Source organism: Dipodomys merriami, unplaced genomic scaffold (assembly GCF_024711535.1).
Source record: "Dipodomys merriami isolate MVZ:Mamm:240054 unplaced genomic scaffold, mDipMer1.0.p SCAF_24, whole genome shotgun sequence".
In the NCBI taxonomy this organism is placed as follows: domain Eukaryota; kingdom Metazoa; phylum Chordata; class Mammalia; order Rodentia; family Heteromyidae; genus Dipodomys; species Dipodomys merriami.
This window is the reverse complement of record NW_027203826.1, coordinates 2554869-2676764: the sequence shown is the minus strand read 5'-3', so window position 1 is coordinate 2676764 and position 121896 is coordinate 2554869. Positions and strand designations below refer to the sequence as shown.

At 42.7% G+C, this 121896-nt stretch overlaps 1 protein-coding gene and 1 long non-coding RNA gene across 4 annotated transcripts; one reads left to right on the top strand and one right to left on the bottom strand.

Moving 5' to 3' along the window:
- Positions 1-646: 646 nt before the first annotated feature.
- Fam78b (family with sequence similarity 78 member B) lies at positions 647-92650 on the bottom strand. Of its 2 annotated transcripts, XR_011374698.1 has the most exons (3): positions 92210-92650; positions 12931-13857; positions 647-3764 (listed from the first exon to the last, which is right to left on the bottom strand). XR_011374698.1 is itself a non-coding variant. In XM_070034181.1 (2 exons), the coding sequence occupies exons 1-2, from the start codon at positions 92470-92472 to the stop codon at positions 13335-13337; spliced, it is 786 nt and encodes a 261-aa protein (XP_069890282.1). In that variant the 5' UTR covers positions 92473-92650; the 3' UTR covers positions 12754-13334. The 2 variants fall into 2 exon arrangements, 1 of the variants encoding a protein (XP_069890282.1); XM_070034181.1 differs by lacking the exon at positions 647-3764 and having other exon boundaries at positions 12754-13857.
- On the top strand, positions 60715-89976 carry LOC138835696 (uncharacterized). 2 transcript variants are annotated; one of them, XR_011374699.1, is made up of 5 exons: positions 60715-60769; positions 70751-70875; positions 74519-74610; positions 86508-86633; positions 89408-89976. It is a non-coding gene; the product is annotated as an uncharacterized lncRNA (long non-coding RNA). The 2 variants fall into 2 exon arrangements; XR_011374701.1 differs by lacking the exon at positions 86508-86633.
- Positions 92651-121896: the final 29246 nt, after the last annotated feature.

Here is a 121896-nt window from a genome sequence, read left to right as displayed (position 1 = left end):
AGGGCAAGGTTTATCCTTTGCATTTCTAGAACATTCTTTTCAATTTCACAGTACTGAGTCATAGGCTAGGGAAATACTAGTATCTAATGTTTGTGTCCCTCCTCCAAATACTATATTGAAATCCTAACCCCCAAAGCGATGTGTTAGGAAGTGGAACCCTTAATGGGTGATTACATCTTGAGGGCAGGGTCTTCTTGGTTGTATTAGTACCCATATAAAAGAAGCCCAAGGGTTATCAAGTGAAGACAGAAATCTGTCCATGAACCACATGCCACTCTTCAGAACTGTGAGAAACAAATCTCTGCTGATGATAAGCCACCCTATTAGTGGTATTTTGTTATTGCAGCCTCAGCAGACCAAGACAGCTGGTGTATCGTCAGCAGAAAGGAGAGGGTCCCTTTCTTTCCCTTACTCACCATGGGATAAGATTCTTTTCTCATCATAAAATTTCCTGTTAGACTAAATCTCTTTGTGGCATTCTGCCTAAATGCCACAACTTTTCTAGTATGTCAGGGTGTCTTGCATTTGCCCTCTGTATGTTACAGAAATGTGCTTTACTCAGGTTTTATGGAAAATCATATACCCGATTTTTAAGGATCCAATTAAAGAGAAGATATACTTTGTTGTTGTTGAATACATACTGTATTTAACTTTTTTAATCCCAGAGAAGTGAAATGCAACATCTGATTGAGTTTATGTAACATCCAAAGACTGACAACTCAGATTTTCCTAATTAAAGTCATTTTTAAGGCACTCTGCAGAGCCAGCTTTCCTCTCTTTCTTCTTTCGTTGGGGTTTTCTTCAAACTGTAGCAGAATACCTGGTTTCTCTTCTTCAAATTGATACAGACATGCTCATGCTCTTAACCTGCTCTTTGATGACACCAAAACCCAGCACATTTCCGAGGGGGGTAAATGGGGAAGGAAGGAAATACATTTGGGGAGAGCAGGGAGAGAGCAAAGAGGGACACATAGACACAAATTAACTGATGTGGCAGTAACAGAAAAGAGAAGTTAAGAAGGAACTGGAACAGGGTGGGGTAGACCAGATGGCTAGTGGCTGGTGAAAAAAATAGGCTACATTTCCCAATAAAGTTTAAATTCATTTAGCTGGTTCCTTTTTTTATTCCTGTTTTTAAAGATATGGCCAATGAAAGGGAGGGATCTCAACATTATGGAATGTGTATGTAGTAAGTGTGCTTGTTTGTGCTCATGCACTTATGAAAGGTTGAAGGTTGATTTTTGAGATAGGTAAAATGATGTGTGTGGGCTCTAAAATGCCCTCTTGATAAAAAATTATCTCCCATGCTGGCCTATTTCTGTGCCTGAAATTTCCACCATCAAAGCCACTCATTTGGATTAAGGCATTATCTGAAGCCCCGATTAAAATGTAAATGTCACCTAGGAAGTGTAACACTCAATCTTTAGCACCCACTGACTGAACTGTCAACTATCAGAGTGCATGACCCTGAGAGATGGGACTTGGGCATGAGATTGTGACTAATAAGAAGGCTTGGTTCCATGAATGCAGGGGCATACTGGCTGGGCAGCCCAGGGGGTGTGAAAAAATATTTGTCCTGGGAAATTGCTTAGATAGGGAAGATGGGAAGGGAATATGCATTCTTCCCACATCATAGGCTTTCCTGTGCTGTATTGTTTGCTCTGTGTGTGTGTGTGTGTGTGTGTGTGTGTGTGTGTGTGTGTGTGTGTGTGTGTGTATGTGTGTCCTTTCTAATAGTTTGTATATAAAACAACATTCTGCTTCTGTACCTCAATATGGAATTTGCTTCAGCCCATTGGGAACACAGAACTGGAACTCCACTGAGTGAAAGACAACTCAGTTGTTTTCATATAAAATGCCACCAGTTACTGTAAAGTTAAAATTTAGCATCTCTGTAGATACAGGTGGTTTATGAGTAGATGGGTACATGCACTCATACACATATTCACTCACGCTTGGCCATAGTGATCTTGTAAATGTGAAGCATGTGCAAACCTCTTCTCAGCCATCTAGGATTTGGCTCCTTGTCAGCGGCTGCCAGGTTGTGGGCAAAGGACTGACTTAGGGGAATATGACTCCTTCCTCTGTCATCAGGAGACCCTCTGTTATTTCAGGTGACTCTGCAGAAATAGCTAAGCCTTGGATTATAAAGTCTGACATGGGCCTGGGATTTGAAGACAGGACTGCCAACAATTTGTCCTTTGAACTCTTGGAATTTGGGAGACTCTGGAAAGTACAGGTGGAGAGAAAGTCTGAGTAGGGGACAAGTTTCTGTTGATAGAAAGGCTGATCATTGTCTAGAAGCAGCCTGTAGGCTGGGTGCAGACACCAATTTCAGGACTCCTGTGAACTGCTGCCTCTCCAGGAAGCTGAAGGGGGAGGCTCAGTGAGGAGGATGGGCTGCGGGGATGAGGAGAAGTCTCTAGAGGGAACCTGGGAACTAAAGGAGGAAGGGATCTGGGTGGTGGGGATCAGAGAAAAATGCACCAGCAGTATTTCTCAACACTAGCTTCAGATTAGAAATTTCTGGAATTTAAGGAAATCTGATGCCCAACCTCTACCCTTGGAAACTGCTGTAATTGTTTCAGGATAGAAACTGAGCATGGGTTTTTCAAAACCCCTCACATGGCCTCAGTGTTTATCTGGGGTCAATTATGAATAAAACGAGGAGTTAAGGAGTCTAGCTAGCCATTACCCACTTACGTTTGTGAGAAGTGGAGGAAATGGTGCAACAGGTGGGTGTCCAGAGGAACTGGAGAGTGTCTTTCTGGATGATCGAGCCTCTACTGATTTGTGTGGCTTTATAGCCTCACTAGCTGGTGGTTCCTAATTCCATTTCTGGTTGAAAATCTGGCTGGAGTGAAGGTATTTTGGTATGGGGAGAGAATTTTTTCCCCTCTTTTCTTTGTCATGGCTTTGAAGACAAAATCATTCCCTGTGCTTTGCGGGGCCAAGGACACAAATTTGAGGGCTGATGCTTCAAAGATGGAAGTGAAGTTCCTGCTCTATGATAAATAAATATATATATTTCATAAATAAATAAATCAGTAAGTATGCTAATAAATAAACCCATAAATAAAACAATGCACACCCTTTTGCCCTTAGGGTAGTTTTCCCTTCATCCCACTGATCCTTATGACATAAATTGCACTCAATCACCTGAAAGCAACCAGCCTGGCTGTGGGAGGGGAAAGGTCTGCTCTCTAGGACTGGAGACCTTAGAGAAACTTCAGCAGAAACACTGACCACACACAGGAAGAAGGGAGGAGGAGAGGGAGATACATATGCCCTCTTTTGCCCACTGGAGTGTGTGTGTGTGTGTGTGTGTGTGTGTGTGTGTGTGTGTGTGTGTGTGTGTGTGTAGCAGGGTTTGGGAACTAGGACTGGATCATGTGAGGCGCTGAGGTCCAGGTTGACCAGTTTTTTCCTTGAGAGGCTTCGTTTGGAAGGTTAGGGTTGGGCTCAAGGTCTGGATGAACCGAATCTTTCTACACACAAAAAGATACAGCAGGCACAATTCCTACTTCAGCACAGCACCCCATGAGCCAACCAGCCAGCCCAGTCAGTCATAAGGTGGGGTTGGTAGGAGATACAGGTCCCAGGATGAAGGGCAGCGAGGAGACAGGTAGGATGGTACACATTTTAATGGGCAATCAGCTGTCAAGGCTTCAGCTTCGGGAGCCCCCAGCCATTGCTCACTTCTTCCTCCTTAGTCTTTGCCATGTGGTTCTGCTTGGTGGGCTTGCCTTGTTCTACTAGGAGACCTGCATGTGGACATGGAGACACGTAAGTAGAGTGGGCATTGAGACAGCGACCAAACAAATGCCATTTCTTAGAAGCAGATAATCATAATCTAGGTTCCACAAATAAACTTCAGGGGGGAGAGAACTAAAATCTTACGCAGAATTTTTGGTATTTATTTTTACATGCATTTCTCCATCAAGAGGGTCTGTAACTATCATCTGGTTCCTTAAAAAAGATGAAAAGCTCAAATAATAGTCTAGGCTTCTAATTCATCTGTACGTTCAACCCAGTAGCAATGCACTAGAGCTACAGAAATGGCTACAAATGCCAGATCCCCTGTGGCCTGGTCCCTCACATCCCCAGGTACCGGGATTTGCAGAAACCTAACTGACCAGAGTTGTGTTGTCCAATCAGGATTCTGTCATGGTCTCATACCACCTGGGCTAGATTTTCCTTCTTGAATGTGCATCTATATTGTTCATCTTGAAGTAGCCAATCAATTTTTCTTTAAAAAGAAAACATGTTGCTGCTATTTTGGTGAGCACTTGTGTATATTGCTTTATATAACAGTTGTGGCCCTAAAGAAGTGGGTGAGCTGAATTTCTAAAATGAAATAGAAAGTGTTTTTGAATGCATGAAGAGAGTTGCTCTGAGGTGAAGTCAAGTACTAGGAACCCTTTGTCTTCCCCCACTTTTGAGGGTACTGTGGTTTGAATTTAGGGCTTTGAACTTGCAACACTATTGCCTTTTCAGATTATATATATGATTTCAGTTTCCAAATTCCCAAATTCTTAGGTAGACAGTCAAATGAAATAAACTTGTTTCACTTGCCTGAAATTAGTACAGGAGCCCATTCTACATACACATGGGGACTTAGCCTAAGAGCTATGTGAAAAATATTTCCCTGTACACTTGGTGTAGTGGAATCTGGAATCATGTTGTCCTTAAATGCCAGTGCCCCTTCTTGTAATAATGAGATTAATCTGAATTAGTATTTTCTGTGGCTGGGAAGGTGGCTCAGTGGTAGAGTGCTTGCCTTGCATGCATGAGGCCCTGGGTTCGATTCCTCAGCACCACATAAGCAAAAAAACCAGAAGTGGCACTGTGGCTCAAATGGTAGAGTGCTAGCCTTGAGCTGAAGAGCTGAGGGACAGCACCAAGGCCCAGAGTTTAGGCCCCATGACCACCAAAAAATATTAGTATTTCTGAGAGTTGTATGTTTTACTAGCTCTCAATACCTTGCATGGGACAGAACTGCAGACATGGTAGGGGGATGTATGTATATGTAGAGAGACGTCTATGTGCAAAAGTTATACCACCAGTACAACTGCTTTATACTATCATTACTTCCTTATTCTATATATTATATTAATTCTATAATATGCATTATACAATAAGGATGCCTTTGGGTTATCACAATTGTTTTTACAAGAAATATTTTAACTGCACAACTGAATTTTGTCTATTAATTTTCCTAAGAAAAGGTACAAGGAAAAATTCAGACCTCTCTATGTGTTTTCACAGCTTAAACAACTTGAGACCATGAATATGGCACTGAGGATATGCCTGCCCATTTCATAGATGGAAAAGTAAAGTTCCCCAAGGTGATGTATATAAGACCTGGTCATATGACTATCTTGAGCCAACAAGCATCTACATGGTATAGAAAATTAACTGGAGATGCCCTAATTATTGACAGTGGAAAAACAAGACAAGATCATTTTATCTGTTGAAGGTTTAGACTCCAACTGAGTTTAAAGCTGCTGCTGCTGCTGCTGCTGCTGCTGCTAATGATGATGATGATTATTTTGGTGCTGATCCTGGGGCTTGAACTCAAGGCCTGGGTGCTGTCCTTGAATTTATTTTGCTCAAGGCTACTCTCTACCACTTGAGCCACAGCTCCATTTCTGGCTTTTTGGGGATTAATTGGAATATGAGTCTCATCGACTTTCCTACTCAGACTGGCTTTGAACCCCAATCTTCAGATTTTGGCCTCTAGGGTAGCTAAGATTACAGGCATTAGCCACTAGTGCCTGGGTAAAGCTATATATTATTTTACAACAAATGTCCCTTTCTCCTTTTAGTGAACATATCCGAGGATGAATTTTCATCTGATTTTGTGAGTGGCTCTTGATAACTGGTTTTCCTTCCTTCCTTCCTTCCTTCCTTCCTTCCTTCCTTCCTTCCTTCCTTCCCTTCCTTTCTTTCTTTCTTCCTTCCTTTCTTCCCTCCTCCCTCTCTTTCCTTCTTTCTTTCATCTGTGGTGCCTGTACTAGGACTTGGGTCAGGCCCTGAATACTGTCCCTGTTTAAGGCTAGTACTCTACCACTTGAGCCACAGCTCCATTTCCAGTTTTTTGTTGTTGTTATTTTGCAATAAGAGTTTCATGGACTTTCCTGCCTAGGCTACCTTCAAAAAAAGCCAGATCTCAGCCTCTTGAGGGTAGATGTTTCTTGATGTTTTAGAAGACCCATGAAATTCTTTAGGTGAGAAGTGAATGAGTCCTCTGATGTGCGTGCGTGTGTGTGTGTGTGTGTGTGTGTGTGTGTGTGTGTGTGTGTGAAAGAGAGAGAGAGAGAGATTGTGAGAGAGAGAGGAAGAGAGAGAGCGAGAGAGGGAGAGAGAGGATGCATGTGTGCACACAAGCATATTGCACAGGAGAACAACACAAAGAGGTAGATGGGGTAGCTTCTCCGTCTCTGCTCATCTCATATGCATACAAATCTTTTTCTTTTCTAATTAATCAGAAGTAATAGCTTTCCATACTTTCTGGTATATGAAGAAGTAAAGAGGGGAAATAATTTAATTGGTTGTCTTGCTTTCAAAGCCCAGTTTAATGAAATAGTTCTTAGCCTGAAGTGTATGTATTATCTTTCCTGGTATTTTTTCCAATTAGCATTTCTCATTGGATCCTATCTGTGTGAATATACTAATTGGTTTGAAGGGTGGGGGTGAAGGAACCAGTATGAATGGAGAGATAACAAGCTATTTCTCCCAAGCCAAGTGCTAGAGCCGAAGGTTTTCCCAGTGCTTTGTCTTGGATGAGTGCAAAGTGCTTGAGAGTAAGGTGCCCTGTCACCTTACTCATCTTCATGTGTTAGTTTCCCTCCCAGGCTTGACTGGCTGATGCACTGGACAGAGAGGACTAGGGTACTTTCCAAGGTTTAACAAAGACTTGCCTGCCATGTGGGACCCAGGGTAAAGGAGTGGCTCCCACATTGTGTCCCTGAGGGCAGGGACTCTGTTGAGCTTGGCACAGAGGACAATATAAAACCTCATTGATGGAATGGGAATTCAGAGGCTTCCTGTGATAGCCTCTTGGTTCTGCTCTTCTTGTGAAGAAAGCAGTGAGTCAGAGGTGGGTGTGAAGCAGGCTAGAAACTAGGGGGATAGGCCAGGCTCCTGGGAAAATACCAAGGAAGCTGGCTGTCACTGTTGCATGCAAGTGCATGGTTGCTGTTTGCGCAGAACTGACAGCAAGTGCCTTCTTCACTTCTGTGTCCTAGGTGTCTTACTTGGCTTGCTCTAATCCCAGCTTCCTGTTCCAACTTCCACCTTTTTCTTGCTCCTATAATGTGGCTCTTTGCTAGCCTGAGATCAACCCTACCCCCAGTGATGGCACCACTTACAGCTTAATAACACTGTATTTAGGGTCCCCAGTGGGCTCCATATAGTACTGGATCATGCTGTGTCTTGGCTCTTTTGCTTTCATTGCTGCTATTCTGACATCTATTTTCCCTTCTCCTGGGCATTTTTGACCCAGTGCCCAGATGTTTTAAGGATCATCCCATGTTTTCTGGGTTAGCTAAGGACAAATGTGGGCTTGGAGGTTCTATGCTTGAACACATGGCCTGCTGCCCACAGAACTGGTTTTATATTTGAACTGGTGAGAAGAGCTGTTTAGGTGCTCTTGGGGCCACACCCATGTACAGTTTGGAGAGAGGCACAATTCAGGATGTGGGACAAGGACCAGTCCTGAGGAAAACTGTATGGCTGCTCCTGGTAGGTCCACCAGGAATGGGACCACAGCAGGCAAATGCAGAGAGAGACTATAACCAAAACTGGTGTGTGTTGGGGGGGTGGGGTGCTGGGAAGAATTATTTTCTCATCTTATTTGTACTCACATGACAAAATCCATAATGCTCAATTTCTGAGTTCACCCAAAACAGGAGGATTAGACCAGCCAATAGAGACTCATCTAAGACACAAATACTTCCATTTTTCCCTCTGAATGTCTTGCCTGAACTAGAACAACTGTAGCTGTTCCTGGATTGCGTCTCTCACTACTTAAACTTGGAGAAGCATGTTAGGCTTTCATGTCTGCCCCAGACCTGACACTCAGATTCCTTTCCTTTCCAGAAGGCCTCTTGGAGTTGCAGCTACAGATTCTTCCATGGGCTGCTTCCTCTGGGCTGCCAAGGTCTAGGCCTCTGTAGCAAGGTGGCTGGGGGTTGGGAGAACTCAGAGCCTCACATCCTTCATGGACAGACCAGGCCTAACTTGGCAATTGGAATGGGTTTCTCTGAGATGGTTCTGGGCTTCCAAGTGAGCTTTAGGCCCTGTGGTTCTCCTGATGTAAAATGTCTAATACCAGGCAATGCTTTAGATATTCTAGAGTGTTTTCAGACATGATTCCACTGAGACTATCATTAAAGTGTGCATGGTTCCCTTGGGAGGAACAGTGGCACTCCATCTCTCCAGGTGCATTCCAATAAAAGCATCTGGGAATGGCCAAATAACCTTGGCTGTCCTCTGGCCACCAAACTGGCAACTCTCTGGAAAGGCTGCTAAAGGCAGATGTCCTACCAGGGAAATGGGAACCAGATGTACTTAAGATGTACTTAATTTCAAAAGAAATTAATGGCAATAAGGCTCTGGGGTAAAAATATCTGTGTGTACTGAGCCTGCTCACTCAGCTTGCTTTCTATCTAAGGATCATTTAGGCTTAATTATAGAGTTCAGGCATTCATTGGGCTTTGATTAATTTTCTTTTCAGCTTGCAAAGTTTGTGAGTGTGGTGGGCCTTTGTGTGTGTGTGTGTGTGTGTGTGTGTGTGTGTGTGTGTGTGTGTGTGTGTGTGTGTGTGTTTACATCTTTCTTCACAACTCAGTTGGGAGCTGGCTCTAGCAATGTTTAATTGTGCCCTCAGTTCTAACAAGCATGTTCAATATGCCAAGCAGGGTTTGGAAAGCCATTGTTTCTACTGCTTCCAACTCTTGGGCTGATCCTGCTGTGCAGGTTGAAGGATGGTGGCAGGGCCTTGCTCAACTGGGACCTCAGCTGCAGTCTGCATACTTCCTCCCTGTTTTTGTATGTGTGGTGTTTAAGGGATTCTGAGACCAGGAGAGCAGATTTGCTATTCCTCTAATTACAAGTCCTGGGCTAAGAGCTGCTGAGTAACAGCCAGCTCCCCATGCTGCAGCTCTTGATAGAGCCAACCTTCCTGCAGATGACAAGGTTCTTTGCATAAGATAACAGTGTACATACTCTCATTTTTAATGTATGCTTGATACATAGGTAAGGACTAGATGCTGTAGATGAAAGTGAATTGCTTTTTCTTTTTATGTGTATGTATTCTTTAGAGAGAAACAAACTATCAGCAACATAAAGAATAAGAGCAGTGAGGGATCTTGATCTGAAATCCTAGCTTCTGACACTTTCTGTTTGTGTGCCAATGGATATGTCACTTAACTTCACTGGTCTCAATTTTCTCTCGGTAAAATGTGAATAATAACAAGACAGTATTATACTTTTTCTAAGACTGTTTGGGGAGGAGGAAAATGCCTTGGGAGGCATTTTTGTAAAATATACTATAAATCTTAGTTCTTTTACAACTTAGAACTTAATTTGGCCTCTGAGGTCAAGGGCTCAAAAGGAGGCAGAAAAGGGGCTAGCCTTCAAACTTCCAACAAGTTGGTGTCTGGGCCATAGAAATGATCTGAGGACATAACATACATGCAACAGAGAGCCCAGATTAAGGAGTCAACTTCAAAACAGTTTTTCCAGGTAAAAAAGAATCAGGAACATTCATTTTTAACATGCGAAAACAAGAGATTATCTCCTGTTTTTAATTTTTTTTAAATTTTTTGGTCCGGTCCTGGGGCCTGAACTCTGGGCCTGGGCACTGTCCCTCAGCTCTTCAGCTCAAGGCTAGTGCTCTACCACTTGAGCCACAGCACCACTTCCGGCTTTATTTCTTTTTGCTTATGTGGTGCTGAGGAATCGAACCCAGGGCCTCATGCATGCAAGGCAAGCACTCTACCACTGAGCCACCTTCCCAGCCCTATCTCCTGTTTTTTAAATGGATGGTTCCAATTGTCTTTAACTTTTAGGCTAATTGGCTTATGGGTGAATGCTTCAGGGATGATGACAATGTTTTGGCTGGAGACCAGGACAGACTACAGATCTCAAGTAATGTGGCCATATTGTAAGATAGGATTTGGGAGATCCAGGGCCTTCTCTTGGCCTATTGCGGATTAGGCAAGTGCCCCTGAATAGACAACCTAATCTAAATGGATCTTAATTTCCTTTGAGATCTCAAAGGGACCTCACTTTAGAATTTAAGATCGTATGTAATTTTCAGGAATTCAAAGCAAAATACATAGAAATTCAAGATGCTGTGCCAACAAGAAACTGTATGTGTGTGGGAGTGTGTGTGCACGTGTGTATGCACACATATACACATATATGTGTAGAATTCAAATATAGCCCTAAGACTACCCAACTAAAATGTAAGGCACTGTGTGGGTCCCTTTGAAATGATAGTACTTGGTAAGTCAGACCCAATCAGAGAAAGGAGGGCTGAGAGCAGGATGCGGGTAACCCCAACAGAGATTTCAAGGTTAATTCTCTCTTGCAAGAATACCTTCTATTTGGCAATATACTGACTAAGCTAAAAAGTAATGATCCACAGTTCACAGGGAGTAAAGGGGTCATTTCCTTGTAAAACAATAATAACTTAAAATAATTGGTTATAGGGTAATCGAGTGTTCTTTCTGCCAGGTTGATTTTGAACTAAGAGACCCAACTGTAAGGTTTGCAATAGTACCAAATGACAATAGCCATAATGTACATTTGCATAGTGTTTTTAACTTTTATAAGATCTTTCCATCTATTTTCTCATGTTTTATTACATAATTTCCCAGAAAACTGCTTAGAAGTAATTTCCTTCAAGTTCTGAAAAGTGTATTTTCTTTTTTTAGGAGGAACAGGTCTAAGTAAGTGTGCAGCACCTTGCTTTGCAAGTACAGATACGTCCTTGAAAAAGCTATGTTATGTGTAAACATAATTGTGTAAGGCATATATTATTTTAACAGGCTTGGGAAATTTGTAGACTGACACCTTGCATAGGATTTTGTAATACAAATCCTTTCTCATTGATCTGTTATTATAAGTTTAGGTTTTTAAATATCAAGTTTTTAAAAAAGTGGTGCAACATGGATTAGATTCCAGGATTGGTATTCATTCTCCAATATGCCATAAAGATGGCATTTAACTTGGTCTGAGGAGAGATTGCTGTTTTGGAGATCAGTACAGAAAACACATAGCTTTGTAACTTCAGCCATGGAGTGCTTGGAAGCTGGCTACCTTTCCCATAAAAAAGGAAGTTCAGGAAGGGACAGAGAAATCCAAGTGTAACAACTGAATTATATCTAAGTGGAATATCTCCAGATTGTCTGTGAGTCACTGATGTGTCATTAATGTGTTACCATAAATAACCAGCCATTGATTACTAATCTATAAAAGAGGAGCTGATGGTTGGGGTGTGAGGTTAACAACATCTGATGTTGACCTGAGAACACTCTTACGTAAACAAGTGCCATACCCTGGGACTAGAGCTTCAAAGAAATTAGACTGAATTACATTTTAAATAAAAATAAATAAGACCTCCTGTTTTTTATTATTCCCCATCTCCAAACTCTGGTAGAAGACAGATCTTTAGAACCAACAATAGGACTGTGACATAATTGCTCTGGACTTGAACTCTCACAACTCTCAAATTAAGCTGGTAATATCTATCATTAAATATACAGTGACATCATGGGAATGTTATAGTGTTTTTCTGGGGAGTTTTTGTAGAAGAATAACTGGCACTCTTGAGAATAAAAGGGAAAAGCTCTTTCTGGAGGAGTTGGGAAGGAGTGATTTAAGCTGGGTGGACTAGAAACTCTTCATTGTAAAAATGGGGAACTCCTCAATATTGGCCTGACTCAAGAAAATCTATCTTAGTTCCCTGTTTTTATTGGTTAGATCTCAGCCATATATAGGCTTATATCTTAGATGTTCATGAGGAAAAATTCTTAAGCCTTAGGAAGTACTTCTTCATAATACTCAACAGTTAAAAGTCAAACCTGTATAAAACAGAGCTAAACGTAACAGAGCTAAACTTAACCTATAGGAATATATGATTCATGTGTGTAGAATGAACAAAGGCTACACTGTTGGCAAATCTGCTAGTTATTATACCATCCTGGGGTGTGTGTGTGTGTGTGTGTGTGTGTGTGTGTGTGTGTGTGTGTGTGTGTGTGTGTGTGTGTGTGTGTGTGTGTGTGTGTGTGTGTGTGTGTGTGTGTGTGTGTGTGTGTGTGTGCGCGTGCAGGCATGTGCATGCCCAGGAGTGTGAAATTTATTGTTTCAAATTATTCAATGACAAAAAATAATGAAAATATTGTTTTTATCTGTTGAAATGTTATTCTGAAACCTTACATGATTTTATGGCTTCTAAATCTTATTTGTAAAGTTAGGACTGGTGATGGGAATGGGGTAAGAAGCTGTAAAAAAATCACAATTTGGTCACAAAAAACATTCTGAGAAATCCAAATATCCTAGCTATAGAACACAGGAACTATACCTCCAAAAATTGTGACCAAGAGTACACTGAATGAGCAATTTTTTTTTTTTTTTGAGGGGGGAAAAGTGGGTAAATGGAACCAGGAAGTCTCCACCAGTTACATCAGAACCTTGGACAGCTCCCCAAAGGTGTTTTTCTTTTTGCTTTTGTTCCCTTCCCCCTGCACCCCACCCCCCTCCAGTTCTCTAAGTGGTCCTTTCATCCCAGTGAGTGTGCTGAAAATCCGATGATGAATCTTTCCTCTCCCCATCACCCATTATCTTTTATCTCTGGGCTTCCATTCTACCCATTTTCCCAGCACCCTCTAATTAGACAAGGGACTGTCTTATGAACACCTGGTATGGATGTTTTCACTCCCACTTCCAATTGGTTGGGAAGCAGCATTTGCCACAGGCACTGTATAGTTTCATTTCCATCCCCTGGTCTCACAGGAAAGAAATGGTCAATAGTTCAAATAAAAGAATCATCCTTGTCAGCTCCAAAATATGGCTACTTGCATGGTCATCACAGCAAGTCTGTCAAATCAGTGATTTCTTTATTCCTAAAAGGAAGGGGCTTTTCCTAAGGATTATGGTTCTACCACCCAAGGAGCAGCTCTACTTTTCATAAGTAGCTGCAAAGGCTGGCAAACCAAGAGGTCTGCTTTGGCTCAGAAACTCAGTTTGGCTCTTGCCACCCCTGGCACCCTCGCTGCATGTCTCAGTGGCATGTGCTCCACACACAGCTGGCCAGTCTGCTTCTACTTAGGAGGTATCACAACCAGAGGTGGTCCTCGCTTGGGCCTCCACATGAGGACCTGGGCATCGTTGGCATTGGGTTTCACTAGTGCATTAGGGGGAATGGGCTCCATCCGGCTCAGAATCCGAGGCTGCTCCTGCTGAGTCCTGCCCACCAGCCGGGCCCGTTGCCCCAATAACTGAAGAGGGTCCACCTCAATGTCTACTCTCATCCTCCACTTGATGGTCTGTAGAATAATCTTCTCCTTCGTGGTGGTGTTCATGGCTACCAACCAGGTAGTGAAACTTTGGTCCCTCTTGATTCTTGTGAGCAGTGGTACGTTGCTGTCACTCACTGGTACAGCCCATGTCACACTGGGGTAGAAGTTGTCATTCATGCTGACGGAGAACCTGGAGATCTTGTTGGTAGGGCCAACCAGGGTCACAGTTTCAGTGGTGTTTCCATACCAAGGGTAGCTCACCCCATCTGAGTCACTGATGGCTTTTACTCTCCCTTCCCTCAAGTCAGGCAGTTCCCAGCTTGACCTGGCAAAGCAGAAGAGATGCACAAGAAAAGAAGAGGCTGAATGAATTTTTCAAAAGCTGGAGATGTGCCCACCACTTACTAACACAGACAACTTGGGCAAAAGGAGATGTTCAGAAGGGGGAATTCAGGCCAAAAAGTTCTATGCTGTGATGTTTCTGGATTAAATGAGAACAATTCAAACAGAAATAAAAATAAAAAAGCAATGCCAAAACAAGTTAAATAAAACCATAGCTGACCCAGTTGAAAGCAGAATGCTCAGAGTGGCAGTTGTGAGATCAGAATGAGGCATCAGCCAGTTGGGATGATGGTAACCAGAGATGAAAGGCAATCCATTGCAGAAATCACAGTTGGGTGGGGGTGGGGGGAATGGTGGTATGAGTATTTGTATGGTCTGCTTTTTAGGAAGAAGTGGTGGTTGACATGTAATCTACTTGAAGGAGGTACCAGGTGGAAATGAAAACAAAAGGAGATGAAAAATCAAAGGATATATATTAATTTCTTAGAAAATCACAGTAGCAGAATTTCTGCTCAATAAGCGTTTTATATTCTACTCATCAGTCAATCCAGCACCTAGAAAACATAGACATAGAGAAAGAGCCTATAAGGGCAGACTTCTAGAAGCTACTGCCTAACCTGTGAACTTTGCACTACAGACCAGCAGATGTGGCCGCTGACACACTGAGCTCCCAGTGGCTTTTAGTCCAGTCTGGAAGCACAGTCGCTTGATATTCTGGGAGCCTTCCCACTCTTCTTGGATTTCCCCTAACCTTATATAAAAGAAGGAGGGAGGAGGATATATGGTCTACTCCTAGTCCATGTTTCTTTCCCCCTCATCACAGACTGTTGTATAATGATGATGATGATGATGATGATGATGATGATGATACTTGTGGAGTCCTTACTCTATCCAAAACCATTGTGATAAGTACTTGTTGCCTCCATTCAAGTTTAGAATATAATTGGCTTCTATTTCCACTTAAAGATCTTAAAGTATGTCAAGTATCTTACAGACTATAAGAGGTAAAGCTGGGAGTTGGCTACAAATGCTATGCTTCTGACTACTATATCTCACGGCTTCCATGAATCATTAGATGGTATTGGAGGAAGCCAGCGTGTAGGAGACTCAGGCTGTTCAGTGAACTAACAGCAACTAGGGTAGCCACAGGGAGCTGGATTAGAACCGAGTAAGGACATTCTCCATATTTCCAATTCTGGAACCAGAACTGATGCATGGTAATAATGTCTACGATTTTAATAATTAAAGAAAGAAATGTGACTGTTTCATTCATCAGCTGAGAGATAGTGCCTATTTGGTTTGAGTTTTTTTTCTCCTAGGAAGTGATACAAGATCTTTCAAGGCTTTATCCAAATGGCCAAACAGGGAGTTACATAGTCAAGGTGATGTTGATAACATATCAGCATCTTTCATCCTTGCTTACCATCCCATGGTAAGCACCAACCTTTGCTTGTGGCTGTCCCATAGCATTTCCGATTCCAGCCATCTCATTATAAGTGAAAGGGGAGCTAGACTGCCTGGGAAGGAAGTGAGTCCACAGCTGCAAGATCCTTTTCTCTTGTCTTCATACCCTTGATAACTGCTGGAATATAGTAGATGGTGGTTGAAAAAAAGCTAAGAAACAGGAATTGACCTGCTCCGGAGCCAGAGAGCTCATTTTGATGCATATGCTAGTTGGCCGTGCGGCTTCCAGATCATTTTATAGCACTTCTTACTGAACAAAGGGGAGTCCATGTTATTTGAATGGAAATTATCATACAAACATCAGAGATTGTGGAAACCAATTTGCTTATAGGGTTCACAGAATGGCCACACTGGAGTCATTGAGCCCCAAGCCAAAGGGCTAAGACATTCACCAGTTATCAGACATTTGTTTTCTGTGTTTCCCAAGCCATTTTTAATTTTGGTTAGGGACCAAGCCCTCCCAGCCTTTGTTCTTCTGTGTGACTAGAGGGCAGGCATTCATGGCATCCTTCACACCGTGCCAACTGTGAGGACTGTACCAACCTAGGGAATATGGTTTTAAGAGGAAGTACTTTTTATTCTATTTATTCTGGCCAATTTGATTACTTTATAGAAAATTTACTGTTCCTACCCAGAGCCATGAGCAGAGACTTCGGTCAGAAGGTCAATAAAATGGTTTGGATCATGTTTTCTTAAAAACATGGAGATAACAACAACAAAGGTACATTATCATTTCTGTCTCAGGAGAGAAGTTAGAGGCCCTTTTCTTTGTGGAGTCTCAGGAATAGACAATCTAGACTTTTATTTTTGGCCAGTCATGGGGCTTGAACTCAGGGCCTAAGTACTGTCCCTGAGCTTCTCTTTGCTCAAGACTAGCACTCTACCACTTGAGCCATCACTCTACTTCTGCCTTTTTTGGTAATTTATAGGACATGAGAGTCTCATAAATTTTTCCAGCTGGGCTGGCTTTGAACCACAATCTTTATAGAGCTCAGCCTCTTGAGTAGCTAGGATTACAGGCATGAGTCATCAGTACGTGGTGTTTTAGTAACCTTCTTAGTTATCATAATGCAACAAAGACTTCTGGTCAAGGAAATTTTAAGCCTAGAGCCCTTGGGCGGTGACACATTGTTTTCTTCTACATTTACTCTCTCTTCTGTGGATGCTGTTTTAGAATCACTTCACTCCTGAGGCAGATTCTCTTCCACAGCCTGTGGGACTCAAAGTCTATACAGTTAAGGGATGGCCTGATCTACAGTAGTCAAAACTCATTAAGGCCTGATCTACAGTAGTCAAAACTCATTACGACTTGACTTTGGCAGGAGTGGTTCTTATCAGAGAAGTGTTTTTAGTTCTTCTGGAAATAGTTGTGTTTATTCCAAGGCAGTGGATTTATTTTCTAAAGAAAAAGAAAAAGTTATGCTCAAGAAAAGGCCTGGCTGGTTTAGGTGGTTGATAAAATGGTTTTGATAGTGGTTTCTTAGAAGTCCTGAAAAGTTCCAAGAATGGTAGAACGGAGAGTCCCCCAATGACCACATGAGAGAACTGCTGTGAATAGGGTGCCAGAGGCACTTCAGATTCCATTTCACCCACACTGAACTTTTATTCCTAACATAAACCAGGACCCTTACTGCTACATTCAATCTTCCAGGCCAGAAACGAGGGCCAGTTTTAACTCTTCTCATTCCCTTACTTAGACTTTTACTGGCAACATCACTGCATCCTGTGAATTTTTGTCCCATAAGTAATGCTTGCATTTATCTTCTTTCCTCTATCTAATCCTTACTATCACTTTCATTTAATCTCTCCTCAAGTCTTTTTTACCTAGTCTACTGTATTAAATAATCAATAATAGCTCTCTCTATATCTAACTCTGATTCTTCTTTAGGTCATCCCTTAGGCCGCACAAGTACTGAGACATGCAATTTTGCTCATGCGCTTTCCATACACAAAATCTTTCTAGGGTTCCTCTACATGGAAATCACTGATATCCCCCATAGACTAAATTCAAGTTCCTTAACAGGACAGACATGTCTTCCCAGGATCTGTCTTTCTCTTCCAGGCATCATGTTGCTTCTCGCGTTGGCCCCATTTGCTTCTTATATCGTGTCCTGTGCCTACATATGTCTTTTCTTAATAAAATTTCACTGTCCTCTGAAAATCATCTCACCAATCAGCTCCTCCGGGAAGCCTCCTTTCCACTTCTCCATGAATAGGCTCAGATCTACAGAGTTCAGCTTATAAGTTTTTGTTTATGTGTCTATTTTCCCCATTAAATTAAGATTTCCTTGAAGCTGTGACTTATTTTTTGAATCTTTATTGTCTAGCACATTGCTGGTACACAGTCAAACTTAATAAATATTTAAATATTTCATTCTATATTCCTGGAGTTTGGTGAAGCTTGCATACAACAAAGGCTTTTTTAAAAAAATCACAGCTTCACACTTTATGTATTTTCTCACCTTTAAACAACTCTAACCTCTATTATCATTTAAAATCTATTATTAGGATAGCTCTAAGACTTGCAATGAAAGTTATTTTTCCTTAAAGGCAGGCAAGACATGCTTAAATAAAACTAAATGAAAGAGTATTAGTGTACTTCAGTGTTGATTCATAATTATTACATACCAACAAACAACAAGTGGCAGAGACTGCAAGTGATATAGGAATCCCAGTAACCTACACATCCACACTGGCTAGAACAGTGGGAAAGTTTCAGGGAGGAAATGGGTGCTTCTATCATAGGTCAAAGCATAACAATACACATGAAGATGTGATGTCTGGGAAACAGAGAAGAGGCAGAAAACAGAGAAGGGTTGGGTGGCAAGTACTGGGAAGAGTGACAGTAAACAAGTGAGACTAAGCATTCACTTGTGGAGCACCTTGAATTATGGGCTTTAGCACTTGGGCTTCATCTTGGAGGTAGTGGACTGTGCTCAGGAGATGACATCTTAGGAAGAATAGAGATGTACAAAAGAGAATTCCAGAGCTAGAGGGAGTGAGGATATTCAGGAGCTCTTACAATAATCTTAAATAAGGCTTTCATTTAGGTTAGTGGTGAAGGGGATATAGGCACCATGTATAAGAGATACGACAATGTTAAGTGAGGTAAGCCAAGCTCAGAGAGACAAACAGTGTATGTTTTCTCTCATATGAGGAAGCTAGAGCTAAAATACATGGGGACATGTTAAATCATACTGAACTCTAGGCATTCACACACAGTGATATCAAAGGAGGATACTCTTAGGAGAGGAACACAAAGGCACAATGCCTATGTGTGTCTGATGATACAAAATACTATTTATGGAAATAAACTCTAGGAAATGGAAACAAGAGGTTTTTTTCTTTGTTAAAAAAGAGAGAGATACTATAAAGCTAGACTCTCTGATTCATTGGTATCCCATTGAATCCCTGGAGTATGTATGTGTTTATAAGATCATTCACAGAAGCAGCAAGTTTGTGATCTCATGTCTCTGACATTCTGTATGCATCCTTTGACCCACAGCAGTGTTTCAGCTTGCAAACTTCCTTGGCTTCTCTGTGGGACAGCAGGGATGTAGCCTCAAACATGGTGCCAGACATGTAGTACATACTAGCATGCTCCTTTTCCCTGTATCCTATCAGCTCTTTCCCAGCGTCCTTTCCTGGTTCTGCCTCAACTTCCAATGTTTTGACATTGGAGGCATCAGCCTTTGGGCCTCTTATCTTCCACTGACTCATCCTTTATTGGTGATCTTGTCTGGTCTCATGATTTTAATTTGTACTTAATTTTATATATCCAGGCTGGAACACTTCCTCCAAATCCATACTCTCAGCTGTCCACTTGCCAAAAATGTTGAAATCACTCTTAAATAAACTTTAAGTACTTGTATGGAGGGCTTCAAAGCAACATATCAGCTTATGAGTACAATGTACTCTGATCAGTGTTACCCCTTTCATATTTCTCTCCCAACTCACCAATTCCCTCAATTATCCTAGTTAAATTTACTCTTAATACCTCTCAAAGTATCCACTAGAAAACCCTGTTGATGCTCTCAAATATATGTAGGATTTAACTCTTTTCACTAACAATTGATCACAGCTCCTGGACTGCACCATGCTAGCCGTCTCTCCTGGATTTACTACAGCAGCCTTCTAACACATTTCTTTGCTAATACTTCTAATTCTGATGCCCTTATTTTTTTTAAAATCTGCTAGCTGCAGGCATCTAGTTTAACACATGTAAAATCACATCACTCTTCAGCTCAAAATGTTCTCAAATCTTCTATACCGCTCAGGAAAAGCTCAAGTCCTTGGAATGACCCTTGTGGCCCTTGTATGAGCTGGTTCTCTATTTCCTCTCTGACCTCATGTCCTTTCTCTTTGCTTCTTGCAGATCCCGGCCTTTGTGCTGTTTACTGTACATGCCAAACAAGCTCCTATATCAGGGCATTTACATTTACTTTTCATTTTACCTGAAAAACTTGCTCCCTTGTTTATATCACCCTTGGTTCAAATATCCTACAATCAATACAACTTTTCCTGATGTTCATGTTTAAAATTAAAACCTTCTGCCTAGTCCTCCCCATCTCCTAACTGTGCTTCATTGTTCTTCTCCATCTACCTTTGTAATCTCTCTCCTTTTACTATAGTATTTGAATTATTAATATATCATTTAGTATACTAATGTACTATTTAATGTAGCAATATACTATTACACTATACTAATATACTGTTTAAATTATTTATTAATATACAATGTAAAATTATGTTTATGATTATGATTATGGTATGTCTCCCCTCATCCGACTTCCAAATTACAACTCCTAGACAGGCAGAAATTTCATATAATTCATTCATTGTTATATCTTTAGCACCTAGAATACAGTAAGAGAGGAAAAAATTACCAAATAAGTAAGGACTGAACTGATCTGAAGTGAAAGATATGAGGAGATCATGGTTTCAGTATGGACACTGCTACTTTTGTGGAGTTGACTGGTCAGGTGGATACTGGCTGTGAGGGCATTGGAAACTTTGGCTTAAAATTCAGGAGAAAGTCAGAGTTAGAAAAGAGGTAGTCAAGAATCCAGTGTATATCCTACAAAATTAAGGAGACGGAGGGAAGGAATGAGAAGGGAAGAGATGGTTGAAAGGGGTAACATTGATCAAGATATGTTGTATTCATAAACTGCTTTGTTAACTGGCAACTCCTTTGTGCAGCTAAATATATAATAATAAAATAGTAATAATAAAAAAAGTCAGAGCTAGAGATGTACATCAGTCAATCATCTGTTGGAAAGGATTATTGGTGGGAATATGCTGAGAAAGAGGGATATCCAGAGGCTTGTTTAAATGGGGAAAAGGAATGTGCAAAGCAGAGAAGTAACCAGTGACAGGAATAACTAGTATCCCAAGCCAAGAGAATTTCAGGGAGCTGGCACTTTCAGAAGCTACAGAAATCAGAGTGGGATTCAGTAAAGGCCACTGGACTTGTTAATGATCAAGACAACAGTAAAGGTGGACTAGTGTGGGCCATTCAGTAAGGGGTTATGGAAGAAATGAGCAAGCACAAGAAAGAATCAATGCTTTAAGAGCTTAGGTGATTAAAGGAAAGAGGATATGAGGTGGAGAGCTGGTTGTCAGTAATGGCCTCAAAATGAGTTCTGGAGCTGGATTCCCTTGGCTTGTAAACTTCGTGTGGCTACTTTCTGGCTGTGCATATCTGGACAATACCTTTGCCCTTTTAGTACCAGTTTCTCATCCATAGCACAAGGATGCTAATAGATCTTACTTGATATACTTGGTGTGAAAATTAACATAATGAAAGGGAAGGACTTAGCAGTGTGCAGCACAAAGCAAATGACATAGATAGTAATAAGCAAGAGATGGCGATATGGCTAGGAGAAGAAGGAAACTAAACTGGAACTCCTAGCGTCAAACATTTGATGCTAACTACAAGAGGCTGGAATTACACTTCATACACAAAGGAAAAGAAGCTCAGATTTATCATCCTAAGTTATAGAGATGAATAGGACTGAGGTAGGATTTAACCCAAGTCTCTCTGATGTCAACTCCTTCCTTTTATTACAGCACCACCCTTGTGGAAGAGCTTCTTTGAGCTCTTCATCATAACTCTTCCTTGAAGTCTCTAGTGCAGGATCAGAGAAAGTACCATAGCTTCTCTCAGAAGATGTGGGTGTTTGCTCAAGTTAAGAGCTGGCTGACCTCAGGCAAGTTCCTCCTCTAAGCCTCAGGCTCCTCAAGTATAAAATGGAAAGAAAAACAATGCCAGGCTTCCTTACCTCTCACAATGAATACAAGGATCAAGTGATGGTGTGTGAGCCAACATTTTGTAAACCATAACACACTGTGATATTAGTTATTATCTCATTCCCTGCCTTATCTCACAACCCTTCTCCTTGCTGTGATAAACAGTGTTTTCAGTTTAGACAATTAGCCATTGACCCAAAGCTCACAGCGAATGGATACACCAATGGGCCTAGTAATGAAAACATTGATTATTGTAACCTTTGTGCTTTCTGCATCTCGGTTTTAGAAGAAAGAGGCAAATCTCAGTCATAGAAGTTCAGGTTAAACATTTCATTCAAATAAGTGGTGCCAAAGTGAAGGTACAGAATCCACCTAGACCCATCCAAGTGCACATGCTGGCCAGAGCAACCTCTCTGAGAAGCTCTGCAGTCCTTGCAGTCATTGAGGTACCTGGAGAGGACAGGGGCTGGCTTCAGTATGCTTGGAGTCAGGGCATGGACAGGTGCACAGGGGCTTTACTGATACTAATGTCCCCTCACACAGGGTGGGATGGGAGGCAGGAAACCACACAAGGAAGATGGATGGTTTTATGTGGGCTTGGAACCCAGGTCGGTGCTGACCCAGGGAAGAGGAGCCCTGACCTGGCCTTACACTTCCAAGGAATCATTTGGGTATCTTCTTTCTCTTTGGACAAAGAGGTTGGAGAGCTGAGAGCACTTCCTAGAGTACTTTTTGGGCATCTGGATCTCACTATTCCTAGGCCAAATAACTCTAAACATGCCTTTAGGGGCCACGCAGACCATTTCCAGTCTAGCTCCCCAGTGTCGGTCTATTGTGTGTGCTTAGATTTGAGCCTACGGGATAGTCAGAAGGTGGCTGTTGGCCAAGATTCTGAGAAGAGTTTGCTCACATGCTTGATGGTGCTTATTTTTTAACAGGATACAGGGTAGGGCTGAGGAACCCCTACATTCTGCTACTACATTGTGACACATAAGTTTGAGTCTAAGATTTTAAGGTCCAATCTTATCTTATAGTTATGATAAATGTATGTTGTCTTGGTAAGATGATAGAACTTGTTTGACTAAGCCTTCTATTAGTTTGACTTAAAACTTAGCTATTTAGAAATATGGCCACTGAAGTCTTAGCCTGAAGCCTGCAAATGTCAGGAACAATGATAGAACAGCTGATGCCCAGCTCTGGAACCCCGGTTAGCTCCTATCCAGAATGTTTTCTTTTGTTATATGTTTTTTATTCCTACCTGCTTTGTATTCACATTTACAAAATATTCTCACAAACAGCATCAGCTTCACTTTGTACATCAATTACATAAGGCTAGTATCATTCTGCTTCTCTTTAGAAAAAAAAGAAAAGGAGCTAAGCATTGGTGGCTCACACCTGTAATCTTAACTACTCAGGAGGCTGAGATCTGAGGATCGTGGTTCAAAGCCAGCCCATGAGACTCTTATCTCCAATAAACCATCAGAAAACTGGAAGTGATGTGGCTCAAGTGGTAGAGTGCTAGCCTTGAGCTGAAGAGCTGAGGGACAGTGCCTAGGCCCAGAGTTCAAGCTCCATGGCAACCACCACCACCACCACCAACAACAAGAGGTTACACAGAAAGTAAGGGGCAGATATCTGCGGCAAACCCAAGACATGATTCTAAATCACATTCTGGCTCATGTTGCCTGCATGGTACCAAATGGTCCCAAAGCTCTAAGAAACAGTGATAATAGTTGTGGATGATATTAGCTGAATATGCTCTACTGTGACTCATCCAGTTATTAAAATACTGAAACGTTTTGGAATTACTGACTAGTTTTTCCCTTTTCCCTAACTATCCAGGTTCTACCCCAGCCTCTCATCTCCACCATTTCAAAATCCACCAATTACAGGGTTAATGCAGGTACAGCAGAAGACTCCAAGACCCCGCTCTAGTTCTGAGGCTGAGAATCAATCAGTTCTGGTCTCATCACCCCAGCATCAGAGCTGATTTGTAACTTCCTGAGTGCCAGTACTGTTCAGAGAGTTTGTGGTCTAACCACTGTATCGAGCCTGCTCTTTAAAGGCAAGCCAGCTGCTGAGTTAACTGTGCTGTGCTCAGAGGGAGGGAAGGACACTGCTGTCTTCCTTCTTAACCTTCATGGCTGGAACCTAAGGAATTACCATTCAGGGATGAGGGAAGTTTAGTTAAAGGGAACAGTACTTTCTGTGAGAATTCAGGCTTTTCTCCATTTAGTGCTGAGGACAACCTCATGCTGTCATTTCCAATTCTGTGACATCTTCTCCCTCCAAATTCCTTCCTGCAAGGAACTGGCAACAATCTTTGCAGGAAGGCAAAGGGAAGAAGTGGCACTGAGCAGGTGGGGGCTGGGGAGAGGGCTTGATGGCAGGTGGAGGAAGTTAGAGGGGACCGAAGCCAAAATTATATGTCATCTGAGGAGGCCTGAACCCCACTGCCTTTGGGCAGCTGCTCAGCCCCTCAGACACCAATTCCCAGCTCTGGCCCTGGCGTATATCCCAATTCTCAAGATGGTTTGTACCATGATTACAGAGTTTTAAAATTAGGATTCTTCTCATTCTGCACTGTTTATGTCAGACTCCAAGAAGCCTGTAAATACTCTCCTCCCACCTCCCCTTCCGCTGCCTTCCTTTCTGACCACATCCTTTTCTCTCTGGCACACAGGAAAGCATCTTTTCCTCTCGCAGAAAAAGACAATTTCCAGTGTTTTCTAAGAGTCATCAGCACTGGGAGGGGCTGCGTATTTAAGGGGAGGCTTCTCTCATTCTCCACCCTCATGTTGTTTGGACTGTTTCTGTAGCACTGAAGATGCTTTCTTACAATGTATGTACCCATCACTATGGAAGACAGGGGGTCTGGCTGCTATCTTGAGGGTCTCTGCTAACTTGTTTCTTTTTTTTTAATATTATTTTATTTTATTTGAGAACATACTGTACAGAGGGGCTACAATTACATGGGCAGGATAATGCATACATTTCTTACCAAGCATTGCAGCCTCCTCCTTTGTTTACCCTTCACCTCCCTTCCCAGCCTCCCCCCTCCCCCCACCCAATTATACCCCCCTCCCCCCCCACCGACATTGTAAAGCTGGTTTTGACATGACATTTTGTACTTCTCATTGTTGCAACAGGTCCACCTGAATCCTTAAACGACTTGTTTGCCCCCATCTCCTCCACATGTCATACTGACATCAAATATAGTGAAAGCGGGGGTTACACTGTGGGGGAGGGACATACAAAGCAACAAAGAAATGATCTTATAAATGCGTTAGAAACATATGCATGAAAGAAACGAAAACATTAAAATACATATTTAAGGGCTCATTTTCCTAACATCACATTATCTGACCTTTTCTGCTTGACTCATACCTATACTAGACATTGCAAATAAGGGAAACCATGGGACCTATGCTTCTTTGGGCCTGGCTTACTTCACTTAATATAATTTTTTCCAAGCCTTTCCATTTCCTAACAAATGGGGAAATGTCATTCTTTCTGATGGAGGCATAGAATTCCATTGTGTATATATACCACATTTTCTTGATCCATTCATCTACTGAGGGGCATCTGGGTTGGTTCCATATCTTAGCTATGGTAAATAATGCTGCAATAAACATAGTTGTGCTGGTATCTGCTAACTTGTTTCTATTTGAGGGCTCTGCTTGGTGGCCAGTTTTCTGGATTGTGCCTGAGGATGGTTTGCTCCTGAATCAAATTCTGAATTTTTTGGAGCAAAGTGTCCTTCCTCTCCTAGAGAGATTGCCAAGGTTGGCCAGCCTTGCTCATTCAAGTGTGCTTACTCTCATCTCCAGGGCATTGTGCAGACCTAGCCTCCCTCCCTTACAAGGGTCGTAACCACTGGTCTAGTAGCAAGGCATTTTGACCCTTAGCATGCACAGGGCCTAGTGCCAAGCAGAGTTCCCCTCCGCATCTCTAGCAGCTTCTAGCTCATCTAAGGGTATCAAGCCCTCCCACAGGAGCAAAGCATTGCTTACATCCACATGTGGGGTGGGACAAGAGGAAGTAGTACCTGGCATATAATAGGTGCTTCAAAAGGAAACTATTAGTGTTGTACTTTTGAAACTAATGCCAACTAGCTGATACCTGAATTTCTTCAAAGGGGACTTTCCTCCCTGTATGCACACAAGAGCTATTTCTTTTTTATTCTGACAAAGTAACAGAAGGGCAGATGGTCACAATCATTTCCTTAGTAGGGACACTGAAATAGGGAGAGAAATGATCCAGTCATGGTATGTAGGTGCTCGAAAGGTTTTTCTGAGCTCTACAATGAGAAAACTTAGACTCTGTGGATAACACAAAAGACCCAAAAGACATACAAACACACATTTCATAAAAGTTCTATAAGGAAAAACCTACAAAGCACCTGCTTTGGAAGCTACCAGCCTGTTCAGAGGCTGTTGTTCAAGCTCTTCTTTTGGGCTAGCTACTTTTTCCAAACCCCAAATATTTTATCTTCAGTTTTCTCATCTATACAACCAAGATGGCACAATAAACAACTTCATGGATAAGGTGAGGTCAGCTCCTTTGACCTAAGACCTTTTGTCCTTTTGCTGATAGCGAGTGGGGTTTTCTTTTACAAAGGGAAGAAGAAATTATAGTTGCAGAAAGAAGAAAGGCAGTGGCTACTTCCCATGGATGAATTGCTCCCAGAAAACAGAACCCCACACAGATGGTGCACACCTAGGTTCTAAGGCCACAGGGGACTCAGGGAAGGACCCCTAGTCCTGGACTCTCATCTACTCTTCTCTCCAGGCTCCCAGCTCTTTCTGATTGAATCTACTGCACTGTACTTCCTGCACTGTTCTGAGCTCTGACCAGCATCTCAGATTTGCTAGCTGTCAGGTTTTCATGTTATGTACCAGGTGGTAAAAGGAGACAACACTTCTGTCTGTACACTACCTTATGTGAACCCCAAAGCCAGGATTTCCTAGAATCCTTACCAGAGTCTAGACTCCCACAGCTCCTGTGACTGTGAAAGACTCTGACACCACGGAGATTTACTCCTTTCTTTCCATTGTTTCCCATTTGTGTCTTGTCTCAAATAGGTAGGTGATATGACTAAAAGCAAATAAGCTTTTGTGTCATCCAAGTATGGAGCACAAGACCTAGTGGTTCATTGAGAAAAGGGCATCTTGGGTGGACACTGGTGGTTTATGTCTGTAAAGCTTGCTACTCAGGTGGCTAAGATGAGGATTGTGGTTTGAAGCCAGCCCAGGCAGAAAAGTCTATGAGATTCTTATCTCCAATTAATCAGCAAAAGGCAGAAGGTGTAGCTCAAGTGGTAGAGCTCCAGTCTTGAACAAAAAAGCCAAGCAAGAGTTCAACCCACAGAGTTCAAGTCTCAGTACTAGCACACATTTAAAAAAGAAAGAAATGGGCATCTTGGGTTTCCTTATATGCCCTATGGTGGTTTGCTGACACAGTCTGGCTCTGCAGTCTCATGGGTGGCTTTAGTGCAAAGCACTGCAGTTGTAACTATTTATAAAACCATGATGAGTTCCACGTGGCTGAACTGAATGGGACCATATGTATCTACTGGAGACAAAGAATAGTCAGAATGGCTGGGCATCCTATAAGTGATTAAGGAGGGCCACTCTGCTATCCCGTCGTGTCTGGACCTAAAGTCATTATGTTGGCTTTGGGAGCTGTGATCAGAACTCAAGCTCTCTTTAGATCTGTTGGCCCAGACGACAATTACTGTGATTTCTTCCCGTCTGATTTTGGAATCACTAATAGGAATGAATCTTCAAGGCCAACGAGATAAAGCCTGGACATGATTTCCAAGTCTTCTTCAAGAAGAGCTGGGTGCCATCAAGTATTTATCAGGGGGAATGAATGAGGGAATGTGTCAGAGGCCCACATATGGGAGTGGCCATGCAAGGCTCCACCTGTCTGTTGGCATAAGACATCGTTTTCACCCTTTATCTGCCTCACTGGTTACTAAAGCATCAGTGACCTAGTGAGAAGGGACCAAGACCAGTACATGTCTACTGACATCACGTTTAAATCCATCTCCTGTGACCACAGCTGTGTGGGGCTCACCGATCCCTTGGTGACATATAGCATGGGTTAGAGTGGATGTGACCTTTCCACTCTTGACTGCATCCCTAACTAGCCACATAGAAAGGTACACAGGGCTCAGGCTGTACCAAGGGGTACAGTACTAAGAGGTACTATGTTCTTGGTGGTGGGAAGGTGATAGAGGAGACTAGAGTTGAGGAGAGGACAAGTAGAAAGACTGAGAGACTAGGGTAAAGGATAATAGATCCTGGATCTAGGCCAAAGGTAAGACTCAGAAGTGAAAGGGGTCTGAAATCCTGGGGATTAGGACAGGCTGGTATGTGTGTGTGGAGCAGGGCGGGGGTGGGGGGTTGAGGCACCAGATCCTTAACTTCAGTAATCTAGAAAGGGCTGAAGTCTGGAAACCAGAAAATGAAGTCAAAGTTAGACCTCTGTTTAATGGAGCCAGACCAAGGCCAAGGGAGCCACAGAGCAAAATATTTGTGGCAACAAGGTTGGGTTCATCAAGGCAAAGGTGGAAAACTCCAAAATAAGGTATTATTAACAATGGCACTACACATATTTATTTACTGGAGGCTACAATGTGCCATGCATTCTACTAAATATTTCCTAAAGCAACCTCAAAGGGCAGCATGTTGTTGCTCCTACTTATTTTGCATAAGGGAAAAAAATTCATGGTAGATCTAGGAGCGACCTTATATTGATTCAGCAGCCTCTGTGGCTACTCCTCAGAACCAAAGGATATCCCAGCCAGCACTGACTTCAGTCTCCTCCTGTCCCCAGAATCTCCAGAGCACTGATGGCACTAGAGTTGAGCCCTGCTCTCAGGGGAGGTAGGGTGGCAGACAGCTGCTGCCACTTGCTGAGAGCAGTTATTTCCTTCCTTCCTTCCTTCCTTCCTTCCTTCCTTCCTTCCTTCCTTCCTTCCTTCCTTCCTTCCTTCCTTTCCTCTCTTCCTTTCTCCCTCGTTCTCTTTCTGAGACAGGGAACAGGGTCTCACTGTGATGCCTAGTTTGGTCTCAAACTCACTGTGTATTCCAGGATGGCCTGGAACTCTCAACCATCCTTCTGCCTCAGCCTTCCAATGCTTTAACCCACACTCCAGGCTGGGAAGAATCTTTTCTTTTATGCTGGCACTGAGGGTGAGAAGATGGAAGGAGCTTCCCAGCTCCTAAAAAAATACCAAGGAGGAGAGGAGGCCAGTTCCTGAAAACTGAGCAAAAGGGAGAGGCAGGCACAAGAAAACAGAAGGACGGAGGTAGAATAGTCTAGTGGCAGAGATCTTAAAATCAGAGTTTATGGTTTTCATTAAGTTTCCACTTGGTGTTCTCAGTGTGGTGTGCCACATTTCACTACATGCTGAGCAGATGTGAGGAATGAACGGCAGAAGCTACGAGGGGGCTGGCATTTGAGTGTGCCCTGGTGGCAGATCAAGGGAAATGTCTCAATAATATACAGGAGTGGCTTTCTTCAGTGTGCAGAGGGGGCAGGGCCACAGCGACACACAGATGGACAGAATTCTCATAGCTAGAGGGGCAGAGAGGTAGCAAAATGTTTAGGGCGGCCTAAACATGGTCAATTCGGTATATCCAGATGGGCTGCCCTGTCAGCTGTCATAGTTGCGAATAGTCCGCACACATTAATCTGCAACAGTACACTAGGTGGCTGTTGGAGCATCAGCCCCATTTTGCATAGGAGGAAACAGGTACAGAGAGCTGGTAAGATGCCCCACAGAACAGCTGGAGTTTGGAAGCAGGGTGCTCACCAGAGCAGTCATCTCCCCAGCCTCATGGAAGCTGCCAAGAAGGAAACAACTATCCTCGGTCACTGCTGTCCTTCAGGTGCCTTGCGAACTAATTCCTTATTTGACACCCCGCAGTGTTGGTGAAAGAAGCATCATTAGTTTTGTCTTAGGAATGTGGTCACTCATATGGAGGCTGAATAACTTGTCTGCCTTCATTCAGCTTACAAATGTCAGAGCTAGGAATGCAACCAATGCATGTGCTCTGCTTTCAGTTTCGAAGAGTTATGTCATTTGTCTGCATCCCCCATTCTCATTGACTTTGCTTGTTGACTGACATTCATTTAAGAAGCAATTTTCAAGTCCTATGCAATATGGGGGGGATGCCTATTAACTGTCTTTTGGGTGGCATATGCCAGCCAGGCATAGGAAGGAGATGGCTGGTGAGGTTAGAGAAGGTTCTGGCATGCTAAGTACAGAGGCAGAGAGCACTGGCACCTGTTGCCAGCTCTCTGTATCATGGGATGGGGATCAGTGGAGGCCAGCTTTTCCCAGCATGGAGCCAGCCTTAAGTTTCTCTGAACTAATTTTGCTCAGGCTGTCGGTCATCTCCTTCAAATACTCTGGGCACTGGCTTTTGTGCTTGCATGGATCATCTCTGCTCTGATGATTTTGGCATCAGCCTGAGAGCCAGCAGGGGAGCTGGCCTGCAAAAGAGGCCTCTGCAACCTCCCCGTCTTTAGATGTGACAGTGAAATTGGGAGCTCTGCAACTCTTCTTTCAGCAGGGAGCCAATCAAGCTGAGGAAGCTTCCAGGGACTGGAGGAAACACTGGTGCCACACCTGCATAACACACTGTTCCACCAGGATCCATCCATCCAGGGGAATTTCCTCTCCCCTGTAGACCCTGCTGGATGGGTTGTAAACAGCACTGACCATGGAGGCAGAAGAACCAGGTCTACATTCCGCTGTGTTACTCAAATTCAGGCTTTGCAGCAACATGGCTCCGTGGAACCCGAGTCTCCTGAGCTGTACACTGGGGAATCAATGCCTGCTTACAGTGTTGTCATGGGGGTCATACAAGGTTTGTGAAGTGTTAGGTTTTAGATGTCACAGTATCTAAGGCTTCATTGAGCACTAGCCTGCAATGGCAGGCTTCCTAACTTCCAGACTGCCTGATTTCAAGAGGACTATGTGCTTTATCCCACAGCACTTGGCTGCTTTGTGTAGGGGTAGAGGAGGCAGACACTGGGTTAATCTGGTACTTGTGTTATGTTGTTGGCCCAGTCAGGGTACAAATTCTGAAAGGCTTCCTATTACAGAATACAACCCAAACCCCTGACTTGCTCCTTAGGTCCTGTATAATCTGGCCTCTGACTGTTTCTACAACTTCATCTCCATCTCCATCAGCTTCTCTTACAGATCTCAAATGTGCCAGACTCTGCCTTAGGGCTTTGACACATGCTGGGTGGAAAGTACTCTTTCCTACCATTTACGTAGCTAACTATAAATAATCTCCAGGTCTAACCGCAAGTATCATTCATCCTTTGGGATGCCTGCCTTGATCTACACACCTCCATCTTCCCATGCTGAAACTGACTTAGAGTTTTCTTCAGAACCTTGTCTTTTCCTGATTCACTTAACTTACTGCCATTGGAAATTACATCTTGCCATTTGTAATAACTTATCTGCATATTTACTAAAAGCTTAGGGTCTGTCTCTTGATGAAGGCTTGAACATGTTAATTCTGATTACTACAAACCTAGTTCTGCCTGTCAGGCAGATTATGGCATCTCATAAGGTGGGTGCATAGTGAACTTCCTATTGGGGGTAGCAGTGAAAGGCTGAGGTGGAGACTAGGGGGAAAGCAAGGGTGGAAGTCCACAAGTGCAGGGAGGAAGAGGCAGAGAGTCTGCAAGATGACAGTTCAGGCCCAGAAGAAAGATCCAAGAGTGGTCTGGTAAAATATTTGGCTAAGCATTTCAGAGGAGCAGCCACAAAGGCCAATATGTTGTGAGGCTGATGTGATCTTCTGATGGACTCTGGTGTGGCTGACCATCCAAAGTGCCCCGGGAGCGGAGAAAAAGGCCAGGAAGTAGAAGATGGCCCTGTAGAGGGACCCAATATTGTCTGTGTTCCTAAGTGACACGGCAGCCCTTTCCTAGTCACCAGAGCAGAGGATCTGAGAACAGGAGCTTCTTCTAACACCATAGTGTAGGTTAAATTACAGTTTTTCCTCAGTTGCCTGGGACCCCTGACTGGTAAGACTGTAAGGATATCCCAAGGCTCAGCTCCCACTGTCTCTGAGTTACCTTGAAGCCTTCGTCCTCCTGGCAGCAATTACAAAGTTGAACAGCAGAGGCATGGAAGGCTGGAGAGCCAAACAGGAAGCTGGTAATTGCCTTGTGCAGAAGCAGCTCTTTGAAAATAAGGGTTCGTGCCCAGGTCAGTTATACAACGCTGTCCCTCCCACAGCCTGCAATTCTCCCTCCCAGCGTCCACTTGCTGACCTTGAGCTCTGGTGTAGGTTGGAAGATGCTGATGTGAAAACCGGAAATTTAGAAGTCTTACCTTATGTGCACCACTTTTCAAGGCTCCTATGTACACAGTCACAGGTTTGGTTACACTTTCCAGACCAAGGACATTGTGATCATCTGTCCACCCAGCCCTGGACAGGCAGAGCAATGCCTCACTCTTAAAAAGGAGCCCTTACTCAGCCAGAGGACTGGGCTGAAAGAGAGCAGGGAAGCAAGTGTCATAGGCCAAAGGAGCTACTTCTCTAATGACAGTGTACTAAGAACTATCTGAGATTACAGATTATGAACCTACCCTTCTTTGGCTATGATGAATCCTGTTGAAGGTAATGCAGTAGCATTCAAAAATCAGTAACAAAGGAAAGCCACTGCAGAGATAGGGTTCATGTGGCTCAATGATTACTTAACCACTTATGGTGTACTTGAATAAGATGACTCACATGATAGTATTCCTGTTCTGAGGGAGAATCTCTACTATTTAGGAAGGAAGACCTAGAGTCAGATCATACACATACAATGTAGAATGTCTGAGGGTGGGAACATCATTCTGAAGCAGCAGCAAAAGGCCCAGCTGGCTTGGCGCTGGCGGCTCATGACTGTAACTCCAGCTACTCAGAAGGCTGTGATCTGAGGATGTTGGTTCAAGTTCATCCCAGAAAGAAAGGTCTGTAAGAATCATATAACCTGGAAGTGGAGATGACTCAAGGGTAGAGCTTCAGCCTTGAGCTACAAAGCTAAGGGATAGAGCCCTGACTTTGAGGTCAAGCCCAGGTACCAGAAACACAACAACAAAGCCAGATGGCTAGAAAGAACAGGATGGTGGCAGCAGTAAGGACAACCAATGCTAACTGAGGACTTTCTGTCTGCAGTCTTTGTTCCTGGATCCCTAAGGCCTTCACTGATTAACCTTCACAATGACCCTGGGAGGTCATATCCCCATTTTAAACCACAGAGCAGGGGTGGAGACTGAGATTTGGGGAGAGGAGGCAACTAACCTAAGGCACTGAAAGAGTTGAACACAGGCTGGCTGGTTCCTGGGTAGACTGGTGAGGGAGGTGGTGGTCTTGACAACTGGCCAGAGTGTACCAGGAAGTGGAATCCCATGTTCAGAGCTCTGAGATCACCACTTCCCACCACATGGAGAGGCTTCCCATCTTTGGTGACTGAATGATCTATAATCTGATACAGACTGGTACATTTCACAAAACATTCCTCATTTAATCTTCATGATAATCTCACAAAGTAGACATCATGTCCTCCATCTAATAAACCAAAGCTTAGAAAGGCTACAGTTTGTAAGTGATGGAGACTGGGCTTGAACACATGCCCACATTCTGTTATGTGTTGGACCACTTGGCCCTTCTCATTGAGGCAAGACATCAAGGGAACCTGAAGGCTCTGTTGCCTGTCTAGTTGAGCCATCATTTTTATCCAAAACAAAATATGGGTACTTTATGTGTCAAAAGTATATTTTTCTGAAGAAGAATTTTTCTCAGAACTTGTCATGGGGAGAAGATCTATCCAAACTGCCTGTAATGTACTTGGTAAACATGAGCCAGAAATAATTAGCTAATGAGCAACCATCAATGCTAATTATCTGTTGCGAATGGAGGCAAGCACTGATGTGAAGAATAAAAAGCACTGGAAACGTGTCCCTCATACGGTGAGGCCTCCTTGCTTGGCTTGTTTGATGTGATCCTGGACATTCAGCCCTCCCTGGTGCTACTAGCTGCCCTTTGGGCCCACGTCACTTCCTTTCCCATTACCCCCACCAAGATACAAGGGTCTGTTAGGATGTTGGTCTCTCTAACAAAGGCAGTGAGAAAACCCTAATGTCCAGAAATCACAGATTCCCCATCTTAAGGCCTTCTATAGTATACAATTCTATTCCTTCCCATGTATGGCAAGGCTCTAATTCGGAACTTGTGCCAAATTAATGGAGGACAAACCCATAAGAAAAAAAGTATGTCAGTGCATTCTTGGAAGAATGAAAAAATCCTGCTCAGCAGAGATTTCTCAGGGGCCTGTAAATGGCAGACAAGCAGGTCACATGGGATGCACCTTTTATTATAGTTTTAAAGAGGGCAGCAAGATTAGCAGGTATAGACTGGGCACTAGAAGTAAGACAGGAACTTATTTTTTTCCCCCCTGGGAAATTTTTGAATTGCTCTTCAATGTGTCCTGATACGCAGGGTTGGTCCAGGACAGGCATGCTATGGAGGGAATTCCATTCCAGAATCAATTGTGTGCACAGAGGGGGATAGTTAACCAGGAGAAGGCACCCGGGCATGTGAATAGGAATAATGCATGTGTGTATATGTGTGAAGTGTTGAGTTTATGCTTTCTGGAGTCACAGGTCTAAGGATGCAGGAGGTAGGGATGCAGGACAGTTTTAACATCTGGTACTGAACAGAGCCCTGGGGCAGAAGGCTTGCATGGGGAACTGTACTTAAGAACATCCCTATCACCACAGTTAAGAGAAAAATGGTGGTGAGTGAGGGGCAGGAGTAGGGGAGGTAGGGATAAGAGTCAACTAGGCTCCAATGGAGAGGGAGGCTGCAGTCCAGCAGAGGAGACAGAAGCAGAAGGCCAGCACCTTGTGATGGGAACAGGCACGAAGAAGCTGTGTTTTGTGCTCAATGCAGTGGCAGGGCTTTCTGCCAGGAAGGATGTGAGTGATGCTGACCCCTGCACTCTGGCAGAGAGCTGCAGTGGGCATTTTCCAATCAAGGTGGACCTGGAGCTGCCCTTGGCCATGTTGCACTGCGCTTAGATGAGTCTGTGAATGCAGGCTGTCATGTTCTGTCAGGGCAGATTTCCCTCGGCTTTAAACAATCTGCACTTTTCTTGGAAAACTGATAGTGAATGAGTGCTCTATAAATGAGGGGACAGAATGTGCCATACTTTTTGTCTGCAGTGAATCTTTTGACCTTGTGAATCAGAATGGTCAATGGTCTTATATTCTAGAGGGAGGCCTGAGAGGGTAGGAGGGTGGACAGAGATGCATGAGGCTGAGTCATGCTCTTTCTTGCATAATGATGGTCACAGTGGCAGTTCCTGTTGTTTGTAGCTCCATTAAAAATGAATTTTGAATTAGCATACACTTACAAGAGGGTTTCATTGTGATGTTTCCATACATGTACACAGTGTACTTTGAACAATTTTGCCTCCCCTGCCATCTTCCCATTCCTTCCCTGGCTTCTTTTTTAAACAGTGTTTGGTGTGTTTTCTTATGCTACATTAGAAAATAGATGCACGTGAATATATATGTATATGAATATGTGTATATGAATATATGTATATAAATGATTATACATTACATGTACATCCATCCTTTGATCTACCTCAGTATTCTCTCTTTTCCTTTTTCCTCTTCCCTCTGATACTCTCCTGGACAGTCCCCCTTTTGTACTCTTTATTAATGCCGGAGAATATAGAACATTTTACATAGGGCTCTTCACTCAGTCCTCAGAATGTCCTTCCTGCACTGTGCATAGTATGTTAGTCGTTTCAGGTACAGACAGAAGTTTTGATTTATTCTTTTTCTAACTTTATGACTGACAAATGTGATTAGCATGCCATAGAAAGTACACTTTGGGATTTTAATCTTTTCTTTGGCTGGTGACATGCTGTGTAACACTTTCATGATGCTGGGCTGGGCAATGTGCCAAGACTCATAGCCAGCCCCACCGTCACCAGGGGACATGACCCACCCTCTTCAGTATGCGGTGCTGCTAGGCTGTGGTAGCGAGTAGATCAGGTCTATTAAATGCATCTCAGACTGATGATATTTTATTTACATAATTTTATGTTTTGATTTTAAAGTCAAGGTCTTGCTTTGTAGCCCAGTCTAGCCTTGAACTCACAGTTCTTCTGTCTCAGTTCCCCAAGTGCTGTTGGGATTATGGGTGTGCACCGTCACATTCAGTAAATATTATGCTATTTTATTTTATTTTTTGTTTTTGTTGGTCATGGGGCTAGAACTCAGAGTCTGGGCACTGTCCCTGAGTTATTTTGCTGAAGGCTAGCATTCTATCACTTTGAGCCACAGTGCCACTTCCGGTTTTCTGGTGGTCAATTGGAGATAAGAATCTCATGGACTTTCCTTGCCTGGGCTGGCTTTGAACTACAATCCTCAGATCTCAGCCTCCTGAATCACTAGGATTACAGGCATGAGCCACTGACACCTGGCTCATATACTATTTTAAACTTAACAATGGCTTTATCAAGACATAGGTCCACTGCAAGTTGAAGAACATCACTACAAGAAAACCAGCTCAAGGAGCTTGAAGTGACTTATTCAAGGTGGCCAAGCAGCTGGTGGCTGAAGTGGAAGGTCTCTGTGCCAACAGGATGCTTCTACCTCATCACAGCCACCGTCAACTGACAGCTGACAATGAAGTGTAGGGCCCCATTGAAGCAGTCTACTGGCCCACAGCCACTGTGTGCCCAGGGTTCATGCCCTTGGGGTGCTACCCTTTATTATTTCCAAATCCCTTGTATGGGGGTGATTTCTTTTCCTTCCAGCATGGCCAAATCCATGCAGAAGCAGCTCCTGCTATTCTGGCCACAGACCAGAGCTGCTGGGATGGGAGTGTATCAGTCCCAAGAGGACTTAGATGGTGGAAGAGCACACAGGCATCCAGGTGACACCAAGGGTGCACAGAGCAGTCTGAACAGGTGAAAGGAAGGTGGAAGCAGTCAGTATACTGGTGGGTCAGGAACAAAGACAGGCTGACACAATAGTGACAGAGGGTAAGCAATCAGAAAATACAGGTAGGTCAGGCAGGTCTGGTGCCAGCCTGAGGTTCAAGTGCAAATGGGGATGTAGGTATTCTTTACAGCAGCCTAATTCTGGGGGAATGGGCTGCCCAAAGCCTCTAGGAAAGGGGAACTCAGGGACTTGATGGGGAGAAGCACCAGCATGGTATTCTACAAGAACATTATAGCTGTCATCTCTGTCACACACTGGAAAGGTAATGCCCTGGTACAGAATGTGCTCTTCTGGTCACTCCCACAATTCTGTGACTCCACAGAGGCTCCAGACCTTCTCAGAGTGCCCTCTCCTCAGCCCTGCCAAGAAGGGAATAGGAAGAAAAGGATAGGACATTATCCAAATGACAGAGACAGCACCCATTGTCTCCTAAGAGACCTCTGTACCTAGAGTAGATGAGCAAACTATTGTGGGGGGTGAGGCTCCCCTGGTACAGAGGAGTAAGGTGCCGGTTCCTAAGGGCCAATGACAGAATAAACACAGATAATTAAATACTAAATGCAGGAAGCTGAAGACAGAAATGTGACTCCCCAGCTGGAAATGGCAACACCTAAAAATACTGAGCTGTGGTTCTCCCAGGAATGCTCAATGGCCCACATTCAATCTAGAATGGCTTTGGGATTATGGGTTAGAGTAAATAAAAAAGATCATCTAAGCAACATAGCCATAGGTTTTTAGCTTAGAAAGGCATCTGGTACCAACATATTGTCTGTCTCTGAGAAACTCAAATTGCCAATCGTCCCAGGAGCCACTGCTGCTCTCAGCAAATTTCCATCCTAAGTTACTCTGGCTGGTGGGACAAACACATATTTGGAATTCAGCTCTCCTGTGAGTCTTGGACTCTCTATTGTACTCAGGAGCCACTGCTGGGAGCAGGTTAGTCTCCAGTCAGCACACAGCCTGGCTTCTCCACTAGGGACTGTGAGCTCAGTCTGCTTACATCTCTAACGGGCAGGCCAGCCATAGCCCCATTATCTACCACACCTATTTCGTTTCCAAGAGAACAACTTTAAGTACACAACTTCTGTGGCTAGCCAGCAGTAACCATTTTCTTTGTTAAGAAGGGAAAGTCAACAGTAACCCCTCCATATGACACCTTTAATAACAATAAATTTATCTTTTTTAAAAAGAAGGAAAAGTCTACGATAGATCAGACTCCTGGTTCTAATAGTGTCTAAGCAGTGTGCCAAAGGTCAAGTCACTTAGCACCTTCTATCTCAGTTTCCTCATCAGAAAAGCTGGGCAAGAGTGTCTCTGACCTCAAAGATTTCAAAAGTCCTTCTTTCCCCACTCCCGTTAACCCCTCTCCTCATGAGCTGGTCTTCCTCCCTGAATACCCACCAATGGCAGGTAGGCTTGCTTCCCCATCGGGCGGGCTGCCCCTCCCACCATGACTTTTAACTTAGGAAGTCATGGGAAAACAGTGTGGTGACTTAGAATTTAGAGAAGATGAGTTGTCTTCAAAAGAAGAGCAGGGATTTATCACCAGCCCTGACCCTGCTGTTCTCTAAGTATCATGAAATCCCAACTTCAGATCTTTGCTCTGCACAACTGGGCATCTCTGAAGAGTCAAGCAGTAAGACATTGCAACTGCTCTTTTACTTCTGACATTTTGAACATTACTCATTATCGTTTTTCCCCCTGTGGCTAAGGCCAATGGAAGTGGAAAGAAATCATGGCTTTTCTTCTCATGCACTGTTGCTCAGAGCCCAGAGAGGGGCTGACTTTGCCGGTACTTTTTTGCCTACCTACCTCTGAAACAGTGCGGTCATGTATACACTGGATGGTAGCTAGGCTGGCAACGGTGATTCTTCATGCTGTAAAATGTAGAACTGAGCCAGAGAGAAACGTGGAGCCCCTAAGTTTGGAGAGATGACCTCATGAACCCCCAGCTTTTATAGATTCAGGTTCTGACAGAGCTCTGGGAAAGCTGAGCATATCTGTATCTGTTCAAGGTAAAAGGTATAATGGGTTTAAATGGTCTTAGGACAGGCTGTGAATTAAGAAGCTCTAAGACAGCACATCAAACTTTGGAAGGCTTTGTGCCCCATATATGTGCACAAGAATCAGAAACCTCTAAGGTACTTGCTGGGCCAATACAAAGAATCCAGGAGACATAATGAATAAAATGACCAGTATGGATCATGAACCTTTTTGTGATTGTTTTTGAGACAAGGTCTCCCATGTAGCCCATGTTGTCCTTGCACTTGAGATCCTCTTGTCTCTGGCTCCCAAGTACTGGGATTATAGGTGAGCACCATGACATCCTGCAGAACTATCATCTTTGATAATCAAATTCAGAAGGGGGTAAGGTGTAAGGCTTATGTGGGAGAAAGACTAGCTGGTGAGTTACTGTAGTCCATGGCTTTCCCAACCATCCAGAAACACTGGCCCAGACCTGACCTTTCTTTTTCTTATCTCCCCTGGGTTAAGCAACCATGATGTCCATGTGGCTAGACTTTGTCCCAGGATTAGTATATCTGTTACTTCCTGCATTAAGGAGACCCTAGACTTATGTACACACACACACACACACACACACACACACACACACACACACACACACACACACACACAGAGTATGATAGAGAGAGAAACTTGCTACAGAGGCTAGAATAGTTGTCTGTAGCAATGACATTGACTGCATTCCATGTAATATCCCTGCTGTGCCTCTGGTCTGTTTTGGAAATGTAATAGTCTCTTGCTATAGAAAATTGGGAAGATCACTTTTTTCTGGCCACCTGATGTGACAGAAAAGTCAAACTTCCAAGGTCAAAGACTATCTTTGTAACAGCAGCAAACTGTCAAGTGGTTAGTGGACTGGATGTTGGCTACACAGGGCTTTTGAGAGGATCTGATGAATTCAGGTCATTAAAGTTCACAGAGAAATTCCTGACATGTAATATGCCCTTAATAAATGCCTAATATTATTCAATTTTCCTATAACATTTAAAATAGAATGAGCCATAGACCAGGTCTCTTAGTTTCTCAGAGGTTACTTTATCACCTGTAGCTTCTCATGTTTTATTATTCTCTGGCTAAATTTCTATCCAGGTCATGCTGATTTTTGCCTAAGAGCATATAAATTAAGTTCAGAAAGTTGCATGATCCTGGCTCTCAAGGACTTTATTAACATCAGGAGACATTACTCAGTGCTATGGTCTCCCTGGCTGTAATTCTGCAATTTCATCCCCCAAGGCAGCCAGGCCTCTCTGGCATCACTGCCTCTGTATAAATTCTTGGGGTGAATCTCTTCACTGGCTCTGCAATTCTCTTTCAGAGAGCAGATTTACTAGGGATTAGTGTTCTTAGTCATTTATCACATTTCTATTATAATTGTGCTCACAACCCTGGTCTCTCGATAGACAGACACAAAATAGACTAAAGTGGAAGGGAAATAAAGAGTGAGCCTAAAGCATGGTCCAAGATGTCCAGCTTCCTTCTTTGCTTCTGATCTTCACCCCATTTATTAAAATGTTCCAAGCAGGTTTTTCAGGTCAACAATCAATCCGCATTAGCAAAGGAGAGAAGCCAGAACAGAACAGAAGGGCACTCCTTTCCCTTAGATTTTGTCTCCCAGCACCTCGGGACCGAACTACGGGCTCTCCTGTGGCTGAAGAAAGGCCTTCCATGAAGATGTTAATTGTGGACTCCACTGATTACAAACAGAACACACACTTCTTTCCCAAACCAGCAGCTGCTCCCTTCTCTACTATGCAAGGAGTGGCTATAATGAGCTGGTGGTCTGCCATTCCAAAGGGCAGGTGTTGTCCAGTCTTCTTTTGCCTCAAGCCAACAGTAGTTGGTGTTATGGCAGCAAAGACCTGGACCACCCAGGATTCTACAAGAATTTTTTACATTCCTGGTCCTGTGCTAAGTACTTCCCTATATAATAGTTACCTCATTTCACCCTTGCCATACTCTTCTGAGGTACATACTAGGAATACAGGCATTTTTCCAGATGGGAAAACTGAGGCCCAGAGAGGTGGTACAATTTAGCCAAAGTCATGCCACTAATGATTTTCTTTTTTCTTTTTTTTTTGGGTCCGGTTGTGGGGCCTGAACTCTAGGCCTGGGCACTGTCCCTCAGCTCTTCAGCTCAAGGCTAGCGCTCTTCCGCTTGAGCCACAGCGCCACTTCCGGCTTTTTTCATTTTGCTTATGTGGTGCTGAGGAATCGAACCCAGGGCCTCAGGCATGCAAGGCAAGCGCTCTACCACTGAGCCACCTTCCCAGCCCCACTAATGATTTTCTTGCTAGGATACTGAGCCATTAGACTCTGATTTTTCTGTGAGAGCATGAGGCTTTGAGTTCAAGCACCAAAAACAAGTACATTGTTAAATTGGCAAGTTAGAGGGATGAGAGATTTAGATTAGAAATAAGTTTTATAATTAAAAAAGTCAAAATACAAACCTGGATGTAGTTGTACACACCTGTAATCTCAGTCAGTCAAGAGACTGATAGAATTTGAGACCAAGCTGGACTACACAGTGAGCTCCTATCTCAAACATCAAAACAAAATGCAGAAATATTGTTATAAATCAGGTTTATCTGTTCTGTCTAGTTGTCTTTTAGCATAAAGGTAGTGAATGGTTCCCAACACTGTGCATCCTTTTCTATCATGGTCAAGGTTGGATCATTTTTTCCCCCCAGAATAGATTTTAATGCTTTTGGTAAAGATCTGTCAACTTTTTTCTCTCTTTTTTTTTTCTTTTTTTTGTTGACCATGAGGCTTGAACTCTAGGCCTGGGTGCTGTCCCTTAGCTTTTCAGCTCAAGGTGAGCACTCTACCACTTAATTCATTTCTGGTTTTCTGGTAGTTAATTGAAGCTAAGAGTCTCATAGACTTTCCTGCTTGGGCTGGCTTTGAACCATGATCCTCAGATCTCAGCCTCCTGGGTAGCTAGGATTACAGGTGTGAGCCACTGGCATCTGCTGATCTGTCAACTTTTAACAAAGGCTGATTGGCATTTATAAAGTTCTGTGTGAGTTTTGAACACACTATACCTCCCACAAGGATCAGGTACAATAGAGACAAATTCTCTTGCACTCATTTTCAAGGAGAAAAGAAGAACATGAATTTCAAGTGAGAAAATTCAGTGTCTGGGAAGGTTTCCAGCAAGGAGATTTCTAGCCGAACTTAAAAAAAAAATGTGGTCCATCCTGCTTTCTAACAGTGGGAGTAGGGTAGAAGTGGCCTTTGTGTATGCCTACCTATGCTAATTACCTGAGAGGACACAGAAGGGGAAGATGTGGAGCCTGTTAATGACAGTCTAACAATGTGAATTCTCTATTGTAAAACAGACAACGATGCCACTGAATCCAAATTACACAGTTTAGATTCGAATTTTTTTTCTACAAAAAGTCAGAAATCATGACTATATCAGCCGGGATCTTAGCAGAGATAGGCCACACCTGTCTCTTATGGGGCTCTTAACTTCCAGGGATGCAGTCTGGTCTTGCAGAACAAGTTCCCTGCAACATTCTTCATTTGATGACATAGAGGTGGTGATTCTCAGATGTCTGGAGCACAGGGAAAATAAAAATGAGACATTTAGGAGGGACATTTGGTTCTACTGCGCTCTCTAAATGTGAGAGGAAACTGTTGCTGGTGCCTTGCATGTCATACAGAACAGGGAACAGCATGGCTTATAAATTCATCTTGTGAAAGTGCCAGAGACTATCTTTTTTTTGTTGTTGTTGTGATGTTTGAACTCTGGGTCTGGGAGATCTCCCTAAGCTCTTCAGCTCAAGGCAAGCGCTCTACCCCTTGCATTATAGTACCACATAGTGCCATAGTGGTTTATTGGCGATAAGAGTGCCATGGAGTTTCCTGCCCAGGCTGGCTTTGAACTGTGATCCTCAGATCTCAGCCTTGTGAGTATCTAGGATTATAGGTGTGAGCCACTGGCACCTGGCTACAGAATAGCTTAAGTATAGGATCATAGCAGTGAAAAACACAAAGTCCCCACTGTCAGAGAGCTTATCTACTTAGGAGGAACAGACAAGAAACAAATTAAGATGATTGGAAATGGGAGACTGCCTTTAGTATATAGTGTTAGGCCTGGTTTCTTTGAGAAAGATGTCACATTGGATGTATGAGAAAAGAAGAGCAAAGGTCCTGAGGTGGGAAAGCATTTCATATATTTGAAGTCAGCCTGGAGAAGATAGGTAGAGGTGTGGTCTAAGAGGTACTGGGCATAGCAGTAGTGTCAATCCACAGACCCTGGATGCTGTGGTTCTTTTTTCTTTTTCTTTTTTAATAGCATATGACTCTGGAAGCTGTTTTGAAAGGGTTTCCATGTGTCAACCATGTCCTGGTCCCTGGAGACACAAAGATGACCAAGTTATGCCTCTGCCTTCATGCAGCTTTTGTTCTACAAAGGGATTACAGACAAGAAAAGCCCAGGACTCCATGGTAAGTGTGAGAGAGGCAGCAGTGGGAAAGATGAAGGGGGAGCTGAGACCCAGGAAAGAATTCCCAGAGAAGATGACGTGAAAACTGGAAGCAACAGTGTGAGACATGCCTACCATTGGTAAGCTATGTCCTGCACTCAGTTTTGCTCTCTTTCTTCTTGGTCAAATCCTTAGCTATTTCTGAACTCTAACTTCCTTGTACAAAAATGAGAATAAAAAGATATTTACTCTAAAGAGAAAACAAGGTCAAGGTGTGAATGCTTTGAAGACTGTAAAGTACTAGGCAGATGTACAGTACTGTTATGATTTCACTGCACCGCTTTCTCTTCCTACACACCTGTGACTGTGAGCATGCACACAGGTGGGTGGGGTTTGTGAGCTTCTTGCATTGGTCCATCCATCAGATTGGAACATTCAGCCTATAAGGATTCCTGGTTCTGGGTCTGGGATCTGGTGGCTTCCTATGGCCGCCATGTATATGAGGCTCTTAGTGAGGCTGCTGGAGACACTCTTTTTGAGACTTCTGTATCAATAGTTAATTGGAATTGCCAACTTCCCAAACAGAACTGGGAGATGGGACCTAGTCATTACTCTCTAGAACCAGATAACAGGAAGCCATAGAGCTCCAGGTGCTTGGCCACCCGCCTTTGCCATCTGTCTGCATTTGGGAGGGGGACGCTATTTTCACATAAGCCAGACTTTGTTCTTCCCAGAGTTACATTTTTCTCCATAGCAAGAGGTGCTCAGTCAGAGAAAGAGAAGAGTCTGCCCTCTCCACAAAAAGATGAATTTGGGGAAGCAAAATTTCACAGGCAGACTGGCCACATCATAGTTTAAAACCAATCAACCAACTCTCAACACTGAAATTAGAATAAAATGCAAGCCACATGCTCTTCCCCAGAGTCCCTTCAGGAAGAAGGGCCTCATTTCCCCAATGCCAAGGCTTATCTAGCCTCCCCGTATATTTTCTCCATAATTTTCCTGCAGTAAGTCATCTCCTTAGCTGAAATGTCACTCTCAGTTTATGGGAAAACATTGGCTTGGTTCAAGAACTCTAGTGTTCTGTGGACCTCAATGACTATCTGCAAAAGGGACTAGATTTCTTCCAGTTACAACTTCCTAGTATTTTTTTTGGGGGGGGGGTAGGTCATGGGGCTTGAACTCTGGGCCTGGGCACTATCTCTGAGCTCTTCAGCTCAAGGTGAGTGCTCTACCACTTGAGCCACAGTGCCACTTGCAGTTTTCTGGTGGTTAATTGGAAGTCTCACGGACTTTCCTGCCTGGGCTGGCTTTGAACTGCAATCTTCAGATCTCATCCTCCTGAGTAGCCAGGATTACAGGTGTGAGCCACCGGCACCTGGCTAACCTCCTAGTATTTTATGACCCCCTCCCTCCCTCCCTCCCTCCCTCTCTCCCTTCCTTCCTTCCTTCCCTCCTTCCTTCCTTCCTTCCTTCCTTCCTTCCTTCCTTCCTTCCTTCCTTCCTTCCTTCCTTCCTTCCTTCCTTTCCTCCCCTTCCCACCTCTCCTCTCCTTTCCTTCAGCAGGGTTTGAGTCCAGTGCTTTGTGCTTGTTAAGCAGGTGTTCTACCACTTGAAGCATGCTCCAGCCCTTTTGCTTTAGTTATTTTTTTTTCTAAATAGGGTATCATGCTTCCCCCCAGAGCCAGGTTGGATTATGATCCCCCTATTTATATTTCCTATAGAGCTGGGATTTTTGTTAACTTTTTACTTTTTGCTTGGGATGTCCTTAAACCATATTCCTTCCTATCTCCACCTCTTAAGTAGCTAGGATTATAGTCATGATCTTTCACATCTGGCAGACTCTGTGTTTCTAGCAAGCAAGTGGTCACTGCATCCCTTGACTTTGACTTGACTTTTGCTTTCTGTGGTTGTGGTCTCTGTAGTTTGGGAAACTCATAAATTCCTGGATAGGATTTTTGTCTCATTTTGCATTTTGTGGAGCACAAAGTTTTCTGTTGGTGCTCAATAAATACCACAGCAGATTAATAGGCTCCCAAATAGCGCATTTTCCTTTTTTCATTTAGACAATCAGCCATTAAAATCTTGGCACCCCCGTATCATGTTTCCTCATCAGCACAAGCTGCTGTTTCTCTGATACGCTAATAACAGTAAGTATCCATTTACTCCCATCTGAGAAGTACAGTTCCTAGGGCCTCCATTTCATTCCAGTCTTAATAGTATTTATTTTTTCTATGGCTGCTTGCTTTCATTAGCTCAGATTTCTGTTGAGAAGGCAGTTAGTTGTTTTACTTCTGCAGGATGATTTAATTGTCAGTATATGGGCAGTTGGGAGGCACTGGAAGACTGACTGGCCTGATAAAGAGTAGACTTTAGATACCTAACTGGTTGTTATGTGTCCTAAACCTTCCTTCTGGATGAAATGGGGCCTGGAGTTGGACAGGCAGAGTTTCTAAATATCTAGGAAGAGTACAGAGGTTGGAACAAGAAGCCAAGCAAATAGTCCCAGAGTACTGCTCCCCACATATGGCTGGGCAAGGTTGAATAAACCTGGCACAAGGCAATTTGGGGAGGGTGCTGGTCCCAGGAACACTAGATTAGGCTTAGAGGGAAACAGGCAGAGTTGAGGTCCTTTAAGGTGACATGGATTCAACGGAGAATGGCAGCTCCTATTCATGGGAGACCAGAGGTATGATGCAGGAGCAGGCTCAAGGAGGACCTTTGGGAAAAGTTACAAGGAAGCAGAGTCTGTCCTTGTTAGAGCCTGCTGGTAGACAGAGAGCCTTGGATGGAATGGGCTGTCTCCAGAAATGACAAGTTCCTTGCCGAATAGAGGTAACCAGGAATTAGGAACTTGTTGAGGAGATTCAAGCATGGAGAGGACAGTGGAACTATAGGATCTCTGCGGTCACCTGGAGCTTAGAGAATCTGAAATACAAGATACCTATCTAATGTATACTTTTAGAGAATCATATGGCAAATAAAAGAACAGATAATCTCATATGATGATAGACTTTATAACTTCCCAAGAAGAAACATACTAATGTCACTGTTAGAAAGAACCTTACTGATCACATAATTCAAGAGCTGGTAAACTATGACTTTCTGACTATTTTTTATAAATCAAGTCTGTTTTTTTTAAAATAAATAAACCATGCCCACTTGTTTAGATACTGCCCAGTCTTTCTATAAGATAATGACAGAATAGAATAGTTACAACAGAAATCATATGGCCCATGAAAGCCTGTTTAACATCTGGCCCTTTAGAACAAAAAATCTTCTCCCTTCCCTTCCCCATCTCCTTTCCTTCGGTATTGTGGGTTGAATTCACAGCCTCATTCTTGCTAGTCTAGCACTCTACCAGTTGAGCCACACCTTCAGCCCTGCTTTTTGTTGGTTATTTTTGAGATAGGTTCTCCTGAACTTTTCTACCCAGGCTGGCTTCTAACTGTGACCCTTTTGCTCTCCACCTCCTAAGTAGCTAGAATTATAGGCATAAGCCACCGGCTCCCAGCTGCTTTCCACCTTTTGATATAATTAGATTCATTATTTTACAGGAAAGAACACCAAGGCTGATAGGAGTTAAATGATACACTTCAGGTGAGGTGGTTGGTGATTGTGTCTGGACCAGAACCATGAGATCTAACAGGCAGGCCCATGTGTCTCTGTGTTTACTCACGGTATCCTACCCACAGCTGATCTGTTGATCAGTACCTCTTCACATCAAGCCACAGACCCAAGGCCTCCAAAGCAGAAGTATATAGACTGGCTCAGGCTTACCTTGGCTGCCTACCTGCTATAAGACATGCTTCATACATGCAAGTTCTGATCACCAAGATCCAGCTCCAAATTACTAGTCCATGGAACTGAGGTCTTGAAAAGCAGAGAGCACTTCTATGAGCTTTGCAGACAAGAACACGGCTCCCAAAATCCTTCTCAGCATTAGCATTCACCTTCTGTTATCCAACAAAAGGACACATTTACAACTGTCTTGAGTTCAACTTGAAAACCCTTTTCACAGGTTTCCAGGGAAATTACTCCAAGCAGCCCTGATGGGTTAAAATGATTTTAGCACACCTAGCTGCCATCAGCTCTTTCAGTGGCAAACAGCAAAACATATGAGTGCCTGATATTTACCTTCTTTTAAAATAAAAGAATCCAAAGGAGGTGATGAAAAGGGAAAAAACAAGCAGCTCTATCTACTCACAATCATATTTTAAAGGAAAGAGCAGCCAATCTGAGGCCCTGGTCAAGCTTCTGTTTTATGAGTGGAGATTTCCCAGAGTGATAAGAATCAATCAGAACTTCACAATGATCTACATTTGTCCAGGAGAACATAAATTGAAAGCCAACCCCCTACTTGAGCCCTTCTTCCAGCTGCCCCGCTAAGTGAGCTGTTTTCTTCCCCCTTGCCAGTTATAAACCTTTACATTTCTGCATTTCTACTTCTGTTACCCATCTCTCAAGGACAGATAGATGCAAGAACTCAAAACACATCAGTAATACAAACAGAACATATGTGGCCAAGACAAGAAAGGATGCATGTTGGAATCAGCCACATGAGACTCCCTGAAGCCTGGGCATGTGAGTGGCTCCCTGGACCACAGAGCTCATGCCAAGTTCAGACACAAGATGACAAATGCATCTCAAGGATGACATTTTCTAGCCAACAGAGGCTACAGCAGAGAGAGGGAGAGATGGAGGGAGGGGAAAGAGAGAGAGAGAGAGAGAGAGAGAGAGAGAGAGAGAGAGAGAGAGAGAGAGAGAGAGAGAGAGAGAGAGAGAGAGAGAGAGAGAGAGAGAGAGAGAGAGAGAGAGAGAGAGAGAGAGAGAGAGGATGCCACAAAAGCAGCTCTGCTGGGGGGTTCATTCAGTAACTTGAACCTCTGAGTTAAGCTCACCCCTCCCTATTGCTGGCTCCTCTCAGCTCAAAGGCAATGAAAACTAATCTGTATTGTTCTAGGCACTGTGTGTGGTGCTGGGGAATCAAAGACAAATAAGGTCCTTGCCTTTACATTATTGAGAATTTATCTACCTGTGCCTAGTACTGTGCCAAAAACTTTACATATATTGTTTCTTTTTCTTTTCTTTTTTTTTCCCCTTTTGCTTTTTTGCCAGTCCTAGAGCTTGAACTCAGGGCCTGGGCACTTGTCCTTGAGCCTCTCTGTGCTCAAGGCTAGCGCTCTACCACTTGAGCCAAAGCACCACTTCGGGCCTTTTCTGTTTATCTGGTACTGAGGAATTGAACCCAGAGCTTCATAGATATTCGGCAAGCACTCTATCACTAAGTCACATTCCCAGCCCATATATATTGTTTCTTTAAATCCTTACACAGCCACAAGGTCAGTTTAATACAAGCAGCAATCACAATCAAACAAGTAACAGTGATGGGGCGGTACATCCTTTTTTTATTTTTATTTATTTTTTATTGTGAAAATACTGTACAAAGGGTTTACAATTACATGGGCAAGATAATGAGTACATTTCTTATCGGGGTGGTACATTCTATCCTATGGAATCACTTCTCAACTCTGGAGACTTTCTTTTTCCTTTTGCTAAGTTTCATTTGAATATTATCAACATTAAATAAAATCAAGGAAAAGTTATCTGATAATTCTAAGCTGGGAGTACAGGATTAATGGAATATTTCTATATAAATTAACTACCTTGAATTTTCCAACATTGGAGGTTGCAGCTAAATTTGAGCGGTGAAAGAGACAGATATCAAAAAGAGAAAGCTACTTCTCCCTGGAGGTTTTATTTCACTGGGGTTGCTGGATGGCTGTGCCGTGCACACTCAGCAGGGGGCTGGCAGCTGCAGGGTCATGCTTGGAGGCACAGATGCAGTCACTGCTGTACATTGTGTTGGACTGAGTGCATGCTGAAACTGGAGATCATCATCAGAGATGAGGCAGAAGATTGTGTGGTGTGAATTTGTGTGATTGATCATGGCTGGTGATAATGCCGGGTATACAGAAAATTATGCTCACCTGTATCCTGAAGAGGTGGCCCCATGGACCATTGCAATGAAAGCCAATGGTAACAAAGGCATAAAAGTCCAGCAGTATCTGCAGTGAGGTGGATAGATGAGAAGAGGAGCTAGCTCCAAGAGCAGGTGGGGTAGTGAGTGAGGATCTCCACTGTAGACCACACTGAACCAGTGAATGGGTGGGCGCTCTAAGCAGGTATGTCTTCTTGACTGCAGAAGCCTGGCAATATTGGCAAATAACCTTTGGGTTATTCTTTATACCTGTTTCAATCCTTTCCCTTCTATCCACATGGAAGAAGTGAAAACACAAGTCAATAAGAGTGAAATAGTTACTTCTTAGCACTGGTTCTCACGGTGTCAGCTCAGAGTAATTTTTTTTTTAATTTAAAAATTTCCTTTTCACCATCCTTAAAGTTCATAGTGTCCAGGGAAAGAATAAAAAAAGCCCACCTACTCTATGACTATATAAAATTATAAAATTTAGCCTAAATTTATAAAAATTAAAATCTATAAAATTTATAACATTTTGCCTAAATTATAAATTATTACACATTACAAATTATTACACATGTATAAAATTATGAACTTAAATAAAATGTGATATTATTCAGCCTCTATAAGTATATCTTTGTATCTGGAAGATCAGGTTCAAATTTAGAATTCTCAGAGTCCACAAAGGGCTCTGAATGAATGTGTAGACACCACAGTTTATGAAGGGCTACACACTCATGGTGAGAACACAGAAGTACACTGGAGCAGGCTCCTCACACATTCTCCCTGTCAGTTGCCCTTTGGCCCCAAGAGTTTACCAGGTAAAAGAGCGTACTCTTGAAGGCAACTTAGTAAAAAGGTCCACATGGATCCTGGGAGCTCAAAGCCCTTTAAGTAAGGAATTAAATAATCCTGGCTGCTCCTAAAGAATGGTTTAGAAGGAATATATGTTTGTTTTCTTGGCTCTTCAGAACTCTGTACCCAAAGTCACCAGAGAAGGAAAGAGCAGGACTCTCTAAAAGCATCGGGGAAGGGAGGGGAGGGCAGGACAGGATCAAAGAATGGTAATGATCTTTGTTAATATTCACTGAGAAACATGTGCTAATACTACTGGTAATTAACAGTTGTCCTAGTGTTACAATTTTAAAGTGTTAAATTGTTTACTCCTAATACAACTCTATGAGGCAGGAACCCTTATTAGTGTAATTTCCAGATGAGGAGCTGAGACTCAGTGGGTAAACAATTGCCCAGGAGTCTTGGTGAGGAGTCAGGACTTTTGACTGCATGACCTCACTCCTAGTGACTAATCCCACGTTCCCTGGATGCATGGCAGAGTTCATCTCCAGGACACATATTTGGTTTCTATGGCAGCATGTAGAGATAGATTCTAGCCAGGCACTATTGAAAGTCTACTGTACTTATGGAATTGTAACTTCTTCCTACAATTACTTAATAATAAAGAAAAAAGAATCTATTTTATGCTTGTGTCTGATGATATGAATTTTTGAGCAATCCTTTGTCCTTTGTTATATCCTTATATCTCTGGTTGCTTTCCCAAATCATGGGTTAATTTCTAGATCTGTGCATTGGATTTGTTGAAACATCAATCTGGAGAGTTGGAGGTAAGTTAGGAGATGTACTATTCCCTTGCCTCATCCAAGACAAGAAAAGGACTCCCTAGGGAGAGGAGAGGAGAGTGGTCTGGGGTAGTTGGATGCCATAGCTGACTGGAGAAGGATGTTTTGCTTAGGGCTCTGATCTTCCTGAAGCAGGAGAACCCCACCTGAGCAGGACTTCTAGCAATCAGTGATGAGAATGGCCCTTGAGTTGGGGAAAAGTAAAACCAATGAACAAATAGCCACTGTGTCTAATTTCAGTCCTCTAGGCAGCCAAATCCATCTACTTGATTCAGGTAGTGATTGCCAAGGAAAACCCTCTGTTGATATTGAACACATCTGTAAGTTTAGCATCCATAATACCACAACATATCTCAGTAGCCTTCAGAATAGAGATTTGGTGTAACCCACTCACATGGTTACCAATGGATTTGAACCCAAATCTCCTGCCATTCTCCCTAGCAACAATGTAGTGTTGTGTATGTGTCATTTGATCTCACGGTGTTTACTTGCAAAATGAAAACAGGAGTATCTAACAGGATCATTGCAAGAATTAAATAAAATAATGTATGTAAAGTCTCTGGCATACAAATGTGCATTTAAAATGTTATTTTCTCCCTTCTTAGTTCCTCCTCCCTGGGAGCCCCCGCCCCAGGTTATCTCCAGGAACTCTTAAGAGTGGGTTGTTCACAGCTACTGGCAGACAGCCCTCTTTTGAATGAAGAACGCTATCAGGCTGAGAGTCCTAGAAGGAAGTTATACAAACTGCAGAGGGATTGCCTACTTTGATCAAGGACTGTTCTGAGAAAGACATAACTAGATAAGATGTATTTAAAAGAAATTCTACAGTGGCACAGATAGTGAAAGTGGGACCTGGACCCCAACACAGCAAAGTGAGAGTGTGGTGTAAGCTTCATCTGCAAGGAGAGAATAGACATCTCTGGCTGCCTGCTGGGTCTTGACTTTCAAACTAGGCTAGGCCTCCTACACCACATGCAACTGGGCCCTTGGTTTCAAGGATGAAGATAGAGCTGACAGTTGGTCTCAGTTCTGCCCAGTTGGCTCCTGTCTTCAGGTAACTGCCTTGATGTTCCCTAGTCATCTCAGATCAGGCATCACGTCTTCTCTCCTGGACAATGGATAATGGCTTCTAACTTCTCTAGTTTTTCCTCCATATGGCTGTCTAAAATGCACAGCTCACTTAATTTAACTCCCTTTGGTAGCTTGTCACTACTCAGAGGATGAAATCCAAGTGCCTCAGTCTATTAGTCAGGTCTTTTTATTTGAATATGACTTGGAGAAACTTAGGGTTTTTGTTGTTGTTATTGGTTGTGGGGCTGGAACCCTGGGTCTGGGTGTTGGTGTCCCTGAGCTCTTCAGAGAAAACTTTTAGGTTTTTGAAAAAGAGTTTTTGGTAGAAAACAAAAGTTCACAGCAGAGAAGGTCATGAAGACCTTCCTGGAAGGGAAGATCACTTGGAAGCTCCTGGGAACTCAGAGGCTAAAATTTCTCCATGGGCAAGGAAGAGACCTTCTATGGCCCAGAACCACCCACTTCAGTTTCAGGTTTCAGGGGCAAGCTGCATTCTTCCTCCCCAGTTACTGCAGAAATTCCAGGAGAGCATCATGATTGGCCAGCGTGGGTCACATATCCATTGCTCAGTATTGGGGCCAATGTAATGGGCCTGTTTCATGACTAGGCCAACTTCAAGTGGAGAGAGGAATGAGATCTGGCCTAAATAAGTCAATAGATGAATGATGAGCTGACAAAGACAAAAGCCTGACACAAAGTAATGCTACTTTTAATTGTATTACACCACAGCTATGCTACTGTTGTCCTGTTTCTGGCACACATCAGACTGCCTATTGTCTTCCCATAGTACTCCTGGTTTTCCATATCCATCTCCTGGACACTCATTGCACCTTCTTTACTAGGATAATGCCTAGTCATCTTCTGAGATTCAGTTCACCATCACCTCTTCCAAGAATCTCCTTCTCAAACTGGGAAAGGGCAAGGGAAGGGATGACATTGTCCAGAAAGAAATGTACTCTCTACCCAACTTATGTAACTGTAACCCCTCTGTACATTACTTTTATAATAACAAAAATAATAACAAAAGAATCTTTCCCAGAGTTCTTAGACTATGTCTTTTTTGTGCTCATAGCACACTTACGTCTTTATTGTAATTACTACAGAATATTAATAACAATGACTATGATAATTTAAAAAACCCATGTAACACTTACTGTATGTCAGACACAATTCTAGGCACTTATACATTTTTTTCTGTCCCTGGGGCTTGAACTCAGGGCCTTGGTGCTGTCCCTGAGCCTAGTACTTTACCACTTGAGTCACAATGTCACTTCAGGCTTTTTCTGAGTTTATTGGAGCTAAAAAGCTCACAGACTTTCCTGCTAGAGCTGGCTTTGAACTGCAATCCTTAGATCTAAGCTTCCTGAGTAGCTAGGATGACATGTATGAGCCACTGATGCCTGGCTGGCACTTATATATTTTACCTCACTCGCTCCTCACAACAGTATGTGCTATGATTAGCCCCACTATATGAATAAGGAAAATGAGGCTAGATGGCTTGTGTAACTTGCCTAGGATTACAGAGCTCATAAGTAGCAGAGTAATCACAGCTCTAAGTCTGTGTTCTGTAAAGTGACTTTACAGGCCTCAGTCTACTCGTCTAAGCGATAGTGAAGGGCCTGTGACAGCCAGCCTAACATTCCGGGGCCAACTGAGTCACTCACAGCATTCTGACAGAAGTGAACAACAGAATTCTCATTGAGTAGGAGCAGAAAAAAGAGAGAAGGAGGAAAGGCTATTTGGGCCCCTGGAAGTTGGATTTTGAAGGGCTGTGTGGAAAGAGGGGTTAAGTCCCAAACCGGCTTGCATGGGAGACATGGCATGGTAGGGGCGACAAGACACTAAACAAGTCAGCTAGAGAAATATAAAATGTTTCTTCCTAACTCAACCTAACATACAACCATTCTGACTGGTCTCTACCTTCTTGAAGAAAAGTTGGCTTCTGTGGTTAACTGAGGCTTGCCTAGCAAACTGAAATGGAGCTCTCTCATCATCAAAACTGTTTAAGATTATAATTTGGTACATCCTGTGTTGGGGCATGCACGAGTTAGGGTGGCTTTTATATACTGCTGTGATGTCTCTTAAATTAGCATTACTATCCTCCAGTTGCTGGACCACAAGCAGGCAAGCAAGGCTCCGATTCACTGCCTTTCTTTCAATAAGCTTTCAAAGGTGCTGGCTCAGTTTCTCCAGTTGCAGAATAAGGCTGACTCTAATAACAGGCCTGAGTGGCCATGTGGAAGTCGGGGGAAGGAGGATTCTTGGTAAGGCAGAAGGTGGGAGCATGCTTGAGGCACTCAGGGAATGTTGAGGGGCAGGCTCAGCTGGACAGAATGAGAGTGGAGACGATGAGGGTAAGTTACAATCAGGGGCCATGCCATGCAAGGTCATGAAATTTACCACTGCTACCTTACATAATGTAAGATACTTATATAATGTAAGTATCATGATGAACTTCATTTTATAGAGTGGAGGCTGGGGACAGAGAGGTTAAATGTCTCATCCAAGGTGATGTGGTTTGTAGGTATTGGAGCTGGAAATAAATCTGTGTGGTCCAAGCCTGGAATTCATGTGCACATCCTAATGCCACAAACCCTCTCCTGACATGGAAACCAGCGGGCTCTGTGATTTCCCCCTGTGTTAACCAAGTAAGCCCTAGTACTACTCAAGACTCAAAAATTTGAATGTCATAGAAATATTGAGATCTGGACCTGATTTTGAGGCTCAAGCTTGGGTCTTCCTATGACCAATGGCATCAACTTTTTGAATACTAGTGCTCTCAATCTATAATAGACATGAACACCCTGACCTTACAGGACTGAGCAAATTAAACAAATGATGCAGGTGCAAGGAGTCTGAAAACTGATGATAGTTACTCTTTCATTTCCGATCTCTTTCCCCAGCTTCTTGCAGCTGCAGTCACTGACAATCCAAGTTCAGTTGTACTCCAGACAGAGATGGAATGTACTGAAAGGCTTTATCCCAAATCACCACCAATCTAGTGGGAAGCTTGGTCCTGGGAACAGGGCTTTACCTGGGACTGGGGGTACCACACCCCTTCCAGTCCTCACAGTGGTCAATCCAACTTTCTCCCAAGGGACTCAGGATCTGATACTCCTAGACTTAAAACTCCAAATCCCTCCCCCTCCTTCTAACTAGCCAGGACTTACTGTCTGCACTCACAGCTCTGTCTAAAGTGTTAGATACATTTAGGTACTCAATAAATTATTATTGCTGCTATTAAGACTAATAATAGAAAGGGGAATTGTTGCCACCAAACATACTGGTTTGAATGGCTGTTAGTAAAAGATACCTTGGTGATTGAAAGAGGAAGATGAGTTTACAACATTGTCTGACTGCCATGGGAGAGAGTGAAGATGCCACTAAGCATGCAGAGTACAGCCTAAAGGCAGAGGGCAGTTCTTAGATCAGACCTCACCTGCAACAACTCTGGCCATCAGGTAGCAAATGGATTCACACACACACTTGCTTGGCATACAACAATGATTACTCTAGAAATAATTAGTACAAAACACAGAGCCACTGGCTCACACACCACTGTCCACTATTTGATACAAAGCCATCTGGGAAGCTGGCATCAGTCATATGAACTTTATTGTAGGAGTACTGCAAAACTCAGGAGAAATTAATGCCTAGGACACAGGAAACTGAGATTAATGTGGAAATGGAGAAAGTAGTAGGAGAGCTAATGGCACAAATGTAATTTTGATATCATATTTAGACCTACTAACAGGAACTAAACTTTTCTTTGCCTATCACCTCCTATTATTCCTCTTTTTATTCATTCATTCATTTATGTATTCCTCATTTTAATTTTACTCATTCATCCTTCACTAGTCTTATTCATTCAATTTGTTCCTTTATTCTTTACTTCATCTTAGGCCACAAGGAGCAGTGAAACAAGAAGGAAGGAACCCATGGAAGGAGAATGAAGGAAGCAAAGGTGGAGGCAGCAGTTCAAGTGGGCAGCTCCAGGATAACTCAGTCTGGTCCTTCACTGTCACTGATATTCTCTTTGTACCGCTATTTCCTATGAAGTAAGGGGTTAATATCTGTGTCAGTTTCCACTGTGACAACAGAATTGATGCATGGTGGCGAAAAGGCCTACCTTGGTATGAAAAACCACACATGGTATGGGCCAGTGAACAAGAGTGGCAGAGGCAGAATGCCCTTCTTCCCTGTGGTAAATGCCTGGAAGCATGGAGCTTCCCTTCAGCTGCTTAGCAGATAAACATTAATGAGTATATATGCATGTAGGGTAGACGATGGATGGGTGTCCTGGGAGCCATCACTTTGATGGTCCCTCCTTAGATGCATTTCAGGATTGCAACATTGTAATTGTATAGAGTGTTGGAATGAAATAATAAAAAGGATTGGGGGAGGAGAATAGAAAATTGGACTGAAGTCAAGCCACCAGTAGAAGAAAAAATGGGAATGAGACTGAGGAATCCTAGGAAAGGGTGGGAAACTTTTGCCAGAATCCAAACATGAGATCCTGCTCACTTTCCCAAGTCCAGGCCATGTCTTCCTATCTGGCTCTGTGAACATGGCAGGAAGCCCAGCTGTACCAATTCAGTGCAGAAACCCTACTGAGGGCACATTCCCGTGTATATAGATTCAGAGCATCCCGATGTTAGAATATTAGGAAAAAACAGCATATGGCATATGTTCTGCATGCAATTCTGTTCCTGCTGTTAACTAAGTTAAATTCAAAGTCTTAATTCTCCCTGCTTATAAAAAGGTGATTTTCATAGAGACTAAAGCCCCAGGGTGAGCTGCTTTCCTTTCTTGATGTTTTTCCCCCATTGACTATTATTTTTTGAGGGTCACATAAATAGTCCCTAAAAATTATAAATGGAGTGGAGAAGCTCATCTCCACAGGAAAAAAGTGAACCTCTGCACAAACACTCATCTGCCTTTCCCACAGGAAGTGGGTGAGACCTTTCCAGGCATGGCTGTGGAAAAATGTGGGAAATCATCAGTTTTAATGCTTTTCCCTGGCCCTTCTCCAGTGCTCCAAGTTCCTGACTCCTGGCTCCTCTTCTTGTCTTCTTCTGCTCTATTTTCTCAGGGATCCCTATTTGAAACTTGAATTTTTATTCCTTTCTGCCTTCCCCCTTTCCTTCAACTCCCACAAGTACTGCTACTCTAGTACTCACCCCTCCACCAGCTTCCTCTCCTTCCACTGCTCACTAAGTTAAGCACCACGTTCAGATCTGGCGTTGAGACTCTTTATGCACTGGCCACAAAGTCTTACTTCCTGTTGCCTTTTTGTCCAATCCTATGTGCTCTCTGCCATAGACCAGGTTGCTCCCTCTGCCTTGACCACATTAAGGCTATGCTGTGCTACCTCTGCCTTCTGAAACCCTATTTAACCCTCAGGACCTATTCCAAACATCACCTTCTCCATGGAATCTTCTTTTCTATGAGATCTGGTCTTTCTGGTATTGGGTACATATACATTGAATCTCGTCGTTTCTGTGCTTCAATATTCCTCCTGTGAGAATTTATCATCCATGAAAATAGGCATCACTGCTCACCTCTGTGACTCCTCACACACAACAGATCATAAATACATTAAAAGGGAGATGCTTCTTTGAACTGCATGGACATCAAGTTACTTGTTGGACTGTAGAGGGGCATGGAATTTTAAAAAATGCTGTTTCTTCCTTCTGGTTCTACATCAGTACAAACACATAAGAAAAGACTAAAATCCTGGGGAGAAGGAGGAAGACAACCACATACCCTCTATCTCCCCCCCACCCCCAACCTCAGTCACTTAAAGTGTCCTGATAATCTGGAGTTAATGCAGTCTTCTGAGGGCAACTGCACCCCCAGGGGACATGAGGCTGAGTCTAGAGATACTGTTGGTTGTCACATCTAAAAGGTGCTACTTGGCTCTATCAGGGAGAGGCCAAGAATGCGGCTACACATCTGAAAACATCAAGGATGGCTGCCACAACAAAGAACTCATCCAGGCCAAAGTGTCAATAATACTGCTGTTCAGAAACCTTGAATTAATGTATAATAGGCATTATTAACTTCATGATCAAGTTGAAGATGCAAAGGCACAAAGAAGTTACATTGTCTTTCCCAAGAGAACAGTTTCTGAGTGACAGAAATAGGTCTGAACCTCAGTAGCTTGATTCTCAGACCTGTGTTTTTTCCTCCTAGATCAGGTGTCCAGCTGTGTAGTCAGACATTGTGGCAGAAAGCTGACAAAGACTACTGTCATTATTAAGTTTGGTAGATGTCAGAGTGACACAAGGCTATGTGTACAGGCAGGATAACATAGTCTATGAACTCCTCTTGTGTGCTTTCTATACCTTCTCCAAATTAAACAAGACAGTACTAGACAATGCCAGAGCCCAGATAAAAGGCAAGCCAGTGCCCCCGTCCCCTCCAGTACCCTGGGCAAGTCCCAAATGGTTCATGCTGGGGGAGGAGGAGGAAAATACCCCCTAACAATGGGTAACTGAGCCTTGGCAGAGGTGACTTTGCTGACACGAAACAATAGCAATGTCAGTTCTCCTTGCTCAGAGCGCTGTGATGGAGTCTGGGAAGCTGCCCAAAGACAGAAGATATCCTTGTGATGGGAACGCCATACTGGGAAATCATACACCAAGCTGGGTATTGAATTGACTCAGGGGAGTAGAGAGGAGCTTGCTGTCATCAAGGAGGATGGGCTTGACTGACAAAGAGATCATATAGGTCCCTATCTTGCAACTGCTCATCTGCAGGATGGCGGAGGGTTGGAGGAGAGCTGGGAGGACTGTGGTGGAGATGAAGAAACTGGAAAGCATGAATACTTTTCCAAAATATCTACAGATGCACACGGGTTCTATAGCATATTTATCTTCAGGGGCTGGAATTCATGACAGATGTGGGTTCAATATGAGGAAGAATTCCTAAAATAGCATAAAATTCCATGTCATTGGAATTTGGGGCAAGCTAGATGATCTCTTTGGGACAATGAGGAATTTCCTAATTACAAACTTCTAAGTTTCTAGTATCGTTTATGAAGGCAAAGGCAAGGTTATGGATGGACTGCAGGGACCCAGCTGAAGCCCCTAGCAGCAAGCCTCTCTATGGTATCAGGTGTGACTTGTGCAACAACCGCCCCCCCCCCCCCGCCTCCTCCTCCCCCACACCATGTGGCAAGAGGCATTCTGGTGAATGAAGCGGCAGATTTGAATGGCAGTGAGGTGTCATACAGGCATTTTTTTCACTTGGTGAGAGCTGTGGACTTCAGCAGGGCCAGACTTCTGCTTTGATCTGAGGGCCAAAGCCAAGAAGGGCATAAAGAGCTCACCAAAGCAGTTTTCTCCAATATATCCATTTGTCAGCAGATGGCTCTACAGTAAGAGCAACAGGTAACAAAGCCTGCACACGTATTAGTTGTCATCATGAAAGAAGACTTACTATAAAATGAATATGACCTGTTTGGTGACACCTTATCATAACCATCTTACAACCTGGGGATGAAGCCAACCCCATCAATAACTGAAAAAGCATTTTGAAAATTCTGTTCCCTGTTACTCAGAGGGGATTCTAAATTTTCTCCTTCTCCTCAACACTTAGAGTGTGCAGAACAGGACAACTGGTCTTTTCTGACATTGCCCAAGTTAAAAATCTGGTGCCGAAAGTTAACAGTGTGATCTTGGACAAGGTATTTATTTCTACCACTTGAGTCATGCTATATCCTTAACCTTTTTCCACTTTAGTTATTTTTCAGATAGGGTCTCATGTTTTTTGCCTGGCTGGACTCAAACAACAATCCTCCTGATTTCTGTCTCCCAGAAATTTACATGTGTAAATCACTAAACCTGGCTCAAGTCATTTAATTTTTCTTCTTTCTTTTTTTTCTTACAAGTTCAGGGACTTGAACTCAGGGCCTGAGCACTGTCCCTGAGCTTCTTTGTGCTCAAGGTTAGTGCCCTACCATTAGCACCACTTTTGTTTCTTGGTGTATATTATTGGAGATAAGAGTCTCATGGACTTCCTGCCCAGGCAAGTTTTCAACGTTGATCCTCAGATTTCAGCCTCCTAAGTAGCTAGAATTATTGGTATGAGCCACTGGTGTCCAGCTGCTCATTTAATTTTTTTTGTCGGTCATGGGGCTTGAACTCTGGACCTGGGCGCTGTCCCTCAGCTCTTCAGCTCAAGGCTCTACCACTTGAGCCACAGAGCCACTTCCGGCTTTTTCTTTTTGCTTATGTGGTGCTGAGAAATCGAATAGAACCCAGAGCCTCATGCATGCAAGGCAAGCGCTCTACCACTGAGCCACCTTCCTAGCCCCTCATTTAATTTTTATGTTACAGTTTCCTCATCTATACATTGGGGGTCCATGCTACTACTTACTCTGTGGGATAACTATGAGGATTAAATGAGATGTTTTTGAAGGGCTTAAAATGAAAATAAGTCCACTATTATGACAAAAGGTTTTCCCATTGTGGGACCATGTGGCACGCCAAAAGATCTTCCCATTCCTCCAATGGATGACTCTCTTTTTAGTTATATCACTTTACTGGTTTAGTCAGATTCTCACATTTACCTGAAGTCACAAAGTCCAGATGCCACTTGTCTTTAGTTTTCTGTGACAAGATCACTGCAATGATCAGTCAAGTCCTGTGTGTTCTATTCTCCACACTGTAATTAGACTATATAAACTTGTGTGGATCAGTAAGGTCAGCTTTGTTGCTTCCTGCCCTAGATTACTGTTAGATAGATGTGACTCTACTAAAACAGCAGCTCAATATCAAGAAGGACTTGCTTCACACTATCTGCAGGTTTCACATATCTGTGGGCTCCCCAAGACCAACTGCAATGACAGTGATAAGGGCAGTGTGGAAGGTTTTGACTATCTTGTTTATACCTTCTGTGATGGGGGCAACTATTTCTGAGACCAGGCTTAAGTCATTTGAAGCATGGAGAATTCATTGAGGAACTGGAGTTTCCAATGACGGGAGGTATGGTGTTGTTTATTGAAATGGCAGTAACTTGGAAACTGCTGACTTTGGGGATGACAGTCATTCCCATTTTCTCTTTGAGGGCAAGATTTCTGATACGGGTAGGATTTATTTCTTTTCTTGGCTTCCTGGGTGGGTGTAAGAGCTGAGCTTCATCCAGTTGTAGGCTCATGACAGGGCTGAACTGCCTAGTAAAGCCTCCTCTGGTCTTCCTTCAGATGTGTTAGGATAGAGAACACTTGTCACTGTAGAGCTTCAGGTTATAGTTAAACTATCCAAAGATGCACCTTAGAGGTACAATTTCTTCAAAAGAACATGCAATTTGAACACTCCACCAGCAGGTGCCAATAATATATAATCGAATTTCAAGATAACCTTTGTTTCATGTAAGGATTTGCCTTAAATTCCACAAATGTCCATTTCCAATGATTTAGTATACTATATGCAGCATTCAAACAATGTTAATCTGTTAAGAAACCTTAAGAAAAAATGGACCATGATATAACATAACACATTGATTTTAGAGGTTAGGAATGTACTTCAACATGAATCCAAGGCCAATTTAATTATAACAGTCTGCACAGCTTTTGTTGGCAGGCTGGGACCTTTTCTGGTGTCTCTTTCACCTATACTAGCTTCTTCTTATCCTGATCACCAGCTTACCATTGCAATTACTCTGCTTTTAACTGCTACTTCCCTTGGCTCTAAACATTATTATTTACTGAACATTTGCCTCACACCAGGAATTAGGCAATGTGCTTTTAGGCTCATACCCTCATCTTAACAGATAAGTTATATATTTTTATCGCTCACCATTTGACCAGTAGGAGAAAGATTCAGCTGATGACCAAGCCACATCTAAACCCAGATTTTCCTGACTCCCATACCCTTGCTCTCCCCACCATAACTTCCCTCAGGCTCTCAGAAAAGGGTCTGGAGAGTTTCTCCAGGCTGTCAGGTGTCTCTTTACGCTGTTTGTACAGTGTTCATTCTCTTTTGTCAGAAGGAAGAAGTGGCTATTTTATTCTTTTGTAGATAAAGAAATGTCTTCCACATTTCCTTGTTCTTTTATTCTAGAGGCATTCTGAATAAGTGTGCATATAACATTTATTGATTGATTCATATATTTTTAAGAACTCAAAGACCCTTGGGGGGACATTTAATACAGCTCCGTGTCTTTATAGTAGAAGAAAAAAGCAGGTAGGAGATTGTAGTGCTCCCTAGGTGGGAAAATGAGTACTAGACAAATGACTAGTTAGTGGTAGAGACATGGTTTCCCATTTTATGGTTGGATCAAGTAGTCTATGGCTTCTGGATCAGTTCAGAGTCCTGAAGAAGTATCCTTTGGAGAGGTTAGAACATTTTTAAAAAAAAAAAAAAAAGAAAGGGGAAAAGGAGGGTAAAGTGGCTAAACTTGTTTTAAAAGAGTGGAGCATGAGTATTTTAGAACAACTGAGTAGATTAGCTGTCATTACCTTACATTCTGTCCCTGCAGTTGGCAACACATCACAAGGGGGTATGGGAAGACATGGGTAACCCACCCATAGTGTTAACTTTAAAAATTTAGGAAATGTCCCCTGGCTGCCCTTTAATAACCTGGTTTATACCTGTCATCTGTGACTTTCTCAAAGTTCAATTCTAGAATCTATTTATAATTTCAGCCCATACTGTTTCTGAGAGTAATGATTTTCACATATTTACTACCTACAGCGAAAAGTACTACTTCCTTCTATTTGGCCTAAAACAACTGGGTCCTCTCGCTCTGCTCAGCAGGGCAGGATGAGAAGCCATTAACATCTTTCACCTGAAGAATTATTTTTAAAGATGCTAATTAAGTCTACAATGAAAACAGGCATAATACTATGCAAACACATTAATTAGGCCAATTTTGAGGTTCCAGCAAGTTCTCCGAAAAAGTTTAGTCCATTTACAAGGGCTTGACTTCTCTAGCTGACTTCATCGGAACCAATTTCAGTAGGGATTTTTTTTTCTTTAGACACCTATCTGGGAATGGTTTATATCTGACCCAGAAGAAAAAGGAAAAGAATATGCAACTCAAGGGCAGAAATACATAAAATATAAAATATAAAAGCAGTGACAACTTGAAAAATATGTTCGTTTTGTTTTCAAAGTCCAATACTTGGAAAACAATTTCCCTCTGGCCAAGAGGTACATTGTGAGTGGCTACCAATGCTAGTAACTAAAGTAGGCAGATGGACTAGCATCTATTGCTATCCTGATGGAGAGAGTTATGTTCCAGTATCTGAATTCTTCTTGATAAGGATTTCTACTGTACTGTACCTTGTGTGTTTCACTCAATTAACATTAAGTAATTTAAATTTCAGGATTTTTGTTTTTGTTTACTACAAAAGCAGGGATGGGACATGTAGGGTGAAGACTATCTCTTTGGAGATGAAAAAATGACTGATGATGCTCTCAATTCTCCTTTTGCTGCCAGGGGAGGAAAAGGATTGGAGGAGAAATCAAGCTAGAGAGAATTTCCAATGGAATAATGTCCACCAAGGTCATGGGGCTCTGGTTTTCTTACCCGCCCAATATAGGCAGGAACAGTGGAGGGAATTCCATATCATGACTTTTTCAAGTGGAGAGGAGAAGCTAAGGCCCAGGTAAATTTATTCTCCCCTAAACAGTCATATTAAGGGTATGCTACAAATAGAGTGCAAAGGTTATCAACCTGAGGTGTTTTAGGATTGGTATAGATAGAAGTTTCCACAGTTGGTTTTTCATAGTAAGGAGAGATCTAGTCTCCTAAGCTCTAGGAAATTCCCCAGGGGCTTTCAACATTCTCAAGAATTCTCAATATTCTCAAGCAGCTGGGTGCCTGTGACTTCTAGCTATAAATCCAGTTACTCAAGAAACTGAGATGTAAGGACTGAGGTTAGAAGCCAGACTGGTAAAGAAAAATCTGAGACCCTTATCTTAAAGTAACCAGCCAAAAACCAGATTGGAGCCATTGCTCAAGTGATAGAGTACCAGCTGTAAGCAGAACAGGAGGCCCTGAGTTCAAGCCCCAGTACTGGTACATGCACACACACACACACACACACACACACACACACACACACACACACACACACACACACACACACACACACACACACACACACACACACACACACAGAGTCAGCAGACCCAAGGCCATCATCTGGCCTGAAGTCGTGTCAATACTTACATCTGGAAACTCATTCTGCTGGGATTTTGTAATTAAAAAAACATCCTTCACTTCAGAGACTAACTAGGATTGTACTATTTTATTCAGACACTAACCCTTATTTTGCCTTGCAAAATTAATACATTTTCTCCCAAACCCTAAATAAAGGAGATGGAAGAGAAGAAATGCAGGAACATGGGAAGCCTCTTACCAAATATCTTTTAGGGGGGACTTATCACTCACGAGTATTCGCATTGAGCTAAATACCTAACCAAATGTTGCCAGTAATTTGCTTGTCTACAGGACTAGCCAAGATTTGCGGAGGTAATAGCAAAGGCTCTAAGAATTCTGATGCACACAGAGTGTCAGAGACTTAATAAGAGTTCAATCTTTTAGTCATGCCTGAATTCACAGCGTGGCTTTCCTAAGAAGTACCAAGTGCTTTAAAGATGACACATTAATCTTTACAGAACCTGGTAATGGAAAGCCTGAGCCTACAGGGACAGGGTAAGGGTTGGGGAAGTTGACTCCTAGCTGTGTCCTGGCTCCCATGAGTGGATCAGTGACGTGTGTAACAAGACAGCTGTCTCCAGATGCCTTGTCCCTCTGCCCTCTCAGCTGCTGTCATTCCTGCAAATTCTCATTCCCAGTTTTGTTATGAACCAGACACACACACACACACACTTTCTCTCGCCTTTTCTTTTCTCAGCACTTTATTGATAAGCATAGCAAAGATTAAAGGAGTCCAAGAACAGATAAGCAAGTAAAGGGGAACGGGAAGATCTGCCGAAATTAAAAAGCAGTGAGCTCATGGAAGGTAACATCATGTGACAAAATTCTGCTCTGAGGCCTCGGATGACCCAGCCTCTGATGGGCTGTGTATCTGATGAAGAATAGTTCTGGCAACACATTCTCGGATGGTTCATACTCTAGGTTTCTGCAGTCCCTGAGAGGGAAGAGGGTCTGGATGCCTGGTGGAGAGTCCAAGTTCCTGTGTGTTAATGCCTGGCACAGAGTGGGCATAGTGAGGTCTGCCAAGTGAGTGCCCTTGGACTACATGTTACAGTGTAGAAAAGTGACTGCTTGGAAGGTGGCTCAGTGGTAGAGCGCTTGCCTTGCATGCATGAGGCCCTGGGTTCAATTCCTCAGCACCACATAAGCAGAAAAAGCTGGAAGTGGCACTTTGGCTCAAGTGGTAGAGTGCTAACCTTGAGCTGAAGAGCTGAAGAACAGTGCCCAGGCCCAGAATTCAGGCCCTACAACCGACAAAAAAAAAGTTAAAAAAAAGAAAATTAATTGCTTACCTTATCCCCTTACTTCTCAAAACAACCTCTATTTAAACATGAGGAAACTAAACTTTTAATGGCAAAAGTGGAGCCTGACCCTGATCTTCTCATTCTCAGCTGGTCCTACTTTTTGTGATCTACAGAAAAGTAGATAGGAAAGAGTGTGAGGCTGAAAGGGAGGGGAGAAACTGGGAATCACCTTTTATGCCCAGAATGTCAGACTGGAAAAGAAGTTGGAGAACCAACTAGCTAGTTAGCTAGCTAGCTAGCGTCTTCAGTTCACTTGATAACGAACTTTGACCTTCAGGAGGGGCTGTTGGCTCAAGGGAACTCTGTACTGAGCACCCTGGGACTGGCTTCTGGCTCAATGGGACAACATGTGATGACCAATTACCCATGCTGCCACAGGCATGGAAAAGATGGACACACACCATAGTGGTCATCTATCTGTCATATATTCTTTTTCTAGCCCAATCTACTTTATAGATAATAATGTATCAGAAAATATATGGATATACATCTAGAGGTCAGTGGAGTTAAACTTTGAATCCATGCTCTGGATGGCAAATTCAGAATTTTTTCCCTCTACTATGACATACTATCCTGGTGCTAGTACTAGTTACAGCTCTGTAGTTATGGGAAATGAGCACTTTGTGACTTGGTTTCCTCACTTGAGACTGGAAGGAATATTTCTCATTTTATCTCTTACAGAATTATTGACAACCAAATGAAACATTAGAATCCCAGAACTTTTGACTCCCAAACCTGTATCTTTGTTACTGTACCAAGATGTAATCAATAGATGTAAACACACTGAAAAGCACAGTTTTACAAGATTCAGAGCGATACTAGATGTCAGCAGTCTAGGCCCCTGGATTCTGCTTTAGTTGCATCCGCTCCACATCTGAGGCTTCCATGCTGCCTCTCTATGCCTCTCTATGCGCAGGAGACTAGGAGGAAATCAAAGCTAACAGCAAAAGAAGAGCACAGGAGGCAGCAGGTCCCAGGTTTGCTTCAGAGTATGGGGATGGAGGTAAAAACTCCTGACAGGGCAGAACCTTGGTCCTCTTGGACTTCTCTTCTCTCTCCTCTCCTCTTTCTATGTTCTTCTCTGTGTCTCCTCTCTGCTCATCTCCTCTCTTTCTGCTCTCCTGCTGGATTTTGGTCTTGCTTTGGTCTAATTCTTCTCTGCTATTTTCCTATTCCTTCCTTTTGGAGTGGACATATTTCACCCTGTGCCTGTCCCAGTATTGGTAGAAGAATGGCAATTTTAATTTTGTTTCACTTTATTTAGTTCAACAGGGCTCACAGCTAAGAGCTGGCCTGAAGAGAATTTGGCCTTGGACAACTGTTTAGATTTGGAGACTACTGGAGACAAACTAAATGCATTTTGATTATGAGATGGACGTATGAAGTGTCTCACAAAACCTCATGTATTGAAGCTTGATTCCCATTGCAGCTTGGTTCAGGAGGTGGAGAATGTATCTTGGGGGTCCTAATCTCATCAGTGATTTAGTTGAATGGGCCACTAGGAGATGGGGCCTAGTTGGAGGGAGTAGACCACTGGGCCTACTTTGAAGGTTCTGTTTTGTTTCTTCATCTCTCTGTTTCTCAGCTGCAGTGAGATGAACAGCTTCCTCCAGCACATGCTCCCACTGCCATGATACTGCCACTGCCTCAGGCCCAAAGCAGTACTGCCAGCTGAGTTTGAAATATAAGCCAAAAAGAATCTTCCTTTAAGTTGATTTTTCTCAGGTAATTCACCACAGCAATGGAATGCTGACTGACATTAACCTAGAGATCTCAGTAGTTCACAGCTAACTCAAAGAGAGGCTCTCAGAAGTTCCTATCTATGAGATATAAGTTTGGATGATCTCTGTTCACTAGAATGTAAGCTCCATAAGGATAAGGGTTTGGGGCACTGTTTATCATTACTGCCTTGCTATTGCCTAGAATAGTGCCTACCATATGGCAGCCACTCAAACAAAAATTGTTGAATGAATTAATAATTTGTCTTGTTTATAGTCCTTGGGGCCTTTTGAAAAGAATCTAATCTTTTTTGTCTTTTACATGACAGCCCCTGAAATAATTCAAGACAGCTGTCAAGTTCCCTGAGTTGTCTCTCTCCCTGACAAAACATTTATAGTTCTGTGAAGATTATATGAAGAATGTCCAAACCCTTTGCCTTCTTGAGGGTATTCTTTCAATTTTCTCCAGAATCACAGAGCATGGGACATTTTTTCTAGTTAGCCTGCACTATCATTTTATAGATAAGAAAATGGAAGTCCATAAAGGTACAGTGGCTTTGTTAGAATGAGACACCTGGGTTGATGATTTTATTCAGAAGAGAGGCCAATGTCAGCAAGAGTTGAGATAACCTCTATGATGCAGAGACTTCCTAGGTAAAAAATTCCAGATCAATGTACTTCCCATTTGCTTGATGTTACCCACGTAAGTGCTAGAATTTTAAAACAAGTATAGTCAAAACCAAGCCACTAGTTTTATATGCAATCAGGTTCATTCTCTCCTTCTTTTTCTCTGCTCCTCCTTCCTTTATATCCCATCTCTTCCCTACCACTCCTCCTCCCTTTCAGTTTTTTCCCACTGCAGATTGAACCTAGGGACCTGTACATGCTTACCAATGCTCTACCATTGATCTATACCTGCAACCTGCAATCATATTCTTTATTCATATACAAGCAGTGAGAATATATGTCATTTACTGTACTAGTTTTAGAAAAATACAGAGTTTTAAAAGAAAAGTCACTACACATTTGACATAGTTAGTGAAGACAGCCAAATAGACAAAATTTCACAAAGCAATTCTAGTGATAAAAGCACATTAATTAAAGCCTTCACAGAAGGACCAGGAGTCCCAAGTTCCTATAGTCTCAGGGAGAAGACAAGTCTTCTAACAGTATTTGAGCACTCAAAAGACTATACTGGCTTGGGTTGGGTTTGCTACTAGCTAGAACTTGAACAATGGCACAGAATGCTGCCCACTGGCCCTAGCCAAATGGATGAATCCCAAAGGCTTCTTTTCCTGTGTACACTATCACCACTGTTGCTCTAGGAGCAGCACAGTATGGTCTTCTAAACAGAGAATTAAAGAGTTTTACTTGGATGCCCTGTTTTGCCACTTCCTCATGGAAGGTCAGGTTGGGTTGTTCTGCTTGAGGGTCGAGATAAGAGGCTGCAATCTCCTGTGTGTGTGTGAAGCTTGGTGTAAGTACCCTTATTACCACTTCTACTGGTCCCTTAGAAGGACATGTAGGATAAGGGAGAAGATAGATGGGTTTCTGCAGATACCTGAAGATGACTGTTTTCAGTAAGCAGGGAAAAAAAGTTTAGAGCACACTGGCTTCTGCCATCCCCCCCAGCAGGGTTAAAATCTTCTAAATTATAAGAGAAGATTTCTAGTTGTGGCTTGAACTTCCAAGGGCAGTAGCATTTCTCTCTACATCTGCAAGTCTTCCAATATGCAGGTCACATGTGACATTTATTCCCACAGCCCAATCCACTGCTAAGTAGTGGCTCCGATGTGTTGGCATTGCCTTGGAGAAGGAAGGCTGACTTGTAGGAAGCAGTGAGCAGAGGATCAGCTCTGACATGCCAGCTACCTGGGAGGATGTGGGTTGGACAGTGAAAGTGAACATGCAATTCAAACTTCAGACATTGTTGGGGCTAGAAACAGTGACTATAAGTTGGGAAGCCTGATAGCAGCTTCATGGAGTTTCAGGCCTTCGGGAAACAATAATTAGGGCCACTAATAAATCTGAAACTTAACTAAGCCAGAGGAAGGACAGAGGATCCATCATCTACACAGGATGATGAGACTAATCTGCAGGAGGACTCATTTCTACTTTACTGATGCTGATTAACTTGTCATTGTTTGCCTCAGTTTCCTTTCTTTGAAGTGGTGGGATGTGACTGATTACAGGAAACACACTATGGCTTGTTTGAGATTTTCTAACAAAATACTTAATGATAAAACACAACAAACAAGCCTGTCTTGGGGGCATGCTTGGTATCAAGCCTGGTCACTAGTTTCTCACTTGTCTGTCCTATAGAGAGGAAGTGCCTTGGAGAATTATGGCTTCTCATTACTCTGTTCACTCTCAAAAGCAATCCTTCAAGTCTGGTATTATTAAAATGAATCCCTTTTTTAGATGCAGAAACTATAGCTTGGAGAAACCAGGCAAGTTGCTCAGATTTCACAGATCAGATCAACAGAACACCTTGACCTCAATCTGATCTTTAGACAATAAGGCTTCTATAAGCAAAAGTATCAGACCCAGAGAGGCATTGAAGGTTTATAGAATGTGTGCCCTTTTAATGTGTCAGGCATAGCCGATCTCCCCCCATCCCAACCCCCAACACTGAAGGCCAACAGAACACTCAGAAAAGGCATACCTCCATGACATATGAAAAGCCAACTATGGGCAAAGGGCTTTGCTAGACACTAGAGGCAATGGAGGGCAAGGCATACAGATCCAATTTCTGCCTCTATGATCTCTATTGGGAGATAAACAAACAAGTCATCATGCGATTATGTCTCAGTGAGACAAATGGTCCATGGGCAAGTGCTGATGCTAAGCAGGCTGGAGGTTTGGGGACATGAAAATCTCAGTGAGTTTTACTCCAGTTATAGAGTAAGATATTCTTCTCTGCATACAACCTAGCCACACAGATTATCAAACAACTGAAAGAAGAGAACAGAATATTCACAGTGAAATTCCTGTGTATTTTATAGTTTTGGAACTGCAAAACATTTTCTTAAAGCTATTGCAATTGTTTGCTATATGCTGGGAGTTGGTCTATAACAGGACTTAACAAATATTCATCAAACTAATAAGTGCAAGAGCTTCAAGAGTAGATATCTATCCTTATTATACAGGACAGAGTACCAGTATGGAGAAGATGAAAGGTGTACATCCATGTGGGGCAGGGTAGAGGAAGATAGGTTCCAACTGCTTTTGGTTGTCCTGGCTGCTACCTGATGCCTAGTCCATAACAACCTGCATTGCCTTCTCCACATTCACAAGAGAAGAGCTGTCTATGCACAGCACACACTACACAGGCCCCATGTAGGCATGGTTTCTCCTGGAGAAGAGACTCAGCTCTGGGAAGGGGAGAAGGCAGGCTGGCAGGTACTGACTAGTCCTGCAAAGTTGTAGTGCTGTCTTCAGGGCATGTCACCTATGAAAGGTCCTGGGTTTCCTTGCTCTAAGCACAGTTCCTTAAAGATCAAACTGGCTATGAGAATGAATGGCAGAGTTGTGACCCAGAACTGCTCTTACCTGAGTCACATCTGCATGGACAAGGACAACTGTTTTGTGGGGTTTTTTTAAAGTGGGTAGCTCACTAAAGGACATTGTACAATGGAAAAGTCTTTAGGGAGCGTGTGTATGGCTGGGGGATGTCAGACTACACTTAAAAGGAGGTTTTACGTATTGAATTCTCAGGTTACTGCAGCTTCGCACTCTGTCCTTAGCAATCTATTTTGAACTTGGAATTTTACAGATGTTTCTGTCTTTTGGATGCTCTTTACCAGCCCAGGCCTGGAGAGATTGACTAGCATGGGCTGGCACCTGGGGCAGCAGCAAGAGCCTTAAGCCTATGGGGAAGATGCATCAACACTGGCATTAGTGAGTGCTATCCACAAGTTATGTCTAATATCTGCTCTCTCACTTCTAGGGGCATCTAGCTGGGAAAACAGAGAGACCACTTTATTGTGAGGATTGACCAGAAAACAAAACAAAACAAAAAACTCCCTTATTCTGTTTGTGATTTGAGAAATCATTACTTTAGGTGTCTATATATTTTTTTATTTCATTAACCAAATGATAAGCTCTATTAATGTAGAGTCTAGTCCTCTAGACTTCTGATCCTCCATTATGGCAGACAGAATGTAAACAACTGTTTATGGACCTACATGTGGATAATTTGTTCAAATGGTATCTACTGATACCTACTGAGTACCAAGTTATGAGAAGATGTAAGAACTGAAGGTTTGACCAAAAAGAAGCTGTAAACTGGGCATGGTGGTTCACATTCATAATCCTTACATTCAGAAGGTCAGGCAAAAAGATTGTGAGTTCAAGGCCAGGCTGACTCTATCTTAAAAAATTTTTATTGTTATTATAAAGGTGATGTACAAAGGGGTTACAGTTACATAAGTCAAGTAAAGAGTACAATTCTTTTTGTAGTCATCCCTTCCCTCGCTGGCTCTCAGTTAACTGACTATATCTTAAAAAAGAAAAAGGAACTATGCCTCTTTTCTGAGCCAGGCAGTGAAGCAGACCACATTCAGACTTAGATAGCACATAGTTTCCTAGTTCAGGAGCTCACTGTGGAGACAGCTGAGCTTTAGTGGATTGTATAACAGCACAAGAGGCCACAAAACCAAGTAATTCCACGTGTAGACTCTAGAATCCAGTCATTTGTGTCTAGTACCTAGCAAAGGATTGTTGTGAAGACTAAATGAGTTAAGGTATATGAGCTGTTTGGGTACACATGTTAGTTGTTAGTATACAGCAAAGGCTGGAATATAGAAGTGAGGAGCATCTAATACAGGCCTGGGAAGGGTGCCATGGAGGTTCTCTGGGGAAATTGTACAGATATCTGCAGTGGAAGGGCTAGCAACCTCCACAGGGGAACAGCCAAAGCCAAAGCCTAGAGACATCATGGCTAGGAGCTACATATGGTAAGGTCTGACTCTAGCATAGGTGCCATGGAGAAACAAGAAGATAAGACAGGTTAGAGATATCCTGATTTCCTCATAAGAAAGCATCAGATCACCAAATGCTTGATGAATAACTTGATAAGTTTGGATTTATTTTTAAAAGGAAACAGAAACTTAGGAGGTTTTTCCGTGTGTGTGTGTGTGTGTGTGTGTGTGTGTGTGTGTGTGTGTGTGTGTGTGTGTGTGTGTGTGTGTGTGTGTGTGTGTGTGTGTGCATGTATGTGTGTGCACACGCGCACACACATATTTATATTTGGACCTGCCTGCTCTGCTGTGGTGTGGAATGGGAGACAGGTGGTGGAGGGGAAGACAGGAGGGTTGGGAGGCAGGCAGGTAGTAATGACTATGAGAGATGATGAGACCTGTGGAGTATAGACTACAGGTCTGATGAAAATCAGGTTAGCCAACAAACATAGCATATACTAAAATTTCACCAGAAGCAACAATACCTATTAAGCCCTTCACCATATGCTGTGCCTTGTGCCATACACAAGTGTTTGTGGGACATCTCATATAGTTCTCACCCAAACTCAGTGGGGGGGGGGTGTAGAGGAGGGGTAGGAGTGGGAGGGAATGTCTATCATTAGATGCTGAAGGACAGATGAAAACTCACTTTCCATAAAAGTGAAAAAGGAACAAGTAAAGGGACAATTATAATAGCTGACAAAAAATACCAAAGAAATCCTGAGCTCCAAGGAATAGTTCCAGGAACCAGGTTTCTCAAGGGAATTATTTAGGAACCATATACCAAAATGCAGAATTGCTTGATAATCTCTCTCTCTCTCCCTCCCTCCCTCCCTTCCTCCCTCCCTCCCTCCCTCCCTCCCCTCTCTCTTTCTCTCTCTGTGTGTAAGCATTTTCACAGATCCAAGTTCAGGCATTAGGACAGAAGAGAGCTGTGAGTAAAGGAGGGGGTCTAGGAATGGGTTGGATCTTCCTTATGAATGATCTTAATGTGGGTGTCACAGGAATGAAATCAACAGATGGCAATAAATTTGTAGGAAATGAAAGAGACAGAGTTAAATGTAAAATCACAGGAACCCTTAAACTGCTTTTATGCAAGGAAGGCATATGAACATTCAACATTTCTTAATGGATTACCTCAATTCTGATTTGTCTCCCTCCACAGGTGGGACAGAGGGCCAGGGAGGAGGAGACTAGCTGTCCTCTGGATTGAGCAGAAAGGATCAGGGAGTAATGGGGTGGGTGGAGTGGGGAGCAGACAGAGGTCCCCATTCATCTTAAACTGTGCTGGCTTCTGACAGACAGGGAGTGGGTGGCTGTTTATCTTTTAAACCTCAGCTATTTTCTTCAGTAACAGTGTGTAAACTAACTTTCTTCAGCTGCAGTGGACTAGGGGAGGGGAACAACATCAAAGCTATAGAGCCCACAAGGGAGGAGAGACCTGACATTGCCTCCCAGGAGAAACTCTCTATGTTCTTCATCTCCAGACCTCACCCAAAGGCTTGTCTGCAAACGCATTCATCTTTGCAGAAAAAAGACAATCCCTTCCTCTTGCCCCTTATTCATGAAATGAAGTTCTGGGTTTCTTTGAAAAAAATTCAGAGGTAAAGTAGGAGCTTAGTACCACCTATTAGACTCAAGCTATAACTCAAGCCTATTAGAGTCTCAAGCTATGCCAAAGAAGACAAGTGGTAACATGGAGATAACGGTCTCAAATTGGAAGGAGTTTGTTCTAATTATGGCATGGTGCACCTGGATGGTGCTGGGACAATCTATCTGAACCCTTCTCTGATATACACAGACTTAGGAAGCCAAAAGCTGCAGGAACCATAGCTCATCCTCAGACTCCCTCTTCTCCATCAGTATTTCTTCCAATACATTCATCTTTGCAAGTTGGAGGGGCCCCATAAATATGGTACCAAGGCATTGCACATTGAGAATGCTTTGCCCACCTCACCCTCCGCCCCCAGCCTTCCATTATACACCTGGCATTTTGCCTTCCTGGGCATCCTGCAGACTTGTGCCCAAAGCCAACAAGCATTGGTAATTTTCCCAGGCTTCCAACAGGAAAGAAGATTTCTTAGTGGGCAATAGGACCATGGAAGAACCTGCAAGGAGGAGGATTTTCATCTGCTTCTGAGCTGTGTGGAAGGAAGGAAGAGATGAGTCACATGTTTCCCCACATTCCTGTCCAGCTGCTTTATGACTCTAAGATAGGCCACAAAACATTATGTTAGCAAAAGTCAGCAAAATGTCTGGTCTTGGCTTTGTACCTTATCAAAGACAAGCTCAATCCAGACACAATTCTGGCACCAAATAGAGCTCATTCATGCAAGCTTTCCAAATGAAAGGTGACTAATGCTTTTTGTTGTTGGCTGCATATTAAACTGGTGCTCCAATTCAAAACCTGAAGGCCACTAGGACAGGGACCTGGAGAAGAAGTAGACAGTGAGTCACAAGTGAGTTTTTATTTTTATTTTTTGTTCCCTTTGGCCTTGAACATGTCATATAATTTTTTTGAGACTCAGTCATTACTTCATATGCAAAAGAAAGATGATGCCTCCTCTGCCTTCTTTTCACAGCTACTGCAGAACATAAACTATGTGAATGAGAGTACTCTGTATGCATCTACTACCAGGAGGTCCAGAATCTTCCCTGAAGACAATTCAGAGAGGTACTTTTAGGTCTTTAGTTTGATGGACTGATGTCTCAGAGTTTACTGCCACCAGCACTTTTTTACAAAGGGTTTTGACTTTACAAGAATTTTCCGATTTTTCATTTAGGGTTTTTGATACTTGGGATACAAGCCATTATGTTTTACCACTTACTAAATTTACTATTTTTCCTGGCCTTCCAGTACCTAGAACAATGGTTGATGTAAAACTGATGTTTAAAAATGTTTGATAAAATAATGAGTAAAGACCCATTGATAGGCTAGTTAGGATGGTATAGTCCCCTGGGATAAGGAGAAAAAACTGTCCTTTCTTCCCAGTGTTCGGAGAAGATTCTCTAACCCGGAACTGAGCTGCAAACACTCCAAAGACATAGTTCTACTCTGCCAATAGCAAAGATATAAAATTTATGAAATCATCTAACTGGTGAGAAGCTTTCTATAAACAGACCTAGATGATCCAGAAAAAGGAGGATGAGGCCACACGATGGGCCAGGAGTGTGCATTATGCTAAAACCCAGAAGGTATCATGGAAAATGAATCTTAGGAAGACATCTCAGTCAAGCTCTAAACATATAGAAACTGCTTCTCAAGCATCAGCATTTGCTTCATATAGATCAGTAGGAGTTTCCAAAGTTTCCCCTTTAGGTATCTTAAGATCTCCACCTCCCTCTGTATTTAGTGCTCAGGCTCAGTTTACCACTTTGATAATGACCTGCAATTTCTTATAGGCATGCTCCGCAGGTTACATGCCATCTATCACACACATAAAAGTCATTAGGATTCCTCATAACCTAATTCTGAGACTTTAAGAGTTTCAGATCTGGTGCTTGCTGGGCTGGAGTTCAGGTCTAGGAGGAGAGGACAGAAAGAATCTCACTCTAGGAGAGCTGGGAATGAAGAGGATCACAGAGAAGGGAAACCTGTTCAACGCCAGAATAGGAAAGGCTGGTATTTGGTAACTGAATAAGGCCAGAAAATCCTAAAGGTGGTCAAGGGTAAGAGCTGACCTTCCTTACTTGTATATTATAGTGTAAAAGATAAAAAGCAAGGTTATGGATGGGATAATAGTAATTCCTAGGTGTGATCAGTGAGCAAGAGGACAAGGAGAATTCTCTCCTGACTGCAAACAGGTCAAGCCAGATCTCTGAAAACAGAGTACAAAGAATGACCAAGTGAGAACCTACAAGAACACTTTCAGGAACTGGCTGCTTCTGCCTGGAGAGGGCTGGATAAAAAGACAGAGAAAGTCAGCCTGCTGATTGTCAGGGTGAGATTAGGCATGTACACCTTTCTCAAAGGAAACACCTTCCAAATGCAGACATTTAACCTCCTTGCTCCATCGCCGCCCCCCCCGCCCCCCAAATCTCCCTACCCTCTGTTGATCTTTCTCAGAATCATCTGGAAGAAAAGGAAGCAGACAATCTCCTGCCAGCCGGAAGCCAAATGCCAGTGCAAAATGAGCCCTAGGGGTAAGGGCAGGAAACAGGTGTAGGGGATTCTGGAGCCAGTTATTTGTGACTCTGATGCTGCAGGGAGACACTGAGGATGGCTACATTTCAGGAGAGCCTTGAAACATCCTTGGAATGTAGATTTCATTCTGGAAGAAACTTTAGGCTTATCAGGACAGAGTCACCACTACCTAGAGTGTGGACAGGTGGGTGACAAAAGCCATAGTCACTCAGCAGAATGCCTTACAACACCTTGGAGAACTTGGATCTGCAGTTTGCCCTAGTTGGTTATGCCCAGTGCACTATGTTGTGACTTGCTGAGCTCCTTTGTCCTTGGCCTTAGACCTATGGCTCTTATGGTGCCTTGGCTCCTATCTCAATCCTTACTAGCAGATTGCTACAAAATCTGTTCTATTAAATCAAAGAGTTTTGCCTACACAGCTTTTTAAAAAAAGTGACATTCACCCAAACTAGAAAATGTAGCCACTAAAAGCTTTTGTCTATAATAGAGGGACTGAAGAATCTTGTAAGCAAATCATTATAAACTATGTTGGAAAATATGTTCATTACAAATTTCTTCTTTGGATGCATAAAAAGAAAAATAAAAAACTTAAGAGGTAAACAGATTCAACCTCAAAAGGTATAAAGCAAAATTCAAAAACTTCAAGAATCATGAACACATAGAGAAAAATTGCAGCAGATCCCAATAACTGATAGATCAAGCTGACAAAATTATCAAGAATCATTTAGAATAAATTATAGAACAGAATAATGTAGAACATCTGCTCAACACAATCAATAAGCTTGAACTTACACACGAGAACTACAGATTTAAAAAAAATCATACATAGAAGCAAATCAGAAACATGTAGAAGTTGGATGGAATGACTCAGAATTGAGATTTTTGTTCTAAGTAGGAGGCTGCAGGCCTCATTCTGTATCATGCTTTGGTCACACAGCATCAGAGAAGCAGCAGAAAACTTGAGGCTGAAAATGACTGTGTGTAGACTTGCTCAGAATACAGTACTACCCTATAAACTGCTTTGTGATTTGAACTTTGGATATATTCCTGATTTCCCACCCTTTTTCCTCTCTCTGGTTATTCTACTTTAGCTTAACCAGGGGCATTTCTCTCATCTTCCCCAGTCTTTCTGTATTAGCATAGATAAATTATACAAACGAATTTCATTTTGCTATTCCCATACATGTATACTGTATTTTGATCAAATTCATCCCTGTGGTTTACTCTCTCATCCTACTAAAGGCATTTCTGACAAAATGTTTTTCAATGCCTTTTTCACTTGAGGGGTGGCAAGAAAACATCAGAATTTTTTTTGTGTGTGTGGGGTGGGGGGAATTGGAAAGCAAAGATTCTACAGTCTAATTCTAGACTCTGGATGACCAAATACTTCAAGAAGTACCAGATGCTGAAAGTAAATTTGTAAACAACAACAACAACCACCACCACCACAACAAAAACCTCCCAAGCATGCACATGGCTTTCCCTCTCATAATGAAGACTAAGACATTCCTGTGTGTTCCTGTTCTTCTTGACTAAGTGCTGATAACCTGGTCTATATGTCAATCAACTTCTAGAATCTGAAACATTGATATAAAAGGGTGAATAAGTGGAGAAGAATGTATCAAGGTTTTGGGCATTCAAAAACAGTTCCAGTAATGTTTCTAAGAAACTGTGCTACAAGTGCTGGATCTACTCAACTATTGAATAACTTAGCACCAGAGAATTGGTGCACAGACCCTAAGGTCAACAGACAAGAGTTTCTATAAAAACTTTATTATGTAGACAGACTTACTTCTCTCCTTCCACTTAATTTCAAGGGCCTGCTAGCTCCTGTGGGAGAAAGGGATTCTTTGACATTGTCTATACCATGATTCTTCTTGAAAAGTCAACCTTCCAGTCCAGTTCTCAGTCTAATTATGTAGCACATCAACCTTTGGAAGTTTTTTTGGATTGTGATGAAGCCAGCCTTCAGGTATACAGATGGTCTAGATTCACTTAGGATTCAGTTTCTGAAGACAGCCTCTCTCAGAGACACTTGAGAGTTCCAGAAGCCCAGGCACTAGGCAGTGCAGTGAGTGGCCTACCATGGCTATAGAAAACCCACTTCAGTGTTCTGGCTGTTACCTTCCCTTCCCTCTCAGCTAGCTACTAGTTCCACCAACTCAGCTAGAGATGGATTGCTTGGGGAACTTTGTAGGAGGGGATGACATGGTGTGTTGTTATTCTTGGGTACCAGGCAGAGAGGAATGAGAGCAGCTACTAACTTTGCTTGGGCTTTGCTTCACACCTGGTGGCATAGAGTATGACAAAAGGTTGAGAATTTGGCCTTGCCAGGCAGGGACTAGGCCCACTGTGACTTCTGTTGGCCCTCTCTTTCTCTCTCTGTCTCTGTCTCTGTCTGTCTGTCTGTCTGTCTGTCTCTCTTTTTGTTGGTTGTGGGGCTTGAACTCTGGGCCTGGGTGCTATCCCTCAGCTCTTTGGCTCAAGGCTAGTGCTCTACCACTTGAGCCACAGAACCACTTCCATTTTTCTAGTGGTTTATTGGAGATTAGAATCTCACAGCTTTTCCTACCCTGGCTGACTTTGAACAGAGAACCTCAGATTTCAGTCTCCTGAGTAGCTAGGATTACAGGCATGAGCCATCACACCCAGCTTGGCCCTCTCTGAACTCTAAATTATCTTCTTTTTCACATCTTAGAGTATGCTCTTGATGTCCATGTCTTTCTGATAGTTATCAAAAAGACAATGATAGAAAACTATGGTCTCTAAATTATTTCTTACCCATTCTCTTTGTTGTGGGAATGAGCTGGTCCTTAGTGCCTGCTAGTTTAACCCTCCTCTTCCCTGAATTCCAAACTCAACCTGCTGAGTCCTCAATGCTCTGATCTGAACTAAGTTTCAACTTCCTCATCAGACATCTAGAACTACAGTCTAGCTTGCCCTTTAGATTACTCATGAGCTAAAACAATGAAGCCCAGCTAGGCCTGGAGAGAAGGTAGAGGTCAGAATGGTTTTTGAGCCCTGAGGAGAAAAGGAAAGGATAGCATTGGTCCTTCAATTGTGTCTCTCTGTTTTTGTCTCTCCAGCCTCAAAGGGAATGCATGAGGCCAAGACAGGGAACTAATTAGAAATCAGAGGATCCAAGAGGACAGGGGACCTGGAGATGGCAGTACAGTTAGGTCTAGTGGCCTGAAATGCTGGCCAACTTGAGTACAGTGTCAGAGACTGGACAGGTAGATGTTAGGATGGGCATAAAGACATGACAAGCAGTAGATCTTGACAAAGACAGCCATGAGCCTGACAACAAATATGAAGGAATCAGGCAGCAGGACTGATTAAACAGGCATCCAGAGCTCTGAAAGTTAACAGGACTTACAAAAGTCATACCAGGCAGGTAGACACAGAGTAGGGGGATCCATATTGGCTATAAGACCTGGGGATGCCTTGTCCTACAAGTCAGAAACTAGGCTCTAGAAGAGGTTTTTGAGAGCATGGCAAGGTTGAAACAAGATGAGGTAAGGAGAGGTGAATCCCCTGATACCACCCTGGATTTTTAAAGTCCTCTTCATGAGAGGCAGTCTGGACTGGTGCATGGGACAGCTTTGGAGTCATTCAACTCAGAGTGGTGATGGACTGCTGGGAAGTCTATACCTGTCTCCTCTGAAGTCCTTCCTCTATATCCACCTTAAATCCTAACCAGGGTAAAGCAAAAGGTAGTACGCTGGATTTATTCATTTTTTGTTCTTCCCCATCCTGCCTCTTTCAGAGTAAGCAGACACAGCACATTAGATCATGTCCCTATACTAAAATGCCATTTTAACAAAATCAACCAACTAATCTCCCCCCAAAAAGAAATGAAAAAATTGACTGAAACCCAACTAAAAAGCCACAACAGAGACAGTTCCCAGGCTGCTAGGATATCCCTCCATCTGTTCTTCTTTGCAGGCCCTCCCAGCTTAGCCCTGCTGTCAGGGGAGGGCCTCTTGCCCCCTCACAATCTGTCATCTTTGACACTACTTGGATCTTGTTTCTTCTGGAGCTGCCAGGGGCCAGGAGGATACCTTGCCTGTCTGTGGGTAGGAGGAGCCTACCCACAGGAAAGTCAATGCCTGCCTGCTACTAGCAACTGAGCTGGTAGGAGTGGGAGTAACAGAGGTCAGGGTTTTGGGGCATCCCAGCTGAATCTCAATTTCTCCATACATCCTTCTTCCCTTGATTGACAGGCCCTCCAATTTCCTGCCATCTGTGAAGAATGTCTCTGGGGAGACCCTCTCCTCTCTAACTTGCTAATAATTGTGTATGGACGCTGGGAGTAGGCTGGTCTCACTGCTCCTGGCAAGTGCAGAGATATCCCTTGGGCTGATTTGAGTTCCTCTTTGTACTGCCAAGGGATGGCATCTGTTTTCTCTTTTGGGCAGGTGGCCATCTGTACCTGAAGACCTAGACCCTCGGCAAACAGCGAAGGAGGAGTGATTAAAAAAATTAGGAGGCGCTGATGACTGGTTTTCAGACTGGGGGACTAGGGGTGACTTTAGCCACAACCCATGGAGTGAGACAGTGGTAAAGACCCAGATATGAAAACCACTGGCTACTGGGTTGGACAAACTGGGGTCTGAGTCCTGGTATTGAACCCTCACATTCTCACATTGCCATTCCCTGTGTTTTAGCAGCCATCTGAAAAGAGGAGGGCTGAAAGATGATATTCTACGCTAAAATTCTATGAGTTCAGAAGGACTCTTCTGACCCACCATTTGCATTTTCCTAGCTACTTTTCTACTCTTCAATTTGAAGGGTAGAAAGTGTGACTGAAGATGGTAGCAATCACTGGCAATGTAGGCTGGAAGGGCAAAGAGTACTGACTCGGGTGCTCAGATGATCCTCTGAGTGAGCCAGGCAGCTGGAGAGGTAAGTATGCTAGATATTTCTGATTTGATTTAAATTCTTTGTTTCCCAGATCTCCTCAGCAAGGGTAAAAGCAATGTCTTCAGCTCCCTATTTACAGATTTATACATCATTTACTCATCCAGTCACTTTTTTCCCCCATTCAACTCTTATAAGGCAAGAAACCATCACAGTCATTAGAATTAGTTTAATCTAGTTTCTATGTCTGTCTGCAACTAATGAGTTGGGTAATGGTGGGCATGCCACCCAACCTCTCTAAGCCTCAGTTTCAGTATCTTAATCCAAGGGAAATAATGGTGGTAACTGCTTTATAGACAAAGCATATGAAGCATCTATTACTAGCAAAATGTCCAATAAATAGTTTTATTATCATTGAGTAAGTTGGCTATTGTTTCATAGGGAGACATAGTAAGTAATATGCTGCCTAACAAAAGGCAGTTTTCTTAGTTCTAAAGGTCAAAAAATATTTTCAATTGGGTTTATATTCTGGGGTTTAGTTTGATGGTGAAAATCTCTCACCCTTTCTAAAGAATGTGAAAATGGATTAAGGAAGTTTGAAACAAATACTCATAGTTGAGTCATTATTGAGATGATTTCCTCAGCTCTGATGTGGAAGGAGGATGTCATTTTGAAATGGCTATCAGGAAAAAAGAGGAATGAGCAGATAAGATCCTACTCTCATTGAAGCAGCATCTCAGATTCCCTTCAGATGCTCCCTCCCATCTCCTGACTCCCCCATCACACCAGGAGAAGGGCAAAGCAACATCTAATTTGCCTGTTTCTGGCAGCTTTTAGCCTTGCCAAAGCCTGTCTCTGCTACCACTTATCCCTGGCAGCCCTGGCCCGTCTGCCCCATCAGGATGCTGCACAGGCTGCTTACTGAGGATGTCGATTTAGTGCTTCCCATTAGCCAGACCTCTGACAGCCTCTGAGTGCATCAGCCTGACAAAGGCCCATGAGCCAGCTGGGGAAAGGTCAGACTCTGGGAGCATGAACCAGTGGAGGTTTTGGAGACAGAACTGACACAATCACCCTACTGATGGACCATCCATGGCACATGGCCTTAATGACTTTTTTTCTAATCTGACAGCCTAAAAAAATTTCTCTTTTGTGTTTGTGCAATGCTTTTAGTTCCTGTTCTCCTGTTGGTATGCAGAGGCCATAAATGACATCCTTAAAGATACCCACATGCTGGCTGACCCAGAGGCTTGAACATATCTCAGGATGACCTGTCACCAATCTCCATCCTGGTTGGCTGACTATGGCATGGGAAAGGATACTGGGGCAGGAGGCTTGGCATCAGGCCCACTTCCATCAGTGCTTGCCAGGATGACCTTGAACACATTATTTAATCTATTTGGGCCTCACCTTGCCTATGGAACACAGAGAATATCTATTGCCCTTAAAAATGTCTCATAATTATCATGAGGTCCTCTTACAGAAAGACAAAATTATGGGCTTGGATGTAGCTCAGTGGCAAAGCGCTTGCGTAGCAAGTGCAATGTCCTGGGTTCGATCCCCAATACCAAAAAAGAAAAGACAAAAAAAAATACAGTTAAAAAAAAAACCCAAAACAGAAAGAAAGAACAAGCAATATTAAAAATAGCTTTCGAGCAGGTGTTTTGGCTGCATGCCCGTGATCCTAGCTACTCAGGAGGCTGAGATCTGAGGATCATGATTCAAAGCCTACCCTGGCAGGAATGTCCTTGAGAGTCTTAACTCCAATTAAGTGACCCTACAGCTCAAAGTGGTAGAGTGCTAACCTTGAGCAAAAGAGCTCAGGAACAGCATCCAGGCCCTGAGTTCAAGCCCCAAGACCAACAACAACAAAAACTAGCTTTGAACATAGATGTTGGGTGTTGGTCTCATCTGTCTCCTCTAATGTTGTAAATCCACAACTTTCTTGGGCATGAATAATGTAACTTTCAGGCTGTAGTGTGGCCCAAGTCCTTGCCTTGGGTACACTGTAGCTTCTTACTCAAGCTCAACTGATACCGTCACCAAAGAAGGACTGCAGTGGTACAGGCTGTTCCCATGAAGATTCTACTAGGCCTCAGATATCATTCAGGGAAGCTAAGCTCCTAGATATTACCTGGAACAGAACTGAAGGGTGACTTTTGGGTGGAATCCCGGAGGAGTGACTCCTGAGCATCAGTAGAAAACAACAGCCCTGGTTCACAGTTAGAAAGAAAGCCTTCTCCTCCCTCCTGCTCTGAGTGGGGCTGAGGAGAGCTGACATGACAGCCTCCATCCTCTAAGGCCTTGTCTGCCTGGAGGTCATAGGACACAACCAGAACCTGGCTGTTCACTTTTTTCCTTTAATGTATTATCTTGTATATTTTGTATTTAACTTAATATTTGTGGAGAGTTTTCCACATTTACCCCATAATGCCACTTTTTTGTACCTCTACCTATCTCATTCTTTTTTTTTTCTTTTACGTTTCTTTTTTTCTGTCATTCTTTTAACTTTAAAAATTAGTGTATTTTAACTATACAGCAGCATCACAATGATATGTCCATACATGTATCGCTCTAGAGCCACTAGAGCCACAGCACCACTTCTGGCTTTTTCTCCTTATGTGGTGCTGAGGAACAGAACCCAGGGCCTCATGCATACAAGACAAGCACTCTACCACTGAGCCACCTTCCCAGCTCCCCCTCCACCATGAAATTCTTATCTCCAGTTAACCACTCAAAAACCAGAAGTGGTGTGGATCAAGTGGTAGAGTATTAGCCTTGAACACAGAAAGGCTCAGGTATAGTGCTCTGAGTTCAAGCCCCACAACCAACAAAAGAAATACATACATATACACATATATGTATATAGTATGTTATGGTTTGGAGAACATTTGACTTTTTAATCTCACTTGATTTCTAATCTATTGTATAAGAAACAGGATGCCCATCTATGTTCAGACAAATTAGACATGGAATTGTTAAGGAACCTGTGAAGGTCACAAAGCAGGCATTTAAACTGTGATCTTCTGGCTTGAACCCCTGTGCTGGGGAGCCTGCAGTTAAGATTTCCAACTGGCACAGTGAATCATTTCAACTGATATGTATTCCAGAGTCCATACAGCTGATATGGCAGGCAGAGAGGCCTTCATAAGGCTTGATAAAAGGAATGTTAGAAGAATTCTGAGGATTCAGATTATCTAAAGAGCTATGGAAGAGCAAGAAGTATCTTCCACCACCAGAATGGAATCTTCTTTTTCCTTATAGTCACCCACCCAGAGTTTGAGAACAGAATTGAGCTCCAAAATCCAGACCCTTAGTGGTGTGAACTACTGTCTACTGGGACCCAGGGATACCTTTCAAGGTTGATGTGTGACCACAGAGAAGTTCTGGAAGTGTTGGCACATAGCTAGAATGTATAGTTCAACGTGGCCAGTATGGGACCTGAGAACAGAGGATGGTAGTCTCTAGCTCCCAGGCAGTGAGCTCCTCAGTATAGAGGAGAAGCTCCTGCTGTCTTTTTTCCTATCCTTCCATAAACTCTTAGTATTCATCACTTAGTATTCATCACTTCTACGGGGAATTCAGAGGTCTGCATTCATGATCCCAAAGCTCAGTTTCAAAGGAGTGAGGAAAGGCACATGTCAGATAAAAACAATAAGGCTAAATTCAATATTTTTATCTTGAAGAACAACTTCACAGAGCCTCTTTCCTGTGAGGCAAGGCAGTCCACTAGAAATAGAGCAGTCAGAGGATGTGGGTTTGTCTGCTCGTCTGTGTGCTTGCTGGCTGTGAGGCTTTAGAGGATTATCAAGCCTCCCTAAACCTGGCAATAGGTAAACCCCCTTCACTGGGTAAGTTTTCCATGAAGCCATGTATGAAGGATATCAGCATCCTGGCAAACACACACACCTTTACTTGTGTGTTGTCTTCCCCTTCCTTTCCCTTCTCAAACAGCATCTCCTAGATTCCCCAGGCATCCCTTAATGTGGACAACTGTCCAATATATACACACATATATACACACTTACCCTCTCTTTACTAAAATCAATGACAACTCCAGAACAACCCTTAAATACCTCATTGATTTGGACTGATGAGAACAAGAGGCAACTTGCTTCAGGTTGTTTATGTGGGGAACAACCCCACATTGAGGGCATTTCTGGGGGTGGAATGCAGGCTCTAGACCCGCCCGGGGACTATGTGCACCACAAAGCCTCTGTCTATTTATAAGTGTTCTCCAGAATGCTCCATTACTGCTAATTTCCAGTTACTTCTCTTCTCAAGGGATTCCATAATAAACGACTTCTAAACTCTAGCCACTTCCTATTTAGTGTTAACCTAACCAGAATAGTGGCCTCTGCCATCCATAATAACTTTTTTTTTCTCAGTGGACCACAATAGACAAAGAAAGGAGTCTGATAAGAAGAAAGCTACAGGGAACATAGTGCAAAGGATAGAGCAAGCATGAGGCCTTGTATTGTCAAGTCCCAGTATTGTAAAATGGTGTGGGGAATAAAAGGGAGTTATATATAGCCATTTACTTGAGGCCTTTGAGCAATGCTGACTTTCCCACAAGCAGCTCTGCATTAATGAGCTAGGACAATGATATAGCAGTAGTAACTATAGCTGAGAAACCCCAACAGAAAAACTAAAATCTAAAATGCTCCAAAATCTAAAGCTTTTTGAGCTCTAACTTGGTGCCACAAATGAAAACTCTACACCTGATCTCATCCTATGGGTTGTAGTCAAAACACAGGCACACTAAAAATACTGTACAACATTACCATCAGGCATAAGTTAATTTTGTGTTCAGACTTGAGTCTGAACAAGATATCTTGTTATGTATATGCACATATTCCAAAATTAAAAAAAAATCTCCATGCTGAAGCACTTCTGATGCCAAGCATTTTGGATAAAGGATTCTCAACATGTACTAGGTTTTCTATGAATGGAGGGACAACTCGTCCTCATTACAGGTCACTCTGTGTTTATGTATAGAGTGGTAGGACACTGGGCCAGAAGACATGGCTTACTATCCCAGCTCTGCCACTGACTAGATATCTGGTCTCAGGAAACTTACTTCATAGCTGTACAATTCAGTACCAAAGATGATGCTAATAACTGTACCCAGAATGGCTGGAAAGGCTCAGAGAGCATACAAGGAAGAGGTAAAGGAGATATTTGGGACATTGCAGGTCACACCACAATTTTAATTTCCTTAATCAATTGCTAGCTTCATTATTAATCTGGAACTTAATGCCCCAGCAGACCTAGCTCCAAAGACAACATTTCCGCCTGCTCCCCTGAAGAAGGTCTCTGATGCCTTTGAGGCTTATCTCTTCTCCTTGCTTTCCCTAATCTACCCAGTGCCCATGAAGCTGCAGACTGGCATTCCAGGCTACACAAGCCACATTTTCTTTCCTTCTACCTTTTTCCTAACCATTTCTCTCCTTCCCTATCCTTTCAGCTTCCCCCCACCCCTCAACTCTGGAGTTGTGCTTTATCTCCAGTGAGCTTAATGCTTTGCTGATAAAACCAGTTAATCCTCTGCTGCTCCTCTTTTATAGAGATGGAGGAGATTACAGGCAAAAGGGTTAGGCCATCTTCCCCTCAAGGGCACTCAGGACATGCATCAGGGAATTGCATCCTGTATTTCCACCTGCTGCTCTTGATCAGGGTCTCCTGTGTTTCTGGTAAGTTGTAGGTGATGAGCCTCCTGACTAGAATGTAATGGGAATGGAGACATGGGTGTTGCTCAAGAGATCTAGAGACTTCCTGGACAGATGGGCTGATTTGGACTTCAACAGCAATATGCCCAAGGGAGGATTTTTATGATCAGTGAAGGCTACTCTCCAAGCCATGCTGGACATGCAGCAATACTCAAGTTCTAGCTTAGGAGAGCATGACTCAAGCAGAAAAGGCCTTTAAGAAATTTCCACAAATTCTGAGAGTCACAGAATTAATGATGTGGGTGAAACAGAAGTTTCTACATTGTGTTTCCTTGGGCAGATACTAAATGTACACTGAGTGAGTAGGTGATATGAGAGGGGCTTCAGCGTTTGCTCATTACCACTCCTGGATTACAGAACACAACAAGGAGATGGAGCATGTGACAGATGCACACTCCATACTGAGAAGCAGATGCTACAACGAGGTGATATAGAGCAAAATGGACATGAAAGGCCAGTGGAGAGTTCAACTGTATGTTAGTGCTAAGCAACAGTATGCTAGTCCTGGAGTATCACATGTTCAAGAGCTTTGTGGGGTAGGCTTAGGGTTGAGAGGCCAAGTTAATTTTGCAAGATTTGTTGGAAAGGATACTGACTATTTGGGTTATAAAAATGGCTCATTTATGTAGTCGTGTCACATATTTATTGAACATATGCTATGGTCTGGGCCCTGTCTATAGAAAACAAAACAAATACATTATCTACTTTATGGCACTTATTTTCTAGCAGTAAGTCAGAAGTTAAATAACTCATTATATTTTCACCAGCAGTAACAAGGTGTTATGAGGTAGAAGAACTAGAGGACCTTGACGGAAGCTGTGAAATCAGGGGTGGTCTCTCTGAGGGTGGCTGAGACATGAATGAGGAACAAGAATTAGTGAGGTCAGGGTAAGTAGGAAAGGCATTTCAGACTGAAAGCACATGGAAGACCAAGTTGGGGTAAAGCTAGTTCCTTTGAAGAACTGGAGAAAGTTGGTATAGCTTTGGAACAGATATTCAGAGTGAGAAGAGGTGTTTTTGTTTTTTGTTTTTCAGTCGGTCGTGGGGTTTGAACTCTGGGCTTGGGCGCTGTCCCTGCGCTCTTCAGCTCAAGGCGAGTGCTCTACCAACTGAGCCACAGCACCACTTCCGGTTTTCTAGTGGTTTATTGGAGATAAGAGTCTCACAGACTTTCCTGCCTGGGCTGGCTTGTAAACCGCTATCCTCAGATCTCAGCCTCCTGAGTAGCTAGGATTACAGGTGTGAGCCACCGGCGCCTGGCGGTTTTTTGAACTCCATTGTGATTGAAAGTCACTAAAAATTTGAATCAGGGAAGCTATAACATCGATGTTTTTACTCCACCACTCTTCCTGCTGTAGGAAACCAGACTGGAGAGAGGACAAGAACAGAAGTGGCATGTTCAGTGAAAAAGCTCATGCAGGAACTAACTAGTTGATGGTAGCTAATAGTGACATGTCTTAAAGAATGCATCAGTGACAATAAAGAGTGGTGGCTGAGTTACAAGTGTATGTTACAGAGAAGGAATCAGTTGGTTTGGTGATGGATTGGGTATGTGGGGAATATCTGGGGTGACAGGCAGATGCTTTGAGTAACTCACAGAATGGGATTGTTATTTATTAAGATGGGGAAGGATGGGGGAGGTGCAGCATTTGGGTGGGACCTACATCTTAAAATTTCCATTTGGTTGTTACACCTCTAATAATCAAATGAAAATATGTGGACTAGAAATGGCTGCATACTGCAGAGAGCATCTCTTGCCACTGGAATGGGAAAAATTATCCAGAGACAGGATAAGAGGAGAAGAGAAACATTCCAACATATTAGATTTTAAAGGAAGATAAAGAACACCTAGAAAAATAGCATAGAAGCTAAAAGATGCGTTATTCAAACGATCATCTGAGATAGTTTGTATACTACCTGCCGTCAGCAGACCCAGAAGATTCCCTTCTAGCAGTAGCCGACAATGCAAAGAGGTCTTTTACCTACTACAGGTTTCCCCAGACCTCAGCTTCACCTCATTCAGCCCTGACAAGAGGGCCCCATTCCTTGTCCAAACACCACACAGGAAACTTCTCGGGTGCTGTCTTTCAGCATTCAGAAGTGCTCAACATAAAAGTCTTCTGCCTCTAGTTGGAAGTTCCTGCTATTCAGGAAATATGAAGAAGGCAAACTGAGCCTCTTAGTACTCTGTCTGGTCAAGATCATCTGACTTTCTCTTTTCCAGGTTATTATTCTAGGCCCTCTTCAACAACACGCTCTACCCTTCAAACTTCACCCATTGTTCTCCTTAAACATCCCACAGCAGCCTGTGCATGTCTCCTAATATACCTTGTATTTTCCTAACATCTTCTGTTTTTCTCCATTGAACTTAATCCCTCTTTTTTGCCTAGCTGGATGTTCTCTATCCCTTGGAGTCCAGCTTGAGGAATTTCCTTTCTACAAAACCCTGGATGGTCCCCCTCCTCTCTTAGGCATTTCTCCTACATTATTGGAGAGTGCTCTCTCTCTCTCTCTCTCTCTCTCTCTCTCTCTCTCTCTCTCTCTCTCTCTCTCTCTCTCTCTCTCTCATACACACACACACACACCCACCCACCCACACACACACACACAGAAAGAGAAGAGAGGAGAGAATGAGAGAAGAGGAGAAAATGAGCACAGTGAGGCTACCTGCATATTTCATTGTTTCCTTTGCAGTGCTTGGGCACCAGAGGCATTTGGTAAACATTTGTTTATTGCAGGCTGACTGAAGAAAAACAGAGGCCCTTCTTTCCCAAAGGATGAAGTCTTATAGAAGTCTGTTTGATGGCTGTATTAACAGGATCCACCAGGCCCAAATAAATAAATAAGTGCTACAAGTATTCACCAGCCTGGCTTCTAGAGTCCTTTGAGGAAATGCCAAGTCACTGGAGCTCCAGTTCAAATGAAGCCATCATGCCATCAGCTATTTCAGATCTTCTTGGAAATACGCAACATTTAAACCACAAAAACCTCATGTTTTCTTTTAACACTGTAAATAGAGGTTTCTTGCCTTTTTTAAGCTGTGGATTTCCTCTGGCACAATGCTTTTAAAAAAGGTTGAAAAGTCACCTTTCTAACCCAACCTCCTTCATCCCATCATACTTCACATAACAGAAGCTTGACCAGGAGTGAAAATTCAGCCTGCAGTGTTTTTTTCCACTCAAGTACTGGCTAAAGTGGACATGACTAACAGACTGCAGTGACTTTCATGCAGGAATACTACCCATGAAAAAGTTTATGTTGGCAAAGTTTTCAGAGTGTAAACATTTTGTGGAAATTGGTTCAATAAAATCTGGCTTCCAAAGTGGCCTTAAACACACAGCAATTATTATAACCATGAAGAGACAGGTAGATTTTGGACATAGATCTATAATAATACATTTTATGATTTCCTAGGGCCTATTTTTGCTCTCCTGCACTAAAAACACAAATACCCAACATCTTGAAATATCAAGAGTAGCAGTTAAAAAGAAATAAAAACTCTCTTTCCAAATCCCCAATGCAAGAAATCAGTGAGAGGTCAGGGAGTATGTTGTAGGGGATTTAGGGGATTGAAACTTCCAATACGGATATATCCTCCTCTTGCAGATTCAAGAAGTCCTACTCTTCATGACTGTTTCTATCTTCACTTGACTTCTGAAGCACAAAGTATTTTATAGTTCATGAAAAGGATAGTTCAAGAGATCTGAAGCCACACAAAGCCTCACTTGCAGTCTTTCGAAAATGAGGCTGCTTCTGGTCAGTCCTTCCTGGCTTCTCTACCTTGGGCTCCTGGCTGCCAGGGAAAGTGGTTACTCTCCCCCAGCATGGTTACCCACTACCACCAAGGGGATGAGATTGATGCAGGCCCCTGCCCTGTCTGTGGCTTTCTCTGACTGTGCTGGAAATGAGTTTCAAGAAAGAGAAACAAAAACAAGCGGTTTCCAGACACATGTGTTAAGATAGATGCATTCTTTTGAGGGTGTGTCTTTTTAAATTGCATGATTCACCCCAAACAGTTATGCACCCCATTTCTCACAACGAATTGTCTTCCAGAAGACAAGAACACAGTGTGCAAAGACATACTGCAAACTGAGATCCACAGTTCTTCACTAGGAATGAGCTTTCCCTATCACTGAGCCTTCATGCTTAAAGAGAAAAGTGCAAACTCTAGAGAAAACGAAACGATCTGTCAAAATTTCTTTTAGCGCCTATGACTAGTGTTAACTTACATGCTCTCAGAGTGCAAAGAAAAAGCCTGCAAACTGCTGCTAAAGATGGTTTGACCTTTTAAAACGAGAACTCCCCCACCCAATATCCATATTAAATAGGTAAAAATTGGGAGCTCTAGAGTTTTAGATGAAGGAATGAAATGAGGTTGTGTTTCCAGAAAAAGCGTTTCCCTATAGGCTAGAGGCTAATTAGGAGGTTGTAGACCTACATTGTCACACCAAGTCGAATCCAGGCCCCAAAGCTTCCTGATATCTTAGTTGCTAGCTGCTCTGAGTCTAGTTTTTAAAGAAAGCGAGGAGTTATAAAAATTTAGTAAATAAAAAAGCCTTGGACCTGACCGAAGCTTGCTGTTCCCGGGCAGGCTGTCGGCCCCTGGCGGCGACGGAGCCACAGCGATCCCAGATCTCCACCTCAGCCGCCAAACGAGCGCGCACCAACCAGCGCTGCTGAAAGAAGTTGGAGAGCTCCCAGCCCGACGCCAGGATTCGGCGGTGGGCGCTGGGGAATCCCTTCCAGCAGTTAGGAAAGTTTTGAAAAGTAAAGACCCTACGAGTCAGATTAAGAGACTCCTCGTTTTCTTAAGCATAAGAAACATCCCGTGCCACAACAGCCCTCTGCAACCATAGGGCCACCAGCCCCGCTTGGCCAGGACGCGCCCAGTGCTTTCCAGCTTTCCACCGCCCCAGAACTCAGGCACCGGGCGCGCGGAGCCAGAGGTGGCTCTGCAGCAACTACTGGTCCAGAAGGAAATGCCTCGGCCTCCCGAGCCCGGGGCACAAAGGCTCAGATTCCACAGTCGGAAAGGGGTCAAGGCAGCTCCACTAACTCCTTGCTTGGCCACCTCGGACCTTCTCTTCTAAGCCGGCTTGGTTTTCTCCAAAGGACGCGCGCGGCACAGCCCATGCGCCCCCGGGACTCCATCCATTCTCTCTCTCTACCGTTTCCTCCAAACTCTTCCCACAAACCCCCACAAACACAGACGCCCAGCAACTCCAAAGCCACTTGCCAGCACCCCCTCACACATCCCGATGCCCTTTACCCCTCACACCCTCCGTGCCCGCCCCGCACGGTTCTCCTCGCGTTTCTGGGGAGTCAGAAGCAAACGAGAAAATGCCTTCGCGAGGAGCCTCCCGTCACCCGCCCTGTCACTGAAACAAAAGCGCAGGGAGGAGGGAGGTGGGTGGGGAGGCGGGAGGAAGGATTGGAAAGAAGCTAAGGGCAGCGGCAAGAAGGGGCTGGGGAGGGGGTCGGGTGGAGTGTAGAGCCGGGGGCCAGGACCCCGCTCTGGCGCCGCGCGCCGGGTCGCTTACATGCCCAGGTCGCTGTAGGTGTTGAAGAACTCCATCTGGTTGCACGCCTGGATCCAGCCCACCACCCAGGTCTCGTGGCGGGGGATGGGGGGCATGACCACGCGGGCAGAGGCTTTGAAGTAGGGGGTCTTGTAGCGCAGGACGATGGGCGAGGTCTCCTCGATGCGCGTGGGGCACTGGTCGATGGTGGCGCACACATCGTACACCACGATATTCTCGCGCCGGATCCGCGCCTTGCAGGTGATGCTTTGGATACAGCCCATCCTGCTCCCCGGCGCCGGCGCGGCGCGGCGTGGGGCAGCGCGGGGGCCCGCGCGGGCAGCCGGGGGGCGCCCGTCACGCTGGCATGGCGACGCGCTGCTCGCTCCCGGTCCGCCTCAGCTCGCGCTTAGGAGTGAGGAGCGGCCGCCGCCGCCGCCGGGCATCCTCCAGGGAAGACCCCTCCTCTTGTAGCCGCGCCGGGTCGTGGCTGCCCCGCCGCCCGCCCACGCCCGCCCCCTCGCTCCGGCAGGGCGCGCGGAGGAGAGTGCGCTCCTAGGAGGCAGCGGGTGCCCTCGCCGGCTCCGGCGCCCGGGCTGAGGGCAGGGAGGGGAGCGGCGCTGCCAGGAGCGGTGCCCAGCCCGGGCCGGAGCCCCCCGCCCCTCGCCGGAGAGGAGGAGGAAGAGGCGGCGGCGGCGGCGGCATGGAGCCGGGGGAGGGCGGCGGCGGCAGCGCCCGGTCTGTCTGCCTCCGCGGCGGCAGCAGTAGCAGCCGCCGCCGCCGCCGCCGCTGCATGAACCTCTGCACCGCGGCTGCTCTCCGCGCGCAGCGCACCCAGCGGCGGGCGAGCGGGCGGCCCGAGCGGCAGGCGGAGGCAGCGGCAGCGGCGGCGGCCGGCTCCCGCCGGCCCCGCCCCGTAGCCGGACCGCGCTGACACTCCACGGCCAGGCCGCCCGGGCCTGGCAGGGGCGCCAGGGGGCTGCCACCCCTGGGGTGGAGAACCCCACGGACTGGGGTTGCCCCGGACGGGCTCCGCGGAAGACACTGGCTGTACGCCACGAGTTTTGTCCCTCTCCGGCTGCCGTCCGGGCCGGCGGGGTGGGGGTGGGGGGTTGGTGCGTAAGGGCGGTGGTGTTTAAAGGGCCGCCAGCGCCCGGGTGGGACCCTGCACGTGGGATCGGGTGGGGGGTGGGGGATGTTCGTGGGTGGCCTGGGCTGGTGGGGGTGGGGGGCGGGGAGTGGGGGCCACGAGGGCGCGGCTCCGTCCAGAGTCGGGTGGGAAGAGCAGTCCAGCAGGGGTTTGCCTTAGATGGGTTGCTCACAGTAGAGCTTGGTAGGGTAGAATTAGGTGCAACCTGCATTCCAGAAGGCTGAAGTGCAGACTCCAGCAAGGGTCCTAACATGCAGTGAATTTACCTCTTTCCTTAAATGGCTCTGCACTGGGAGCATTTCTTTCCCTCACCGTGTATAGTAAGAACACCTAAGGAACCCCTCCATACCCTAACACGAAAATCACCGAAATGCCAGGTTGCTGGGGGAGGCACGATCTTAGCCTTTACTCATTACCTGCCTTCATTTTTTCCCCCCAATCTTTGGAAAGAGCTCTTATTAGAAAAACACACATTGGAAAGCAGCAATAAACTTGGCCTTCTTTTAGAAACCCTGTAGTCTGAATATCTTTGCCTCTTGACACAGGCCTAGTGTGTAGCCATTCAGCTGGATTAGAATGTTTAGCTACTCTCTGGAGGTTATCCAAAGCCTGCTAGATACAAGAGGGAACTTGAGAACGTTTTGGAACCCAGCAGGATTAGATAGTAACTGCTTAATCAGACAAAGTTGCCAAATCTATCTGTAGTAACTCATCTAGAAAGCCTGGTCTCTCAGGAATCCATTTTTATCTTATCCAGAGTGTTGCAGAGTGACTGGTACATAGTGACGCCCCAGCAGTTGTCACTGAATGAATGAATGAATGATGGAAGGAAGAGTAACCTCGTACTGTTGTCCAGTGGGAACTGCTGCCATATATATTGATTGGATGCTCTATACAGTAAGGCTACTGACAGGTGTCGGTAATTGTGGCTGAATGTTCCAAATAAAAAGAATATTTAGCAGATGCTTTTACTGGGGCATTGTCTTGCATTTATAGTTCAAAATCAGCAGCTGTGTTTTAGCTATGCCTTCCATGATCGTTGAATATTTGCTGGATCTGCCTGGTACCCAAGTGTGAAATACTCTTCTCCAGGAGGCTACTAGAGTTAATCTTTAGCTAGAAGAGATTTGATGAGTAATTTAGAAATTGGTTGCAGTCTAAAATCACTCTTCATCCTTGTTTTAACTTTTCTGACACCTCAGTTCACTTTATAGTTAGCAAAAAAAAGGCAAATTTCCTCTTTGATGACATGCCTCTCATTTTATCAAGTAGCTACAGACCAGGTCCTTTCCTTCCTGACTGCTAAGTAGCAGGGTTTCAAAGTAAAAGAAAAGCACATGGACCACCTGAGAAGATAAATCTGTTAACAAGTTGTTACAATCACTGGTGACACAGGCTTTAGTAGGGATGGGTATCCAATCTACTGTCATGGAAGACCAGATAGGAGAGCCACTGAGAGTTATATATGGGTCCTGAAGGACTGTTAGAGTCTTGCCAAGAAGACAATGGTGAAAGTGTGAGATAATATGAGAGTTTGGCAAGTACAAAAATGCATTGAGCTACCAAAGAATTCAGGATACTCAGAGGCAGAGCAATTCATAGGCAAAACACTTCTCAAAATATTTCTCTGTGGAGTAGGGCACTGATGGTTCACCGCTGTAACCCTAGCTAATCAGCTGAGAATTGAGAACTGCAGTTCAATGTCTCCCCGCCCACCAGCAGAAAAATCAGTGAGACAATTTTATCTCTAATTAATTAGCAAATGGAAGTGGAGATGTGGTTCAAGTGGTAGAGAGCAAGTTTTGAGCAAAAAAGCTAAGAACTCAGGCTCAGAGTTCAAGTCCTAGTAGCTGCAACTTATGCATGCATGTGTGTGCGTGTGCAACATATACTATGCTTTGTGTGGACCAGAGATATCAAATCACTGTGCAAGAACCAGTTATTGATAAGAATAGAGCTTGTTCTTCACAGAATGCCAGTGGAAGCAATACTATACTATACATGTTACAATGGAAGCAATATGGAGAATAGGAAAGGCAAGATTTCAGAATCTTGTGATGACAGATGATTTTGTCTTAAATATGGTAGTGCAGTGAGGCTGCAGATGCCTAGCTGTATTTGTGAGCTTTTAGGAGGTAAATTTGATTTGCTTAGTGACTGGATATCCAAGGAAGATCTGGTCCAATTTTCATTGATCAAAAAAAAATATAGATGTATGGACAAAAGGAGACAAAAGAAATGAGTTGAGGTTTGGGCAAATCATGTTAAGTTTGAGGTTCCTGAAGGGTATTTGGTACAAGGGTCAGCGTTTGAGTTTCAATGCCTATTAGATTCCAGGAAAGAGACCAAAAGAAAATCATTCAGTTGGGTAATTAGGTTATCCTCTAATTTGAGTTACTTTTCAGGCAGCAGTTTGTGGATAAATACCTCCTTTGTCTTCTGGTAGCATATGGTAAGCCTTCATAAATGGAAAAGGAATGATATTCCCTCCAAGTTATAGGAAAATTATGTAAAGGAGAATAAATCTTATTTTTCAAACTTAAAATAGACCTTGTTATATATATAGTAGAGTATCAATAAAACATAATTCACATATTATCCAGACTTGGACTCTTGACTCTTGACTCTTGGTGAATCTTCAAAACCATAAATATCACCATGACATATAAGTTCCACTATAAAATTCAGTGAAGTGTAATTAGAAAATGAAAAGTAAGGGAAACCTTCTTTTGACTTTTACTAGATCTACAAATATGGGACCAAGGTAATTTATAAAAGTGGTTAAATAAATTTTACCATTAAAATAAACTTATGTTGTTCCCTTATACATTTACATTATTAATTCCATTTTCCCCTGAAAATGAGTCTGTAAAGAAAAAGAATTAACTATAGCATGAGAATACTATGTTGATGTCCATGAGAAGAGCTAAGCTGTACTGGGACACAAATGCCAGGTGTTGGGTGAGGTTCACCCGCCAGATACATGGTTGATGAGTAGTCTCTGGCCTTCCAGTAGTCCATTCAACTTTGTGTGTCAGCAGATTACCTCATGACATTGGCCTTCAGGTCATTCATTAGAGACTATTACTATTCCTGAATCTTTAGTCTGAATACACCGGTGCAGTTCTGCGTAAAGAAATCCTCATGCTTGAAAGAATTTTTTTTGTTGTAAAAATTCCTCCCTCCTTTCCTCTTCCTCCTCTCCTCTCCCTCCTCCTTTCTCTTCCCCTTCCCTTCCTACCTTTCCCCTCTTCCCTTTTCACCCCTGTCTTCTACTTTCAGGGATCAAACCAAGGAACTCAAACGTAGCAAACAAGCACTCTAGTTACACCCCAAGCTCTTCTAAGTTTCTCTTTCATGCTGTTCACAGTTGTTTAGTCACACTCATCTCCCCCAGTAGGCTCTTTCTTCCTTGAGAGAATGTGCCATCATGTCCTGTTGCCCAGTTTAGTACTTGGCATGGAGTTACTGTTCAGTGAACATTTGACAGATTAAAAAGTATTGGAAATCTTTTAAAACCTTATTTCCCTTGCCTTTCCTATGAGCCTTACAAGTTGCTTTACCCATTCTGCACTGCATCTATTGCCCTGTTTTTCTCAGTGTGCCTTCCTGATGGTATGGGATGTCCTGTATCTTGGAGCACTGTGTACAACCTCAAGGATCATCAGTTCTAGGCACCAAGAATTGGAAAACCTCCAATGGCGAGACCTTGACGATAGTCATTCCTTTAGAATAGCTTCATTGGAGTTTATTCTTGGGGCACAGCACAAATGCTCCTTTATGCTTTGTGCTTTTGATGTTCTTGAGTGGGACAGAGCTCCTCAGTTCTCCAAGCATCCGCCCTCCAGCACATTCGCTAGGAGACTGGCCTCCATGCCTCCATTACAATCTGTTCCCTCAGCTGCCATGACCCTGCACTCTGTCCTCTCAGAAGAGGGTCATCCCTGACTTTATTTTTCCTACTGATTGACTCATTACTCAATTTGTCAAGTGTGCTTTTTAGAAAGTCTGGGTCAGAAGGGCCTATTTTCTTGTTGACCTTGGCAAGGATTGTCAGAAACTTCAGAAGAGACTAGCAAAAGTTGATGAGTTCCCTCTGACATCATTACAATTACAGATGCATTTCCATCTAACTCAGATGATCTACACATAGGCAAGAGGTTAAATGAATCCTCAAGTTCCAAGAATGTGAAATGAAAGATGCAATTCTTTTTGGTTGGGAGCTCTGTTGGCCACAAATTCAGAGTTAGAGTAACTAATTTCTCTTCCAGAATAGGCAAAACTCAGCATAGACTGGGCAAGACCAATAGGCTCAGAGCCCAAGATCTATAGCTGCTTCAAATAGCCAACATGTACTAGTTTGTATTATGTTAGGTGCTGGGTGCTACATAAAAGAATGCCTTGCTGCCTCAGCTATCCTGTGCCTACCTCTGCCACATTCGAATCCGGTCAGTAGGATTAGATGCTCTTTCTTCCCCTTAATCCTATGACCCTTCATACCCTTATTCTCCTCCTAGCTTCTCTGGTGACTCCTGCTGTCTCCATATCATAAGGTAGCATTTACTAAGGCTTTCCCTCTCCTCCTTATAGCCCCTCACTGCATTGACCAAGTACTGATTTTTTAACTTTTTTTTTTCATAGAAGTCTTTTGTCTAAGCTTCTCTGACAGCCTAGCATGTCTTCTCTAAAGGAGGCCAGTATACCCATGTGCTTGCTCAAAATTTTCCCATTTTACATGCATGATCATCCTCTCCTTGACACTTCCTACCATCTAGCATCTCCTTTCAGATGCTTTGTTTCTGGCTGATGACTCAAGTGTTTTCTGAGTCTGGAAACCAACCAACCTTGTGTCCTCTCTCTCCTTTGTCACTCTAATCTAACACAGAGAAAATTTTGATCATTTTTCTTGATACTATGGAAACTTCGAAGTTCAATCATTACCATCAAATTCACCTTAGATCCCTCAGATTGGTTTTTAGTTCTTCAAGAGGGGACCTAACCAACCTCCTTTTCTAGCCTTCTTTCCATTGCTTCTCACTCACCCTGGGCCTTGACCCAAGCACATAATTCATTTTTCCATCATAAGGCTTCTCTATTTTGGTTAAGCCATCTTCTCTCACTATATGCTCATATCCCACCTTATTCCATTGGTGTGTGTTTCATTTCTTACTTGTATTAGCTGATGAAATGATAGCATCTTTCCCTCTCTCCCTCCCTCTTTCTCTTTCTTTCGTTCTTTTGTTCATTCTTTCATTCTTTTATTCTTTCTTTCGGTTTGAACTCAGGGCCTTATGCTTGCTCAGCTTGCTTGCTTGGCTGGTGCTCTATCAATTGCTCCATGAATCCAGCTCTGCTTTATTTCTAGTGATTTTGGAGATAGAATGCCACAGAGTTTTCTATTTAGTCTGGTTTCAGACTGCATTACTCTGGATTACAATCTTATGAGCAGTTTGCATTATAGGTGTGAGGCATCGGCACTGGCTCATTATCTTCTTTTGTAGGTAATTTCTTTGCACAGTGGCAGAGAGAGCAAAGGATTTCCCCAATGTCACAGGTGGCAAGGGGCTGGGCCCAAACCCAGACTGTATGTAAGCACACAACAATCACTTTCTGACTCCCATGACAAATTCTGTGAGTACTTCAGTTATAGATGATCTTTTCCATCCCTGAAGCCCTGCTCAGAACACAGACTAGCCACTGAGTAACTGAAATATGAATGAACAGACTAATGAGATTTTATAGTAGCTTTATAGAAAAATCAAAGGAGAAGGACAATCAAGGATAAATCCAGGATGTCTAGACCAAGAGTTTAAAGAATGGTAACACAATTGGTAAGGTTAATTGCAGGGGAAGAGATGAATTTGGTGGTTTGGGGCCACAGTGATTTTGGTCTTTGATATTGAAGTGTTCAAGGGAAGCTGCTCTGGAGAAGCCATAATGAACACATGTTGTTTGCATTGTCAAACTGAACAACAGCTTAATGAAATTCCTTCCTGTTATTCCTCTTTCCTTTCTTCTCTATCACTTTCCTTCCTTACTCTATTCCAGAAATACCACTCAGCCTTTTTTTTTTTTTTTTTTTTTTTTTTTTTTTTTTTTTTGTCGGTCATGGGGCTTGAACTCTGGGCTTGGGCGCTGTCCCTCAGCTCTTCAGCTCAAGGCGAGCGCTCTACCACTTGAGCTACAGCGCCACTTCCGGTTTTCTAGTGGTTTATTGGAGATAGGAGTCTCACGGTCTTTCCTGCCCGGGCTGGCTTTGAACCGCGATTCTCAGATCTCAGCCTCCTGAGTAGCTAGGATTACAGGCGTGAGCCACCGGCGCCCGGCTACCACTCAGCCTTTTAATGGTGCCTGGTATTGTGATGATGTTTGAAGATTTTGAGGCATATAAGATACAAAATCCTGTTCTTCACATTTTTTCCCTCTCTCTCTGTTTTTTTCCAAGACATGGTCTTGCTATGTTCTTTTGCTTCAGTTTCCTGAGTGCTGGGCTCAGCATTCTCATTTAAAATATAACTTCTTTATGTCTCTCTTGTGAATATATTATCATTGTCTTGAGATTTTTGTGTCATATTTATTTGATTTGTATTCTAAATTACAAGAACAATGCCTAGCATCTTGTACATATAAAGTGATAGCGAAGAAAAGGTGACCTAGCTGGGCACTAATGGCTCACACCTGTAATCCTAGCTACTCAGGAGGCTGAGATCTGAGGATCACAGTTCAAAGCCAGCCCAGGCAGAAAAGTCCCTATTAAAGCCAATTAGCCACTGAAAAACCAGAAGTGGAGCTGTGGTTTAAAAGGGTAACGTGTTAACCTTGATCACAACTGCTCAGGGACAGTGCCCAGGCCCTGAGTTAAAGCCCCATGACCAACAAAATAAACAAAAAGGAGGCCTAGTAAGAGTAAGGGAAAAGGTTCAAATTTAAAATACATAAACAAATTATCCAGGGATATTGTTAAAATGCAGATTCTGACTCAACGGGTCTCTAGTGGGACCTGAGAGCCGGCAGTTCTTATGTGCTCTGAGGACCAGCAACATTGATATTTGGATTTGAGAGGCATGATAGATAGATGAGAAATTAGGGAGTAGGGAGTAGTACGTGAGGTGCAGGAATGGGAAGATAGGTTAACAAGGGAAGATAAGACGAAAACCTGCAGATTCCAGTGTCTATATAAGGTAGAGAGAAGTACAATGGAAATCTAGAGTCAGACATCCATGGGTCCTAATTTTGATTTGGACAAGTACTATCTGTGTATTCTGAACAGCCCTAGGCCTCATTTTGCTTGCCTATAAAAATGAGAATAAGGAGAACAAACAATGTCTACTTTATGAAGTTGCTGTGAGCATCATCTAATGTACATCTGGTGTAATATTTGGTACCGGGTAGGTACTCAATAGGTGGTACTGAGAATTATACCATTACCTCCGATGAACAATGGCAAATCTGCACACCTTGGTACCATTACTACGGATGGACAATGTAAAATCTGGGTAAATGGAAACTCCTTCAGGCAACAATCCCTGCATGAGGAGTTTCCAGAGTGGTCAAATCATCAGAGTGGATGGGCCTCTTAGCTATAGTTCCTCCATTTATGTTTTGTTTTCATGGCTTAAGGGTGTAGGTTGTAAATTGATAGCATAGTTCAGGGCCCTGGGTGCAATTATGACTTGCAGTAAACCCAGGTTTATAAATGTCTCACAGAAATTCATTCCTTTCTCTAGATTTGCATTTCTCCTCTATATTTTTCTTCTTCCTCTTACTGTACCCTTGGGCTTTCCTGCCAAGCACCAACTAATCTTGAACAATGTGTGTTTCACCACAAATCTTCCTTATAGATCAGATAATGGATTTAGATTTAGGATTTGTCCAGCTCAGTACCGGAGTAGCAGTTCAGCACAGACACCTCTCTGCAGGCATTGTTCAGCAGCAGGGCCAGCTGATCTTAAGTGCTGTTGTATGGAAGGCAGAGCCACCCCTCTGGTCTACATCTCCTTCATTGCTGCCACCTCTCAGGCCTTGTGGTCTCTACAGAAGCAGAGGAAGGAAAATAACAGAATTTCAATTTTCCATTATTTTCAATTAAAATTTCTAGGCATGTTTTGTTAATGAATATATCAGTGTTGTGGTATTGACATATATTACAAATAAACAAGCAAAACTGAATGACAAACACTGAGCTAGACAATTGCCAATTCTTTGTAGATGGTCCTCTTTTCTCAATCTTTTCTTTCACATTTATGCTCACAATTATCTTTCTTAAAGATAATTCTTCTTAGTGTTCAGTGGCCTGTCTAAAGCCATTCATTCAATCACTCATTCTCTTGCTGCTTTGAGTAGCTGCCATGTATCAGGCATTATGTTAAGTGCTAGAAAGACAGAGCTAGATGAAATACTGCCAGTGTCCTTGCAAATTCAGATATGTGGGCTTCTTGTGACCTCATGATCTTCTGGGTAAGGAAAAAGACATTGTCATCTGGCCTCTTCCTTACACAAGAGTCTAGACTTCTGTCCCTCCTGACTTACCTTTAACCACATTGAGGATCTTACCATTGTCCTAACATTCTTACTCCATGTACATTTTATTTTTTAAACCTTTAAGCACAAGAGCTCCCCAAGGGCAGGGGCCTTTGCCTTGTTGTTTACTAACTTTTCCTAACACTTCAGTATAGTATCTACCATGCAGTAGGCACTTAATAAATATTGAATGCCCTGCACATGCTAATTCCCCTTCTTCAAGCTCTTTTCTCTATGGAGAACATTTATCTCCTCTTTAATTGTTACTTCCTCCGTGAAGACTTTAAGACAACCACTACCATCAAACACTCTTGTGTACTGAGATTTTTCCCTTTCTCACTGCTCTGTATATTTTCCCATGTCAGCAATGATCTTGGAATTGTTGATTTAGATGCTAGTGCCTCCCATCCGTGTGTATGCTCCTTCAGGGGTGGTCACGATATATATATATTTTTCATTTTTGTCTCCTGGTGCTTGTCAATAAATTGTTAATAAATTTGTCAATAAATCTTGTGGTGCTGGTCAATAAACTGTTCAGAAAGAACAGAATAGAAAGAAGAGGAATAGTGGAAGCTAAGTTCTCATCAAAACAAATAGTCTTAGAGATCTTGCTGCACAGAGAGGATATGTTGTAGTGTGAAGAGATATGTCTGGCGTGGTGGTCTTCATCTCATATAACATTCTTGTTATTCTGTTGAGTTGTGTCCCCAGAGAGATATGTTCAAGTCCAAATTTGAGTACCTTAAAATGTAAGCTCATTTGGATATAGGGTTATTGCAAAATAATGATTGCAAAAGTGTTCACTTGGTTCCTGGTCCCAGAGTCACTAGAGTGTTCTCTAGGAACACTCCTCAGCACACCTACCCCCCCAGTAAATGACCAACAACTAATAATAAGGAAGAATGAGCTTCTTTCCAATTCTCAAGAGCCTCTTATCTGATTTCTCCACATTTTCCTTTCTTCCCTGCCCCAAGACTAGTCTCTTATACACAGTTGATAATAACCCTTTTGAAATTACAAAAGATCATGTCACTTATTCCGGAAAAGAAATTTCAGTGGTTTTCCAATTCTCTGGGACCCAATTGTCCATCTAACTGAAGCCATGACTATGCCAAGCTACTTCATGATCCTAGCTTTCCTGCTTCATCAGGCACCCGATTCTAGCTCAGCTGTTTCACCTGTACACTTTCCTTCATTAATATGTGAAGCTTCTTTCTATCTCAAGGCCTTTGTGCAAGCTCCTTCTTCTGAAGGGATTGTTCTTCTTTTTTGTCGACTTCCAACTTCTGACATCTACCTCTGCTCTTTCACAGAGCTAACTCATCCATTAAGCTTAACCCAAAAGCCTTGCTTCAGTTTAAATGAGAGCTCACTATTTGGTGTTGCTAAAGCCCCCTGTACCTCTTCCTCATGCCATCTATCATGAGTAATTAGTCATCTCTATGATTGTCTTCTTGACTAGATTATAAACTCTATGGTGATAAGAGCTGTACTGTGTTTATCCTTAACAATTACGGTTTCCAGCCCCCAAAATGAAACTTGCATATACTAGTTTTAAAAAATGATTTCTTTATTAAAGGAATGAATTTGGTAACCCTTCCTGTATATTATTCTTTCTAGAGATGCTGCTCTATCTCACACTTGATACTTTCTCTTCCCCTTTGATGGGCAAAAGATCCTTGAACTTCATCTAGCTTGGTGACTGGACCCTGGTACTTTCGGTTCTCCTTGCTAGATACTGCCTATCTTCTCACTGCTACTGAATTTGTCCTTTTTCTGATCCCTTCCAGGACATATACATCAATCACTCCATCTTGGAGGATCTTGTGCTAAGGTGAGGACTTCTCAACATTGTGTTATTCCTCTGGACAATAAGTTGAACTTATGGGCTAAGATACATGTCTTCTAGCACCTAGCTTTGAGGTCCTCATGTTACTTCCAGGTGCTGGCCACCACAATCTGGCCTCACTCAAATTGTGTTGGAGACAAGTGCCTCCACGTGTGGATCTGAGACACTGGTGAGGGCGTTTTTAGGAACTGTTTGAGTGTGTTATATTAACTTAGAAAATCCAGCGTGGGCTTTAGTACAGGCTAAATATATACAACACAAAGGCAGAAATCTTTGGGAGCATTTACCATTGGAATAAGTAATTATTTTTTTTTATTACCACTGAGAAAGTATTGATTTATGAATAGAAAGCAAGTCCAAATAACATTATAGTAGAGGAAATGAGCAGTATAAGAAGAAAATAATATAAAAAAGAAGAAGAAAACCTGAAAATCCATTTAAATCAAGTATTGTATTTACTGGAATAGAAACTAATTTTATCTGAATCACTCAATAAGTATCACACACAGTGGAAGTAAAATAGCATTGGTGTTTACACTTCCTGAGGCAATTGAAGACACACCCAGAATCCTGTACCAACATGAGACAAGCATAGAGCAGGTCACACATCACAATTCCATTCTACACCCCCCCAGCCCCCCGTGGAGCTGGATGGAAAAAGCCATGCTGTTTCCCTAAAATGTTCAAACACAATTGATTATGTCTTAAAATAGTCCCAAAGCCTGCTACTGGGAGCTTTTTTTTTGAAGAGTTGTGTCTCTGAGGTTTTGTGTCTTCAGTGAAAGAGTTGGTAATGATATTAACACTTTTGGTCTTAGGTCACAGAAATTCATTGAGCCTCAGTTTCTTCATTTGTATTTGTAATTCAGAAAGACTATTTTCATGTCTTCAGATTTCCTCCTATATTTGTTCTGGGAAATACTTTGATAGTACTTGAAGTACTTGAAGATGAACATTGGCTCATGAGAGATTTGAGAGACCTGATAAAATGATGTTAGTTGGTTCTCCCATGGAAATGAATATGAATTTGGGGGGCTCTATTCTCTCTCTAGAGAACAGAGGAAAAAGAGGACAAAATAAGGGAAAGCAGAAAGTGGGTGGCTTGGCTGGGAATGTGGCTCAGTGGTAGAGTGCTTGCCTAGCCTGCATGAAGCCCTGGGTTCGATTTCTCACAACCACATAAACAGAAAAAGCCAGAAGTGGTCCTGTGGCTCAAGTGGTGGAGCACTAGCCTTGAACAGAAGAAGCTCAGGCCTTTAGTTCCAGCCCCAGGACTGGCAAAAAAAAAAAAAAAAAAAAAAAAAAAAAAAGAAGAAGAAGAAAAGAAAAGTGAGTGGCTTCCTGGGTTAATCAGCTTTCCATTTCTTATAACACTTGAAAGCATCAAGTTACAATGAGAAAAGGTTTACTTTAGCTCACAGTTTTGGAGGTTTTGCCTCATGATTCATTCTGTTGGCGTTTTCTTGTGTCAGAGAAGCTTATCATGATAGGAGCTCTGGTGGAGCAAGTACTAGTGGACCAATACATTGGCCTTTGGATGACCCTGTTGATCCAAACCATAGCTGTTACCAAAATGAGTAAGGAGATCTACTCATTACAGGGAAGATCTGTTGTTCAGTGTTTTCAGAGGCTTATATTATTCTCTTGTATAAAAGAGCTACTATTCTGTGTCTCCAAATTAGAAAAGTGTTCTTTACATATAATCTCTCTTTATCTCTATCTCTAGATTTTCTGAGGGCAAAGGAAGGTCATTTGAATCAATCAAATTTTTTTCTTAAGGCTAAGAGGACCTGACTATGTCCAAGTCACACATAAAATAGGGGAAATAAGTACAAGAGCAGAAATCTTTGTGTGCACTGAAGATGTGAATAAGTTTTATTACTGCTAGAAACTTCCCTATTGGATGACTTAGGTTATCCTAAGATGTATAATGCGTACAACAAGTTTTTATCAAGGCCCAATATTGTTATTACTATTTTTTTTGTGCTGGTTCTTTTTTTTTTGGTCTGTCTTGGGCTTGAACTCTGGACCTGGGCGTTGTCCCTGCACTCTTCAGCTCAAGGCAAGCACTCTACTGCTTGAGTCACAGTGCCACTTCCTGTTTTCTAGTGGTTTATTGGAGATAAAGAGTATCACGGACTTTCCTGCCTGGGCTGGCTTTGAACCACGATCCTCAGATCTCAGCCTCCTGAGTGGCTAGGATTACAGGCGTGAGCCACCGGCGCCCAGCTAATGGTTCTGGGGTTTAAACTCAGAGCTTTGACACTATTTTGCTCAAGGCTAGTGCTCTACCACTTGAGCCACAGCTCTGCTTTCAGCTTTTTGGTAGTTAATTGGAGATGAGTCTCACAGACTTTCATCTCTGGGCTGGCTTTGAGCCATGGTTCTCAGATCTCAGCCTCTGAGTAGCTAGGATTACAGATGTGAGCCACTGGCACTGGGCTGTTATTACTCTTTTAAGGGCCCTGCATGCTTGTATTACCAGACATTGTAACTCTGATTGTTTCTGATCTGGGAAACTTTCCATAAAGGTGATTCTTTGTTCTTCTTGGTTGTTGTAGGTCATGGGCTATCTAATAGGATAGCTTCTTTCTGAAAATGCTGTGGTAATAGGCAAAATGAACCCAAAGGTAAGAAATTTGACAGAGATCTTAAGAGACTAAGCAATTCCCTGTTTGAAAAGAAAGAAATTTTCAGGTGGACCAGTTGCAACAATGAGAAGTACAAAATGTCATGTCAAAACCAGCTTTACAATGTCGGGGGGGGGGGGGGAGGGGGGTATAATTGGGTGGGGGGAGGGGGGTAAAATTGGGTGGGGGGAGGGGGGAGGCGGGGAAGGGAAGTGAAGGTAAACAAAGGAGGAGGCTGCAATGCTTGGTAAGAAATGTATGCATTATCCTGCCCATGTAATTGTAGCCCCCCTGTACAGTATGTTCTCAAATAAAATAAAATACAATTAAAAGAAAAAAAGAAAAAAAAAAGAAAAGAAAGAAATTAAAATATGACATCAGACAAATGAAAAAGAGAGCAATCAACAAAAGGAAATTCAGGTGTGAGGGATCTGGGCAGGGAGAAGCTAAAGGCAATTTTCAAGATAAGTAAAGGCAAAAACAAAAGGGACATTTTCTACATTGCCCATGTTTTACAAGATGGAAACAGTTGAACAGATATGTAACAACTACTGAGCAAAAGTAGTAAAGGCCAAAGGATAGACTGGAAATTAGTAGAATAAGATGTAGAAATTCATAGAATGACTAACATCATGTCAAATAAGAATAAATGGGGGCTGGGAAGGTGGCTCAGTGGTAGAATGCTTGCCTTGCATGCATGAGGCCTTGGGTTCAATTCCTCAGCACCACATAAGCAAAAAGAAAAAAGCCGGAAGTGGCACTGTGGCTCAAGTGGTAGAGCGCTAGCTAGCCTTGAGCAGAAGAGCTGAGGGACAGCGCCTAGGCCCAGAGTTCAGGCTCCACGACTGGACCCTCCACCCCCCCCCAAAAAAAAATAAATGGGCCACTTTTAGGCACATTAGACTGATTATTCCACCACTGATCTTGGTGGAACTGAAGGGCTGAATCTTGGAGATAAGATGGTTGCTAAGAGGTAAAGTGAGAGACACTCACTGGATTCTTAGCCTATTTCTCTATACTTATCAAATTTAACTCAAACTTACCTATCCTCTTTTCTATTTGTACTAGCATTTAGGGAGAGAAGTAAAGGAGATGGAGAGTGTGGCTGGAGGTGAAATAATGTCCATGTCTAAGGATCAGATAGACAGCCAGTTTTTCTATAGGTATGGGAGATTTCTAGCACTTTATCTGCCATGAAATCCCGAGGGCAGATGATTCAGAGAATAGATGAGTATAGAGTCCAGTGTCAAGGCAGTTTTCATTTCTGTTCCCTCTCTGTAGGGAACTATGACATAGCCTTAAAAGAATAGACAGAGTTAGGCACTGGAGAGTAAGCCGGGCTAGAAATTAATCCTGTGCTTAGTTATTATTTCACATCATAGCTTTGGGGAAGTAACATCTTTCACAAACTTCAGTTTCTTTATTGGAAAAATAGGATTAACTGCATTCTACCTAGTGTCCCAAATAGATGATCGTACCTATGTTTTGACATGGTGAAGCTGATGCACACAGGTAAATTATATGATGCAACTTTGAGTCGAAAGATAATATGTGTTTCCATTCCTCTCCTTCTGTATTAGTTCCCTCTATCTCCCAGACCATGGATTGTTTCTCTAATAAATTGTTTATTGGTCAATAATTTCAGAAAGGTCGGTCACATGCCAGACACTGTGCTAGGCATTTGAGATTCAAATATATATTGGACATAATTCAATCTCTAGGAAGAAAAAGATAATTAGAAAGTGAAGTTCTGAAGTGGAAGTCCTAGGAGAATGCTGTGGAAAGACAGAAGAGACTGAGCAGAGGAGCCTGAAGAGGAAGTGCAAAGTTTCTCAGAGAATCGAGTTATGTTTTTCTCTAGGCTATGATAAACACTTAAGGATTGCTTAAAGAGAGAATAAGAGAAGTCTTAAACATAAAAATACTTTAGACACTAAAGTCTGAAATTTTTTCAGGGAAATATCATGAGAAAAGCATGAGCATGTGGAAATTCTTTACAAAGTTAGGAAATATAAGGATGGCTGATAAGACTCATGCTAAAGGAAGTTGACACAGGCAGTGTGGCTGGAGGCTAAATCCAAAGGAATTTGGGGCATAATAGTAAAGCAATGAGTTTGACCATGTAATAGCTTTTCTGGGGGTAAATCCCACTTGGTCATGATGACTATCCTCTTTATATATCATTAGATTGAATTGAATGATTCTTTGTGCTTCTATTCTGCAGGTTTCTTTATTATAATGTTATTGTCTGTTTTTGGAGTAAAGATTACCCTGGCCTCGTAGAGCAACTTGGAAGTATTTACTCTGTGTATTCATTTTCTCCTGTTACTTGTGAAAAATTGAAGCTGATTTATTGGCTTAAAAGGACAAAAATAAGTCAGGCAAGGTGGTACAAGTTTGAAACTAGCCTGAGCTAGTTCTTCATAATTTTCCCACATTACTTTTTAATTATATGGGATCTATTGTGATCTCTACTCTCTCAGTACTGATAGAGTTGTTTGTGTTATTCCTCATTCTTTTTATTTATGGTTAATCTGTGTAGAAGTGTATGAATCCGTTGAAGAATCAGATTTTGCTTCCACCATTCGTCTGAGACTTTGTTTCTTTTCTAGGGCTATCAACTGTCTTTTGAGCATTATTTTTACTAATAACTTCTTTCATTCAAAGTTTTTTTTAAAAAATTGCTATGTTGTTAATTTCTAAATATATGGTGAATCTTGGTTGATACTTTTTTTGTTACTTTAAACATATTAAACCATTTTTCTCACACTATTTCCAGAGATGTCTCCTTTGTATGTGATGTATTTCCCCCCTAAAACCTGGCTTAAAAAATACTTTTTACTGTGCCTTTGAATTTAACCATTTGATTATGAAGTCCCTTGGTATACTTTTTACAATATGCTTTCTCTTAAATTTCTCAAGTCTGGTTGAAACTTTCATCATTTTCTGAAATTTTCTCTCTGTCCTCTTGTGATTTTTCTTTTTGTCTCTTTGAAATTCACAAATGGGGGGGCGTATTGGGTGGGGGGTGGGGGGAGTATGGGAAGGGATGGGAAGGGGAAACAAAGGAGGAGGCTACAATGCTTGATAAGAAATGTACTCATTATCTTGCCCATGTAATTGTAACCCCTCTGTACAGTATTTTCACAATTTAAAAAAAAATCACAAATTATACTTCCCTTAGGTGTCTTGAAGTTGCTCCATTACTCACTCCTCATGGTCTGTTCATTTCTGTCAATACTTTTTCTCTGTTGTATTTTAAATATTTTTATTAATAATCTTCCTTTTATAATGTCTGGTCTGTTTAACGTCTCCCACTGCATTCTTTTAATTTTATTTTTTATGTATAAAAGTTAAATTTCTTTGTTCCCTTCCTTCCTTTCTTTCTCTCCCTCTCTCTTTCTCTCTCTCTTTCACTTTCTGTATGGGGCACTGAACAAAGGGCCCGGCTCATGCTTGGTAAGCACTCTGCATTTGAGCTAACATCCCTAGGTCTTTTTCACTTTATTTATTTATTTGTTTGTTTATTTGTTTTTTTCTTCTTTTTGTTGGTCATGGGGCTTGAACTCTAGGCTTCGGTGCTGTCCCTGAGCCTTTCAGCTTGAGGCAAGTGCTCTACCACTTGAACACAGTGCCACTTCTGGCTTTCTGGTTGTTTATTGGAGATAAGAGTCTCACAGACCTTCCTGCCTGGTCTGGCTTTGAACTGTGATCCTCAGATCTCAGCCTTCTGAGTAGTTAGGATTACAGACATGAGCCACTGGTGCCCTGCTTCACATTATTTTGAGACAAAGTCTCACTAAATTGCTCAAGTTGGCCTTAATCTTTCTATCTTTCTGCCTCTGCTTCCTGAATAGCTGGGATTACAAGTATGTACCATCATGCCTGACCACATTTTTAAACTATCTTTCCTGTCTACCTTTATCATGCTCATGATTTCTTGTATGTTCTTGAGACTATGTAGCATATTTATAATAGTTGTTTAATGTTCTTGCTTAATAATCTTACCTGTGCTGTTTCTGGATCTATTTTTATTGAAAATTTTTTCCCTTACAGCTTTTATTTTTCTGTTTGGCAATTTTCTACTGGGTGCCAAACATTTTATATTTTATACTTTGGGTACTGAATTTTATACTCCTTTAAGTATATTTGTGCTTTGATCTGAGGATCAACTAGTGTGATCTTTTTGAAGTTTGTTTTTAGACTTTGTTAGATGAGATGAGACAACTTTTAAATCAGACTAATTTAGCAACGTTCCCTTGAATGCTCTTCCTGGTACGATATACATTGCAGGTTTCTTTGCTGTAATTTCTGGGAGTGTAAACTCTTCCCAACCTGTGTGAGCTTCAGCAATTGTTTCTCCAGCTCTTCTCTCAGGGATCTTTCTCCTGCCTTAGGTAGTTGTGTCTCATATAAGCACTAATTGGCACAGGTAGCCCTCTGTATCCTTCAGTGCCAGATTGTAGATTCATTCAACCTTGAATGGAAAATAGTTGTTTGTTTTTTTAAAAATTGAGTCTATACTAAACATGGGCAGACCTTTGCCTTTTTCTTGTCATCATTTTTTCAACAAGACAGTATAATAGCTAGTCACATAGCATTTACACTGCAATGGGTATTAGAAGTAACCCAGACATGATTTATACACATGGGTGCATATAGCTTATACACATTCTCTGCTACTTAAGTAAGGAACTTGAACATCTTTAGTGTCTTCAGCATCTTTAAACTTTAGTGTATGTGGGGTGTGCTGGAACCAATCCTCTGTGGTTTTTGTGTTTATCATTTAAGGGATTGTGTTGATCATTTAAGGAATTAAAATGTTAGGAGAGAAAACATTTACTTAATGTAGAACTGCTCTTACTGTTTTCAGAGATAAGAGAAGTTATACACTGGAAAAAAATGAGAGCTTACTCTTAAAAGGGAACAGTCAGAGAATAATAAATAGATCTTAGAAATTAAGTATTAGAAATTAAGATACCCAAGGAGACTCTTCTGCAGATCTCTGTAGCTCTTTCTATGCATACATCTACTGTATTAGCTTGCTGTTAAAACTAACAAAACATCACAGATAAAGAACTTATGACTTAGGGTTTTAGAGGTTTCTGACCATGGTTAGTTGGCTTCATTGTTTTCAGGGTAAAAGGCCAGAGACCCATGAGGTTTTCTTATACCTTAACATTAAATTAAAGACTGAGATATGAAGCCATCTAGCTAAGGCTTCATTTTGACTCTTGGGATCATCACTGTAGCAGCAGAGATGTTAAATGACTTTACAGGAATTCAGATTTTTCTGGAAGGACTCTGGAGATGAAAAAATAAGAGTCTGGCAGATCCTTGTACTGCAAGGGGACCGGAAGCCTGCTGATTGTCTCTGATGTCTTCCCACTGGGAAAAGAAGCTGAAATAGTTAGCAGGAAATGAAGCCTGTCTTCTAGGCCCAGACCCCTCATTTCAAGAGTTTGACTATCGGCCTAGAAAATTCCTTTCTTGTATCCCCCTAGGACTTAACATCATTTCTCTTATGGTTCCTCTTACTGAGGCAGAGTTGATTGGAACTAAGGAGGTGTAGCCAGGATGGTCCTGCTGCACCTGCCATGAGGAAGTTCTCACCTCCCTGAGGACCACAAAGGTCTCTGTCAGGGAAAGCTGTTATTGCTTCTATAATGACGATAGATTATGATGATGATGATGACAGATATTTGAGTGGCATGAATTCAGATGTGTCTAATACTTCTGCTGAATTGGCCACAACACCAGAACCATAGGGAAGAATATATAACAGGTGTACAGTAAATGCTTACTGAAAGAACTGAGAGTTCCATAATCACCATGCTAGCTGTGTTGCTGGACCACACTTAGTGAGTGCATGCTGGTTGCGTGGCACCAACAGGACAGCTTTAACAGCAACATGTTATCTGCCACCGGGAGTTTTCTAGTGTGGAGGAAGAACTGTAGTACAAAACAAAAAGTTGCAGTGTCTACAATGGCTCTGGCTCACAAGCCCAAGGAGGTAGAGGTCACTGAATTCCAGCTTCATCCTTAACCAGTGGTTATTTTCTAGTCAGCCTATCCCAAACCCTTCTTTTGTTTAGGGGTGTTTTCTGCAGTTGTGAATCTCACTTCCCATGAAGAAAGCTAGGTACTTGTTTTCCCATCTTTCTCATAACTAGGGATATATATCTATATCTATATCTATATCTATCTATCTATCTATATATATATATATAATGACCCAGGTTCTACCAATCAGATTTACTTATGGGGATCTTTAATAGAAAAGGTGTGGACCATTTTTCTGATGAGAGTGACTATGGGACATCAGAGGCAGAAATTTGGACTTCTGGAGCCATCCTTTATGTAGCCCAAGTATGTATTGTCCTTGATCATATCACTGCAAACCCTGGCCTGTGGTCCTCCTGGTGATTTTATAAGCTACTTTATATATATTAATAACATATCAATAATGATCAAATATTAATTAATATCAATGTTAATATATTAAATAATATATTGTTATATAATAATATTTTAATAAGTTCTTTTTTTTCAGCTTAAGGAATCCAGAAGAATCTCCTGTGATGTATAATTGAGAACCTGACATATGCACCTGTCAATTGTTGGTTATTAAGGGCCAGTGCTTCCTGTTTATATGAATGCAAATTGAGCTAATTTGTTCTGTGATAGAAGGGAAGACTTCCTAAAAGTTGCTGTGTCAGAATGAGCAAGGAAATTACAAACCTGTCTGCAGGAGTAAGTGGATCTCTGACCCTCTAAAGCGCCCCCCCCCCCCAGGTGCCAGTATTCTATGTTGAAAATGAATCACATTACCTTGCTCCTCTGCCTGCATCAGCCATTCTTGGTAAGCATGCCTATAGGCCCAAGCCAGAAATGGGCTCCAAGATGTCTGAAGATCTTTCCCTCTCTCACCCCGAAGACACAAACTTCTAGAATTGAATGTTGTCACTAGTGTTTAAATCATTGCCCTCTTTTCCATCTCCACGAGTGCTTCTGTAGCTTAGATCTTCTCCCATCATCTCCCAGTTCTGCTTCCTGCCCCCAGCACCATCAAGCCATCTTCCATACTGTCAAGTTTCATCAGGTCCCTTTTTCACCCAGGTTGACATCCTCCAGTAGTGAACAAGTCCCTGAGATCCTTTGTGATCTGGCCCTTGGCAATTGTGTTAAACTTACTTCCTGTCCTTTCCTCATTATTTTTTGTGTCCAGCTACCCACCAGCCTCTTAATGCCTTGATCATGTTGCTGCATCTCCAGTGCACTAGATGAAAGGTCCTTTATTACGTCATGCATTTGGCATACTCCTACTCTCATTTCATGAGAATGTCACCAACTTTGGGAAATTGCATCTGCCATTTCCAGCAAAGTGTGGTGCTTCTTTCTTTACCTTTCTAATATAGCACTTTGCATATTGATATGGCTGTGGATTACATGTGAATCTTCCTGTCAGGCTGTGAGTATGTGAAGAGAGCGCTGGAGTCCTCTTCACCTCCGTACCTTCAGGGCTGAAGACAGTGACTGACACTGAAGGTCTCCATTGATGCTTTTGAAATGAATAAACTAATAAAACTAATTGTACAAGAGAATCTTGAAATGAATGAAAAACACCGATAACCTTTATTCCTAAGTATATAGCTGTGACTATCTCCTTCTATTGGGTCACGTGTCCCCCTCTCCACCCAGAAGTATCTCTTTCTACATAGGCAGCCAGAAGACAACCTAGAAAATGAAGCACTTGATCACTTAGGAACACCTAAGTATCTGGAATAGTTACTAACACAGAGCTCACTACAGTGAGTAACTAAAAGTTCAATGTTGGCATCTAACAAAATGATGTTGTTTTTGTTTTCTTCCTTGTTTTCTATCCAAGCAATGACTTAAGTTGAGGATGTTCAAAATGGCTTGAAATGGGAGGAAATAATTCCAGACCCCATGTATATTTACAAGACAATGCTATTTGTGGGCATCTTCCATTGTGATCATTAACCATGTTGGCAGAAGGAAATATCTGCCAATCCCCCTGCCAGCCACCAGCAGAGGCAGAGGTGCAGAACTGAAATCAGGCCCACTTTTGCAAAAACCTCTCAAAAGAAAAGAAATTATGCATAAAACAAAGGAATGTAGAAGGAAGCAGGTGATCATTCACAATCCAAAGAGACCCTTTGCTATACAAAAGGTTCTCCCACAGGGATCTTTTAAATAGGAAATGCTTTGGGAACACTTAAAATACATTGAGTAGATAAGAAATCGATTAAGAACCAATTCTTTCAGAAACAAGTCTATTGCGCAACAGGGATGTAGTTCTTTACCATTAGAATTTGCACCTCTAGCTTTTGCTTTGCTATCAACTTTTGTCAGCAATCTTTACATAGTTACACTGTACAAAGGAAAATGCATAGGCAGGATCAGAAGACCTGGGATTGAGCCTGACGTTTGGCCATGCTGGTTGAGTATGAAAAAGTGTGAGTTCTCTTCTGGAACTGGAGACAACAATCTTGAGGTAAGAAGCAAAAAGAGAGAATGATGTGAAATGTCCAATACATAGGTGGTTGTTTACTTATGTAATTCTTTACTACACCAGACTGGATGATGTAAGCAACAGAAATGGATGGTCTTACAGTTCAAGAGGCACATGTCTAAGGCCCACATGACAGCAACTATTTCATGCCTGTTTCCTAGCATCTGGGGGCTTCTCTTTGCCAATCTTTGGTGAATCTTTGTTTCTGTTATGTCATTCAAATCTCTGACTTCATTGTCATGTGCAGTCTCTGAGAACATATCTGGTACAACCCCATCTTAACTAACTATATCCATGATGGGCCAGCCTGTTTCTCAGGCACATTGGTTTGGGAGAATTCAAGCCATAAAAACACATTATAACTCTACTCTTATCATTGAAATGACAGTCTTATTTTTTTGTTGTTGACTTTCTTGCTAGCTATTTTGCTTTTCCTGGCTAAGATGATGCCACATGAAAGGTATTTTTATAGAAACGACAGCAAGCCACAAAGAAAAGCTCTTGGATATAGAAAATGAGGCAAAAGGGAAACTTTCGTAGAGAGCAGATTGGATTGCAAGTTGGGCAACAGCTCCAGTAATAGATTTCCTTTTCCTGCCATCTTCTTTTTTTCCCCTCTTCTTTTAGGAAAGGGAATATATTCAGTGGGTTTTGGTCACATCCTCTTTGCCACGTTGAGGAGTACAAGGGAAGCCTGGCGCTCTGTTCTTATGATTCACTTTTTGCAGGAAGATTTCTCACATCCTGTGAAAGCTAGCTTCTGTCAGATGGAGACAGCTGTCTGCCTGCAGGGTCCTGCCAAACCAGCCACAAGAGCAATGAATCGGTCATTTCTTCTTAAGTATGGTTCCTAATATGCTAAAAAAATAATAAGTAAATTTGAAAGCCAATGCATGTGCAATTGATTCTGTTGCCATTGGATTCCTCCTAGGCGTTTGGAGTTCAGAAACTAGAGGAAGTGACTTTGGGGACATACTTGTTTGTGTCTCTGGTCCCTACCAGTGATTCTAGGATATTGGAACAGGCTGATTCTTGTGAAGACCCCGTTTTTTTCATCCTTCTTGTAGCTGTACATTTGTCACACCCTCCCACACTTCATCTTAGTGTTGTCTTGCTTTGCTCAAGGGAGTAGCATTAAGTGTATGTGTGGGTTAGGGTTTGCACTGCTCTTGCAGCTTCTGCCACTGTTACTAAGTGATGAAGACCAGCTAGTATGCTGGATGAAGAGATATCATATGCACAGAGACAAGCCATCTCAGCTACACATCTGAGATTATTCAGTCCACAGCCAACTCTCCAACTGATCATAGATGTTTGAGTGAACCCAGCTGGTCTTAGGGCAGTCTAGCCCAGGCTGACAGAATTGTCCAGCTGAACTCAGCAATAGCTGCAGAATATAATTGGTGATGTATATCTATATCTATATCTATATCTATATCTGTATCTACATCTACATATGTGTATGTGTGTGCATATACATACATGTATATACAGAGAGAGGGAAAGAGAGAGAGAGAAATCACTTAGTTTGAGATGGTGTTAGTAAAGCTTACTAACACACTTTTCTGAGGGTTTTTCTAGAGTCTAGTGCTGCTGATGAGATAGATCATGCACATTGAGTCAGTTTTCTAGACAGCCAGGCTACATTTGAGTGATCTTGGCTAGAAAGTAGGCTTTATCATCAGCCTTGTTCTTTGCATTTTGGGAACACAGACTGGAGTAAAGTGACTCTAGATCACGCTACCATGTCAGGATGGGATAAAAGTCTCAATGATTTAGCATAATGAAGGTGTATTGCCCTTCTGTATCACAATCTGTTTAATATTTTTGGTGTCTCATACATCTGTGATCAGTGGCAGAGTATGCTGAAGGCCAACTAGCCTAAGCAGCTCATTTGGAATGGCTGGGTCTGTCCCATACAGTTCCTCAGCCTCCAAATGACTAGCTAGAGTTTCATCACTATGAGCATAAGGAGATTCAGGAATTGGGATGATTAATTTTATCTGTAAACTTGACTGGTCCATAGGGTGCCCAGATAGCTGATTACACGTGTTTCTGTGAGAGCATTTCCTGAAGAGATCAGTATTTGAACTGATAGGCTGAATAAGAAGATCATCCTCCCCAGTGTGGGAGGATCTCATCCAATCCATAGATGACTCAAATAGACAAAATGTTAGAGAAAGGGAGGATTTGCTGGCTTATCACAGGAAGCCTTGAGCTGGAACATCAATTTGATGCCTTTGACTCTGGCTCTTCAGCCTTGAATTGCATCACTACCTTTCTTGTGTGTCCAGCTTGTCAACAACAGATTCTGAGATTCCTCAGTTTCTATGTTTGTGAGGTAATATAATAAATCTGTTATCTCCATGTATATATTATTTAGGTTTATTTATTTATTTTTTCTTTTTTGGGCCTGGTCGTGGGGCCTGAACTCTGGGCCTGGGCACTGTCCCTCAGTTCTTCAGCTCAAGGCTAGTGCTCTACCACTTGAGCCACAGCGCCACTTCCGGCTTTTTTTCTTTTTGTTTATGTGGTGCTGAGGAATCAAACCCAGGGCCTCATGGATGCAAGGCAAGTGCTCTACTGCTGAGCCACCTTCCCAGCCCCAAGGTATATATTTTATGTATGCTTATAAATATGTTTATGTGTATGCATATATATATGTGTATGCATATGTATATGGTTAAGTCTGGATGTATCTTCCCACCTGCAATTCCCATTTGTTCGGTTTCTCTGTAGAACCTTAATCCATGTACCTAGTACCCTAGTTTGGCTTCAGATAAGCCAGTATCTATTCTCTACAACCCAAATGTACTCTTATGAAAGGCATTTCCTAGTTCATATTTATCATGTCACTTTTCTCCTGTGAACTAGGAGATGATGAGATGTACAGGACACTTTATGTTGAAAATGAACTTTACTATGTCCGGGGGAGGCAGAGGAGGGAGAAGTTGGGGGGGGGGGTTGGAAGGGAAGGGATGGTAGGGGAAAAACAAAGGAGGGGGGTAACAATGCTAAATAGGAAATGTACTCATTACCTTACTCATGTACCTGTAACACTTTGTACAGTAACTTTACAATAAAAATATATATTAAAAATAATAAAAACGAACCACTTTATCTAAGCTGGAGCCAATGATATGAGAACTCCCACTTTTGAACTGGGATTATCTTCTTGGTTCTCTACAATTTGAGTCATACCCCAACCCTTGTGTGCTTTAGTTATTTTTCAGTTATTGTTCAGGCTGGCCCTTGACTGCTTCTCACAGATTTGGCATCCAAGGTTTGCACCAGAATGCCTAAGATTTTCTTTTTAAATCTAAGTCTCAGCTTGATCCTCTAGTGTAGAAGATGGGGCAAGTAGGGCAGAAAATCCACTATTTTTCCTCCACCATTTTTCCTTCATATGTGAGAGGAATAAAATGGCCAATTGAGAGGCTTGATAAATATTTCACAAGTAGAGAAAGTTTTGGATAGTATGTGAAAAGAGAATTCTACCAATATCATTCTTTTGTTGTTGTTGTTGTTGATCATGTGGCCTGAACTCTGGGCCTGGGTACTGTCCTTCAGCTCTTCAGCTCAAGGCTAGCACTCTACCACTTGAGCCACAGTGCCACTTCTGGCTTTTTCTGCTTATGTGGTACTGAGGAATCGAACCCAGGGCCTCATGCATGCAAGACAAGCACTCTACCACTGAGCCACCTTTTGAGCCCCCCAATATCATTCTTCACTCAGTGCTTCTGTTTTTTTTTTTTTTTAAATCTGTAGCTGCACTTGTAGCAAGCAATCATTTTATTGTTTTTCTGTGAATTGTCTGGTTTTGCTGGGCAGTTCTTTTGCTGGTCTCTCCAGGGCACTCTCCGGCAGTGGTCATCAGATGGAGACTTGGCTAGGAAGTTGGAACAGCTGGGTCTCCTTTTCTCTTCATGTTGTCTCTGGCTCCTTTTTACTCCATGTGGCCTTTACATGTCCTCTCTCATTGTCTTTTTTCCAGAAAGGCAGCTAGAACTTTTACATGAAAAAAGTAGAAGCTTCCAGACTTACAGAGCTTACTTCTACCAACTGGCAGTATTGATTCTACCATATTCTGTTAATGAAATCTAGTCTCAGGGAAGTGAAGAAGGGATTGATTGACATAAAGATGTGAATTTGAGAGATGGGACTCACTGGGAATCATCTCCAAAGACTAATTCAATGATTCTGTCCTTCCCATATGAAAAATACACTGACCCCTACAAATCTCATTTTTAGATATAATCAGCTGGAAGTCCAGGAAGTTGTCTACTAAGTTACATCCCAATGTGGCCAGGATTCCTTTGATGAAGTCCTCGATGTACACTTCCTCAAGTGCAAAGACCAAGAAGCAAAAAGATAAGTTTTCTGGGTGTCACTTACCAATATATAGTGGTTTAAAAAAGAATCAGGAAAAGTACAGTTGAGATTTCTGTTTAAAAGAGAAAAAGGAAGAAGTCAGTTACTCACTGATACACAGCAGTCCTGAAGTATACCCTGATACATGCCTCAATTTTTCTGACTTGAGCCAAGGGATAGGCCATGATTAAGGATATTAGAGATCTCTTTTATTATCTGGAATGGATCTCTTCAGCTCCCAATTTTACCCTCTTGGTCCTGTGCCGTGTCCCTGAGTCATTCTTCCTGTGTTGTAAGAATGACTTGTGTCTTTTGGTATGACTCTAAGCCTGCTTCCTGCCTTCTGGGAAGCTAGGGCCCCACAGGCAAGGCAGGCTGTGATGGTAAGTCTACAAAAATGCCTTGATTAACCATGTCTCCTGGGGTTCATATCCTTCTGTAGCTGATTTAGTCACTGAATTTTGTCTTGCCCTGTGACCTGCTGTGACCAATGGGAAATGGCAGAAATGATACTGTGCCAGCTCTGGTCCAAAGTTTTAAGAATATCTATTGGTTTCTGATTTTGTACTTTTGGGTTACCTAAGCTACTGTGTAAGAAATCTGACTACCCTCCCTAGAGAGAAAGAATAAAAAACACATGGGGAGTGTGAGAGACCAAGTCATCATAATTTAGCTTCCAGATAATTCCATGCTAAGTTTTTATCTGATGGTTAGCACATGAGAGAATCCAAGTAAGACCACCAGAAGAACTTCACAGAGATCAGTCAGCCTATGGAGCTGTAAGTAGAAGAAAGTGGTTGTTGTTTTAAGTCATTAGAGTGAGCTGGTTTTCTATGTGCCAGTAGATTGACTATGGAAATGTCCTTAACTGAATATCTGTACCCAATACTATGCTAGGCAAGTGGATACGTATAGTATAGACTGTGAATTCTATCTTGTTTATACCCATTAGTGAAAAATCCCTATTCTACAAATTGAATTATTTTAATTCTACATTTTAAAGGCAGAAGATTTCTGCTTAAAATATATTTTCAATAAGTCCTTTTGTTAAGAAAAAACCAGTTACTCTGAGATTTGTCATACTTTTTGATTTCTCAAGTTAGAGGTTTTAAAAAGTAAGGAACACTCAAGAAAACAATTCAATTCAACAAATATTTTCTAAGCATTTACTATGTGTTTCTTTATCTCTGTAGTCAAGTGAGATTGGGTTGAAATTTAAATACAAATCTGTTGTTTTTTTTTTTCAGGCAGGAAAAGAAGTTTATTTATCAAACTGCTGCCCCCACTGTGCGTGGTGGAGAGGCATGGCTGAAAAAGAAAGCTGGGGGGGGGGTTGAGGGGGGAACGACACACTCCTGGACCAGGACTTATCTAGGCCAGGGACAGGAAGAGGTATGGCCATGTGGGGGAAAGGTGTGGCCACACTGGATCAGGATGTGACCTCAGGGTCTGGGACCCTCCTAAGGTCAGATGGGAGGCATGTGACCAGAGGTGGCCCAGGATGTGACCTAGCAGGAGGAGAAGGTGACTGCTTCCAGGTCTGTCAGTTACCTAGGTAACAGATACTGGGTGGAAACTTAGCCAAGAGGTAGGGAGGTGTCCCTGTGCAGACCTTACATTCCAGCCTTTTGATAATTATGAAAGAGGGTGAAGAGTCTCTCTGGCTACTTCCTGCTGGCAAGGGGCATCCACAGTAGGGGTAAAAGGCTGAGATGTGGTCCCCTCTGGGAGCAGGTAGAAGCTGTCACTTGGTAGGCGTGAGTCCTTAGATGAAGTCTGGAAGAGGCAAGTCTCTTGGATGAAGTCTGGAGGAAGTCTCATGAGGCAGAGAGGAGCAGTGTAGAGAAGTGGTGTGGACGTGGATGTGAAGGCCAGCAGTGGTATTGGTGAAAAGTCTCACGTGGTGTTTCAAGGCAGTTTGGTTCACGGAAAAGGGGTGATTGGGAAATTCTAACATTTCCAACTCAGAAACCCCATCCATGTCATGGCACCATATGTAAGGTATATTAAATAGGTAGGTATCATTAGGTAGCAGATGAAGAGAACACCACACGCCATTCAGGCAGGAAAAGAAGTTTATTTACTGAACTGCTGCCCCCGCCATACATAGTGAAGAGGCATGGCTGAAAAGGAAGGGGACAAATCTGTTTTTGTTTTTTGTTTTTGTTTTTGTTTTTGTAGAGACAGAGACCATAAAGCAGAAATGGGCCATGGAGATCAGATAGTTTTACAGATGAGCACACTTTGGACCAGAGAACTTGGTGATTTGCTCAAAGGATCACAGATAGTCAGTAGCAGAGACAAGATCAGAACCAAATCTCCAAAACAATAAGTCCTGAATTCACTAATGTATTGTATGCCCTATTCAGCCACAGCCCACTAAATACAAACTGACCAACTGAAGATTAATTTTAATCAACTCTTATTTATACTTGTTAATGAGATTTAATTAGGTTTCTGTTCTCTTCTCAGTCTTGGGCTACAGCTGGAGAAAAATAGGAGGACAATAAAAAGTACAATTCAAAAGCAGCAAGCTGTGCTATTATAAGTCATAATGTTTTGAGGGTTTAAGATTTTGGTTTCTTAAACTTATATTTCCTGTTAATTTATTTAATAAATATTTACTGAGCACCTACTATGTATACACATATA

Coding starts and splice junctions, on each gene's coding strand:
- Fam78b (XM_070034181.1), bottom strand. CDS start 92,472: ATGGGCTGTATCCAAAGCATCACCTGCAAGGCGCGGATCCGGCGCGAG. Junction 13,858..92,209: donor ACCTACAGCGACCTGGGCAT/GTAAGCGACCCG, acceptor CTGCTTTGCCAG/GTCAAGCTGGGAACTGCCTG.